Source organism: Triturus cristatus, chromosome 3_2, assembly GCF_964204655.1.
Source record: "Triturus cristatus chromosome 3_2, aTriCri1.1, whole genome shotgun sequence".
In the NCBI taxonomy this organism is placed as follows: Eukaryota; Metazoa; Chordata; class Amphibia; order Caudata; family Salamandridae; genus Triturus; species Triturus cristatus.
Genome location: NC_140584.1, coordinates 297,646,279 through 297,790,457, shown reverse-complemented (window position 1 = coordinate 297,790,457; position 144,179 = coordinate 297,646,279). Strand labels below are relative to the sequence as shown.

Below are 144,179 nucleotides of genomic sequence, written 5' to 3'. Positions count from 1 at the left end.
TTCGCTGTGAGCTCATATGTCTTGATGGGTGATCCAGAACACATTACAGTGGAGTGTGGCATGAAAAGATTTTACTTATTAGGATTCCTGGATCTCCTTCCTCTTGTTGTTCCCGTTCTTTTTCTTTTCTGGTTCTTTAAGTGTCCGGTCAGCATGGACTAATATATATATATATATATTTCTTTTTAATCATGTTTTTTCCCCCAGTCAGAATGTTCACAACAAAAGTCTCAAGAAACAAGAGTGCAACTATACACAACAGAAAGTGTCATTATGGTCACATAATAATAAACAACAACATAAACCAATACAAAAAAATATAACTAAGGTGCAGGGTATTCCTAAATACTAACAAAAATGTATTAGTAAGTCAGTGATATAATGTGCCTGGGCTGATATATTTTGAATGACTAATTTTCCACATATCACAGGACTGTGTTTAGGTGTAACTATGGTACTAGAATACGTTCGCACTGGATGTTTATGACAATACTTAATTCTAGCTACTTTTGGCTTGGGGTCTAGAGACACCGTTACCGATGCAGCCTACATGAAGAAAATATAGAGTGTGTATGACTGGTTTGGTTGGCCCTGGGGCTGACCAAACATTCAGCGCCCTCAGATTGGGCAAGCCACTCCTCCCCTGCCCTCAAGCAGGACCTCCCACCCGCCTGCCCCCAACCAAACCCTTCTGCTTTGTCACAGTGCAATAAGCAGAAACATAAAATGGTATTTATAATACCATTTTATGTTTCTGCTTCTCGCACTGCGAGAAAGCAGCGGGGCGACGCTCCTACGCCCACATGGAGGAGCCGCCCCTGGGTATGTATGAGAATGGTGAATTGAAGTTTTACACAATTGAATGCACACAAATAGAATACTAATGGGATCCTTGTGAGGTCCTGATAAAAGCCAACGAGCCCGGTGAGGCATTTGTGTGATGACTGAATCATGTTGAGCCAGGGATACAGAGTATACTAATTTCCTTGGTGCATCCCCACCTGTTTTTAACTCCATCAGGGTGCCCTTTGAAAATAAAGTTAAAACTCAGAACACCCTAGACTATTGAAAATCTAGGATCCCATCCATTTCCAAAGAGCTCCCTTGGCTACCAAGGTTGAGCCCATCCAGATACCCTAGGTACCTGGATGAGAACTCTGTGATGAAGCATGCCAATTGGAATTCCAATTCTTTTAATACCATTGGGTGGTCCCCTTGAGCTGGTATGGAGAGATAGCTTAATCACGGTAGAGGTTCCCTCCTATTGTATTTGTATGGTTAGAGTTTTGGGAAGGTGAGCAAACCTGTATCACTTCTCACTCCCTCCTTCTTGAAATACAATTTAAAACCTATTCTACACAATGGCTGACACAGACAATGTATTCAGAGAGCTTTACTCATGCATAAGCTTTACACGATTCAAGATTTGTCCTATGGCACACAGAGGTAGAAGAGCAGGACTCTAAGAGATGCTCCTCTTTAGCAATTCCTCCTCAAAACAAAAAAATCTAAAAACACTCTCTCTACGTTATAATCACTCTTGCTCACTTATAATTCGCTTATAATTTTGAACAGGGTGAGTCAGCTGACATTAGCTGATGGCAGCAAAACGATGGCGGACTCTAGTGTGAAGAAAAGTAATGAGGATGCTGTGGGTGCTTCACCACGTGAAAGGAAAAGGAAGTGGAAGGACGCTGCAGTCTCCAACTCTGGTAATGAGGTGGATAGAGTGATGAATTGTGCCTCATGGGGTATGAGTTTATTTGTGTACATTTGTCCAGAACAGCACCCCCAACTGAACCTCTGTCTCTACAGTCCCCAACTATTTCCCCAACGTTTTATCGCAAACTTGTGTGCCTCAAACTTTCCAGCCATCATGTCAGACGGACAGGCTCCAATTAGGGCCTAGGATTGGATTTACTTATGTTTGTAATTGTTTTGTGTGGAGCACACTGCATGATTAAATTTCTTCTAGGCTCTTCTGGGGGAGGTAAGTCAGATGACATGGGGGCAGATGGGTCATGGTTACAGTAAACATCCTTAACATGACATAATGATAACAATATTTGCATGATCATGCAGAATCAAAGCCATGATTATAATGACTTACACTGGCTGTTATAGAGAAAGGAAATGTTTCATGATTTGGAATATGTATATTGTAGAGGGTTTGTTAGAAATGGGGGTCTCTAATTGGCAGAGGTAGGTACCTTTGTCCAAATAGGGACCCTTGCTTCTAGTCAGGGTAAGGGGGATACACTCCTTGCTCACCCCCTTGGTAGCTTGGCACAAGCAGACAGGCTTATCTCTGAGGCAGTGTGTAAAGCATTTGTGAACACATACCATAATACAGTGAAAACACTACAAATAGACACCACACCAGTTTAGAAAAATAAGTAATCTTTATCTAAACCAAAACAAGACCAAACGACAAAAATCCACAATACAGTATCATAAATATTCTTAAAAATAGGTTATTCACTCAAATATAGCTTGTAGCACCAAATAACCCCACTTGGAGTTATAACGACATCATGACCGGTGTCAATCCCAAAGTATGGCGCTGACCACGAGGTGTGCGGCTTCGGACCCACAAAGAACAGTACTTTGGAAACGTTGAAAATCAAAGACAGTCACGGCATCGGGGAGACAATGCTTCGTTGGCGCTGCGCGAATCAATTCCTTACGACCCCAGGGAAGGTGTAGCCTCTGTTCCTTACTGCAGCGCAGGGGAGGCAAGACGACTGTTTCTTACTACGTCGGGGAGGTGACGTCACGATGGCACCGAAGCCTCTGTTCCTTACGGCGGTGCGCTGCCGATGGATCCGAGAGTCCCCCACGTCGAGGATCGGCTCCGCGATGATGAAGTCGGCTTCGGAGTCGATGCGGCACGGCAGCAGGTGTCGGGCCTACGTTGCAAGTCGGAGCAGCGCTCACGGCTTCAGTGCAGGGTACAGCATCGCTTGCCAGCGTCGGTGTTACAATTTCCTTCTGTAGCAGCTGAATCAGCAGTTCCAGATGCAGGGAGACAGAAGGGGTGAAGTCTTTGTGTTCCTGAAACTTCAGAACAGGAGGCAAGCTCAGTTTCAAGCTCTTAGAGATCTTTTCTTCAAGCAGCTGACAAAGCAAAACAGCAAAGTCCTTTTTCTCCTTTCCTTGACAGCAAGCAGCCACTGCAGGCCAACCCCAGACAGCAAAGAGCACAGGGGCAGTATTCCTCCTCAGCTTCTCCAGCTCTTCTCCTTGACAAAGGTTTCCTCTTGATTTTCCAGAAGTGATCTAAAGTTCTGGGCCCCAATATTTATACCACAAAATCCTTTGTTTTCTGAAGGCAGAGAGTGTCCGTACCCAGCCAAAACCAGTTCTGTCTTCACTGTTGCAGCTTCCCGGCAGGAGGTGGAGACAGCATTGTTGAAGGCAGACCAGGCCCATTCAGGTGAAAAGAAATCTCCTCCCCCTACTCCAAATGCAACCCAGGTCTATTCAGCCGAGCCCTGACTCATCAGACTTCTGGAGCCACTGCCCTTCTCCGGCATCTGTCATCCAAAAGCCAGACATGCAATACACAAACCTAGCAGAGGCACACTGGATGGTTAGGCAAGAAAATATCCACTTTCTGAAAGTGGTATTTTCAAACACAGAATGTAACAATACCATTCACCAAAAGATGCACTTTAACATTCTGAGTTTAGGCATACTAAACCTTTCTTTTGCATCTTGTTTCCAGGGTCAGTTATGTTTACAAGATGTTATAAACAAACTACCCATTCTGTCCTATGGGAACAGATAGCTTTGCAATAGTGAAAAGCGAAATTGGCAGTATTTCAATATCAGGACATGCCACACACATCAGGGCAAGTCCTACCTTCCACATACAATGCAGCCTGCCCACCTTGGGCCTACCTTAGGGGTGACTAACATGCAGAAAAGGGAAGGTTTGGGGACTGGCAAGTGTGCACTTGCGAAGTCGACATGGCAGTCCCAGACTGCACACAGGCTCTGCAATTGCAGGTCTGAGCCACACTTTGCTTCAGTGGGTGGCACAATCAGTGCTGAAAGCCTACCAGCAGCATTTGATTTACAGGCCCTGGGCACACATGGTGCACTGTACGAGAGTCTGACAAGTACATAAAAAAGCCAATCATGGAATCACTAATCCATAACAACAATTTACAAAGGGAGCACTTGCACTTTGGCACTGAACAGCAGTGGCAAAGTGCCCAAAGCATCTATACCAGAAAAGACACAGGAGGCTACAGCGAACTTTCCATGATCAGGCATTCCTTGGGTAGGAGCCCTGAGTGTGGCTGAGATTGTTTATGTAATTTATGACCTAAACCCTGATTACGAGAGAGGTGTAAATTCTGATCCCTGTGTAAACACTGGAAGTGTGTTGCCCTAAGTGAGATGGGTATGTCCAGATGTGGGTCCTGTGCACACTGTGTCACTGGTACCAAGCTAGATCTGGCTGATGACCCCTAACAAGGATACAACCAATCCTGGGTTGCTTGTGTTCCGGTTCAGGCAGTATCTGGGCTGGCAGTTCGGTCTGAACTGTTCCCATTGGAACAGGGTCAAGACTGATTTGCATATGGCTGGGTCTAAACAGAGGTGGCATGGTGTACAAAATAACGCTGGACTGGGCTGCAGCCTGAGTAATCACCAGTGGCTGAGATTCATTCAAGCTCAACCCCTCAGGCCCTGCTTCAGAGGAAGCTTCTTCACTTCACTTACTACAGTACAGTACCTAAAGCTGCTGAAGCCTTGGAATTAATCTTGCCATCTGCGGAGGCAAGGGCTAATATTTTGATTAAGAGCTATCAACCCTTCTACTGATTGGCAGAGCTATTGCTTCTATTCAGTGAAGTCCTATTGGATCCTGTCATGGCTGCATAGTAGAAACCATGTTATGCCTGTAAGCCAACAGACATCATAGGCCTGCTATGGGTGATCCCCACTTGTCCGCTACTCCGTCACTGGAAAGTCTGCTTATTCAAACGTCTTCCTCGAAGCAGAACTCAAATGCTTTACTTAAGGTACCACATGATAGGAAAAGAAAGAGGACTCCATGGGCTGAAAGATTTTTGTTTCTGGCAGCCAGACCCTCATTAGTGCTAATACCAGCTGCCTCCTGGGCTGTTTTCATGCTTTGATGGAATTGACGAAACATACATTGATCAGCTTGCCAGGCCAAATAAGCCAACTAGGGTGTGGCTCGAGGTTGGCTCCCTTTCTGCCTTTTCCACACCACTATAGCTACCATGGGACCCAAAACTGAATCATCCACCACCTGCAGTTTCCACATCCCACCATGATGGGCACATTCATTGGTGATGTGGATATGAGACCTGGTAAGTAGTGAAGAACCAGTTTCTTCACTAACATTTTTTCTCTTACCCCCTTCATCACACATTTCTCCCAGAATCCCTGACACTCAGTCTGGGAAAGGTTAGGTTGAGGAGACAAATAATTTGCATAAGATAGCTGGAACTTGATAAGTGTTTAACAGAGAAATGGAATGGCTGTAGTGTCAGTGGAGTACCAGGTGGTTTGTATCTTTGTAGTAAGACAACCAGGAGAGTGGCGCATGGTCAAAATTGATTTTTAAAAGTCTGTGCCTGAGACTCCAATAGCCTCCTTTCCCAAAGCATCATAAACCTGTTTATGTGGCAGTAGCTTTATGCTCATGAAAAGAATTGGATTAGCTGTCAGTAAATGCATGAGGCAAAACTGCACCTAGACCCACTCCTGAGCTTTAGTTTGAGGAAAAAAGGGCAGATTAAAATCTGGACAATGCAGAACTGGTTTAGGAGCAAGAACTGATTGGGAACCATGGAGCTTATTTACAAGCCCATTGCACCACTGGTGTATTCGTTTTATTGACGCACCAGCAGCGCAATGTGCTTCCCCATATTTACAAAGCCACGTAAAGTCACCCTGCCTGACTTTTCATAGCCTTGTAAATATGTTTCCCTTTCATGCATATTATGCGTGAGAGGGGTGTTCCATGTGTGTTGCTGTGTGTGTCCCCACGCAACATCCATGGAACATGACGCATTCCTAGATTTACTGCATTTTTTTAAACCTGGGAATGCATCAGAATCCTACGACTCCTTTTTGGAGGCGTAAGGAGCAGCAATGAGGAGAAATAATTTAATTTCTGCTCGTTTTTTCCTCTTTCTACGCATGCTGCAGACTGAGGGAACTTCCTTTAATGATAGTTTTTGTGCAGGAAGGTGCACAAAAACACTCATCCCCTCAGCACAAGCAAAATGACGCAAGAGTGTCTGCGCTGGCGCACAGCTGCTACTTTTTATGTTTTTTTCATAAAGAACCAAATAAAGACATTTGACTGACTGAGTTAAATGATCAATTTGCAGCCCAAAAGCACTAACATCAGTGCTTGATTCTGATATAATCCAACCTATATACCTGGATAATGTAGCCAAAGATACCGGGTGAAATAGCTTGTGCAGAGCAATGAGCAATTGCTCCTTGCTGTCCGCTCGGATTTCTCTAGTACACTGCTCATATGCTTTGAAGTAATGAACTACAGATAATTTAGGGTTATCAGGAAAACTGGGGTATGAAATACAGTTTTAAAGTGTCCTAGTCTTCTTGGTAATATGAAGAAAAACGTCTTCCTGAGTATTTACTCTGCCTGCTAAATGGCGCGCACCAGATGCTCTCCTACAGGAAATCAGACATAAAAGCATTGTCACCTTCTCTGAAAGTTGTTTTCTAGATGATTCATCATTTGTGGGCCACCTCTCAGGAGCAACATTTATAACTCCCAGAGTAAAATACTTGGGCGTCGGAGATTTCATCAACCAAATCCCTTTCCTCAATTTACAAACCAAAGTATGTTCACATGCTGGCTTATTAGTTATTGGCATGTGACCAGCAGAAATAGGAGATCTAAAATTGCTTATTGACCATCAGTAGCCAGTTGGGGCAAAAAATGTATAACTAAGTGTACATCTGCCCCCAAAGGATCCACACTCTGTTTGTTTCACCTAAGTACCCCCCTCTTCCAGGAAGAATATTCCACAGAGGACCTACATCTCCTGTCTTCCATTCTTGTATGAGAGTGGGATCTAGCTGACCTACTTGTTATTCCATTTCCAGGTTCTCTTTGACCAAGCAAGGGGTCCTCCATAGAGTACCCAGAGGACTACAGCACAACCAGGGCTAGTGTCTGCCTAGCATCCAGCTTCCCATAGGGGAGGGGACAACATCAGGAGTCAAATCTGGAGGACAAACTGCCTGACTTATCCTGAGATGGAGTCCAGCCTGAGCGACAGGGAAGGAGCAATCCAGCCCCGTAGGAGGAGCCGATTGTTGGTATTGACCAGAAGTAGTTGACACTGGTGATATGGTCCATCCACTATACACGTAAAACCCATATGACTGGCTTGCTAAAGATTTGAAGCCAGTTCCTGGATTCCTTGGTTGAACTGCAGTCCTCCCGATGCATGCCCGAATGAGCTCCATTGTTGTCCATGTTGTTGAAGACTTAGCACTTGCCAAAGTGTAAACACATATAAATCACTACCCACTATAGGCAATCAGGAGAGCTCAGGAAATCTTGGAGGCTGAGGATATTCTAATAATACTTCAAAAAAAAACTCAATCAACCAGTATCGGCAAACATGAATCCTAGGAGGGCCAAGAAAAGAATGAGACAAGATCGAGAAAAATTTAAATAGAGTAATAGACACTTCACCGGAGCAACATCCAACTCGTATCTGTCAGTAAATCTTGACCACCACCAATATTTATCATCATCATTTTCAAAGGGAAGGGTATAGCACAGAGAAGAGAAAAGGTTATGTATAATCCTCACTAACCTTTAGTGTTGTTACGCATTTAGGCGCCAGCTCCATTGCTTTCCCTTCCTGCAGAGTGCCGAATGCTGTTGTCACCTTTTAGTTAAGGACTTTCGCTACACTTATCCCTACACTATGTGAGGTAAAATAAAACATCCCTAAGTTCTAAGGAATAATCCGCCAAAATAATAAGAAACATAACAGAAACATGCACCTATAGTCTTTATCGGTATGTCAGTTCTGTAATCCATTCTGAAATGTCATTTTCACCAATCTTAAAAAATGTCGACATGTTTCACTGTATTTAATTCAGGGATTCATCAGGACAGTTAAAAGTTCAGGGACACAATGAGTATTGCACCTTATTCAGAGTTCTTACCAGCAGTAAAAGTACATAAATGACATTTAAAACTAGCCCTCTGAACTAACTTAATCAAATGACATTCAAAATTATCCGCCCAAGAGTTTCCCATTTCTTTACTCGTTTATCTCATTATATTTTCCAGCATCCAATGCTAGATTTTTTAGACATTCAGTGCCACAAGTACAATCGCTACATTTTAGGAGCACCCAATTGTGACTTTTTACGACTCACAATAAGGAAGTTGCAAAATGCGATGTACAACAGTGTGTTTGACGCTGTTTGAGATTCCCAGTGGGTCGCAAATGGACCTGCCTCATCAATATTCATGAAACAGGTCGCAATTTGCGACCCAATTACGGTGGCCAAAATCACAGGCATGGTGACCTGATGGGGTCAGCAGACCACCATGTCCTTGATTGCTTTTTCAATAAAGCCATTTTTTTGCAATGCAGTCTGTTTTCTTTAAAGGAAAACGGGATGCATTTCAAAAGCAAAAATGAAAAGTTTCCTTTTCAGTTTTAGAGAGTGGACCACCACAGCCTGGTCTTGAAAAAATGTTGTGCCTACATTCACAAACCTTCATGACCCCTTCCTATTTGTGAATGGGTTTATCACCAACTTGAAGTTGGTGGTTAACTGCAAATGATTTGCGACTGCATTACGGTCGTATTCATTAATCTCCCTGCGACTCACTATTAGGAAGTGTCGCCCTTAACACGCCCCTTCCTAATACCGACTCATAAACATTATTTTGCGATTCTGTAATAGGTTACTGACTCGCAAAATTGGGTTAGTACATGTCTAAAGGCTATTTAGCAGTCGCAAACGGCCTGATTCTCCGTTTGCGACTGCTAAAACCTTTTGTACATGTGGCCCATATTCCTTTATGCATCATAAAACCTCAAAATATTTGACAAATTAACTAAAGACAATATATACTTGCTAAAGAGCAATACCTTTCTATATTTTATCTGACTCATAATGTGGTCACTCGTGTGGCCACTGCCGTAGTTTGTGAGAAGAGATCAATGATATTAAAGAGACCCCTTTGCATCTACGATACTTAAGGGAAAGTTCAATATCTTTAATAAGCCGTAATACAAAGTTCACTCCAAAGAACTGGTAAGTCGACACCACCCTGAGGTGACAGGGCTGCCATAGTGATCACTTAGTTTCCAATTGTTAAACAGGCCGTTATGGTTGCCGAGTGCCACAGAGAGGGGTGCTGTTCACTGCATTTGACAATGTAATCATAGAAATGGGACTATCTTGCTCTTCAAAGGTTCCTCCCAAACATTGCAGGGATAACACAGTGATTAGGCCATAGAGGGGAATCGTGTACTCCATCTAAGAACATGGCTATACAAACAGGACTAGCCTTCTCTTAGAATACTCCGATATCTTAGAATATCACAGGTCAAATCAATCAATTATAAAAATGAGAAAACTTTTAAAGGATCGTATACTCATCAGACAGAGTGAACTGGCATGTATATTTCCCAAAAGAACAGGGCTGGTATGTTAGAATAGAGTAAGTTTATTAGTTATTAGTCCTCCAAAAACCTGGCCTCCATTTCAACCGTTTCAATGCCTAATCAATTATGTTTTAAAAGGTAATAACTTTTTCAATTATCCATATTGCAGTGATTAATGCCATAGAAAACAGGCAATTAGAGTGCAAAGTCCAATTTCCCATGTAGGTATTTGAGGTCAGTTTTTTGTGAAAGAATTCGTCTTTGTATTTTTCTCAGTAGGATACTTTCAGTCTCCTCTTGAGGGCCTTCTACTTTGTTAGCGACCATTCATTAAAATTCACCCTTTTGGTGGGTGACATTCTCTATAATGAATAACCAGGTTGGTGGTTGGTTTCAAAAACGTAATATACTTACTTGCATGTCCTTGCATCCTTACTTTTTACTTTCAGTTAGTCCTACCAATGTAGTGCTTCTGAAATTACAGTTTTCTATTTTTTAACTGTGCCCGCTCCTCAATGTTACTCCTTTACTAACTTCAGTACATGCACAAATATTACAAACACCACAAGGAAAATATCCTACATCTTTGAGTAAAGCTCAAAGAGTATTAGATTATTCCTCTATCCTCCTGGGTCTCGTATGGCTTTACATGTCTCTTAAATTTCTCACCCATTTTTAATGCGATTCACTAGTAGATCAAAGGTAGAGACAATAGGGGTCCTTTCTTCTTCTTGTTTCCTGTTGGCCTCTAGAAGAGCTTTTCTCAGTGTATTAAGTGCTTTCTTAAAAGCATGACATACATCCTTATTTGGATGTTGTCTCCATATTAGCTTCAGCAAAATTCCAGCTTGTGTCACAAAATCTGTTGTCTGGCTGCAATTAGCCTAAATCTAAAGAACTAACACGCCAGTAGAGTATCTCTTAAGGCTCTCAGATTAAAAGACGACTAGTTTAATAAGAAATTCTAATCCACTGTTTTGTGGTGTAGTGTAATATTTAGTCTGTTACCCACTGATGTGATATTCAAGTCTAAGACAATGATCTCTCTTATATTATATGACCTAGTAAAATATAAATGAGGAACTTGGAAATGTACTTGTTGCAGAAATTACATCAAGGTAGATTCTAGGGCATGCCAAATACAGAGACCATCGCCAATAAAAAAAAATCCACATAGATATATGTGATTGATAAATGTTATCATCTGAATCCAGGAAAAAGTTCTTTAAATTTACCCATGTATTAATTTTTAGGTCGAGCATTCGAGACCTCTTGTATATACTATAGTATAAACTTATTATATACTGATATGTGTATGTACTTTGTGGGCGTTGGAGATCATCCCTAGGACTTGTCTGCTTCGGCTGATGGCCTTTTTCTTTCTGTACAACTGCCTCTATTTAACTGGCTTGATAGAAAACGACAAGCAGAGGTCAGTAAAATACCAGAATTGCTTTCTGCTGAGGGACTTTCTTTTTTTAATTTTTCTGGCGACTGCGTCTATTTAACTTTCTTGAAATTGTCTTCCTCGAGCACCCATGTACAACGTGTACAATAATATTTTTTTCAAATCTTATATTTTCAGTGATATGAACACCGAAAGCCCTGATTTTATATTAAAAACAGAGCTTTGTACTATACCATTTCCTGCTGAAAGGCAATATTTTCTCCATATGTTCCCATACCTAGCGTGTCATGCAGATTGGTGCTCACTTTCACTACATGTTAAAGAACAGTAGATGTTTCAGCACCCAGGCTAATGTGCTGCATAGCTATATACATATAAGGTTCCAAAGGCGAGACCTATGGCATTGCAAGTGCTTGTTTATACTAGGAGATGCTATGGCTTCCATCAACTTACCAGATGTCTGTAAAATAATTCCACATGAGGGACAACTCAAGATACTGTGAAACAAAAGTACGGGTGATATCATAAAACACTCTATTGTCCAATGCTTGGTCTGTTGCTTGTAAAGATGAGAACTGAGATATATTTGTATAAAGCACCTCTATATCTAAATTCTTCTTCAGGATCAAACTCCATTTCTTTAATTGAATTCAAAATATCCATGGTGTCATTCACATAGGATTTTTGATTCATAACTTCTTCCCTTGGAAAGTGATCTGAATACTTGGAAAGGGGTTCCAAAAAAGGCCCTGTACTGTAGACAATTGGATGTCCAGAAGGAGGGAATTTGTTCCTATGTATATTAGGCAAGATGCTGGTAGTTTTGGATTTCCTTCGACTACAAAATATGCTTCTTTGTGTTCTACACAACCAGCTTCCTCACCTTTGTTATCCAAGATTTACATTTTTTGATTTAACTCCTCAAAAGGGTCTGAATTTAGAAGGAGATCATTTTTCTTATAATTGAGAAGGCATGCCTGATCAGCTTGTCGGGATCAACATAGCTCCGTAGCACCTGCTGTTTGCACGTCATTGAGGTCAGAGCAACTGCGGCACTTCTGAACCTGTGCCATGTGGCCTCTGCCACCCCTAACAAGAAGCCTGCAAAACTGAGGTATCCAATTCAGGATACTACTCTTTCCTGCCTATGTGGGTATTCCGGCCCCTAAGGGTGTTGAATGGACAACGCCACTCGAAAACTCGAGGCTGTTGCTTAGTAGCCATCCTTGCTGAAGTATTGCCTAGCAACGCTTAAGATCCAAGTGCGCGATCGGACTTTTGCCCTTTTGCTGTCGCAGCCTGAGTCCTGTGTCTGTAAAAGAGGACTGGGCAATTACTGTAACCCAAGGACATCCCAGTTTGACTTACCAGAGTGAGGTCCTTCTGCTGCCAAGAACTGCCGGAGCCCAGAAGCGGGCCACTGCCTGAAGCCAGCCATTCTGCCACTGCCGTCAAAGAGTGACCTACACCTGCATAAACTGGGCAGTTTTGCCATTTGCTGTGATTGCAGCTTAGCACAACTTTGGTGAACCTGCCGGTAAGTGGAAGGTCTACTGTGGCAATCCGCCTCTGGAAGGGATGGGTGAGAGACTATTTGGGCTACAATGCCTAGAGAGACTGCGAATCAACAGATTAAAGGGAGTGCTGCACCTGTTCCAGAGATTACACCACTGAGACTACTCAGACCATTAGAGGAGAGTGTGAGGGTAGATATCCTAGCAGGGGGCCTATTTTGAAGCACATTAGAGTTGACCTATATATTGGGTATCAGAGACATTCTAGTTTAATGTAGAGTATGGTGCTTTATTGTAGAATAAAGTACCTGTCTTTTTCCATAACATAAATACTGAGCCAGGCAATCGCGTGCCTGTGCTGCTGGGTGTTTTGTTGAGCCCTGAGGCTGTGTACCTCTACAGAAACACCTTTAGATGCCTCTGACTGCTTGCCATCTCTAACAGTGAGATTCAAAGGGGGATTGTTGGGGTAGGGTAGAATTGCATATTATACTGATCTGCTCACTGCAAGTGTTGAACGTACCACTTGGGGTACTAGTTGAGTGTCTTATTTGCTGATAACCATTGACAATGTGGGATGGGATGTACCTCATCGTTGGAGGGGCGGATCTTTGTAAGTGGGATGCCAGAGCGTGGTTTATGCTCAGGAAAGTGCACAGATGACGCATGCATACGGGATGTAACTGTTCACTATTGTTATCTGATGCTCAATAAAGATAATTTCAAAAAACAGTAGGACGGACCCTGGGAAAATAGAGGCAAATGACTCCAGCCCCCAAAGCTGTGATTCAGTAGCCCCTGTCTGCCTTGTGGCCCCTCAAATGAGGCATGACACCTAGCATTTGCCAGTGACCCTTGAAATTATCCATACTATCATGTGCAGTTGGCCTTTCAATACTAGAGGATAGAATTGGCCTATTGGAGCCATCAGAATCTGCAGAGAATTAGGAATTACCACTGAAGCATCCTCAAGACATTTCCAGAAGGACAAGGAAGCACAGCCGTGCTCTCTAAATAGTGGTCACCAGGATCAGATCTGCCATTTGTCTTCTCATATACAAAGCTACTCGAATCATCAAGAACTACAGCAAAGCATAATGATGCAGCTCTACTCCTTCAGGAGTATGCATGTGCCCCTAGGTCCGGCTTCCAGTTGAAAAATGAAGTAAGTTAGTTATTCAGCCAAAAGGCAAACAAGTCTGTTGAGCCATGGCTAACTTTATTTTAAAAACTGGAACCTCTGAACCTTAAACCACCTATCGCTGGCATCTATCAGGTAGCCAGAAGTCCAATCTGCTACTACATTATTCTGCTCTGGTAGATACTATTCTATGATGTAGAGGCATCGTTGAAGGCAGAAATGGCAAAAGCCTTTCACTATCTTGGTCAACATTCTCAACCTCATTGATATAGCAAACTATTGAGAGATAGTCCAAACTCAAAAGGATGCAACAACCCGCATTCTGTGGTGAATTAATGGGCTAGGAACTCCAGACAATTGATGTGCAGCTCCAGTTCTGCCCGGACCAATGACTTCCTATAAAAATAGATCTGTATCCATCCCACCAACCCCATTTGCTGCTGTCTGATTTGAAGATAACTCTGCTACTTTTCCACTCTAGGCCATCATGTGTTCTAGCCATCACAGAGAGATTGTATCCACAGCAGCTAGGCCGTTGGGTAGATGCTGAATCTTGAATCTCTGAAATACCCTGTAGTGAAGAAGGACCAGGAATATTGCCTGATTCAAGGACTAAAACAGGCCCACTAGCCTGTGCAGCAGTCTAAACAATGTCACATTCTTGCTCAAAGCAGACATCAATTCTTTCTTGATATCCTTGACCTTCTTCATTGGTAATTGAGGTTAAGCCACCACCAAGTCTACATGAAATCCTATACATTCCCTCCTCTGGATTGGGACAAGAAGTGAGGACTTCTCATTGGTTATGAAGCCCAATCCTTGTATGAGGTTTACTGTCCTTAAAATATGGGTCTTGAGCTCTCGAGGGCCTGAGCCATGAGAATGCCATCTTTTCTCTGCCACTGTAGTGGATGGCATAACATCTGCTGCAGCGCACAAGTGGCATTTAACCTCCCATGTAATAGGTATACTTCTGCACCATCCACTATAGTCTTAAATGAGCCAATCAGGTTTAAAGCCACTTTCAACCTGTTTTAGGGGTCAGAACACAATCACTGAGCACAGAATAGCAGTGTGCCGGTGCTAACGTTTGAGTTTACGAGCAGGTGAGCCCCACAAAAGTGAAAAACTGGGGGCGACCACGTAAAAGGGGATGCTGAACAATGTCAAACATTGACCTCCTCTCAGACAATGATCGTTTTTTTGCTCACCACACCATTCCAGTTTGGACCCAGCCATATGCAAATCAGTCTTGACCCTTCTCCCCATGGGAGCAGTCCTGCAGTCGCCTAATCAGAACTCTTTGTTGCGCAATACCCATGAAAAGCATGCAGGAGCAAAACGAAAAGAGCCTTCGGTGGAATAGGTGCATATTGAGCTTTTTTCTTAATAGGATGGTTGGAGCATCAAAGAATTCCCTACAGAAGCCATACCAGGTTTTAGATGCATGAAAATAGACTCAAAGGCCGGCCTTGGAAATAAGCACATGAGAGGACACAAAACAGAGATTGCCCCGTAACACTTAAAGTACGAGGGGGTGTAGTAGTTGTCTTCATTTTTGTACTGATTCTGAAAGGTTGGTGTATAATTCATTATTGTTTTGCACAATGAGATCTTGAATTTGGTAAAAATGGTTAATCAATTCGAAGTTGTTCTGAATGGGGGGGGCAAAGAATGTCTTGCTAGTGTCCCACAAATCCTTAAAATTACTCAGTCATAAAAGATGATGTGATCACATGCTGCTGCTGAATCATTCATATAGGTGCACTCATACAAATATTTCCTTCCTAGTTTTATAATACTCAGAAGATGCTTCGTGAATAATTGGAACGTCTTGTTTGCTATTAAAAGTGTGTTGTCCTTTTGATTGACTATGTGAGAGACCTGTCAGGCAATTCAGGAAGTGACGCAAACATCTGGTTCATTTTCATTGGTGACTTACTCTTGTCCTCCGACTACTAAATTACCACCATACATAGCATGATCTTTGATGTTAGTGAGGAAGTACAGTTCTTGAGATGTATAAAAGTCACTTTTCAAACTTTTAAATCAGAGGGAGTGACATTCTCCATTGTAAATGAACAGTCATTGATTGATTTAGTGCATTTTAATTCGTTGGATGGACTGTTAATTTATCGACGGTCTGAAATAATCCTTTATCTGAGGAGGCTAGCTGGGTGACCAGGCAAGCAATTTCCCTTTGTAGGATAACAATAGCTAAGCTGTCTGTCCCTCGAAGGTGGCTGGGGATCTGAACATTATTGACATCTTTTACCCATTGGGGTTCCTGTGCTTTTTTCCTATAGAGCGCCATCTCAGAGCTGGTCCTCTTCAGAAGGCATCTCTTAAGCTGCAGGGTGAATACCCCCGAACTTCGTGCAATGCCGTCAACTACGCCTGTAATATGTTCCCCATCCAGTCACAAAATGTTTGCGATGCACAAATTTACGCCCATTATGAGTTACACATACATGACAAATAACATTAAACCACCATATGAGGGAACCTGTGTGGTGTTTGTTATAAGGGCTTGATAAGTGGTCGGAAGCCCATTATAGCTTGGAAAGATCCTTTTTGATAACTCTATGTAGATGGTGTTGCAGCAGTCCAAACTAGGGCTGCAAAGACTGGAGCCTGCACTTTTTTTTAGGGGAGATGGAGATTAGGGAGATTCCCATAGAGTTGACATAGGCGATTGGAAGTGTTTTTGGTGACCTATTGCCTTTCAGGCGTGGTAGAGAGCTTACTTTCAAACAGCACTCCCAGATTCCACAGTCATTTGTAAATTTCTGCAATGCCTAGATTTAGTCCACACTTTTTGGGATTTACAGCTCCTTCAAAAGCACCCAAAGAGTGAGTTAATCAAGGACTACATTATTCACCCTAGGATCGTTCTCCATGTTGACCTTCAGTGTACCATGTGGATCAGTCACCACCATGGCCGGATTGGCCATAGCGGGCATCTGGCATTTTCCCGGGCGGCAGGAAGGGTGGGAGGAGGTTTTGCAGTGGTGCAGCAAAATCGGCCCCCAGTAACACAAGCAACAGTGCTTCACACTTGCACACCCACAACTCCCCCCGGGGCTGGCCCAACAGAATTGCCCGGGCTGGTGTGGGTTCCCAGTCTGGCCCTGGTCACCACCTAACTCTCGTGCTCAGAAGTTTATTCATTTATTCTCAATGAGACCATTTACACTGAGCTTGCAATGCTAATTACGTCCCTTGAAAGCAGATTCTGTTCACTTTGTAAAGACACTTATAATTTGAAGGTAACGCCGTGGGTGGAGATAGCTCAGTAGAGTTGATGCCGGTGCCTGTGAAATGTCTTGGGTGCACATTGTGCATGAAGGTAGTCACGAAGAATGGAACAGGTGCTCACATTTTCTTGCATGGCTAATGGACGCTTCCTAGTCTGCATTAGAGCTGATGAGCACAGCGTTCCCTGTCAATAATACATTGGTTATACAGGATGCACTGCACGTAGGACATATTTAAATAAACCCACTGGGGATTTTGGTACAGACAGCAGATCTACTTTCCAGCCTGTTCAGATTAATTTGTTGTACTGTCCGGAACTTCATCTGCTTTATTGTTCATAACTGCTGTTAATCTGCCGGTACATATTCGCCCATTCTGTTCTTTTCTGTCCTAGTTTGTGGAATTATGATTCTAGACTGCCTCAGAAGCCTTATGAACTGCTACCACTGTGGAAGGACATGGTGAACATGCTTTAGACTTAGTACTTGTTAAAATGGTAATTTACATCTGTAGGCCTAAATTTGCAATGGTTTGCTCCCTTCGCTCCAACGAGTAGATCCCCATGCCTATTTGTGTCGTTTTGCGACACACGAGCACCCTCGCAAAACCATAACTTTGGGTCGCAGACATTTCTTCTACTCTAATTAGGTTTGCATTTTCCATTCAGTAGTTGGAAAGGTGTTGTTGAAGTTTTCATTGGGTAAATGTTTCTTCTTGAGAGTGGAACGATTTCTAACATGAACATCTAGCCCACTCCAAGTTCTCATGGTCGTGTAGCCAGATGCGGGACCATGCCCAAACATATCACATTTTTAGCCTTTTTATCATCTCTGCATAATATTATGGCAATGCAGTTAACAGGGATTTGATATCTGATCATATCACTGTTTTCCATCAAAGAAACCTAGACACAGTAGCGTTAGTGCTATTGATAGAAGCTGGGCTGGTGGAGGAGCAAGACAGCACATTAGTATCTGTTCGAAAGTGTGAGCGGGGCACTGGGACAGCCGTGACGTACCCTTGTCGTCTGTGGCCGCATGCATTTGATGGGCCAGGGAAGACTGGGCTCTCAGCAGGGGCCCCAGCACCCTGCTCACAATTTCGAACCCATTGCATTGAGGGGAAAACTCAACTATCCAAGAAAAGACACTGAATAATGAAAGGCTAGCATGCGGTAAAAATTTGGTGAACCATGTCCAGCGGTCTTATAATTTTACAGGCTGCAGTGCAACATGGCTGAAAGAACAAGAACGCATGACATGGTCAACACTGGCCGCATCATAGCACCTTTTTTCCCTTTACTTTAAGCCACGTTGCACTGCAGGTGGCACTGGTGTGCAATATGTTAAAAAAAACATTGACAACGCCAATATATCTTGCATTGGTGAGGCCTATTGGCTTTACTCGTGCTTGTTTTAAGTATCTCTCTGGGTGTCTCACACCTCTCCCTCTGCAAAGGTTGTGACTCTGCAAATCCCATTTGCCCGCCCTTGTGCTATCCGATTATAAAAATTTAAATTAGGAGACTTCTGGCTGGTAGCTCACCAGATTATTGACTGTTGTGTAAGCAGTTTGGTCCCAAAATGTTATTGACGTAAGTATTAAGACTCCCCCAAAAATTATTTGGCTTCCAAAATTGTAGGCATCAAATTGTTTACCTATCCTCCTTCTCAATAACTCGTCTGTTGGTTTGGTGAGAAATTGAATAAAAGGGCCACACTATTCCATAAAAGTGTGGCTCTTCTCCTCTGTTTTCTACTGCTTTATGTTTTTTCATTTATGAGAACAACCTGTTGATTGTAAAGACAAATACATGTATTAATGTATGTTATATCCTTCAGCCTGTACTCAAATAAAAAAAAATAAAAAAATAAATAAATAAAGAGAAATTGAATAAAAGGACTTGTTGGATCTCAAGGGAGAAAAGTACGCAGAATTAGTATGACCCCAGCATGAAATAGATTTTAGAATAAAAGAAACTGTGTTAGGCATGCCTGCAACATCATTTGGAATTTAGGGGCACTTTTAAGAATTTTATTAAAGAAGCTCAGTAATCAAGAATGAAACGCAATACTTAAATATAATCTTGGCAACCGAAGATCAATCATGTAGCTAGTGGAGGAAAACTCATGTAACATTGACAGAACCCATTACAAATTTCCATTGAAACACAGACTTCCAAAGCAAACTTAGCAAGGCTGCATCTACTGCACCACCCACAAAGCGATACATGGAACAGGACCACTCTTCATCTGGTATAAAATCAGCAAATACATTCAACAAAGGAACTGCATCTCTAGATCGGCACAGAGCCTCAAAATCCCATCATACAAGAAAAAAACATGGGTGGCACATCCTTCTCTGTTCACAGCCAAACTATGGAACTCTTTACCCCCAAACATAAGATCCACGGATAACTACCTTTCCTTCAGAAGACTAGTCAAGAGTTGACTCTTGCCCACATAACCACCATCCTCAAACATAAATATACATTGTATCCCGGTGTATATAACCATATATTGGGACTATATATTTGTACCTACATATCTGTATTGCTTTGTATAAATGTATATAATAATTATGTTGATAAATATATAGATATTCGTTAGTTCTACTTAAATGTACATATTACTTATGGTTATATTATTCTAATGTTTAACATGAATAAGTAAATATTTATCATAACTACTTATCTACAATTGTTTCACTGTTGAATACCAAACAAAATTATAAAAACAAATAAATGAACTTAAAGTACAGCAATACTTGAAAGTCTGACTTTATTAAATGCAACTTAAATCTACTTATATAACATTCCCTATACATATATACATATATACCTTCCAGGTATTTATGTATCTTTATTTATTACTTTAATTCTAATTCAGCATCTCCGATGCACTACCCTATATCTCACCCTATACCTCTCTCAATATATCCTCTACCTCCACTCTCTGACTCATCCCAAACCCCATTCTACTACTATGATCCTCAAAATAACCCTTTCTAGACTCTTCCCTCCTCTATCCCCTTTACATTATCTCATACCTCTTTTACTATTCAGACCTCCCAAACAAGCCCTTCTAAACCCTTTTTCTCTGACTCTTCCCCCTAGCTCCCCTTTACTCATCCCAAACCTCCTACTACTGCTATGAGCTCCCAAAAACACTTTCTAGACCCTTCCACCTTCTATCCCCCACTATCCTTTTCAATCCAACTAACAGACTAGTATGTACACCGCACAAATTAATTTCATATTTCCCTATTCTAATTCCCCACTAATCCTTTATGGGTTCTGACGTAGCATGCTACTTGCCAGAAAATGCTTCGACACATCCTCAGGGGTATCAAGTGCTACATAGACGCAAATCCTTACCTCTTCTATCCCTCCACTATCCTTTCCCAATCCAAATAACAAACTCACATGTCCAAATTTATTTCAAATCTCCCTATATTAATTCACCACAACTCCTCTTTGGGTTCCAGAGAAGCATGCCATAAAAGCGCTTTGATGCATCGTCTGGGGTAGTAAGCACTATATAAATGCAATTACAATTACAACCCTCAGAGCCCAAGTTTGGTGTGGCTGAAGACTTCACCCATCTTGAAAATGCCCTGACACATGGTATTTTGGGTATGTTTGCAGCAAGGCAAACAGGAACTGCTCCAGAATTGGGTAGGTTTAACCCTTGCACCCCTTTCTTAATTGGTTAGGGAGGGGCCATGAGCCACTCTTATCTACAAGCTGATGGTAGGCATAAATGTTGCACCCCAGGAAATCTCTTCAGAAAACTTTCTGGACCTGCAGAAGATCAGAAGAGGTCTGGACCTGCTGTTTATGACCTAAGAGGAGCTTTGAGGGACTGAACCCGCTCCAGTATATAACCTGGACAAAGAAATGGACTTCAAGGGCTAGTTGTCTGGCCTCCTTTATGGCTGCAGAGAGACAACAAGCTGCAAGATGCCTTTGGGTGAAAGCACCCCATACGTACTTTCACTTTAATGTTGGCCGCGCCCCTTTCTTTAAACGCTGCTCACTGTAACCTGAATACGGGAGGAGCATCTAAAGCAGAGGGCTCCCACCTATTCTGTAATAGGAGCTACTTATGTTCAATGAAACCTATTGAGAGCTATTAACATTCGTAGTGCTGTAATAGGGACCACATCAGACAAGATTACCATATGCAAGGTTACTATATGTAATCAGCCTTGGTTGCCAGCAGTAATGTAAAAAAAAAAGTCTTTGTCAATACAGAATGCCTCTACATGGGTAATACATAACAGCCACAGCAGCAATATCTCTGCCAACAAGGGTAGAATATTTGTAGAAAGTCTCCCAAAAGTCACATGATTAAACACTTAAATATCAGCTTTAAATATATTTTGGAAATGCAGCCATTTTTCTCAAATTTCAGTAATGAGTTCTGAAAAGAAACACATATTTGTCTCTAATATATACTCTCAATTTTGGTATATCTTTATTAATTCAAAAAGGTAAAGCTTCTAAATGTATTAGACTGGGCTGCACAAAGGAGAGCTACTTACAGGTAGCTTGAGAGCTACCAGTACTCACAAGCTACTCGTTGGAGAAGCCAGGCCTAAAGAAAGGGGTGCGGCCACCAATAAAGTGGTTATGCATTTGCGAGAGTTTGAGCTATTGGCATTATAAATAATAATTCCTTGCATATTTGTATTGCTTTTAAAAGCACATAAATAAAAGGGATTGTCATTTACAATGCCAATAGCTTAAACACTCACAAATGCGATACCTATTGCATTGAAAATGGTTGTTAACATGGCCTTCATCTCTTGTTTACTTTATTTATCAGTCAGGGGGTTATTAGGGCAGTTGTGGAACACATTTTCAAGTGTTTTCTTCTAACAATTACTGTTTAAAGCATGTGCTGATAAGGTAAAAAAATGCCAGCCCTAGATGATTTATCTAATTTTTGTACTGATATGTGCTGATAAGGTCAAAAAATACCAGTCATGACAGTGTAAAACCAGCCAGGTGGCAACCCTATATGTATCACAGTGACACAATTCAGATTAGAGTAACCATAGCAATCAGTCCAGCCCAGCAGTTTCTCAGTAAATTGCTTGGGGCGGGTAGCAGCACACAACAAGCTGAAGCAAGCCCATACAGTTTTTCCTAATTATTTCTACAGCGCCTCATCGTACATTCATGAAGTAGGAGGAAGCTGTAATGCATGACTAATGCATTTTTAGTGTGGTGATAACCCCTGATACGTAGTGCTTGGAAAGGCTGACCCAAGTAAACAAATCTACCCACTTCTGGGCAGAGTTGCCAACTTTTGAGATGAGCTCAGTAACATGTGATTCTGGGCAAAACGCTTAATCTCCCCATGCCTACAAAAAAGTATCTGACCTTGAATAATATAATCTACTGCTCACACACAGTGCTCCAATACCTAAAAGACAGGAAGATCAACACTGCTTATATTCACTATGCCAGGCTCCGTATGAAATCCAGCCTGTGCATGACTTTTTTCACTACAAAATAGCAATGGTGTTAAACCTGTAATGATGCCACAAATGATTCAATGATGACCCACTTAAAACATGAAAATAGGTTAGTGACCTTGCAGGGACAATCCAGTCATAAGTGTTTCATCGGTTTTAAGGCAGCTTCTAGACTGTACAAACAAGGAAAACCCCGTCCACCTCCCCTTAGGAAAATCAAAACGTGCTATACAGTCACTTTATATGAAAAAACAACCTCATATCATAAACATTTTTCATTGGAAGTCAACTGATGCTCTCAAAACGTATTTATTAAGACAATATACCATATGTTCAACAGAAACTCCTATTGCTCATGACTCAACAATATCATGTTATTTATTTAGCAAAATTAATTAAATCTCCAAAACCAAATGAATCAGCTCCTCCCACATCACACACAGTCATCACCCCTTATAACATCCACAATCTCATCGATTCTGCACATACCCCATACATACTCTAACCTAAAATAAAAATGCATCAACAGACATCTAGCTACTATGGGTTGGACTGAGCTCTTTCTGCAGGGTCATCCCTAACTTTTTGCATTCAGACCTCCTGTTTTTGCTGAATTTGTTTTTGTTGGCCTTAGGACTCTGTGCACTTTACCACTGCTAACAGGTGCTAAAGTGCTTGCGCTCTCTCCTTAAAACATGGTAGAATTTGCTTATACCCAATTGGCATAGGTAATCTACTTATAATTTCCTAGTAACGTGGTACTACTTGTGCCAAGGGCCTATAAATTAAACACTACTAATGGGCCTGCAGCACTGATTGTCCCACCCACTTAAGTAACCCTTTAAACATGTCTCGGGACTGCCATTGCAGATCCTGTGTGTGCAATTTTAAACTGCCATGCGGACCTGGCAAAATAAACCCTTTGCCAGGCTCAAATCTTCCTTTTTTATACATATAAGTCACCTCTAAATTAGGCCCTGGACAGCACAGTAGGAAGGGTGTAATGTATTTAAAAGGTTGGACGTGTACTTTTAAGTTTTATATGTCCTGGTAGTGAAAAACTCTTAAATTCATTTTTCATTACTGCAAGGCCTATCTCTCCTGTAGGATAACATTGGAGTTGCCTTATTACATTTTATAGGTGTAATTTCCAAATGGAAAGCGATGAGCAGTTTATGTTTGGTGTCTCTGAAATCACAATTTAAAATCATAACATGTTGAAATCGGATTTTAAATTTCAATTTTGAAAATGCCACTTTTAGAAAGTTTTCCAAGGGATTCGGCCTGTTTTTTTATCAGCATAGTTAGGGCACTCTAAATTGTGTTTCTGTAAAATATACCTTAACCGACAGCAGTTATCAACACATTTATTTGGTCACATTTTATTAAATCTTGTGCATTTCTCCAAATTTAGAATATGTTTTTTACACAACAAGTCATATACTTTGAAACACTAGACCATTTGTCAAACTCTGGATACATGTAGCGCTCCTACAACTTAATGAATGCTTGTGCCACAAAACATTTACAACCAATTGATCAGTAATTTTGTCACAAAACTTACAAACAAACATATGGAAAACAACAATGAAAATGTCCCAGGTCTTGAATTCATAAACAAAGGAGCAAACCTTGTTTATTACAATTGTCTAAACTCCTAAAATAAAACCAAAACAGGGGGTTGGTGCACTGTATTTCATTAGGCCAGAAACAGGGACAATTATTTTCACACTGATTGCCTGTGTCCCAACGTCTCTCAGAGCTTGTGGGTGCAGTTTGAAACTGCTATATTGACCTGGTAAAATAAACCCTCGGCCAGGCTCCAACCTTCTTTTTTAATATATATAACTCGCCCCTAGGGTAGGTCCTGGACATCCCAGAGGGCATGGTGCAATATATTTAAAAAGTTGAACCTGCACTTTTAAGTTGTATATGTCCTCACAGTGAAAAACACTTACAATTGTTTTTCACTACTGCAAGGCCTATCTCTCCCATATGATAACATTGGAGTTACCTCATTACATTGTATAAGTATAATTTCCAAATGAGAAGAGATAATCAGTTTATGTTTGTTGTCTCTGGAATCACAATTTAATACTCTAACTTATGGTGAAGTTGGATTTAAAATTGTAAAACTGAAAATGACACTTTTAGATAGTTGGTATTTTCTTGCCTTTAACATACTATTCTCAAGTAAAGAATTACCTAAAGCCCATGCGCACAGTGTGAGTATTTAACATACCATTTACACAAAGTGCACCAATGTTCTGTATATTTCTTCAATGAACTTGTTTCATTCAAAATTAAAGCTCAACAAATGTTTGAGAAACATATTTTTTCTGAAATACATTTCATGTACATATCAATAAAAAACGTTGTAAAACATATCACAATCCAACTGTTCTTATTGTGCGGGTTCTACTTCCCAATGCGCAATGCATTTCAGGACACCGTCCCTTCTTCAGGGGCACTGTGTTAAAAAAAACATGAAAAATTACATATACAAATTAAATAACCAAAACCTAACATCTCGAGGTATCAGTACAAATCATTACGTTTTTAATGACACTGCTGTGTCTGCTCTTTCTTAGTCCTTTACATGTCTTTCCTGAGACGGAATTAGTAAAACAGATGTGAAAAGAAGGTGTGATGAAATTCGCCAAAATACATCTCTACAAACTCCGTAACCATGTGCCGGGTACGATCCTCCCGGTTGGGTGTTCAATGCCTCAAACACATCATGCATAACCTCGCGTGTGCATGAAATGTAACAGACCAATGGGTGCAAGATGCCTGCAGTAAATGCAACACTTTAAAATGGGAGAAAACTAAAATTGTATGTTTTATGGAATCCATATAAGCATAAAGTTAACTCTGTTTAATTTTCTCCCATTTCAAAGTTTTGCATTTACACACAGCAGGCATATTGCTCCCATTGGGTGGTAGACACAGTGTCATATTTATAACTGAAAAAGACAGCTTTTTTTAAGTGGGAGAAATTTAAAGTGCAGAACGATGTTCCATATTATGAACATTTTTGCAGAACATTTTTCAGCACTTTTAATTTCTACAATTTAAAACAAGCATTGGAAATGCAATAGGTCTCGCATTTGTTTGAGTTAGAGCTATTGGCATTGTAAATGGTAATGTCTTTTACCTATGTGTTACAGAGTCAATGAATGTGGTGTGTACTGGAAATATGTGAGAGGGATTGGATTAGTTAGTTATGTAATTGTGTGGCGTGGAGTTAAGTTGTGGAATTCTGTGGCATGGTGTGATGTAGAATTATGTGTATATTAATTATATGGAATTGCATGTTCAGGAATTATGTGGAGTGGGATTGTGTGTTCTGGAGTGTAATTATAAGGAATGGTATTTTATGTTGTGGAGTGGTATGTAGTGGAGTTTAATTATGTGGTGTGCAGTTGAATGTTGTGGCAGGATGTGGAATTGTGTGGAGTGTACTGGATGTATTTGGTGTGTTGTGTAATTGTATTGTTGAGTTGTATTATGTGGTTTGGTGTCGAATTATGTGTTGTGGATTGGAAATGTGTGGAGTTGATTTGTGTGGTATGGAAATGTGTGGATAGCTTTGCGTTTAGTGGAGTGCATGTATGTGGTGTGGATTGGAATTAAGTGGGTTGGATTGGAATTTTTTGTTGTGTAATTGTGTTGCGTGGAATGTGTGGTGTTGAGTGGAGTATGATGCGCCTTGAATGAGGCGCCTGGTAAGGGAATATGCTGTGCCTTGACAGGGACGATGCGGCTTGAAAGGGATGCTGTGCGGATTGCTGCGCCTTGAATTTACGTCTTGAATGAAATTATGCGCCTTGAAAGAGATGATGTGCCTCGGTCAGGGTGATGCGCCTTGAAGTGAATGATCTTCTGTGAAAGGAAGAATGTGCTTTAAATGATGCGCCTCAAAACCAACTATGCGCCTTTATGCCGGATGGCATTTGAGACTGGTGCCTCTCTAGAAAACAATCAAATATGCCCTGACCGAAGGCCCCAACGCTGTGGCCTAATGCATAACCAAGCATGGAACTGCACAAACTCTCTGCCCAACTTCCCAGGTCCCCTCGCTATGCTCAATGCCCTGTCACCTCCGAGGGCGACAGTGTACTCGGCACCACCTGTACCTAAAACCCTCGGCCCTCCCCGCATTCTCCATGCAATACATCCCTCCCAGACAGCGCCCGAAACCCCCCCCCCGCCCATTTCTCACGAGCGCCTGCAGAAACCCCAACCAATCCAACCAGCCTCAGAAGGATGAAAGGCTGAGGGCACAAAAACCACACAACCCATGCACACGTCTCCTCCTGCAAGCACCCCCCCTCCCGCTCTCCCCCCTGTTGCTCCTGAGCACCGCTGCCTCCCAACCGCGTCCACCCTTTTGGTACAGCTGCTGCTTTATTTAACTTTTTGATTACCCACCCTTCGCCCACTTCAACGTTCCTTTTTTTTAATATCTACGTCATCACCGTTGTTAAGACTGTGACGGAGCTCTATACCTTTAATGACCGTTCTAAAATAGCTATCAGAAATGCATGTTGAGTGTTTTTGAGGGCACGCTGTAGATTGCTGTTTAGGAGGGGTATGTGTCTGCCAAAATTTGACTGGACCCCAGTTATCAAAGAGCCTAACACGCTGCTTATTTCGCCCACATGATTCTTCTCCCCTCACAGCTCTATGTCGCTCTTTCGCCGCCGCGACTAGACTCGCCCGCTACCACAATTGAAGCGCTATGGCCAGTCTTGAAAACAGAGGCCGCAGTGGCACTGGTGCCTTTGGGAGGGAGGGGTAGAGGGGGGGAAGCAGGCCACTGACCAAAATATTGTGTGTAAAAGGCCGCTTTCTTGGAAACAGGTGCAGCATTACAATATAAAAACCTTGGCCGAAACGCCTTCCAAAACTAGACCTCACTAAATATAACATGCCTAGCCCCGCCCCCCGCCCCCTCCCCTAAATACCTTCGAGCCCGCCCCCGCCCGTACATTACAACATTACAACAATATAAAACATTATAAAACATTACACTCCTGTATAACCCCCCCCAACAATCTCTAAATCCAAACCTTCTGTTAACCAAACTCCCCTGCCTGCCCCTTTACAGCTATCGGCCCCCAAACTGTGTAACCGAACTAAACTTACCAACCTAACCTTTCCCTGTCGATAACCCAACTCAACAACATAACTCCACCAACCTCCGGTAAAATTGTCCAGAATTCACCATAACCCCCGCCACCCAGAAAGAGAGGGGCGGTGAAACCACCACCCACCCCTCTTTCTGCCCCCCAAACCACAGAGGGCTTTAAACACCATGAGCCGGCTTCTGTACATTCAAACACCGAGACAAAACCTCCCTAAGTTCCAACAAATAAAGATCCATGCCCAACCTTGACAAGTGAACCCCGTCTCCACGAAAAAATTCTACCGCCTCAAAGCGGATATCTTTGTGTGTCACTCTCCCAAAGCCCAAATCTCGACAAAACCTGGAGATCTCCATATTCACCTTCTTCCGAGACCTGTCAATAGCCCTGGGATTCAAAGCCCCTCTCCACACCCTCCGCGGGACCAATTCTGTCCAGAGAACATGACAACCGGACCATTGCTCCTTCAACAACGCCAAGTCCCTTTTCATGGCCCGCAATAATACCACCCCTTTCACACTGCAAAGATCGTTCTTCCCCAAATGTATTAAAGGAATATCCAGGCATTGTCCCCTCACCATGGCTTTATTCAAACATGGAATCAGCTCCCTCCAAAGCATACCCCCCTTCCCTTTCCATATCATTCGAAAAAGGCTGCTATTAAAACCCAAACTGCCCCCAAAATAACTTTTGCATGCTTGCACGTGCGCCCACTTGACGAAGGAATGCCCCACAATCCACACCGTCAATTCCTTTGTGTGTGGCCCAGCCACCGAACCTGAAAAGAAAAACAAGCATGAGACTCAAACCAAAGAGGTGGACGCAGGCGCCTGTGGAGCATTTTCTCTTACATATTTGTGAAAGCAGGCTGATGACCAACGCCCTAAGCGCATTATATCGCCCTGAGACCAACCCCGGTTATGCGCCTCAGTCGCCGCCCCAATCCTAAAAGAGTGCGTCCCAAACTGGGCCCCATCCAGACCAATATGCTGTAACCCCTTACGCAGGACCATACGCAGCTGATAGTCAGAGACGCGCGCCCCATTCATGTGTCAAAAAACCAAATCGCCCCCATCACCCCCTGAGAGTGTCTTCCATTGCCTCGCCAAACGCAGCGGACATGTGCAACTAGGGGCTCCTGCTTCTAACCACACCCCTTTACCAACCCCCCTCTGATCTGTTTTGGAACTAGGCAACCAAATGTTCACACCTGTGTCCGTGAAGAACACGTCCTGCCAACAAATACCCCGCTTTACCTTGGTCCCAAGGAGCTCAGAAACCCGAAACGCCCCAAAAAACATAAACACCATAAGGGTAGCAAACAACGAAGCCTCAAAATCATCTCTGCAAACTGCAGGCAAAACAGTCAACAAACGTGCTAACGTCTGCCAGGAAATAGGTAAACCAGACATCCCAGTTCCACCCGCTCTCTAGCCCAACCCTCAAGCATCCTGCGTCCTATTTCCCCAGCAGACGGGGAATAACCCCAAAAAAGCTTACCCATGAAAGCAATCCCTGCCAGCTTCCCAGCAATAGTGACTCTGGACAGACCCTTCTCAATGAGGTCAAGGATAAATTGAACTACATCGTCCGAACTGCGCCACAGCTCCTCCCTCCTACAAGCTCCTGAAGACAAAAATTCCTTCCATGCCAAAGCATATGCTGTACGCGTGGAAACAGACAAAGAACCTACCACTAGTTGAAATACCCTACGTTGCCGACCGACCAGAGGTGCTCCGGCATCGGGGTCGGTGTCCTGTCCGCCTCCTTGGCCAGCCCATGGAATCTCCCCCACTGTGAACGAGACAAAGCATCCGCAATGTCATTGTCCACACCTGGCACGTGCAAAGCCCTGAATGAAATATCATAGCGCAAACAGCCCAGCACGAACACCCTCATCAATTTCAAAATCTGCTCATCCCTGGCTGACTGCCTATTGACTATTTGCACCACTGCCATGTTGTCCACACGGAAAAGGACCCTCTTATGTTCCAGCTCCTTGCCCCAAACGGTCAAAGCCACCAAAAGTGGAAAAAACTCCAAAAAAGCAATGCTCCGCCCACCATTCTTCCACTCCTGTGGCCACTTCTCTGCACACCAATGCCCCTGCCAGTAAATGCCAAAACCATCACTGCCCGCTGCATCTGAAAACATTTGCACATCCCACTGCACATCTTCGTCCCTGGCCAATGGTACCCCGTTAAAGGAGTGCAAGAAAAAGGACCACATACTCAGATCTTCCTTCACGCCTGCTGACAAACGCACGTGATGGTGAGGTAAATGCTGATCCGCTAAAGCCCGGCCCAGGCGCCTACAGAAAGTCCGCCCCACCCTTACCACCCTACAAGCAAAATTCAAATGGCCTAACAACACCTGGATGTCCTTCACCGTCACCTTCGGCCGGGCCAACATCGCGTCCAGCAAAGCCAACATTTTGGATTTCTTATCCTCAGGCAAACGAGCCTGCATCGCAACTGAGTCAAGCTCAATACCCAGAAAGGAGATGACAGTATCAGGCCCCCTTGTTTTCTCCGGAGCCAACGGCACCCCCAACTCCTCCATAAGCTCCTGAAACGAGTCCAGAGCATGCCGGCACTCCGAAGAGCCCGGAGAGCCCACAAAAAAGAAATCATCCAAATAATGGGTGACCCAGCTGTGACCAGTGCGATGCGTGAAAAAACACTGCAAAAAAGTGCTGAACAGCTCAAAAAGAGCACATGACACCGAGCAACCCATAGGTAGCGCCTTGTCCACATACCATTTGCCTTCGAATTGTATACCCAACAAAGGCCAGTCCTCCGGATGAACCGGGAGCAGCCGAAAAGCCGACTTGATATCGCACTTTGCCATGCCTGCAGCTGCGCCCGCGGTCACGACAAGTGACATGGCGACGTCAACTGAGGAGTATGACACCGAAGCAGCGTCCTCGTCGATAAAATCATTTACTGACGACCCTTCAGGCCATGACAAATGTTGAATCAGACGGAACTGCCCCTCCTCTTTCTTGGGCACCACACCAATAGGGGAAATGATCAAATTATGAACTGGCCACTCTCCAAACGGGCCTGCCATCCTCCCCTCCTGCACTTCTTTACACAATTTCTCACGCACCACCGGTTTGTGCTCTGATGCGGATTTCAAATTATCCGCCCACCTTCTCTGCCGGGGCCCGTGGTACCCCAAATGAAAACCCCACTTGAAACCATCCAAAAGAGTCTGTTTTGCCACAAAATCCTCGTAGCCCTCCAATGCGTCCTCGAGCTGAGCCAATTTAATTGGCGTAGGAGCCCTTTGGCCCAGAACCCTGTGCGCCCCTACCCCCTCGTCCACCCTGTGACTGCTGCGCATTGCCAGACATCCCCGCACCTGCTTGCTGCCCTTGCTGTCCGCCTGATGGCCTAACGCCCCAGCAGTTGACCAGAGGGTGCCGCTTGCCGCACTTGGAACACTCGTGCCGGTATTTACAATACTCCCGAGTACAAAGGCCTGTGTTAAAGTCCCAACATGCCCCGACCCCAGTCTGTGATGCGGGTGAGCCTCCCACCCCACCCCGGGTGGGCTTTCCCTGAAAGGGCCGATAAACTAGAGGCAGACCACTAGCCGTAAAAATCGTCTTACCTCCTGACGCGGCCCCCATGGTATGTTGCCACAGGTCATTATCTAGCTCACCCCATTTCGCTTCTGAATCCCAAGCCATACGGGCCCTAAATTCCTCGTCATACTGTGCCCATGCATAACCATTACCTGTAATCTGGGCCTTCCGTATAACATCCATGTACTTGAATATGGCCACGCAGCGCTCGGGAAACTTTTCACAGTATACACTAGCATAAATTAAAAACGCTGCCGTCCAATTCTCGATCGTCAGCGGCACCTTTGGGCGCTTAGCCAATTCGTACTCCTCTTCTTTAGAGCCCTCCTTAGACCTCACCTCCCTGTGTAAAAGCTTCAAAATCTCCACATATTCGCCCTTCCAAATACGCTCCTTTGTTGCCAACATTAAATGAGCACCTAGAGGCTTAGTCACCCCCATATAAGGGAGCTTCTTGATCTTTAACTCTTTGCTCTGCGGCTTCTCCTTACCGTCACCTGCCTCTGCATTTGACCCACTCTCCACCTTGGCCCCCGGAAACGTTCCCTCCGTCCCCGTGCCAACCCCTGTATCTTTCACATACTTCCCTCTATATAATCTCCCCTCCGACACACCCCCTCCCCCATCCTCCCCAGACCCCACAGACACCATAATAGGTTTGGCCTGTGTTTTAGCGCTCTCACCTGGCTCTAAAGAGGGTGTGCGGACCGACTCCGACCGCTTCCGTTCAGAAGAATCCCTTGGAGGATGCGCCCTCGCTGACGGGCCGTGCTCTCCTTTAGATTTCACCACCATGGACTGTGCAATGGGTGCCACACCCGAAACCTGTAACAGACTACGAGAAACATGAGAGTGTCCCCCCTCCTCATAACCCCGTATTTCCCCTTCCTCGGGGCTGTCTTCATCATAATCAAGCCATATTGGCTCTTCCACCAGCAAATTCTCTTCAGCAAATTCCACCACACGGGCCTTACCGGACCCTGAATTAGCACCACCGGCCTCCACGGCCTTAAAACCACCTTGCGGGGAGCCGACTGTACTCGCCGGTCCTCCCCTCTACTTCGCTTAACATAACAATCCATCCTATTAGAAATCTCCATCCACCTTGACCGCCGTGACGTTGGGGCCAGCGAGGTCGCGCCGGACCTTCGTGAGCTGGCCGCGACGGGATCCCCCGCCGGTACGGAATGTGCCGCGCAAGGCCTCATCCTCCCTTCTCCTCGGCGATAATGGGCCGCACCTCGCCCTACCGAGTCTGCTGCTCTGCTACGTGTCCTACCCTGTAAAGAAAAAGTTTGGACTGGTGTGCCGGGAGCAGGAAAACTACCAGCTACCTGCGACCCGATACCACTCAAAAAACCCGCGCCTGATAGACCACCTCCAGAAAAACCCGCTCGCCCCGCCCCCACGAGCTGCGACGACACCATCTCTTCCTCATCCCCGCTCCACTCCAGCATAGCGTGCCCCAAAGCGGACGCCGAAACCTCGCCATACCCTTCCCCCATAGACAGCGACCTACCCGACCTCATACTGTCGCGACCGCTCGCCCCATAAACCACCCTCGCCCTGTCACCCTCCACCTTGTCCTGCCCCCGAGCGCCTGACCACCCAGATGCACCCTCCCCACCAATACCCCGGACACCTTCAGCCCAGGAGGGAAAAATGTCCAGGCCCTCACCCTCAAAGCCCCCCCCAGCTGCCTCCCCGTCTCCCAAAAACCAACCTTCCTCTCCGACCCCCCCTTCCCCAGCCCTCCCCACAAACTCCTCGTTCGGTGAATGCCAACCAACCCCTCACGGGGCCAGTAACTGCTCCGAAATCCCCTGCTCCCCCTGCATCCTCAAATCCTGCGCCGGACACCACCCCTCCACTTGCGCCCATTCCCCTTCTCCCATAGAGCTCGCCCCACAGAAAAAAACGCGCCCCCCTACTGAAGAGCCCGGAGAAAACAACAAAGGGCTGCTAGGCGCTGCCTCCCCATGCACCCTGAGCCTGTCGTCTGCCACGCCCGCCTCAGAATACCTCACCAAACCCCTCGTATCTGGCACCTGCCTCCTTGAAGATTCCAGGCCTACGTCCTGCCCCCCCGAACTCCCAGCGACAAAAGAACTATCCCCCAAACCAAACCCAGCTGGTCTGGCAGAAAGAACCGTCCCACGCCCCTGTCCTGCATCCTGCGCCAAATCCGCCGGCCCGCCTACACTCAGCACCGCTCCCCCCTCCCTCGCGCTACCTAAAGGAGCCTCCGGCACAGACGACGAACGTCTCTTCGTGCCGCGCCCGCCCCCGTGCTTAACCCCCACCGCGGGGGATGACAGGGAACGCGCCGCTGTCAACAGTAAACCTGCCCCAAGCCCCGCCGCATTCTCCACACCCACCTCCCCCGGCACCTTCACCCGACACGGCTGGCCATAACGAGCGGGGACCGCCCTTCTCACACGCGGGCGTCCCCGCTCACTCACCGGTATCTGCCTGGAACGCTTCGGCGAAGTACACGCGGCCACTGCAGCCGCCACTCCGGCCGAGGCCTGCCGCGGAGGACGCGACGGCCCCGCCACCTCCCCGACAACCAGGTCCATCCGGCCTGCCTCCGACAAGAGCCTGAGAGCCTCGAGAACTCGGTAATCGCGAGAAGCCATCGCGAACCAAAACCAACAACCCTCGAACTGCTCACAAAAAACACGACAAAAAACATGCCACTAGCCTAGCTCCCGGCCACCAGGTCACCAAACCTAAAATGGTGGCCGGGAGCAGGCGCCCAAAGTATTTATACCTGGGCTATATTTGGCTATATTTGGGCTATATTTGGGCTATATTTGGGCTACATTTGGGCTACTAAAGAGCCCAAATTCAAAAAAGGCCGCGCGAGGCCAGCAAAACCCCCCCCCACCACCCCCTCCCAAACTGCCCGGGGGTTGGGACTCCCTACGGTCGCCTGCCCCCCCAAACCCCCCCTCTAGAAAACAATCAAATACGCCGTGGCCTAATGCATAACCAAGACCTTATTCCACAAGGCTCGTCGCATCCCCGAGACCCCGCACCGCCCACCGTCACCTGCTTCAACAACATCGTGCTCCTGACACGTCCCCTCCAGCATTCCTTCCCCCCCCCAGCATTCCTTCACCTCCAAAGTGATTCTATTACAGGACCGGAGGCTTCAGATTATGCTTCTCTTTCATTTTACTGCAAACCAACAGCAGCCAATGAAAATCATCATAACATGTAACGTAACATTCCCAGAATGCTTAGTGCAATGAAAACAATAATAACCATAATAACCATAGAGACTAGCCCTATATAACAGTCCACAACCGGAGCACTTCCTCTTTCGTTGCTGCTCCTACGAAGAGATAAGTGCTCGATCTTTATATCTTGCTTTGTCTCTAAATTGTGAAGTACTGATATTGCAGCCTGTGTTTCTCTGGCTTTGCGTGGTTACTCGCGCGCTGATTTGAAACGGCGCTCTGCGCTCGTGCGCTATACAGGCTGATCGGAAGGTGGCTGTTCCGCCTTTGAAGCGCGCCTCACCTTCCGATCGCTGTCCCCTTTGCTCCACGGTGCATTCGCCACGCTACGGTGGCGGGCGGCGCTCCCCCTAATTTGAGCCCGCAGTGAAACTTGAGCCTCACGTCGTGTAGCCCAATTGGGCTCCTTTTGGGCTCCTTTTGGGCTACACGACGCTTAATTGATTTCCTCCTCGCTCCACGCGCTTTTTCTTCGCGCGTTGGAGCAACAGGTTGTCCAGTGAAAGTGCCCTTGGATTGACGCCTTCCCAGGCTGTACAATAGTGGCAGGCTCCCAGCTGTGTGCAGGCTGGTGTATCTTTTGGCTCTTTACGCCCTCTGGGTGTCTTGATCACAGCTTTGCTGAGGAGCATTGATAAAGTCTCTGCTTAAGAATATTTGCACCAGGGTGGCTCCCCCTTGACTGATCCCTTTGGGACTCCTGTGTATATATCTATATATATATATATATATATACCTTTTTGTAGTCTTGACGTACCATCTTCTCCCGGGTGGACATGGAAGACTGGGCCTACTTCGAGGAGGACGAATATGGGTACTATGAGGAGGAACATGCTCCCCTCGAGGACAACCTTGTGCAAGCTTTAGACGCCTTGGTTCATGACTCCGTCACTAAGGCGGTGGAGGTGGCGGTCCCTAAAACCGTGAATAAAGCATTGGCTGCGGAATTAAAGCCAATTACAGCGCAGCTGGAAACTTTTGCCAAGCGACATGGACTGTTGCAGCAAGATACCATACAGGCGTCTACTTCGTCAGGGGGTAAATCGAAATCTAAGTCTAAATCGTCCAACTGGCCTCATGCCCAGACAATCTCCACTCTTCCCCCCCTGCGTCCAGGGACCACCCATGTTCGGGGGCCCCTAATCCCTTGCCTGCAACGTCCAGGGTGGTCACGGATACCGATACCGACACAGACACGGATTCCACCAGTCACACTCTGTCGCCCAAGAAGAAAAAATCTAAGAAGTCCGGGTTGCGCTCTCAATCGCCCCCAGTTTATCAACCTTCTACACCTTTTGACTTTAATCCCCAGGATATAGTGCACCCTAGGTCTTCGGATTGGGCGCCTCCTCCGGAGGTGGCGGACTACATTCACCAAAATTTACGGCGTAGTTTCGATAGGGATGTTCGGAATCGTTTGAGATCAGAATGCCCCCGTCCAGATGTCCCGGACAAGGTCGCCGACACTCCGGACATAGACCCCAACATGCTAGCATTCTTGAAAAAATTTCAGAAGGACCCTAAGAAAGGCATCGACCGCGCTTGGCGCGGATGCCAGGATAAGTTACTGGATACTATTGGCCCATTATCTAAAATTTTGGAGATGGCTCTGAAAGCCAAGGAGTCTGGGGATCCGGTTGACCCTGACATTTTGGCGGGTTGGACCCAGAGTGCGATATGCTTCCTGGGCAATGCAAATTGCGCCATTTCAGCCGAGCGCAGGAAATCTCTCTTAATGCGTATGGATACCAATCTGACGGAATTGGCTGGGGCTGAGCCAGGCCCCCTGGCGGACGGCCTACTCTTCGGAGACCGTTTCGTGAAGGACGTCTCCAAGTATGTAGGGACATTCACGAGCCTAGATAAAGCCCAATCAAATATCAAACGGGTGTTCACCACTGGCCTTTTTGGAAGGGCCGGACGAGGCAGGGGCCGCTCGTCAGGTCGTCAGTATCATCAGGGTCCCGCGAGAGGTGGTTATGGCCGAGGCTGCGGAGACTTTCAAGATTCGACCAGAGGTGGCACCTTCTATCCGACGAGACGATCCAATTGTCGCGGGTTCCACCGCGGTGGCAACAGAGGAAACTCCCGTCCTCAAATTACAGCAGGTAAGCCCAGTGTCTTTGTCTGTGTATCCTCTGGGGGGTCGGATTCGCCATTTTCTTCGCAATTGGCAGGCCCTTACTCAGGACGCTTGGGTTCTTCAGACAGTGCAAGGGTTTCACGTAGATTTTTATCAAACTCCTTTTCAGGAGTCGACTCCCAAACCCCTATTTTTTTCCCAACAAGACGTGCATTTTATAGATCTAGAATTAGACGAGCTGCTGCGCAAGCACGCGGTGACCTATTGCGAGGACAACGGTCCCGTAGGCTTCTGCAGCACCGTATTCCTCGTACAGAAGAGGGGTGGGGGGTTCCGGCTGGTTCTCAACCTGAAGGGGTTCAATTCCTTTGTCCTTTACCGACATTTCAAGATGGAGGGTATTCACCTTCTGGCGGACCTCTTGAGAAGTGGGGACTGGCTAGTCCACCTCGATCTCAAAGACGCTTTCCTTACAGTGCCCATTTTTCCCCCCCACCGCAGATTCCTGCAGTTTCAGTGGCGCGGCAGGCGCCTGGAATATTTGGTCCTTCCTTTTGGTCTTTCCTCGGCTCCGTGGTGTTTTACCAAACTCCTGAAGCCAGTGGTGGCACATCTCAGGGAGCAGGGCATACGCCTTATAGTCTATCTAGACGATATCCTGATTATGGCTCCCTCAGCGCACATGGCGTCTCTTCACCTACAGCTGGCGATGTCACTGTTAGAGAGACTGGGTTTTGTAGTGAACAGGGAGAAGTCAATCCTCTCTCCGACGCAATCCCTGGAATTCCTGGGATTTGTGGTCGACACGCAGTTGGCGCAGTTGCTCCTGCCCAAGCACAAAATCAAGGACCTGAAGAAGGCATTGAGGAAGGTTCTGGACCGGCAGGTGATGTCTCTGAGGGAGATCGCTCGTCTGGTGGGCCTGCTGGCATCATATATACAGGCGATCTTCCCGGACCCGCTACACTATCGCGCTTTGCAGCGGTTGAAGATCAGACACCTTCAGAAGGGCCTCTCCTATTCAGACCTTGTCCCACTCTCGGAGGAAGCCCGAGTGGAAATCCAATGGTGGTTGACCCATGTGGAGGCATGGAACGGTCGGGCGATCTTCGGATCTCACCCCGAGGTGATCGTAGAGTCGGATGCCAGCAGGTCGGGCTGGGGAGCCCGCTGCGGGGAGATCACGACGGGGGACAGATGGTCTCGCCAGGAACTGGAGCTTCATATCAATTGTCTCGAGCTCCTGGCGGGCTCATTTGCGATTCGCACCCTCTCCCCCAGGAAGGTCTCTTGCTGTATTCTATTGAGAATGGACAACATTTCAGCTGTACCCTATATCAACAACTGGGGGGTACCAGGTCCCCGATGTTGGCAGAGATAGCCAAAGATTTTTGGCATTATTGCCTAGCGCCTCAGATATCGGTCATTGCGGAGTACCTTCCGGGGCGCGACAATGGGGTGGCGGATTGGCAATCACGCCACTTGAAGGATTACAGCGATTGGAAACTCCATCCATCCCTGTTCCATCAGATCCAGGCGCTGTGGGGGCCCTTCCACACGGATCTTTTTGCCTCCAGACTGAACTGTCAGCTCGAAGCGTTCTTCAGCTGGAGGCCGGATCCCTTGGCGAAAGCAACAGATGCATTCGCACAGGATTGGTCTCTGAACCTTCACTATGCGTTTCCCCCCTTTCTCCTGATTCCCAGGGTGGCGAATCAAGTTTCCTGGCAGAGAGCGGAGATTGTATTGATTACTCCACTGTGGAAGTCGCAGCCGTGGTTCCCAGTTCTCCTATAGATGGCGTGCGACTGCCCGCTCCGCCTCCCGTGCTTCCCTCAGATTCTCCAGGACCCTCAGGGAGAGCTCCATCCGCTAGTGCTAGCGGGGCAGCTAACTCTGATGGCCTGGAGGCTTTCCGGCAACAGTGGTCGTTGCCAGGAATTTCGGAACAAACTTCCACCTTTATTCAACAAGCTTGGGCCCCTTCTACCAGAAAGAGATACGACTCGGCCTGGAAGGCCTGGTTGGGTTGGTGCTTGGAGGGACATCTGGATCCCGTGGAAGCAGACCTCCCTCACATATTGAATTTTCTATCTCAAAAGGCCGCCGAAGGTCTATCATATAGATCGGTGAATAATTTCCGTTCCGCCATTTCAGCAGGGCATTCACGCCTCGATGGCCGGCCGGTAGGTATGCACCCGGTGGTATGTAAGCTTCTGAAAGGAATTCGCGTCTCAAACCCACCTAAGGCTAAGTATACTTCTTTGTGGGATGTTTCAAAGGTTTTGAATCTGTTTGCTGCATGGCCTAATAATGAATTATTGTCTCGTAAGCAATTGTCGGCTAAGCTTGCCATGTTGTTATGTTTATCTTCATGTCGCAGGGTGTCCGATGTTAAAGTGCTTGATTTGGAGGGTAGGATTTTTTCTCCTGAAGGCGTATCTTTTGTTATCACGGCTCGCACTAAAACCTTTTCCAGATCTATAGATTACAATGCTTTTCCTTTGAATGAAAAACTTTGTGTGGTCAAATTTCTGAAAGTATATGAAGAGTGTACGCAATCACTTCGCCCTTCTGGATGTTCCAGGTTGCTTATTGCCTTACAGAAACCGTTTAAACCGGTGACTTCCGCTACTATTGCCAGATGGCTGAGATTTGTTATGTCGGAAGCAGGCATTGATATTAATGTGTTTGGGGCACATTCGGTCAGAGGTGCTATGGCCTCCAAGTCATTCATGCTGGGTACCAGTATACACGATATTATGAAAGCGGCCGACTGGTCTTCTAGCTCTACTTTCAAACAGTTTTATTATAAACCTGTGGGCGATGTGGCCTCGGTAGTATTACATAAGCGTTAAACTAGCATAATCTGAAGCCTCCGGTCCTGTAATAGAATAAAAAATTAGCTAGCATTCGCGCCAAGAATTTTCAATTCTATTAAGGACACGGAGGCGAGGATTATCCCGCCCAGGGACATAAGAATACTGATTATGATTCAATGTCATGTTACCCACCCTGATTTACTCGGTTGACGACAGTTGTTACGACACTGATGTTTCTGTTTCAGGAGCTGATCAGAAAGGTGAATAGACCATGGTGTGACCCCTGGAGGAGCAGGCTCCATCCTCTTCGATGTCCAGCTCTACGTTTCTGGTGATTCAAGCTCCCCGGAGTGGTTTGGAAGTTTCGCTGTTGTTTCTTGGATTTATGATAAGGGACTTGACCTCTGCTCGTTGGGCAAAGAAAGAGGAAGTGCTCCGGTTGTGGACTGTTATATAGGGCTAGTCTCTATGGTTATTATGGTTATTATTGTTTTCATTGCACTAAGCATTCTGGGAATGTTATGTTACATGTTATGATGATTTTCATTGGCTGCTGTTGGTTTGCAGTAAAATGAAAGAGAAGCATAATCCTCGCCTCCGTGTCCTTAATAGAATTGAAAATTCTTGGCGCAAATGCTAGCTAATTTTTTAACCTCCTGCAGTCCGGGAAACAATCTCCCCTTTAAGGCGTCCCCCTGTACCCATCCCTCCTGCGCCTCCTCCCGTGCCATGTGGCCCTCCCCACATATCCAAATTTGCGCCCAACTCCCCGCTCGTTGAAACCTCTGTTGACTTCCTAACTCTTCACAACTAGCCCCCTGTTAGTGGATCAAGCCCAGCAAAACCTCCATCATCTCTGAATGGCGACCAAATTGTATTGCTGTCTTCCATGTGCGCCGCTGCAAGGTCCATCAGGTGGCACCTGGGCCCAGCCTTGGGTGCAGCCGCACCCATCCCCTCCATGGAACTGCACATACTCTCTGCCCAACTTCCCAGGTCCCCTCGCTACGCTCAATGCCCTGCCACCTCCGAGGGCGACAGTGTGCTCGGCATCACCTGTACCCACAACCCTCGGCCCTCCCCGCATTCTCCACGCAATGCATCCCTCCCAGACAGCACCCAACCCCCCCCTGCCCATGTCTCCCGAGCGCCTGCAGAAACCACAACCAATCCAACCGGCCTCAGAAGGATGAAAGGCTGAGGGCACAAAAACCACAAAACTCATGCACACGTCCCCTCCTGCAAGCACCCCCCCTCCGTTCTCCCCCCTGTTGCTCCTGAGCACTACTGCCTCCCAACCGCGTCCAGGCCACCACCCTTTGGTACAGCTGCTGTTTTATTTTAATTTTTGATTACCCACCCTTTGCCCACTTCAACGTTCCTTTTTTTATATCTATGTCATCACCTTTATTAAGACTGTGACGGAGCTCTATACTTTTAATGACCGTTCTAAAATGGCTATCAGAAATGCATGCTGTGTAATCACCCCCCCCCCCTCCCAAAAAAAATCTGTCTGGAAGCCTTGTCTCCTCAGGGATTACTCAAGTGTGGGATGGCATTTTTTGCACTGAGGCCCTGGTAGGGGAAGCCAGGCGGTGCTTTTCTGGAAAGCTGGTGCAGCTCAGACAGAGACAGTCACGTACCAAACCATAGGGGCAATTCTTTTTAAAACAGGTAGGGCCGGGGCACAGATTACCATGTAGAGGGCAATGCCTCCCTGAACAGCCAGAAGGACAAAGGAAGCGTTAGCCACGTCAGGGTCGCCCACTCCACATTAAATGTAGGTAAGGTTGGGAAAGGGCACTGCTTCTTAAAAGTAGATAGGGCTGGAAAGTGTCAGTTATGCGGTCGGTGCCGCAAGTAAAAACAAAAACTCTTTCCTCTGTGAGATTCGTGGCATGGACTATTCTACTATTTTTGTGGCTTAAGTTTATACATTTTAGTCTTGCAGTCTAGCCTAGAGTCCGGTCATGTGTTAAGGCTACAATGCTTTGTGAACAGCATTAGCTGAATTAGGGTTGGGTTAAAATAAGGAGTGGAAAAATTACGTTACGGGTCCAGTGAGTGAGATTAGATTTTCAGGTTGATCTTCTTAAAGGTAGTAAAAACTAAATAGTCGCATTCCTCTGGTCTGCTTCACAGCCCTAAACAAGCAGAAAAGAAAAGTCTTTACAACAGCCGTGAAGCACAAAGAGAAAAACAACCGCTTGCCATCTGTTTTCATTCAGCCACTTTTATTTGCGTCAGGGCTGAGTGAAAACAGATAACTTTGTCACGGGCGGCATCTGAAATCTGCAAGGGCGTCAACAAAAGTGACAGCCAGCAAACCAGAAGCACAGAAAATACATTAATCACTACCTAAGCCAATGGAAAAAGGTTGTGACAGAGGGGCGTGGATTAAAGTCATACTGTTTACTATAGCTCTCGCAGGCAAGGAGCGCATGCGCGCTCCAACGCCAGGCCGAGACCTAAAAATGGTTGTATGATTGTGTTATACATGTAACAGTGCCACATGGTCCACATTGGATGCATAGAGGTGATATCTGGGTAGGTTTGTGGCTTGAGTTTTGAATTGCTGCGCGACCAGGGCCACTCCCACTCCACACTGGATGGTCCACTCTCCTAACACTTTAGATGTGCATTATGAGTTAATTGATGGGCTCTCCCCTTTGGATTCCCAGGGGTCTTTGTCTATTCTAACCCTTGGCGTAGTTCGCGAAGTAGCACTACGCGAAGCTACGCAAAGTGCACTTCGCACTATGCGAGCTACGCGTAGCACTTCGCGAACTGCGTAGTACCCTGTTCGCACTGTGCAAGATGCCATTTTCAATGATTGCACAGTGCGGACAAGCATCCGGCACTGTGCAATCATTGAAAACGGCATCTTGCACAGTGCGAGCTGTAGTTTTCTGCCGCTCAAGTAGATTTTTACTCGAACAGCAGCTTTCTCAACGCGGACTGGTAGTTTCTCATCGCGAGCGGTCGCGAGGATACGCGCCCACTCGCAATGAGAAACCTGACCTCCTCGCGTTGAGAATCTCGCCGGGATGTTTATTTTCCACACTCGCGATCGGCAACTTGATGCTGCTGAGTGCGAACAAGGAAAAAGTCTCGCCGGAATGTCATTTTGCTTGCTCGCGGTCCCCAACTTGATGTTGAGGACCGTGAGCAAGCAAAAAATAACCGCTGCACTACGCAATGCTACGCTACGCATGTTTGCACTGTGCTACGTGCAATTCGCGTAGTGCGAAGTAGCGCAAACTACGCGAGCGTAGCGTAGTGCTTTGCCCAGGCTTAGTGTGTTCCCACACCTCTTTGCGGACCCTATTTCCTTTCTCGCCCCCTTTTCTGGCAGTTTATTCCCATGTTAGTGGTCTGCGTTTTGTTAAATTCTAAAAATTGTTTGGCTGTCTGCACAGATTTATGTTATATCGCGTAGGGAAGCCATAAGTGTTGTATACTTGTAATTGACAGGACTTGCTCGCATACCATTTTCTTTATTGTATAATAATTTGATGATGCAACATTCAGATTGGTGGGTAGAGGTTATTTGACTAATGGTAAATGCTATATGCCGATTTCAACCATGTACGATTGACAAATGTACTGATGTTAGTGTACAGCAACTTCGTGATTTAGGCTTGATTTTTCTCTCTACTAGCCTTGTATGGTGCTCTATACGGTGTTGTACTTCCTTCTTTATATGTTTGCTACCACAAATTTCTAATAAACAGCTGTAAAAAAAAGTGCCACATGGTAAAAGCTCTGTCATGTGCCACAAATACATACAACATGACACAGACTCTCATTCACCCATACACATATTTTCCATTCATACGCACATGTTTGTTCACTCCCCCAGACCATGGTCTCACTGACACACATGGCAGTACTGTCATAGTGCCCCTAGTCCAAGTATTTTGTTCAAATCCTAGTCTTTGGCTCTATGGACATTAGGCTTAGATTTAGGGAAACTGGGTACGGGTGTGTCTGGTAACACCGCATGAGTTGCTTGGCTTTCAGTAGCTCACAATGCTTTCCACTGCTCAGACGCAGCTCACACTACAGAAAAGGTTGGAGACCCCTGTCATAGACAGTAACAGAATAGTGGGAGAAGGTGTGCCTGAATGGGCCATTCTGCTTGCAGGATGGCAGGACGGAGATTAGCGCAGCCCCACTTGCAACTGTACTTCCTGTGCTCTGCCTTCACACAAAAAGCCTAACAACTACACATTGCCACTGCAGCCAGCTTGTAGCCAGGGCCGATGAGGTAAGGAATGTCTAGAAGCGTCTCCCAAATTCCAGAACCAGTGCACCAAGGTATAAAAAGGGGACCTCAGACCCAAACTCTTTGGTACACTTTTGGACATGTGGATACTCTGCCAGGAAGAAGGACTGCTGTGCTGCTACAAGAACTTACACTCTGCTGGACTGCTACCCTAATGAAACTGATGCCCTACTGTGCTGACCTGCTGCCCTCTTGCCTGGGGAAGAACTGGACCTGAAACTCCATCTTGAACACAGAACTCCAGAGTTACTCAAAGGGCTAGTCTGCTGACCTCCTGATCTGAACCTCAGTGACATAAAAGGTTCCCTAACAGCTCCTGGACTCGTCATCAGTGAGTTTTTGACCCTTAAGTACTGTCTCTCCGTTCTTGGACGCCGATGTTGCTCTTGGGCACTTTAAATCAAGCTTTTGGGTTCCTCGTGACCGTGAACGGCCCTTTGGCACTGGAACCACGCCTCTCACTCCAAAAATCAGGTTGAGCCGCCGCGAGCCCGTCTCTTCGCACAGCAGCACTGACAGCTCTTGGGGGACCGCTAACGCAAAGCTCCCGCCCATCCGCCCACGATGCCTGGCCTGCTCTTTGCACCAGGTCAACCACCGTCTGTGATGCTCTCCTTGCGACCTTCTCCAATGCAAACAGGACTCTTGGCACAAAACTTGAAAAGGTAAACCTTCAGGATGACTGATCTGGAACTGTATCCGACCTGCAGCATGACCTTTTCACTGTGACCCAGTCCATTGCGACCAGATAGCTGCAGTTGGTACTTAATGCTTTGGGGTGGAATATAGAGTTTATTCTTTCAAAATTCATAACTCAAGTTCTACTGATTGGATATTTGTCGTTTTGATCTTGTTTTATTTATCAAATTAAGCTCTATTGACCTAACCTACTGTAGGATTATTTTGTGTGCCTTGACAAGGACTGTGGTTGCTGGTTGAGCAGAGCTCACATCCCAGTCAACCAGTAACCCAGTTTCTAACTCTATGAATATAATCTTTTGATCAAGTTTCCAAATTGAAATAAGCTCATCATAGCAAATTAATTTCCTGTGTTGATCAGTGAATACACAGATAATTCTCATTTCTCTCTCTTATTCTTCCTTAACACACACAGCGTTGGGGCTGTTGTGCCATATACTAGTGTCCTGTAATTCCAATTTTGGTTCCGATGAAGGTAAGGTGTACAAAGGAAGAGGGGGATGTCTGATTTTTAGGTCTCGCCTGAGCCAGCGCTTTAGCGCTGCTCTGACGAGAGCTATAGAAAACGGGGATTTGGAAGTGCAAACGAGTGCTTTTCAGGCCCCCAACTACAGTGCATGTGCGCCAGGCACGCGCACCATTTGGCAGCCTGCGTGTACATTTCACGGGCGCTTTGATGTTCTCAGTGAGCCGCGCGGCCACTGCGAACATCAAAGCACCTGCGAAATGATTACTTTCACTTTAGCGGCCGCACAAGTGAAACATACCCTCTAATTCTTCTTTGGGCCAGACCTAACCAACCCTTTCATCCTTACAATCTAACGTTCGCACCTACTTGGCAGACTGGTTCTCTGTTGCTCTTTTCTCCTCTGCTCTCTCTCCTCAGACTCCGTCCCTCCCCCTGTTGCAGCAGCTGGCATTACACGGGGGTGCTCATGTAAAGCGCTCCAATACAGAGTTCGCGCTATATAAATTTGCAATAAATAAATATAATGTGGTCCATGGAGCTTTTCGCTTTCAACGTGCCTGCCTGTTCGTCTGATTTGACCTGCCAGAGTGATTGACCACGTCTGAGATCGCTCCCACACTCTGCTAAAAAAAACTCTGATTCCTTCCAGCTCGCATCACCCCTCACCCACACACACATCCCTCGGAGGTGCACGAGATAATCTCTGTGCCCCCTTTTCTCTAACACCTCTGTGGATGTGCAGTCAAGAGAAAGAACCCCCCCTACGAAGAATCCCAGGCCCCGTGACCTTTAACCCCCCCAGCACCAGCCTGGCTATCATTTACCCCCATCACCCACCTCGCAAAGGGATGTCATTACTCACTACAGAGCATCAATTACAGAGGTGAGCCCTCATCACCCATCATCCCATTCGGCGCAGGAGCGCTGAATGGAAAAACAGCCCACCTCATGTCCACCCTGCTGTGCCGATATGGAAGCCGCCGGGGGGGCTGCCGTAGTGCAACCCCCCCAATCCACATCTGGGACAAGCAGGGGAGGGGGTCGCGCTGGGCTGGAAGCTGCAGCTTCATTGACTCACCTACACTTTGGGCTTTACACTTACCCAAGGCAAGCAGATGAATTCCTGAAGACGAATACCGCAGCAACCGCGCTAACCGCCCGAGCATCCTAACTGCGGATCATACATATACAGAGCAGGTGGGTTAGCACGGGAATCTGCAACTGGCACATCAGCCCAAGATCTCCGACACCCATTCAGCTATCTAACTGGGAATGTAACCTCTGTGCCCCGCAGTTCATGTAGACTGCATGATGCCAAGGGGTCATTGATCCTTCCCCAGAATTTTCTTCTAAAGAGGTGATCTATTTATCGAATTGTATTCACCAGAATGCATTTGGTTATACAATTTAAGCCCAAGACCCCAATTGGAGAGGATATGGCCTAACGGCCAGAGCTGCTGACATCGGAGCTGGGGAACCAGGTTCGAGCCCCGACGTCGGCTCAAAATCCTGGTATTCTGGACAAATCGATTAATCTCCCCGTGCCTCCCAAAATTAATGTGTCCGTGTGTAACGTAAGTGGTGCTCAAGTAAAAGCGCTTCAATACCTTCAGGGCGAGTGCACGCTATGTAAAACCGCAAAACAGAAAAAAAACTAGAACATGGACTAGTCGGTAAACTGCAGCCATCCGGTAAACCTTAGGTATGCTTGACATATGGTCATTATTCCTGCCACCACCCCCGGAGTGTCTTCTCACGCTGCTTCTAATTGGATCCATATCATGTGAGACACCTCTTGCCAGTCCTGGATTTGAAATCAACAGCATGTGCATGCTTTTAGATCGAGTTACCTTATGCTTTACGGTTACGGTGACTTGTGACCAGGTGGTATAACGCTAGTGTGACACCACTTTTCCATTGCTGGACTTTGCCTACATAATATTGTCATCAGCTGTGTTGGTCCAATTGAAATGAACCCAGACTACAACTCCCAGAATACAATGACATGTAAAATGCCCAGGAATGCAAACGTGGTGTTCTCTGACATGGAGCTATCTGATCACCCTGGTAATGGTAACAAGCATTGGCATAGCCAATAGGTCTCGCTTTTGGGACCTTATAAGTGTTTAACTATGCAACAGTTGCATAACTAAATACTTATAGGGTCCCAAAAGCGAGACCTATTGGCTATGCCAATACTTGTTGAATGGTGGGGTGGATACGCCATTAAAAAGGTTGAAGACCTCTAATCTAGCACTAGAAGTACCGCCTACCAATTAGAAACTGCTATGCGCCAGAAGTGCCGATTAAGACTTTCTGCCCGGGTTTAATCAAAGCGGCTTGTGTATCGACGCATTATAGTGCCTCGGCTCAGTATCGGCTCTTACGGTATCGTGAAATTCTTTGCCGATTACTACATTCGCCTGCACCAACGCCATGACAACCACCACCACCTTCACCGGTGTGGACCCCAGCTGCAGGAGCAATTCTAGGGTTTTGCAGCCACCTGGAGGGGCTTCCAACTTCTCTCTTGGCTTCGGTGAGCAGCCGGACTAACCAGTACGAAAGCACAGGATGGCATCAAATATATTCGTCCCTCCCGATGACCTCCCAGCTCCTAAGCCAGGGCGAGAGAGCGAAGCAGAGCCATCAATGCCGCAAAAAAGACCGCTGCCTATGTGGTGACTCGGCTGAACAAACGGGCGAGTCCGAAGAGTATGAAAACGTTGAGGCAGATAACGTTATCCCGTCTGACAGTGAAGTGCCTTCTGAACCAGCTTTTACAGACTCTGCCCCTGCAGTGCCAGCAGCAGTGCCGAGCAGAAGAAACCCTCGTGCTGGCAGATCCACCCTTATACTTGGTTGATGCTGTTGCTTCTTGCTGACTCTCCATGTTAGTCTTGTTTCTGTGTACTGACCTTGCTCCTGGACTTCCCTTTTCCATTTCTTTTATGAAGCACTTTATATATCTGTCCTCTTTTTTAAAAAATATTACATTTTTCACTGTCTGTCAGAATGGCATGTAAGTTGTAGGGATTTCTGTAGAAACCTACAGTGTTCGTGGTGTATTGCATAATGAAATAAAGTGATTCTGGTCAATGAAGAAGAAAAAAAAAAAAGACTTTCTTCCCTGCAGTGCGCACGCGCGTCAGCCGTTTTTAAGTCTCATGCAGTTTCACTTTCTCAATGCGCCCGCGCAGTTTTCTGTAGAATTTACTTACGTACGTGACGTCTCAGCGCAACGTCTATCAGTACGCACGCGTGATAACTCAAAGTTAAATGCTTTTATCTGGGCAGTGACCGGCTTGCGGGAAATTTCACCCAGATACAGCTGGAGTAGTTGGTGAGACCGGCAGGTGAGTGATCTGTGTGCGCATGCCGCGCAGATGTGAATGAAGAGCGGCTGAGCACGGTTATGGTGGCTGGTTGGGTGGTGTGGGGGTCATGTTCTGATGAACACGCGCGCTCAGCTGGGGATGTCCGCGATCCCCCATGAGTCGGGAGCGCTGGCACGTGTTCTTCCCTTCCTGTGCGACTTCCCCCATGTAGGCTTTTGAGCGACGTAGTGAGCGTCACGCGGGGGAGAAATAAAATAGTTGATTGCATATTACGTGGTCTGTAAGCCCAACAGGACCCTTAAGTCACCCGAGGGAGGGTCGGTAAATGGCGGGAGAGACATATAGGGGCTCGTAGAAGAAAACGAGTTGACGTCAAGCAAGAGCGATATGAGTATTTGAACGATCCTTTGTAACCACCCAAACGCGCTCTGGGCAAGCTGGACGGTGGTAAATGGCCAGGGGTCCGTGGGTCGTGAAGATGTTGAAGGAAGGAGTTGGCGTGGGGTGCGTTAAGGTTGGTGACGTGGTTGAAACTGGGCTTTGAGGCCATTTGAACAGTTGCTAAGCGGTATTGTCTGGACCGCTACGATGGCGTGATGTTGTATAGTCTTATATCTGCGCTTATCAGGAGCACCAAATCAACTAAGAGTGGCTTATTGGCTTAAATTAAGGGATGGGTTGATGCCGTTATCAAAGGCGCGCATACGTGCAACAAAACATTGTAACATAAACCGTGCTGAGGAAGTTAACATCAGATCTGCGTCCTCAGTTATCACTCTCATTCGTTTATACAGACATAAGCTTATACATGTATACAACCCTAAGATAGCAGTTTGCAACTCACAGTGGAACCTGAAATGTACTGCATCAGGGTTGGCTTGCGGGGTCCACAGTACTATCATCACTTCCCCAAGTCTAGGTTATAATGTATCCAACTGCCCCAGAGCTTAAGGAATTTACGTGGGCATCCTCAGCTTGCGTACGGCACCTTTACATCTAACGTATAAAAGTCGGTTCTCGACATTTAACAGTCTTACTAATATTTGTCAGTATTTTCAGTTATCAGGCGATTGACAGCATTAAGGAATAGCCAAGCGCAGACTCCATTTCTGTACTGGGCGTCCATTTATCCCGTTGGCTATGTGTACTGGATTTGCTGGCACTTTGGATTTTTCATAATGTGTCCCACGACTTTTAGTGTGTCCCACTTTTCAGAGAGGTGTCGAATGACCAGAGGAGAGAAAGCTCTCGCGACTTCCAGTGCAGAATTGCGTTGGTCACTAGCAGCAAACGATGTAGTTCACTCTGATGCTTTGTGTAAAAGTTCGAGTTGATTCCCCTTAGCACCCTTTTGTTTATCTGTGTTGGTGAGCACGGTCAAGTCAATATGTGCCCTTTGTTCCACGCAGAATTGTAGCCCTACTTCAAGGCTTGTGGAGTTTCTCTGTTCTTGGTTTTTAAATATTGGTTGTATTATTTGCAGCCCTAGTATATTAAGAGCATAGTGCTTTCCGATGCCTAAAATAAATGTCCTGTTTACTGAGCAGGTGCTGTCTTGGGTGGATGTGTTAACCACTTCAATGCAGTGAATGACCTGACCCATTGATGTCAAATCTGCATGACGTTAGCTGTGCAGCGGATGTTAACGGGTGGTCCCAAGCCATTTACGCTGGTAAAAGTCATAATGCAAAAGAAATACTTCTATCTCACTGGTTTCATATCAAAGTGAAAACAGACCTAGCCACTTGGTGTGGTTGGTAATTCATAACTGTTGTTTGAGCCCCAATCTTTGTGAAGGGACAGTGCAGGAAAGGGAAAAATATCCAATTTCCAGTACTGTCTGTCCCTTGTGAATACTTCCGTCCTTCCGGATTGCCCACTAGATAGACTACTTTCTGTGCTGGGACATACCTGAGCGCTATATTTTCTGTGCTGGGACATACCTGAGCGCTATATAAAATGTTATTAATAATAATCACCAGCAGTGTTGGTTAGGGGACATGAGGTGTGCATCCTACAGCCATGCATGGACAAGTGCTCTTCTGGGCCTAGTTGTGACATATGGGTCAACGGAGGAGGTAAATGCATTTTACTTGTTCTGTATGTTACCATGGTCGGGTTCTTGTCTCCTTAAAAACACTCATTCACGAATAAATGTGGGTGCTGTATATCTTGTTCTGCTGCGTGTTAGGTTACGTGAAAAGCATCATCCTAGGGTCTTGGTTATGCTTTCCTCCACCTGGAGGAAGACAGACTGGTATTTAGAATAGTGATTAGAGAAGGTGAGGGTGCAGTGGCATTATTAGCTCCATCTGTCGATCTTGGTTTTCTTGTGTCAAGGATGGGGTAAAGGTAAAATTCGAAAACGTGGCTGGTTGGCATGTTTCAGCCCAGGTGTGCCCTGTAGGGTCTGTGGACTGGCACCGTCTTCTGTGCCTCGGGGCGCATAAGACGGCGCCAGCACATGGGTCTTAGAGGACCGACTGCCCATCCTCTGTAGGAGCCCAACTACCTCCTGTTAAGTTATAGACCTAATTTCATCTATAACTTGCAAGTGTGCGAACAGGCGCATTAAAGAAAGGTAAGTGCAATAAGTATCTATGCACGTTTCCTCTTGACACCGTGCTTTCCATTGGTCCTGAAGAAAGTCCACAGACCCTACTGAGCACTCCTGGGCTGAAACATGTCGACCAGCCATGTTTTCAAATGGGTGCGATGGGAACAGTAGCTCTTCTATCACAGCACCACCACCTTGTTTTTATCTTTACCCCATCCTCGACACAATAAAAACAAGATCGACTGATGGAGGTAATTTTAATGCCACTGCATCCTCACTTCTCTAATCAGTACTGTAAATACCAGTCGGTCTTCCTCCTTGTGGAGGAAGGCATAACCAAGACCCTATGATGCTTTTCACGTAACCTAAGATGTGGAGAAACAACATGGATGAGGGTTTCTAAGGCGACAAGAACGCCCGAGCCTGGTAACATACAGGGCAAGTGATTAATTCCCCATGTGATTACACCTCTATTGGCAAGCCGAATAAATAGCAGCTTCTCTGTCCCTCATTTCTGATTGCAAGAAGGTAAATGCATTTCCCCATTTGCCATGGTGATGCTATGTTTGGGCTCTGGGACAGCTTGCAACCAGGGAACCATGCCACCTTTAGACATGTTGGAAGCTTTTGGACCCAGCCAAGCCAGTGCTTTGGCTTGTGTAGGTCTCTCCATTTTCTTACCAAGAATGTTTTGAAAAACCTCAAAATTCACACATTTTCCTTGAATATCCTAGGGAAAGATTCTAGAATTTGCATGGATATGCAACATTTCTGCCACTCAGTGATCCATGGAATTCGAATCTCCCTGCTCTGGGGTCTAGTTTTTAAAAATGTCTTGGTTTGATAGTTTTTCCTGGGTGGTGGCTAAGCATGGCTCCAAATTCTTCAGCTCACCACATCTGCAAAAAGATACATATTCATGCCAAACATTTGGTGTCCATCACATTTTGTGGAGTAATGGTTATGGGCGATAGGCCCATGCACACTAGTGGGGTACAATTTATATTGGAATAGTGTTGAAACACAGAATAATTAATATTTGTTATCCATTCAATTTCTCTCCCTTTTTGGCTGCCGAATGGAAACTGGTGTGCCAGCAAGAACACATTCTGTAAAATGTCCTTTGAGCCTCTTGATGGTACAAATAACCCCGAAATTCAGAGATGTACAAATAACCACTCTTCTTTAACTCTGCTTATTTAAAAAATTTATAGGTTTTTAATTTATTAGATTTTACCCTATGAATTACTGCATACTTCGTACACAATGCAAAAGTAGAAGTTGCAGCTCAGTTCTTGCCTGCTTTTTAGAATCCCCAAGACGGGAAGGGAGGGAGGGGGGTTGCTAATCTGGCCTGGATATCATTTGGGAATACAAAGTAATAAATGATGGCTGAAGCGCAAAGTGCATGAAACATCAGAAAGTGGCTCCGCTCTTGGGCGGGAAACGCTTTGGCATGTAAGGGGTGCAATCGGGTTTTCTTTAGCTATACATCCTTCTGTTACCACCATATGGCTTCAATATTTACGCCTGCATACATCTGTCCATGCTGTCTGAAATTCCCTAACAGTCCAGCCCTTGTGCGCAAGTTGCTTTGTATGAGGGGCAGCGACAGATGTGTGCCTTGTTTACAATTAAACCAGTTGCTTCCAACTCCTGCCATTTTATTTGTACCCAGCAGAGTTTTGGATTCTTTTTTTAGTTTGTCCTGTCTCTGGGCTGCCTGTGACACATAATTCAGCTGTATTATAATTCTACTGGTAGTGCAACTGCACTATCCAGTATATTGTAGTTGTGAGCATCTCTTGAAACTGGTTCCCTCTTTTTATGGGAATATCAGGAAGTTGACTCTAAAGATTTATTTGTAGATTTCACTGTTCACTCTTGAAGCTGCCATAGGAGATAGCACCGTACAGTAGTAACACCATTTCTTGCCATTTAAGATTTAGTGTTGTGTTTCTTTGAATTATCCGGAGGTGGCACGCAGCCCTTTAATGTATGGGACGGTGTTGCCAGAATCCATTTGCTTATAAATTCCAGTTGTACGAGTTGGTTTATTTGTATTGTGTACCTATAAAGGGTGGAACATTGTGATAGAAATCTCTTGTCAAGCTTTTTTTGTGGGGGGCGGGGCTTCACTTGTATGTGAGTACACCAGTGCTAATTTACTTTTAACTGGTTTAGTGTCTTTTTTTGTTACGTTGGGGAGACACTTACCCAACCTCTTTATAATGCACACTATGTCTGTTAACCTTCCCACCACCACCTAAAAGGACAGTTTGGTAGCAACCACCTTATGTATGTTCTCTCGTGCACTTTTTTTGTGATAACATCTCGGAAAACAGATCTAGCCGCTTGGTGTATTCCTACAATCATTTTTTTAAAGAGATGCGTTTATTCGTGAAGTAGCTTGGCACTTTCTTTAGGCATTTATTTCAGTGCTGCTCCCAAACTTAATTACGAGATCTTTGTGTGCTCTGTAGATACCTGGGAGTCGTTGCCTCACAGCCATGCTGCACTTGTCCAGTCGCTTCACTTCTCATGGGCAGAACAGTTGGGACTAATGCGCGTGGGTAATTATCAGATCTTCCAGTTTGAAAGGCCTGTGGGTTGTTTGACATTGGTACTGTCAGTACTCTTGTAACAAAGAACGTTTCCTTTTTAGGGTCAGACAACACAATGGTGGCCAAGAAAACTGTTAAACGAACCCTCTCAGTGGATGAGAAAAATGCATCTTCTGAAGTCAAGAAAACAAAAGGTATTTGACTTGTTTCTTTCCCGCTCACCCTACTTCACTAGTTTCATCCATAATGCCGAACTTTAGTGTCCCCTTCTGAACGAAGTGTTTTGACTTTATTGTTTACTAGAACCTGACAATCACAGCTGCAGTATTACTGAAACAGATACAATTTATTTACATTAATTGTGGAGTTTATTGTAAGTGGCTTTTTATGGGTAAACTTAACTGAAATACACTTGCATTGGGTAAGAGAATTTCCTAATTACTGGTACTTTGTTACTTAGTCCTACTCGTTCAAGTCGTGACAAAGCGGGTGAATCCTGCTATAGAGGTGGAAACTCCAGGAGAGGCTAAAAATGCAAGCCCTGCCTGCCTCTAGCTGGGCGCCATGAGAGAACTTGTATTCACAACATCCTCCTGTCACTACTAAGCACTGTGGAAGGCAGTGTGGGTGGGGAGTAATGAGTAGGAATAATTGTATTTATGTAGCGCTTACTACCCGTGACAAGACTTTGGAGTGCTTTACTGTGAGCAAAACACAACTCCGGAACTCAAGGTTATACCTGATACGTACTCTAGATCTTTCTAGAGACAGGTCAGTTTTCTAGACCACTAACCTGACACTAAGGAGTTAGTGTGCCAATCAGAAAACAATTGTACTGCAACCATTCCACAACCCACTTAGTAGTACACATTATTAATTTTATATATTTAAATACCATCGAAGTCTACTGTACACTATGAATTCTAACCACAAGGCCAATATGGCAGCCGCAACAGTTACCAAAAGTGTGAATAATAGATACTACTCTGACTGCTTCTGATATTCCAAATCAATCCTACGAATTCTGCTAATTGATCTAGTTTTAGCAAAGCAGAAATCGAAACCTATTAAGTTTGAGGCCGTACACACCTGCTTGAAAACTGAAGTTCTATATACTATAGAATATCAATGTTTGCTATTCTCTTACAAGTCTTACAAGTCTGTCTATACTGATAAGTCAGTGAGCAGAGGCTAAGGGCCTCCGGTCTCCCATCCCATTAGCCTTCTGTAGGAACGTGAGATATGAATCTGGACAACCTATTTCAGTGCCGTCTGGCATGGTGACTCCTCTCTGCCCATAACCTTCTATGCTTGACTTGTATAACCTCTTCTTGCTAAAAACCTTTAGATAAAACGGTTAACTGGAAGTGGCCTGATGTCCTTTCAATTATTTTGGTTTCACAAGATTGCACTTTTTGAATATCAAACGAGGTGAGTAGATGTCGGCCTTCTACAAACTCTTGGAAATCCAGAACAAGCTAATGTAAAATGAGTCGGCATTGTAGATTAAATATTACAGATATAGTCATGTAAACTTGATTATCACATTGCAGAACAAGCTAATGTAAAATGAGTCAGTATTTTGGAGTAAGTATTGCACATTTTTATATAAGATGGATTATCGCATTGCAGAAGATATAAGCTAAACGTGTGCCATGATTCTGACGTATTCATGATTCTCGTTATTAGCACATGTAACTCAAGCAAGGAAATGTCCAGAACAGAAAAACATATTTATAACCAACCATAAATGTGATAACACAGGAGGGTTCTCGGAATGCCAGCCTTTTCATGGTACCCACCCAGAGGTGTACAGGTTTTGCATTTCCTATAACATTTTTACGCCCATTCATGATTGACTACATTAGTAAATAAGGAGGGACCTAGAAGTAATTAAAATACTACTTTGCAAATAGTGTAATTTGTTTTTCCCTGTCTGCAGTTGACACGAGGCTTCTGATGTAGATCTACTTGATTGAACCATTCAAAAAGATTAGTCCTAAACTAGCAAAATTGCATGTCAGAAGTGCAAACATGCACCACCCATTTATCATAATAGCCATGCATACAGGACACAGGAGCTTTTAGCGCGGTGCTAAATTTTCTGCATTTCTTCACCAACTTCTGTTTCTTTCAGTGACTCATCCATCCCATGGCACTGTTGGAGGATTGGTGCTTGCGTTGGGTCAAGGCGATGTTGGACAGCTTGGCCTGGGCGAAGATGTCATTGAGCGGAAAAAGCCGGCCCTTGTAGTACTACCAGAGAAGATTGTACAAGTGGTGGCAGGTGGCATGCACACGGTGTGCCTGAGCGAGACTGGCAATGTAAGTTCCCACTGCCTCATATCAATCTCTTGCATGCCTATAAAGTTAAACAAGCATTTGCAATGCAATAGGTCTCGCATTTGCGAGAGTTGGAGCTATTGGCATTGTAAATGACAATGCCTTTTATTCATTTGTTTTGAAAACCTGCAAGCGGTGCATAAACACGCCCTTTGTACTTGTAGTCCTTGCGTACGAGAAGCAAGGCTGGCAGTAAAAGACTGCCAGCTTTGCTTCTCATTAACAAGGACTATAAGTACAAAGTGCTTGTTTACCACAGCTCGCAGGTTTTCAAACGCCTAAATAAAAGGCATTGTCATTTACAATGCCACTAGCTCAAACTCTCGCAAATGCAAGACCTATTGCATTGCAAATGCTTGTTTTTGTTGCAATCATACAGCTCAAAATAAATATTAGAAAATAATTAAGAATGCGGACACCAGAACTTGGGACTGGGTTGCTATAAAACAATTTAACCACGGTGTACATTTTAATAGGGCAGAGGTGCTTTCTAGCTAGCAGGTGCACTTAAAACAGGTACAGGAACGGTTTTTAGTTTTAAGGTGCATCTTGAGGAAAATAGGACTTGTTGGCGCAAATAAAACTCACTACTGTACGTCAGACAAAAAAGATGTACTTTCTCATTGAGCTAGGTGCATTCATGAACACATTCTCTGCTTAACTCACAGCAACATAGTTATTTTGCCATGTTTCTTTTGCATAATATATCCCAACACATCTGCGATCACAAAACTACGTAGACAGCCTGCCAAATGTTACTGCGCAGGAGTGCCAGGGACTTGAGAGATAAGCTGCCTGATGTTCCTGTGTGGGTAGTTCTCCACATGGTCTACTGCAATGGAATTGTGCCAGTTGGACAGACTGGCCTGGCTCTTCCGGCAGCTTCTTAGACTCATGGGTGGGAGAGATTGGTCAGCTCAGGGTCATGCGTGTAGTAGCCAATATAGCTTGGGCACACCATGTCAGCGCTGCCATCTGTTAGAGCTATTTTCACTTTCTACACATGCTGCTCTGATGGTGCGGATCCTATGGCCTACTACATGCTTCAATGATTGCAAGCGAGAGACCGCTGTATTGGTGATGGTGCTTCACACCATGTGAGCTGTGTGGCTAACTAGTACAATTATGGTGATTTACCAACAGGTAAGTATGAGGATTACAGTCCAGGCAGTAATTGTATAAATCAGGTCCAATCTGGATTACTAAACTGATGATATGCTTGTGTGATCCATCCAATCTGGATTTCTGGCATGGCAGTGTGATTTACATGCTGAGGGTTAAGTGGATTACTGACATGTAAACACTGACTCTCCGACTGAAGGTTACATGGATTACAGGCCTGCTGGTATCCGTTTTACATTCTTGGCATGAAAAAAGTATCTGCAACCAGAGACCACTCAAGTCTGAGTTGGGACTGAACCTGTACTTTCAGGAGTCTGAAGGGAACAAGTAATCTGCCCATGTTCTAGCATACTAGTACTTCACACTGACATCCATAGAAGCCACTATGCAGTGAGTAGAAAGTGTTTATGGGGGCAATGAAAAGATCAGGCCAGAGAGCAAGTGGGGGTAAGTGGAAGGGTGACAAGTGGAGTGAGGAGGAAATGGATGGGAGAGAGGAGGAGGAGGGAGTGGGAGAGAAGTGGACATTTTAGAGGAATCCATAGTAAACGAGGTGGGGTGGCGGTAAGACAGAAGGGGCATGATCGTGGAGAGGGGCGGTAAAGTGGAGGGGCAATAAAGTGGAGGGGACGAGACGAAAAACCAGAGAGGATGAGGGAGAAGAGACACTGAAAAGGAGGAAACAGTGGATGGAACTAAAGAACAGAGCAGATGAGAGAGGGTAGGAGAGTGTGAAGTATGGATGTGGGCCTTGTGAAAAGTTAGAATGCGGTCACCCAGGGTGAATTTAACCAGTTGCTGAAGTGGGCTGACTCTGCTCGATACTGTATGCTATAGTAGAATGAATGTGAATGACACAGCAACAGACCAATCGATGAAGAGGGCTAGCCATCTAGTGTTTGAATTACACAAAGTGAAATAGAAAACCTAGGATTCATGCTGGCTTCCCTGCTTGATGATTGATCGTAGGTGAATATTTTATTACAGGACCTTTTCTTAATTATCACGTGAGATCATCTTCAAATACATGAGTTTAGGATATGCACCGTGCAAAAGCCTCTTGTGTTTTCATTTGATAGACTAATGTTGCTCCATCTGTGAACTATATTACTGCATATCTGGCACATGCCATCTGACTTGTCTCAATTTAATAATGTCACTGTCATTGGGAGAGCTAGCTATAGGCCTCCTAATCGCCCCAGAGAGTATCAGTGAGCATACGCCAGTGTCCAGTGATCACTGGACATTCCCAAATCATGTAGAAGTGAGCAGACCGCTCCAGCATGCTTGCGTGTTTAGCACACCAGCACGCCACAGCTGCACTGGCGTCCTGTATGTCATATGTAAGTAGTTGAGTTGGATGAGCCTAGAGGAAATTACCTGTACCCACTGGGCTATGCAGGTGTCCCTCCAGTTGAAGTCATCCAGGGGTGCCACCTATCATTCCCACCAGGCTCCAAGGCGCAGAAATGGATCTGGGGAGTGAATTATTAGGTATTTATAAACCAAAACAAATGCCTTCTCGAAGTCTAGTAGGAGAGCCTTGGGTCCCCCAGCAAGGAAAGGCGCTCCTGAGCCACGTGCACCCTGCAAAGGCAATGTCTAGTGCTTCAATGGGGCCTGAACTCTGTTTTGGGTGCACCAGGTGTGGGAGCACCACAAGCAAGAGTAGCCAGTTTGTGTGTGAAAAGTTTCACTTTAGAATTGATAAGTAAAATCGGGCGATAAGATGCGCACCGATTCAAGGGTTGGCTCAGTTTAGGTAAGACCACGATGATTAGATGTCTTTTTAAAAGAAAATGTTTTTATTCTTGGGTACAAGGTCACCCGACCAGCCAGCTCCATAGCAGAACCTGGTAAAGGTTCCCACAGTTACTACAGTTTGTAATTCTATGTGGAATTTTTCTTAAACATCTTCTCAAAGCAGATTATGCCAAGCACTGCTACTTTTCTGCCTTCCTATCAAAATATCCCCACTGGAGGCCGTCAGAAAACGCCTGCACCATAGCTGGTTTTCTTGGAATTTCCTTTAAAGGCTAAGCTTGTCACATTGGCTTATCACTAGCAAGCCTTCGAGAATGAGTATGCAGAATAAATCTGTTCTATTTTATTTTTTTACAATTTTACTATGCCTTTGTAGTACAGTGCAGCAAAACTATACTGCCATACTCTACATCATGAGGGGTTTAGTGAAACTGGAACTTTCTTCCACCGGAAGTACGCAGAATCTCCTGCACGGCTGCTTTCAAACTGGAAGCCAAAAGACTCCTAATGAACAAGTTCTTACCTTAAATGGATTATGATCATCCGCTCGAAGTCTCTGATCCTACAACCGTTAGACCTTCATTTGATGCCACTCTTAGCCCGATATATGTATTAGTTGTTGTATTTTTCTCCTTTGACCACTTTGTACTGTAATTATGTTTATTATGCTTTTTTGATGTCAATATTGCATTTATTACCTTCCTTCCATCCTTTTGTAAAGCGCTCGGATATCCTTCGGGATCTTTTTCGCACTATATAAAACTTAATAAATAAACTGGCAGATTTACTGCATGAACACTCAAACTGATTCATTTGGATTTCCTGAGCCTTGTCTATTCGCAAAGGTGTTCGTGGAGGTGCAAGGTTTTCATAATTAACTACACGCGTGAAATAAAAGCTATCCGCTACTAACTGTCACTGGCCATGTTGTGCATTGGTGTGGAACAATAAAATAAACATGCCGTTCTGGCAAGGAAAACCAGTAATTAAAGGCATTTTTTTCCTTGCCAGACTAGTAATCACAATTGTTTTTGATTAACAAATACAAGAACCACAACAAAAAAATCGGAGTGTGATTCTATAATAACCATATCCGCTTAAAAAGATGCTAAGTTAGAAACGTATTATTTGGAACTACGCTGACATTTCAATAGTTTTTTCACTAACTAGCTGAAAATGGGGGGGGGGGGAGGGGGGAAGGGGGATAAAAGATTCCCAAACAACTATTCTAAAAGCTTGCGCTGTTCTTGTTTTTCTATATGCAGCTTCCAAGCCCCAGTTGCAAAGCCGGCTAGGCTTATCTGGTCGATTTTTAAATGAGAAATATAACCGCCAGTTTATTTTCCTATCCGTTTATCTTGTCGATAAGCGAATAAGTACCGAGCTGAATGCAGAAACACAAATTTCTATGGACATACAAGAATGTTTAATTCTTGTGGAACAAAGTGAATATTACTTTCTTTTAAGAGCTAGAAGTCCTTTTCCAGAGTGTTTCCCTCAACTTAGTGACGCAAAAAAAAGAAATCGCAACTTTTGAAGCCATCTTTGATCGCTTTAGCCAAGGCTTCCTCTGTCTTTTGTAGATTTGCATTCCCCCCAATCTGTTCTGGTAGGTAAATTCAGAACAGCCTCCCTTGCCTAGACTACCTCCAAAACTATAAGGGGAAACTCTTAACAGATGTTTCCCAGAATTATCTGAATCGACATATACAAGAAACAAATTTGAGTCTCTGTGGTTTCTAATACCTCACTCTGCTCCTGTACTGGTAAAATGAGAACCTATTTAAAAGTCCTTTGTAGTGAAGCAGTTAAAAGTTAAAAGAATAATCTGGAACTGAATGTGCTGACTTCTGTCATTCCCCCTCAAACAATACCCATCTTTTCCTCTTGCTTTTTAACAAACGTCAGTGCAGTTTTCTATTGGTTAACTTGTTCCTCTAGTCTTTACGGCCATTGTCAGACTGCTTACTAATTGAGAGAGACATTGCCCGGTATCCACTTCACTGGCATTATTGCCATAGTTCCATATATCTTTTGAGTAAGGTATCAACAGCTTTGAATTTTTAGTCATGAGGCAATATTCTTGCCAGCAAAATTGTCTGCAGAATCGAGTTCACTGAGATTGTTTCCCTGAGCTAGGTAATTTGTCAACCAGCAGTGCCAGTAAAGAGACTTTTACGGCCCAGGTAGGTGTGTTCTGCTAGTCACATCCATCAGCCATCTCCAAATATTTTTACTGTTCTGATTTATTGACGCCCAAAATATGTATGAACAGGAGCTTTTTAAGTGCCAGTGTTATTTTTTCCACTTCGCCTCAGATGCTGAGTTTGTGATAAATGTCCTACACGCTCTAACCAAGCCAAAATGATGGTTCAGCCATGGAATTCACACGCTGGCACATACATTGAAAAGTGTGTGTTTTATAAGAGCATCAAGAAAGGCCATCACACTCCTGGAATCTTAAGTGCATGACCTAAAGAGGTCTGCTTGGGGTGATTACTTGCTTTGCAGCATGCTTTTCTGAAGAGGGGGCATGGAGAGGTGTCAGTCAGAAGAGCAGTCTGCACACGGACAGTAAGTGCTCAAACAATATCCAATAACATGCAGATTAGCTATTTCTGAGCAGACTGTTTTGTCGAGTCGGACTGATATCTTAACTTTATTCCTTGGTTGGAACGCATAATGTAATGCGTTTTAATTGCGAGTCCAAAGGGGTGCCAGCCATCTTATAAACTGCTCTTTAGCAATGAAATCTTTATCAGCAGCGAACAGTCTGGTAACTGTTAGACACCCGAACATTGCAGAATGAAAGAAAATTGTTTATTAAAGAAAGTGTTTTTAAAATATATAAGGACATATGAGCTACTAGCCCTAGCACTCCATTGCAGCATTTTTATGGTGAATGTACACATGCACAGACAACATACTGCCACACAAATGAGCAGAGCCAGTGATTAAAGTGGGCTGACACATTGCCTCATGTTGTACTGAGTGGTAGGCAGAAGCAAAACCTTAATGACAGGAAAAATAGACCAATTGGTGATAAAGCTGCATGAAAGCCTCGTGTCTGCTTTTTTATATTTAAAAGATTTTTATTTTTTTTTAAAATGATTTGGCTATTGCCAGGCTTAATTAGCTCTTTTTGTTGGGGGGGGGGGGTTTGCAGAGTTTTATATAGCACGAACTTGACCCGAATCCAATCGGGTATCAGAGCGCTTTACATAGCAACAGTTACGTTACATGAGGACACGCGTTCATTTTTATTTGTTAGGCACGGGGAGATTAAGTGATTTGCCCAGAATCGCAGGATGTTCAGCGTCCTTACCGAGACACGAACCCAGGTCCGAGGTCGAGCGCCATAGCCGTTAGGCCAAATCCTCTCCCCTATGGTTAATCCTAGTCAGCTGATGACATGGGATCCACCTATAATCTGTAGTAGAGGCAAGCTCATCTAGTGAAGGTGAAACCAAATTTAAATGCTGCTCTGCATACATTTTTTTAGTCTTGGTCATTTGATACATTTTTCACACACCGAATACTAGCTGATGCATACCAAACCTGAGGAGATCTTCATTTGTGGGTATCAAACGTAAGTAAACGGTTTTGATCGAGCAATCTATTCAATCACATTTTGGGCGACCAGACTTAAAGCCCATCATTGTTTGGACACAGGCTCTTCCTGTGGGCCGTATTAGTCCGAGCAGTAAACTATTGCTGATGCAGGTTGGTTATGCTAACTAATACACGCATGTGATTTTTAAATTCTTCTACATGCAAATCCTTCACTTTAGTTTTCGGAGTTAAGTAGTGAGGCGTGTGTGTACCCATGCAGGAAGTGGCAGTAACATGACTTTTGGCGCTTGTGTATCCCTCCTTAAGCCTCCCTTCGTCTAAAGCAGCCCCCCTCTGCCCAACTATAGCTCTCTGTATGATGCTGAAGCCCCAGTGAATCATCACATGGCTTTCTGAAAGACTTTTTGCCTGCTGTTATAGAAAGCTCATATAAATACAGAATTCTAATACCTTGTCTTGTTTGATTTGCACTGCAGTTAAGCTCCTCCCTAAAACGTGCTTTGTTTTGTCTGGACATGCTGTAAAACTGTTTTGCCTTGTCTCTTAGATCTATACATTTGGTTGTAATGATGAAGGAGCACTCGGAAGGGACACTTCCAAAGAGGGGTCTGAAGCGATTCCAGGAAAGGTGGACCTTCAGGAGAAGATTGTGCAGATTTCGGCAGGGGACAGTCATACCGCAGCACTGACTGAGGACGGGCGGGTCTTCCTTATTGGATCTTTCAGAGTAAGTGAGTGGCTGGATTGCACGTGGTGTGGCGGGAAGACTGGGCTTTGGCCCTTTTTGTGTTTTAATAAGACCTCCAATAAAGACAAGTTAGTATAGTTCAGACGTCTGGGTGGCTATGTACCTACACTTCCCACTCACTAGGATTTATAGTACACAATCCTAATCTATAGTAGAGTTCTGACAAAATGTCAAAGACTTGTGCTTATTCATATCACCAAGACTGGTATATATTTTTTTTCCCCACTTCTATTTTAATCATTTGTGATTCTCAGTGATTGCAAAGAGCTTGAAGGTAAAATTGGAGAGCCTCATTCAGATATTGCAACAATAGCTTCCACATTTTTTTCAGATGCCCACCCTTTATCATGAGGTCCCATGTTAGTCTTGGCATCGGTGACTACAACCTCTTGATTGGTACAGCTTAAAGCGATGCCATAAGGACTTAATGGCTCAGTGTTTCTCTTTGTAGAGTTGTTGGTGGTGTTCCAAGAAAACTTTACTTTTGCCCTGTACTCCTTGTTGAGGGTTACCACTTAGATCCACAATATTAGGCATCCTGCTAGTAGTGGTTGCTATATGGCTTCTTGGTAGGAGGGTGTCTTTAGCGCTCTCATTGTTTCGGGCATCTAGCAGCTTTAGTGGATCAATAATTAAGATGGATAAACAAATTCTCATATATGCCTAATTCTGCTTGGTTTCTAAATGGCAAAAGGGATACTAGTGCAAAAAAAACTATTGATGGACAGAATGCAGAACAATGTCATGCATTCACCCCAGTACAGAGATCTGGGCCTAAATCCATCGTTTTTTTGCTCGCGATTCCAGTTTGGACCCAGCCATATGCAAATCAGTCTTGACCCTGTGCCCAATGGGAACAGTCCAGCCTGAACTGCCAGGCCAGGTCCTCTCTGGACTGGAAACAAGCATCCTAGGACCGGTTTTGGGGTTTCACCCCTCTTCAGCCAGGATAGCTTGATTCCAGTGGCATGGAGAGCACGGGACTCCCGTCTGAGCATACCCGTCCCACTCGGTGTGACAAATGCAAAAAGAACTATTGATGGACGACAGAATGCAGAACAATGTCATACATTCACCCCAGTACAGAGATCTGGGCCTAAATCCATCGTTTTTTTGCTCACCATGCCATTCCAAGAGGGAAACTAGTGTCATTGATTTTGAATAAAGAAACAAAATACAATACAAGTATTATTTTGTTTAAAGAGATGTATGGATGGCTCCGACTAAGTCTTAATTATGCGTTTTTGGGGTTATACCTTTTTTTTGTTCTAGAATTATTATTTTTTACTACCGTCCTCTTTTTTGCTATTAGGAAACTAAAAAAAAGTGTTTTTTTAGAATTGTTTGATATATATTTTTGTGGGTGAGTAAATACTGAATACGTTTTAATTATTCGTCTCATAAATAAATCGTAAGAAATAGGGCTTACGGTTTTATGGTATTTTTTTTTTCTACATTTCTATCTGTATTTATCCATATTTTCTGGCTACCTTATTGGCATTTATCCATATTTATTCTTCAAACACAAAATAGAGTGGTAACCTGAATTTCGATGTTTATTTAACTAATAAATATGCACTCATACTTTGCCTGTTGCGATTTAGCAAATTAAGCAGCCAATATAGCAGAACAATACACCCAGATGTACATATTGGCAATATATACAAATATGTTAACACATGACTACATATAAGGAATTCTCATCCTGTTTTTTAACTCCCCATTCTCTATCTGATCAGATGTTAGCTTGGAATTCATGAAGGACACCGTCGAATGTCACTCAAAAGAAGCACAATTTTGTGTATTTTTCTGCATTTAAAATTTAATACAGCCGGGAAACACATTGTGTTCTGTCTAACAATTTGTAAAAATGGAAAACTGGCAGTCTTGCTTAAAAAGAAGGTAATCGTACAACAATAAAACTACATCTTAAGTAATTGGCCAGAACTGTGGTGTTCTAAACTGGAACGTCCTGGATAGTTTGTTTTGTCTTGTTGAGATCCTTGGCAACATAAATTCTCGCTGTTCCCCCAGGCTTAAGTGTTCCACTGACTTAAGCGATATCCGAACCTCCTGGATAGTCAAGGTGTCTGTCCCTTTAAAAACAGTAAAGGCACTTAAAGTTTTTTTTTTCTCGTTTTTTTTTCTGCAGGACAACAATGGTGTTATTGGACTGCTGGAACCCATGAAGCAAAGTGTGGTTCCAGTGCAAGTTCAAATCGGCGTACCGATTGTAAAGATTGCCTCAGGTGAGGACTTCCTCTACAGATAGAGCTTCATTTTGTTAACTATACGGAGTTGTCTGTTGCTATACCTCTTTCCCCTGAACGTCTTTTAAGTGTCAAAAATAATCTGTGAACTGTACAAATGTGTCGGAGTTCAGCCTCATTTTGTTATGTTTTTGTCTAAGAACACCTTGCAAAAACAAGGAGAGGGGCTCTAAAGAGTCCAAAGGGACAGAGCACCAAAATATACTGTAAAGTAAAAGATTCCCTTTGGGCTGACTAACATCAACAATAAAGGCACTGCTAAGGTCTTGTTTAAGAGGATTGTCACCTATGGAAATGTCTGTCAAGCCTAGATAAATGAATCTATGGTGTACAAGGCACCCAAGACCAATATCATAGGGGCATGGGGAAAGGGGAATGGAAATAAATCTTTCCAACAACTTATCGCAAAAGTGATCCAGTACACAGCAATAAGAAAAACAAGGAATATACGTCAAATTCAATTGATCAATACAAATTTTATTAAAACGAGTATAAAACAAAAGCGCATCATAGATGCACACAATATGGATAATTGCACAAATTTAAATAAAATAATTAAAAAAAAAAAAAGAATGTATACACATATTCACAAACAATCTATCTCACAGAACTAATCACACAGATCTAATGGAAGGACACATTTTACAGAAACACTAAAATCGTGCTTTGGCAGTGTTGGTTTGTGTTCCCTATGGACCAATCCCCACCGGGCTCACTATACCCCAGTATTTGGCAACCTTGGTCCCAGGACAAATACAACTCAAATTTGAGCGTCGACGCGTTTCGGTGGTGAGATTGTATAGAGCCACCTTCTTCAGGACGGGTAATAGAGATCCTTCCTTTTGATAACCGTAAATCTAATGATACCTAACAATGAAATACATATACAACATACAGTCAGTTTTTCAATCTGAAGCAAAAACACCTAAATTTCAAAAATTATATAAAACATCCTATAAATGTCATGTCTATAAATTTAAAAACTAGCATTGTAATTCATTTTTAAATATCAAGTATCCACACTGTCACTTTATTGCTGTGGCAGGATCAGGCCAGGAAAGACACATTACTTAATGTAGATTAAAAGGGGGGCAAAAAGCCTACCAGAACAAAAAGTGGAGCATTTCCGTAGATGTGACAATCAATGGACTCATTATTGAATCCACGATACCGGCACAAAGAAATTTATAAACCAAGGCCAGTAGGATTAGGTATGCAAAATAGTAAAAAGCCAAGTCTTTCTAATTGTTTAACGAAAGAGCAGAAGTAGGCCAACAAATGAACGAAATGTACCTTAATGTATAAGATTAAAAAGATGCCTGTGGTCTATAGTAGTTAGTGGACCACTCGCAGTTTGCCCATAGATATTCGGCTAAATCACGAAATATCGCATAGTCGATGTGGAAGTATCTGTCAGATGGCAGAGAAAACAACAAAATGCACTCGTTGACAAACCGGCTGACTTAATTGTACTGGGATGTTACACGGATGTTAAAAAAATCAGTACTCACTTTCATGAAACTTCCCTTCAAATCGAGCAGCTATGGTTATATTTTACCAGTTGATTAATTGGCTGAGGTTAAAAACTATTATTAGGAAGGTAGCATGCGCTTACCTGTCAGCAGCCCGTTTATTCATAAACGGAAATTGAGGGGGATGGAGTATGGTGGTTGATAGTCTGTGTTCATAATAGTGAGATCTATCTAACAATGAGTTTTCTAAGATTAGTATTAAGTCTAGATTATTTCTCATTTGCAGACAGTAAACCAACAGGGTTTTTAACCTCAGCCAATTAATCAACTGGTAAAATATAACCATAGCTGCTCGATTTGAGGGGAAGTTTCATGAAAGTGAGTACTGATTTTTTTTTTTTTAACATCCGTGTAACATCCCAGTACAATTAAATCAGCCGGTTTGTCAACGAGTGCATTTTGTTGTTTTCTCTGCCATCTGACAGATACTTCCACATCGACTTTGCGATATTTCGTGATTTAGCCGAATATCTATGATCAAACTGCGAGTGGTCCACTAACTACTATAGACCACAGGCATCTTTTTAATCGTATACATTAAGGTACATTTCGTTCATTTGTTGGCCTACTTCTGCTCTTTTGTTAAACAATTAGAAAGACTTGGCTTTTTACTATTTTGCATACCTAATCCTACTGGCCTTTGTTTATAAATTTCTTTGTGCCGGTATCGTGGATTTAAGAATGAGTCCATTGATTGTCACATCTACGGAAATGCTCCACTTTTTGTTCTAGTAGGCTTTTTGCCCCCCTTTTAATCTACATTAAGTAATATGTCTTTCCTGGCCTGATCCTGCCACAGCAATAAAGTGACAGTGTGGATATTTGATATTTAAAAATGAATTACAATGCTAGTTCTTTTAAATTTATAGACATGACATTTATAGGATGTTTTATATAATTTTTTTAATTTAGGTGTTTTTGCTTCACATTGAAAAACTGACTGTATGTTGTATATGTATTTCAGTGTTAGGTATCATTAGATGTACGGTTATCAAAAGGAAGGATCTCTATTACCCGTCCTGAATAAGGTGGCTCTATAAAATCTCCCCACCGAAACGCGTCGACGCTCAAATTTGAGTTGTATTTGTCCTGGGACCAAGGTTGCCAAATACTGGGGTATAGTGAGCCCGGTGGGAATTGGTCCATAGGGAACACAAACCAACACGGCCAAAGCACGATTTTGGTGTTTTTTCTGTAAAATGTGTCCTTCCATTAGATCTGTGTGATTAGTTCTGTGAGATAGATTGTTTGTGAATATGTGTATACATTATTTTTAAAAAAAATTATTTTATTTAAATTTGTGCAATTATCCATATTGTGTGCATCTATGATGCGCTTTTGTTTTATACTTGTTTTAATAAAATTTGTATTGATCAATTGAATTTATTTGACGTATATTCCTTGTTTTTCTTATTGCTGTGTACTGGATCACTTTTGCGATAAGTTGTTGGAAAGATTTATTTCCATTCCCCTTTCCCCATCCCCCTATGATATTTAGGGGTGCCTTTATTGTTGATGTGAGTCAGCCCAAAGGGAATCTTTTACTTTACAGTTTGTCTAAGAACATGCAAGGCTGTTAAGGGGCACATGTGCTTTTACTGTGCTGTGTATGTTTGTATCTCATGATTTGCTATGACCTATGGCTTTTAAAAGATATTGAAGGTGAATTTCTAGTAGTTTGTCCCACTACATGATTTTCTCCTAATTACAACAAGTAACTATCTAACTTAAGGAGCCACCTTGCTTGTGGTGGATGCACAGAACCACCTCTGCCATTAATGGTGGCACGATAAAATCAGTAGGGCATTCAGGCTGCTACAAAAAGCAGATACATTGGCACTAAGAAAAGGGTCGTGAAAGTCTGGAGTGTTGAAACAGTAAAGGCAGAACAGAAGGCAATCTACAGTCCAGTTCTAGGGCCTAACTGAGATCTCTGCTAGTATGTATTTTAACAGATTGCAAGCGTTCCGGCTCAGTTTGAAATGAGCGAGGGTTTGTATTGCAGGAGCTAGTAGTACCAGAGAATTGTAACCTTCGATACTAGGAGGCACTTGGGCTGACCAGGAACTATTACATCTTGCAAATTGTAAGTCTCCTATGCCATTCATGACCTACTGAGATTTTGCAGTTTAACCACATACTTTCATTCCTTGGAGAGAATAATGAGAAATATCCATACAAGCACTGCTCTAAAACTGTAGACAAGTGGTAGAAATCTAACCACCCTGTCCTTGCAAAATAAGCCATATTGACAATGGCAAGCGGAGTGTATTTTAAACATAGTATTACCTTGTCCTGTCTTTGTTGAAATTTTAACGGTTTCAGATCTGTACTATTTTAATCTCATTCAGTTAAATGATCTACTTTAAACTCAGTTTTTAAAAATAGTTTTGGTTAACTAACCCCTATGCTGCACTGTAGGGTCACTCTTTGATAAAAAGAAAGAAAAAAAGAGTGAAAGTATAAAAACGGAGCTCTAGATATTAAGCCTTGAAGGACAGAGCAATATAGTTTATTTTCCACTGTTCTGAAGCACACTTTACCTGTTAAATTGCTGGCTTACTTCAAATCTAAATTTGTGTTGCTCCTACTTTCTTCAGTTCATAAGAGCCTCACGCATGTACATTCTCAAAATGCGAATGTCACCCAAATACATTCTCAAAATATCCGTCATTAATTTTAAGGGCCAAAGCCCTGCTTATGACTATCTTAATCTATTAGTAACTTGAATGGTATTAGTGTGATTACCAGTTAATCTGACTGTAAAGTACTTTTTTAAGAAAGTAAGTTAAACATACTAGAGGAATGTACTATGGTATCATGCATGCTTTTTTAACGCCGGCATTAGAACAAACTCATCGTTACGATGCATTCCTTGTGCATGCAAGTCATTACAACGACTTGCCTTAGGGTGGTTCTGGACGTTGAATTAGTATTGTTTACTATTCCAACTCCAGTCTGCGCAACAGCAGGGAAGGTGTTAGACTTTATATCCAACACCACTCCACCAATGCACCCCCTAAAGCAAGTTAAGAATTTTGTGCTAAACAAATGCATGCTACTGACTTTTGTTCTATTGCCGGCGGTGTAACGGCACAGCGGGCTTCCGGCGTTGTGCTTTAAAGGATGTTTCCCATACTAGTGACTTCAGCCTTTCGCTCTGCTTGCCTGTACACAGATTAGCACAACCTTACTCCTGGAAGTGGTGGCAGTATGTTTCTCACTCAGCCCTCCTCTTTTGTTTTGTTTTTGTTTATCCATTTTAGGGAATGATCATTTGGTGATGCTTACTTCAGAAGGTGATCTGTACACATCAGGCTGTGGGGAACAAGGCCAGCTTGGGCGAGTGGCAGAGTGTTTTACAAACCGAGGAGGCCGGAAAGGATTGTGTGAGTACCTGCTGGATGACTGTTCATTGGCTGGCAAATATATCTGCTAAACTGTGGTTATGACTTCCAAACGTTGACTTTCATGGTACGTTAAGGGGGTAGGGGAGGAGAGATTTTTTCTTGTTGATTAAATTAGATTTTTTTTTATAATTGCTCCAAAGTCGCACACCTCGTGCTCCATTGAAAAGTTAGTCATCCACAGTAGAACTCCTCAGTTTGTCAGTACCATTAGTAATGTGACTCCGCTGTCTTCACTCCATTTTTCTTCAATTCTTTTCAGCTTGCTGCACAGTATGCTTCCTCCATAATATGTAGTTTTGTAGCAAAAAAAATAATTTCTAGCTCTAACTGATCAAACATTACTAAATGCTGCACACTGCGTGTAATACAGCAATATGCTTTGCAAAAGTTAATGGGTTACCTTGCAGCAGTTGATTATTTGGGCATGCCAGTTGCTTACAAGTTAACCGAGATATAGACTTGTTGTAATGGAAATAATATTTCCTTTATCATAGTTTGCTTAGCCATGCACATAAGTTCATTTTACTTCGGAAACAGTTTAATCTGGAGGTATTTCAAGAGGGTACTCCGTTGATGATCGCCTAACGATTTTCCACGTGAAACGTGCTTACCAAATGTGAAATGCTGTATCGCTCTTTAGGGCTGTGTATTAATAAAGAGGTGCTTTCTGAAGCCCAATATTTGAACATGTGATGCATCAGAAACTTGGAGCTATAGCTTAATTAGGATGGCTGCATGAATGAAGCACCCTTTTCTTACACCAGGTGTGTGCTTGTTGCTGCTGAACTCAACACTGATTCACAAACTGATTAACTGTCGGAGCTGAAATGGTGTGTGGTCAGCCTGTGAGCTAAAGGCATCCTAATGCAAAGCAATCAAATGTTGGTGGATAATCGTTTGAATGAGCTTGGTTAAACTTGTGGCCGTCTTTTGTTACATTCTTGTATTTGGACAACTTTGCAATGCAGTTGGTAGTGGTATGTTGGATTGGCTAGAAGCTAATGCTGTAGTTCGTGCAGTAAAAGTTCATTTAATTGCATTAAATGTAGCAGTATTTGCTTTTCGCTGGCACAGTTTTTAGTCCACCCTTGTAATTAGTAATAAATTGGTGCATAAATCGATCATCCGTTCCAATAGCACATAACCTTTTTTTATAAATGGAAAAATGTTCCTTGCAAAGAATCTTTTATTAAATCGGGGGCTCTACCACTAAGCAGTTCTGTAGTTATGGAATAAAAGAAGGAGACTGTGATTTGCTCATAGTCCTAGCTGCAAAAGTACTTAATTGAAAGTAGGTTGCCATAACCATATCCTAATCGAATAAAACAGATAAGACAATTTAATGAATGTGGGAGAGGACAGGGGGTCAAGATTGCATATTTGTGTAAACTAAAAAAAAAAAGTTGTGAACTGGTTTGGTATTTGTACAAAAGAATAAATTGTGGGATCAAGTAAAGAAGTTTGCGTGGCTCCCTTAAATTTTGCATTAAATAAATCTAAATGTGCTTACAGAGCTCTTGTTTCTTTTAAAGATCTGTAAATTATTTTTTAGTCCCCGAGATTTTGCTTTTTCACTCAAGCCGACACCAGCATGGCCCATTTTGGCATTGCTTCAGAGGTGTAGTGAAATGGTGAAAGATCCCACTGCCTTTGAACATCTCAAAAGGGTATTGCTTGCATGACCGATGTTCTTTGTTGTCCAAACTGACCTTGGCTTGATATGTCTTTCCGGAAATCCTGTGGCTGCCTCTTGACTTACACCCCCTTCTTTACTTCGGTAGATCGCCTGTTGATCCCTCAATGCATCCACATGAAGGCGAAGGGCAGTGGACGTGTTCTCTTCCAGGATGCCTTCTGCGGTGCTTACTTCACCTTTGCCATTTCCAAAGAAGGACACGTGTATGGCTTTGGGCTCACTAATTACCACCAGCTCGGTGAGCAAATTCAACACCATTTATATTGTGGCTGTGTTGAGGGTCATTTTGGGTCTGGCTGCGATAAAGCAGTGGATGTTGCTGAATGTTGGTTACGCATTTGCATGTTGCTGTACATGTGCTGTGATGAAATATAAGCGGGCAGCTGCCAGACAACGTTTCTTAATACAAAATACAGAACCTTGGATATTTTTGTGTGGAGTGTGTGATGTTTTCATGTTGAGAATTGGTTTGTTTTTATTGGATGTGGTGAGGGCATGAAGTATTGTTTGGATCAGAGAGGAGGACTGACGTGACTGTTTTGGTGTTACAGAAGTAGCTCATCAGGTGAGTTTTATCCCATGGCTGTATATATTTTTGATGATTTCTCCAAATGTAGGCCATAACATTGGTTCTTTGTGTTTTACAGGGACTAAGAGCACAAGCTCTTGCTTTGCCCCTCGAAACCTGTCTTCATTCAAAAATTCCACCAGGTCCTGGGTTGGGTTCTCTGGAGGCCAACACCATACAGTGTGTCTGGACTCAGAAGGTGAGTTAACTCTGTTCTTTATTACTCTGTCTCTGCTTTGGGAACTTACCACTATTGACTGCATTTTAATTATTGTTTACTGGGAAACCTTTAGATTGCTTGGAGGGTACATTTGATTTTAGTGGTTCTCCAAAGATGATTGTACTGATTATACAGCCAGTTGTGTATCTAAAGCTTTACAAAAGGTAATACTTGTAAGTGGGGGTGGTCCACCTAGCCTTTTGTGGCGTACACCTTCCTTTGCGCCACAATTGCATGTGTTGTCTACCTGCCCGCTTGCCAGAAGCTCGCTCTAAATTGTAGACATGGATGTGCTTTCTTTGAGCTTTTTACACGTGTGGGCTTTTTTTTTCTTTTTCTTTACCCTAGTCCCATCTTGAGCCTATTGATGAAGTCTATTGGTTGTGTGGGGACACTTGCTTATTGATGGCTCAACCCTTCCCTGCTTGGCGTTTCCCCCTAGAATGCGAAGACCTTCTTTGGCAATTTGAGGGTAGTTGGCGCTTTGGCATCCATACATTTGTACACGTATGGTATCCATGCTAAATTTGCATCCTCCCTCCCTATCCCCCAATAAGGAAATGGCCAAAATATAGCAAAGTGTGTGTTTTCCAAAAAAACATTTTCATATGAATAGGAAAAAAGTGCTCCGCAAAAAAGCTTCTGGTTGTGTTCACCACCCCATCACCTTTGAAAATGGCACCAACCGGTTTGCTGTGTTAAACTCACGATTTATCCGAGTACAGACCAATTCATATGGTGAAATATGTAGAGTAAAAAGTGAGTATCGAGGCAACCAATGTATTTTTGAAATGGGTCCAAGATCTCGTTTAGAAGTGGTGGTTTTTATTACTTCTTGTATTTGTGGGTATCTGTACTAGCATATGTGTTAGAGGGTATGCCACGAATGCAGCGGAATCCAATTGATAACAAATGTTCTGCTATTCTATGCTACCACATGTCTTCTGATAAAAATGGCACCTCCCTTGTGTAGGTAGGCCTAGTGCCCGCGCAAGGAAACACCCGAAAATGCAACTTAGATGCATCACATTTATCCATTCAATACTGACCACTTGAATTTTTTTTTTTTTTTTTTGTTGCAAAGTAGGTAGCTCTGGATTTTGGGCCTGGGCATCTGGCACATATTGGAGCCTCACAAACTTAGCCTTTTTTGATAACTAGACAACCAGGGGTTTCTAGGTAGTTGTGCATTGTTTGGACCCCATGAGCATTTGTTACCCACAGTGCCCTGCAAACCTCAAACGTTGCCGGAAATCACACATGTGAGTTTTGAAAGCTTTATTTATGCTTGAAACGTACAGAGCTGCCACAGACCTCCCCTTCCCGGCTCCTGCTTAACATTTTTTGTATACACCTTTCTAGATACGAACAACATCACCCACATTAAACTTTACGTACACCTTTCAGTTTTCCAAAATTCTCCTTTTGCCTACACTGGGCTTCAGACGCATTCTTTCTGACTACACGATCACACTTAACCAAAGTCACACTCTGCTTGACACACTTACTCACATAGGACAACCCTTCGTAACTGGTTTCGGTCCCTGAAATCGCTCAAAAGGAGTCACCCAGGTTGTTTGTAATGAGAACTGGTGCGGGTAAAACAGCATGGATTGCACTACATTCCCCCACAATAAACTTGTTGGCAATGGCCTACTGAGCACATTGTCACACCACTCGATTTATGCTTTCTATCAGCCCATTAGTCTGTGCTTCTGGGATACATGACAGCTAATCTCATACTTTTTGACATTCCTTCACAAACTGCACCCCGTTGGCTGAGTAACAATTTGGGAAACCCTCCACAAAGCAAAACCCCTTTAAAGAAAGCAGTCACCAAGGTGGCTGCCCTGGCCGCACATTCGCAGGTACTCCAAACCACGCATTCACCGTCACACATTGTACAAATTATGGACACACAAGAGAAAATACGCTTTGATACACCATTCTAGAAAGATTTTCAGAATACTGCACGCAACTATACTCTGTACTACTGCCACTTCGGACAAGGATACTACTGAATACCTTAATGATATAGCCCTAGCCTGGCTCTCAGATGCCCAAAGAGAATACTTTATGCATTCCATTACCGAAGAGGAGGTGAAGGAGGCAATTCGAACCCTTCCAAATAACAAAGCTCTGGGAATGGACTGCCTTCCGAGTGAGTTCTATAAACTAATTTAGTGACCTGTCGACTCCTCTCCTACTAGCTATGTACTCGGAAGCATATGAAAATGGGATCCTCCCACCCTCCCTACAGGAAGCTTTATTAATCGCGCTACTCAAACTAGAGAAAATCCCCAGCTCACTGTGACTCCTACCAGCCACTGTCCCTTATCAATACAGACACCAAAATTCTAGCCAAAATAGCCCTCAGAGTGCAACATCTAATGCAGCATTTAATTTTGCCGGATCAATCTGGCTGCGGCCGCCGTATTAGACGCGGCCAAAGCATTCTATTCGGTGGAGTGGACGTTTGTTTACTGTCCTCCAAAGAATGGGATTCCCACAACCATTCTTGCACTGGATCAAACTATTGTACACTGAACCATATGCCAGTCTCCGAATCCATGGCAACACCACTCACCCCTCCCAATCCATAGACTAACATGTCAAGGGTGCCCGCTATCACCACTATTCACTTTAGCGCTTGAACCATTGGCATGTAAATTTAGACAAAAGCATTTAAATTCAGCACTACAGTTCAGTTTACGCCCCTAGCATATCATTATATGCAGACAATATGGTCTTATATACCCACCACCCAGAAGCCAATTTAAATCCATTAATGCGATAATACATGCGGTTTGAGCGCTACTCCGGACTGAGTATAAACTGGTCTAAATCAGTAGACTTCCCACTACAATGGCAAACTGAGCCGGTTAAATATCTAGGTGTTTGGATACACCGAGACCCCGAACTGGTGATAAGGGAAAACTTTGTCAGGGCCCTCACAAAATTGGAAAGCTATGTTGCCCAATGGATCCGGTTGCCACTATCACTAGCTGACAGAATTGCAAACCAGAAGATACTAGTGCTTCCACATTTTCTTTACCCATTTGTGAAAGTACCCATTATACTCACACAACAGTTCTTCATGAAATTGCATTCCTGTATGAGCACACTTACATGGGCAGACAGGCATCCCAGGGTGGGGTGGAGAGAGCTTACGTGACCTTATGCACAGGGTGGATTTGGGCCCCCAGATCTGCAGTTCTATTACCACTGTGCCCAGGCACACTATGCAAGCTACTGGAGACACCCACACAACCATATTTCACATGTGGCTGTGGAGGCCGACCATGCCCATCCCACCCCCCTAGCCCCTCACTCGGAAATAAATCCACTGCACAGCACCATAACAGCATGGCACTCATTGGCACAGTGCGCTGATAATCTCCCAATATAAGCTCCTGCCATGCCCCTAGGACACCATTCACAGATGTCAGTGACGCAAGAACTAAAAACACAAACTACTAGGTGAAATGGGGCTGCGCGCAATGAATGATTTTTTTATCAATGGACAATTTGTGACCAGATCAGACGTGCTGCCAGATGCCAACCACACAACGTTAATGCTCTTTGCATATCTTATACTGCGAGCTTAGATGAAAGACACACCCTACATTCCCTCAAGAATCACCTACGCTTAATACTCTACAGGTATTACTCACAGCACCCACACGCCAGCATTTGATAACCAAGCTCTATAATGAAGTCCAGCAAGAGCAGAATAGGCAAACTGCATGGGCACTTTGCGCACTCATGCAGGTACTAACCCCAAATTGCAACCTCAGGATCATTCATTTTGAAACTCCTGCAACAAAAATATTATACACCAGCACAGCTGCATAGATATGGCCTCTGAGAAGATGATGGATGTCTGCGTTACAATGCTACACGTGCAAACTTCATGCATGTAGCCAGGGCGTGACCCCCAGTGAAAGGCTACTGAGGCCTCTTAGGCCTATATAAAATAAAACAGCCGTCCAAGCGCAAATTGCTATCCGTAGCTTTATTCCTGGCCAAAGGCCAGGTTGCTATAAAATGGGGTAGTAGACACACACCACACATAAAACAATGAGTAGCAGACATGACGTATTGTAACGAACAGCTCGAAATATGTGCAGAGGAACTACCACAGCCCTCTCACCCACGGGAGTTCTGGGACCCATTTATACAATATCTACAATCCGAGCATGTGATATGATGGCTCTGCTGAACTCCGTGATTGTGGTAATTGTGCTACATAATTAAAACTGAAAAGATCCAGCGGGCAATAGTACCAATCATCCAATCTAGGGTGTGCACCTGTGAGACTGTGCTGTTCTGTTGATTACTGATTAGCCATAATGGACAACTGTACTAACTAATCAAATTGGAATGTTAACTGTAAAACCATGTTATGCGCCGGACTTAAATAAAAGCTAATAAAATACTACACGTCTCTTCTTGCTTGCTTCAGCTATAATCCTTATTTGCAAAGCGCAAACATATCACCCCTCAAGGGTTTTAAGGTGCTGGGGGCTGTCTGAGAGATTAAGTGAGTTATTGCCCAGTGTGGCATGATGCGGAGCTGGCACTGGGGATCGAACTGCGGGCCCGGAGATCCAGAGTCAGCTGCTCTGGCTGCTGCGCCACACCTCCCCTTTTATTTTATTTTTTTATGGGAAATTCGCCCTTTCCTACTGAGATCTGCATTCTCAAATTGTCTGCATGTGTTCTGTCGAAAGTGGTTTATTGTAATTTGTCATTGTTGGACCTGTCAGCCCTAGGGTGGTCTCCCCTTCTATTTTTATATCGTGCCTCATTTTTTCCACCCTCATTTTTATGTTGGACTAGGTCTCCGGGCGCCTTTTCATTGCCAGGCAGTGTTAAGGTGCAGGTGCTCCCTTCTCCCAAGATGGCTGCCACAGACCCCTGCTACTGCAGGGTGGTCGTTTTTGATAGTAGCACCCTAGCTGCCAGGAGCTGGCTGGGACCCACAACAATGTTGCGATACCAGCCCGCCTTTTTGTCCCATAGTTAGTGTGGGGAAGCTCCTGGAAGAAGCTGGAACCTTCTAGAAGGGAGGTGGGGTTTTACTTTTACCGCCTTGGCTAGAGGTCACCTGACCTAGGGCTACTTAAGAGTGGGAGGGAAACTTGTGTGGTGAGTTGGCCATTGGGGTGAAGCAGAGCTGGAAGAATCCACCAGGAGTGTAGGCGGTAGGTCCTAGCCAGGGACTTATGCCTCTGAGAGTGACAGGATTTAGGTACTGCCTCTTAAGTGAGTGAGGTGCCCTGTGAATCCCACTGATCTTGCCCAGTAGTAGGAGGACCCAGAGACTCTCTGCCAACCTGACTAGGAAGGATCTAGTCGCCCTCTCCATCCCTACCCCTGTAACAGAACCCCTTAAGGGCGCCAGATACATCTGCGCCAAAAGACTTCATCTGTCAACTGAGAACTGAAACCTAACTTTAAGAACTGAGACTGCATGACAAGAGCGAGCTGTAAGCCTTGAATGCCAGAGCTGAGACTGCGTGTCCAAGCTACCCTAGTGAACAAAATACTAAGCCGATTGCCAAGACACCGGGGATCGACCAGGTACTAGCGCTGTGACCCCCGCGCTTCCTACCCTGGTCTGGGATCCCCGGCAGCGTGCTCCGCTGAGCACTTTACCCCATCCTTAATTTGACCCCCCCCCCCTGCGACGACGAAGCCAGCGCGCTCACCGCTGCGGCCTGGAGGCCTGGAGGAGTGCCCTGCTGTGTCGCGAGGCCCAGGTGAAGTCCGGGGCCCCGTCGCAGCCGTGTGAGGAGAAGCGCAAGGTCGGGGCCGAGTTCCCCCAACGTCGTGAGGACGGACGCCTGCTGACGCCGAGACGGAGGTAAGCCCGGAGGCCGAGATCCCCCCTGGTGCGCCCCCTGCTGGTCCGGAAACCGCACCGCACTTGGCCCGGGTCGTCCCCTCCGTGGGAATCCCCTCCCCTGCCGGCGCGACGGAGAGACCCCGCCGAGGGATCCTGTCCGTGTCCCCCCCCTTCTGTAAGACTGAGTGCGGTGCTTAGTGAACTGCACCGGAGCATAGGGACCCGCTCCGTAAGTCCTGTCATTCTCCCCGCTGGAAGCCGCCTAAAGAACTGACTAACATTACCCTCGTGTGGCGCTTCTCGCCACCGACCCTGCTTCCCCCGCCGGAGTGACAAGGGATGCGAGTAGCGCACTGTTACCTGTTCTGCTCGAAAGTATTCACATGCCAGTGATCGCGAGTAGCGCCTTGTGTTATATGCCCTACTCGACAGTAATTACATTACAAGGAAATGCGAGTAGCGCCTTGTGTTATATGCTCTACTCGACCGTAGTTGCATGCTCTACTCGAAAGGTTGTTTGCCCAGAGATGCGAGTAGCGCACTGTGTTACATGCTCTACTTGATAGTAATTGTTTGCCAGGAAATGAGAGTAGCGCCTTGTGTTATATGCTCTACTCGACAGTAGTTACCTGCCAAGGGATGCGCGTAGCGCATTGTTATATGTTCTGCACGAAGGTAATGTCATACCAGGATCACGCGTAGCGCATTGTATTATATGCTCTGCTCGACTGTAATTACCTGCAAATGGTTGCGCGTAGCGCTTTGTTTCATATGCTTTACTTCACAGGATCAGGGGCCATCGATTACGAGGAGCGCTCAGTTCCCCAGGCGCCATGTTAGTGAGCCCAATGTGTCTCCGTTCCAGTATCATGCTTAGTTAGACGGCCCGTTCAGGGAAAGACTTTACGTAAGCGCACACAGCGCTAGAACAAGGTTAGGCACTGCATAAATATCACCCAGAGTGTCGAATGTAATGTCATGATGGTATTATAATTCATGTATTACCTTGTTATTTCCTGAACTGCATCTGACCAGCTAAACTTGGATAAACTTGAAGTATTTGCATAATTTAACGGTGTGGCGTCCCTTATTGTGTGTGTTCCTAGTCCATGAGAAGCGTGTGGTGTATGGTTGCTTAACACATCGCCCTCTGGTTGCCTGACCGGCTCGCGCCACGCTACCGCCTATAGGGCCTGGTGACCCCAGGTTCCTACAGTCATCCACAATCCTCCTGGACAGCCGCGCAGAGAATTAAAAATTACTTTCATACTGGTATGTGGCTCTAAAAAATGTTAGGTATTGTTTCAAGGAGAGCCTTCAAAACTTTCTTCTGTTAAAGGTATTTCAGTTTCCAAAAATCCCATTTTAGCTTAGAGGTTTTAGTCTTGTCAGCCACAAAGAGATCGCCACGCAAGATATTAATTATTTGTTCTTTCTATCAAAAAGACCCGAGTTGGAGATGGAGCTTTGTCACACTTGAGACCACTGTTTAGGATTGAAATTACATTTGGGATTAAATCGGTCCGCTCCTGTCGCATTTCGGAAGGCCACGAAAACACCTAGTCTGTAAATTTAACCCCTTGCTCTTTTCCCTGCTTTCTTGTCACTGGCTATTTGAATTGGTGCCAAAGTGCCTCTTGTGGCCGAAATCCTTATATTCAACATGAATGTGGGCACTTATCGTATGATGTGGCCCAATTTTTATTACTTTTTTTTTTATTTACCTAAGATTAGACTCCACTTGGAGCAGTATGTAAAACAAAGTATATTTTTATTTTTTTGAAAATACAATTTTTAACTGCATACTTTTTTATTTATTTATATAAAAGGGGGCCGGAGCCCTAGGTACATATTGGTTAGTACCACAGCGAACTTGCTCAGCGCTTCACCTACTATGGATAATCAATGTTTCAGTTTAAATGTGCTTGATAGATTTACGGACTTCACAAAACACCCACTGGGGCCTTAACGTGACATGACCAGCATGGCGGAAATGATGTGGACTACCATTACCATGATGCCACTGTGACGCCCATTGGGGCGGGGCTTGTGTATTTAATAAATCAACGTCCCAAATCAGTTTTGCTTGTCCGTGCACATTTCTGAAAGCAATTTGCCAGTGAACAAGGGTACTGGCATACCTGAAACGCGTTTGGCTTTTAAATTTGAAGCGGGGGAGGAACGTTGTGCCTGCTGCCACCTGAGGCATATGTGTTAACCCCTTTGTGTGCGATGGCTTCAGTGGGACCACCTTTTGTTTGGATATATATATATTTTTTTTATTTTGGTGTGGAGTGATCTAGCAGAAGGAGCAGCCGCCGGGCTCTCTCAAAAATGTTTTAATAATTGAACATTTTAAAAACTTATGGTGGGGGCCTCACCTGTGAGTGTGTGGTGGGGAGTCAATAGGTGAAGGAGCACAGGACTAGGTTTAAGATGAGGTGGGATTAATGAAAAGATCAAAGGCTAGAGTTGGGAAAATTAATAGACCTAGGGGTGCAGGAAGCAACACAGTGCTTTTGGATGAAGGGCAGATATTACTTAGATGAGTGGCAAACAAGGGAGAAGAAATTTGGGGGGGGGGAGCGCAACACTGTGAGGTGAAGATATTTGAGAGGGGCAAGCAGTACTTGAGAAGAAAACACATGCATGGAGTACTGAAAGGGAAAAATAGTTCCTTAAACGTGAGCAGTGGAAGGATGCAAGTCATTTAGTGAGAAGGATGGCAGAGGAAGTTCTCGAGGCTTCGGACAAGCACAAGAAGAGGGAGGGAAGCCATTGAATAAGAAGCAAGCCAATGACTGACTAAGGCAACAAATGACAAGTAGTGGGCAGGCTCGAAGACCAACGTTTTTTGCACTGTCCGTGAGAGATCTTGTGCAAAGAGACCACTAAACTCTTACTGTTTTCACTATTTAAGTCTCCCCTGCAGACAGAGGGTGGCATGTGTACTCCTCAGAAGACAACATTGTGAGAATGCTGCCTGCATATCCTTTGCAGACCGGCTGTGCTACTGCTGTTCTGACTGGCAGATAATCTGAGTGGGCCTAAGCTCTCCCATTTCTGAATTGGTGGGCAGTCGGAGTTGCTGAAATATACTATTGCTGTGCTCTTCTGGAAAATGGCCGCTTGAGTAAAATCTGTTTATGGGTGGAATCTGTTACTTTTTCTGGAAAAACTGAGGAGTGAATTACGGTTTTACAACATCAAACTCCACACAGTAACCAACTTATGCCTCTTCTGTGTTTTGACAGGCAGAGCTTACAGCTTGGGCAGGGCAGAGTATGGGCGCCTGGGCCTCGGAGAGAGTGCCGAAGAGAAGAACGAACCCACGCTGATCCCTGGGTTGCCAAGCGTGTCCTCAGTGGCTTGTGGTGCATCTGTCAGCTACGCAGTGACCAAAGATGGTAATGTGCTTTTTCTCAGTTTCTTGCGCCTAAATATGGTGACATGGTTCGCTGTCGTGGTTCTATGAATGTTTTTCACCTTTTTCACAGGAGTAACCTGCCAGCTCTTTATCTTTTTTTGTCTGTAGTTCTGGTGGTCTTCATTGACCATCTGTGTATGTCCAGTTTATTAATGTAGTTTTGATGAGCAATACTAGCTGCCTTTATTTTCAGAGCTGTATTTGCTGCACGGTTGATCAGCAGTGGAACACAGGAGCCGGTGCACTTCACAAGTTCAACTATGAAAATTACTGCAGTGATCCTTATTTCCGCCCCCCCCCCCCCCCCCCCAACCCCTCCCCATTTAAACACCCACCTGCACTATTCCCTTAATGTCCTGATTTTTTTTACGTTCCCTCCCCCCAAACTTGCATGCATGCTTTGGTCTCCAACAAGAACCATTGATCTGGCTGCAGTCTGCTTTAGGACTTCTATTAGAAAATTGATTTCTGTTACAGTACACCCCACATATTCCCTGGTTTTGATGCAACTTTGACTGTAGAGTACTGGGTACCTGCTGTCAAGATTCCCAGTACCCTTATTTCCCTAAAAACATGTCCACAATTGTAACTTCTGCCCCTCTAAGTTCCTGGTAATTTGTACCCCCTCACTAGGACAATGCCACTGCCCCCTGCAGCTGCCATGCTCCTGTGAGGTGAAAAAATGACCAAGTTGTCGTGGCACACTCCCTGTGTTCCATGCCATGACTGCTAGCTTTGCCTAAGATATAGGTAAGTCACCATCTAGCAGGCCGTACCAGCCCTAAGGCAGGGTGCACTATATCTCAGGTGTGGACATATCTGCCTGAGCACATATGCCCCTACAGTATTAGGGTCTATTCCCTAATATTGCAAGTGCTAGGGAAGCCATAGAGCGTACATGGCTGGGAACTTGACAACTCTAGCTCCACAGCACCATGATGGTTTAACTGAACCCAGTAGTGTTTGGTACCAAACAGCTTCTTGCAATAAATCCACATTGATGGTAGTGTGAGATTTACTAAAACATGTACTCCGAGGGCATCTCTTTCCCCTCCCCCCCCCCCCCACCTACAAACTGTGGAGTGGGCACTGACTGGCTGCCACACACAGACCTGTTTCTGGATCCCTCAGTGGAGAACCTCTGCTCTCTGGAACCAGAAGCCATGCACGTCCTAGGCAGATCTGTCAAACCAACTCCCCCAGTATGGGCCAGTGCTCGAAGAGGAAGCTTCGAAGACCTGCTGCCTTTGTGTTGCGATTTCCCCCCCCCCCCCCCCTCCAGCCTCTGCTGCTAGCAGCAGATGGCAGCCCCCGGTTTACACCCACACTTTGGGCTGGAAAACCAGTGGGAAAGGCTTGGAGGTATGCCCACCTTTCCCCACTCCACCCTTATGGTGTAGGAGACGAAGTTGAGCACACTTTTCAGTCCCTCTATCTTTTTTTTTTTTTTTTTTTTTTTTTTTTTTAAACCTTTATTTTTAAAAATCAGGACACAGCTATTCAGCCGACAACCCGGAGGTTCGGCAGCATCGATATATAGAAACAGTGATGCGTCCCCAGTACAGTGAAAGGAGAAGTGCAAAGGTTCAATTTTTAAGTAAACACAAAAACACACAACAAACCCCAGCAAGGCAAGAACACTGAAAGCCCATGGTGAAAGCCCCCCAGGGGAGGCCGGACCCCACTCATCTACCAGTTACAATACAGTGTAAAGAGGAAGAAGGGGGACAGCAGAGGCCAAAATAGTTCATAAACCATACTGAGCTGGAAAGAAGGTCCGGAGGAAAGCTGTTCCTCGGGAGGATCCAGATCCGGGGCAAGACATATTCCCCCCCCTGTATTGATTCCACCGCCCCCAGATGGCATGCCACTTCCGGGGGCGGCCTCTAGCGCAATAGACCGTCTTCTCCCTAAACATACTCCAGTCCATATTTTCTTTCCACGCGGTCAGTGTCGGGGGCCCCGAAGAGCCCCACAATCGCGCGATATCCCTCTTAGCAACCATGTTACCCAGAGTCACCCATTGGGTCTGTGCCTCATCGTGGTCAGTGGGCCCCCAGACATTCAGGAGGCAACACCGCGCCTCCGGCTGCATAGCAATGCCCGTCACCTCCCCCATCACTGCATGGACTCTCCTCCAGAATTCCACAGTGACACCACATTCCCAAATGATATGCAGGAAAGTACCCACCATACCACATCCCCTCCTGCATAGGCCGTCCTCCGAGAATCCCATGTGAACCAGCTGTGGCCCCGTCACATACACTCGGTGCAGTATTTTAAGCTGCACCAGCCTCAGACGCGACGGGATCGCGACCTCCTTAGGAGAGGAAACAGCCGACTGCCAATCCTCATCATCCAACTCGAGGCCATCCCTAGTCCACTGGTCCCTCAGCCCCAGAAGCATGTCCGCCCGGACGTTGATCAGTTTCTTATAGATGAGCGAGATCGTGCTCTCGGGCATATGGCCATCAAGGACCCGATCCTCCAAAGGAGAGGACTCAGGCACCTTCTCACCCTCTACGAGGACTGATCGGAGGGCGTGACGCACCTGAATATATCGGAAATACTCGGAGGGCCCCAGCTCATACTCCGTCTGCAACTCTTAAAAGGACTTCACCTTCCCCTTTTCCAGCACATCTCCCACCCTGGAGATGCCGATCAGGTCCCATATATCAAACCCTTTTGTATGCCAAAGCCTTCCCAGCCTCTCCGATTCAAACAGCGGGGTAGCGAGGGTGAGCCTATCCTTCCAGCCCAGCGAGTCAGTTGCCATCTTCCACACACGCACTGCCACACCAGTGGGCCCCGTGAGGGACGAGTCTAGGGACCGCGAGTACAACGCCCTGTAGTAGTTACCACCACGCAGCAACCACCTGTCCATGGCGTACCCAGGGCTGAGGGCAGGGCCATAAAACCCATGATTAATCGCGCTCAGCTGGGTGGCCCAATAGTACCGCCGGATGTCTGGGAGCGCAATGCCCCCGTCGTACCATGGAAGCGTCAACTTTGCGATAGCTATACGCGGCCGCCCATCCCAAAGCCGTGTTCGTTGGAGGCCTTCGACCTCCCGAAAGTATTTGGCCGGAACCCAGTCCAGAGTATTCTGCAGTGCGTAGAGGAAGCGAGGAAGAGACATCATTTTGAACAGGGCCGCACGCCCAACAAGGGAGAGCGGCAACCTCCGCCAGCCTTCAACATCTCGCCTCAGGCGTGCCAGGGGGGGAAGCAGGTTCTTCTCATATCGCACAGCAGAGTCCATGGAGATAAAAATCCCCAAATACACGAAGCCCTGCTGAGCGACCTGTATCGAACATGTGCTAGGGATCGGTGGAACCTCGCCACTAAGAACATACAAATACGATTTACTCCAGTTGATAACGAGACCCGAGTTCCTACCAAAAGATGTGAGTACGTCACAGACCACTATAAGTGATTTCTTGGGTGAGGCAAGATACAGCAGGATATCAGCATAGAGCGAAATACGGTCCTCGTGTTCAGGCGACCATCTAAGGCCCCGTATATCCGGGTGCCAACGTATCCACGCAGCCAGCGGCTCGAGGGCGAACAACAAAGGCGACAGGGGACAACCCTGCCGAGTACCCCTCCCAAGCTGAAACTGAGTCGACGCCCGACCATTCACCACCACACTCGCAAGCGGCCCCTCGTACAGCAACCTCACCCAGCTCACAAAACCGCAGCCAAAGCCGAACTTGGCCAGCACGGCCCACAAGTATGCCCACTCCACCGTGTCAAAGGCCATCGTGGCATCAAGAGACGCCACAATAGCTGGTTCACGCAGCGTGCCCGCCCTGGCGATTACACCATGAAGGCGCCTAAGATTTAACGCTGTGTTTCGGTGCGGGATGAAGCCGGATTGATCCGGGTGGACCAAGTCGCCGAGTACCCTAATCAATCGGGTCGCCAGGAGTTTAGCCAGAATTTTCGGCTCCGCGTTAAGAAGTGAGATAGGCCTATATGAGGCGCACTTATCTCGGGGTTTACCCTCTTTGTGTATAACCACAATCGTCGCCAGTCGCTGATCCAATGGGAGGGTCCCACTCCCCCGCGCCTCCAGAAACATGGCGCGCAGGTGAGGGGCGACCCTATCCGGAAACAGCTTGTACAGGTCGACCGGCAAGCCGTTCGGTCCCGAGGCCTTGCCCGAGTTTAACGCGCGGATAGCCCCCGCCACCTCGTCAACCGTTATGTCACCATCTAGATCGTCCCTATCTATATCGGAGAGACAGGGCAACTCGATATCACGGAGGAGGTCACACGAGTCCTCGGGGGGCCTATCCGACACTGAGGCATAAACCCTACAGAAATAGTCCGAGAAACACTTTACAATCCTCTCAGGTTCCACAATCGCCTCTCCCCTCTCTCCCGTCAACTCTGGCACAACTCTATTGACCCGTTCTTTTTTGTCCAGCCAAGCCAGGAGTTTCCCTGCCTTGTCACCAACATCATACAGACGGCCCTGCTGTTCCCTACTGAGGGTCTTAGCGGCGTTCGTCACCAGGTCCTTATACTCAGTTTGCTTCAAGCAAAGCTCATGCAGTGAGGACTCTGTAACCTCCCCCTCCATCGCTCCCTCCAGAGCCGCGATCTCCTCCTCCACCTGCAGAACCTCGCCATCTCTCCGCCGCTTGGCAGCCACTACTAGGGAGAGGGCTTCCCCTCGAAGCACGGTCTTAAAAGCTTCCCGCAGCGACACTGCCGAGTCCACGGATCCCTGATTGTCCTTGAAAAAATTATCTACTTTCTTTACCAGCGCGCTGCGCATCTTGGGGTCTCGGAAATACCACGGGTTGATAGGGGCCACCCTTCCTCCTCCCTCCCGACCTAGATCCAGCCGGATCCACACTGGCGAATGGTCAGATATACCACGCGCCATGTGCCTCGCCTCGGAGACCAACGAGGCATGCGCGGCCAGAGTGAGTAGGTAATCAATCCTGGAAAGGCTACCATGTGCCCCGGAGTGGAACGTGTATTGGCTCTGTGTGGGGTGCCGGAGCCTCCAGCAGTCTATCAGGCCAAGCGTGTCTAGGAAGTCTGGAAGCCACTTCTGAGCCCCCCCCCTGTGTCTCTGGGCGGGTATCTATCCAGCAGGCCGGAGCCAACAGCGTTGAAATCACCTCCCACCACAAGCATACCCCCCGGGAGATCCAGCAGGGCCCTACCCAGATCTGTGAACGTGGAGGCCTGCAGGGCCGGCGGGACATAAACCGAAACTAAAACCAAAGTTCTTCCTTCCCACCGCCCCGCCACCGCCACAAACCTCCCCCTATCATCAACAATGGTGGAGTCCACCTCAAATGGTAACGAAGCTCTAACTAGGATGCCCACACCCCTGGACCCAGAAGAGAATCCCGAATGTGCTATGAATTTATAACCCTTCCTATTCAGAGCATAGCACGTATTACCTATAAGATGCGTCTCCTGCAGCAGGGCAACATCCGGCATTGACCGTTTCAAGAATTGCAAAACAATCCCACGCTTAATGCGATCCCCCAAACCATTAACATTCCAGCTTATAACACTTAAGCCCCTACCCCCCATCCTCAAACGGAAAGAGGCCCACCCCACACCCGAAGAGCCACCATGGAACAGTCCTGGAAATAATCATCATGCCTTGCAGAAATAAACCCCCCAACAACAAACCCAAAATCCCAGAAACACCCCCCCACCCTGCACCCCTGCTGCAGCTTACAAAGCCCCCCCAACTTGCAGTGTGCCTGTCGCCCTACAAAACCCAAAATCTACAAAAAGTACCCTAAGGGAGGAAAAGAGCACCCCTCGTCCTCCCGCAACCCTCCAGTTACTGCACTCTATTCAAGTCTTCAAATATAGCCAAATCAAGTCAGACCGGCTCCGAGATATCAGCCCTGCCCATCCCGGCCACTGTCCCCGTCCTCGGCAATGTCGTCCCCCGTCCGTCGCCGGGGCAAAGCGTCCAGCCATTCATCGGCCATAACCGGAGAGTCAAAAAAGAATGTCCGATCTTCGTGCACCACACGTAATCTGGCAGGGAAGAGCATGGCATACTTCAGATCCCTCTCCCGGAGCCGCCTCTTCACCCCCAGGAAGCCCTGTCTCTGCCTCTGCACCTGCTGGGTGAAGTCCGGATAGAAATTCACCGACTCGTTCTGGAAGGGAACCGGGCCCGTCACCCTCAATGCTTGCAGGATAGCGTCCCGATCTCAAATGAAAGAGCCGGGCGACGATCGGCCTCGGCGGGGCACCCGCCTTGGGCCTCCCGCCCGGCACTCTATGGGCCCTTTCCACCGCAAAGAACTTTCCAAGACCCTTAGGCTGCAGATGATTAAGCACCAAGTCCTCAACAAGCAGGTCAACCGAAGCCTCATCTGAGGACTCCAGGACCCCGATGACGCGCACGTTGTTGCGCCTGGCCCGGCTCTCAAAGTCCTCCAGCCGGCGGGCGGCGATATCACTCTCGGTCCTCGGCTTACGAACCTCGGTCTGCAGTTCTGTAACATCATCGGTGAGGCCCGTGGTCTTGAGGTCCAGGTTCTTAACCCGTTCATTCGTTTTGCCCAAGTCCGCACGGATCAGGTTGACATCCACCAAGATGGCATCCACCTTATGCGCCAGGGCATCAAACTGTCTCCCAATCGAAGTCTGCATCCCTTCGAGCGCGCCCATGACATCCTGTAGTGAGAGCTCTGGGGCCAAAGGCGAGGCCTCCTTCTGGGTATCCGGCGACTGGCTCGACCCACTCGGTGATCCCTTCTGCAGAGCATAGCGGTCCATGCTATTGACTTGGGTATAGGCTCCCCGCCTGGTAGACTTAGCCTTCAGCCGATCCCCCTCTGCTTTGCCCGACATGGTTGACACCAAGCAGGTCGGTTCAGATAAGACGGGTCCCTCTCAACGAAAGGAATCAGGAGTGATCTGTTCTGCAGTGGGCCGCCAGAGTAGCCTGCAGAGCATCCATAGGGTAATAAAGCCACCCAGAGCTCTCCAGGGGCAGGGCTGACAAAGGGAGAGAAAGCGAAAGTGAAAGGACGGGGACCTCCGTCCGACAGTTCACACCTCGCCTGGCCGTTGTTGTTCAACTAGGAGTCGGGCATCCTGCCAACTCTAGCCCCTGGCATCCCTCGGAGATAGGCCGCAATCTTCCGCCAGGCATAAGTCCGGTTCCCGGTGGGCGATCCGACCGCGGGTAGCATCAATCGCCTCCCTGACAAGTCATCCACACGATGCCATGCATACCGACAGGATTAGAGACAGGATAGTCGACGGAGGGCGCGAGGGTCTCGGGAGCTCTGAGCTCACGCGGCCATCTTGGTCAAGCGCTAGGCTCCTCCTCGGCCAGTCCCTCTATCTTGAAGATGAGGGGGACCCCTCCAATCACAGATAGGTCTATGCTCCCTCCCACAGGAGGGTGGCATAATAGTGGGTTTAGTCACCTCAGGTAAGGTGCCCAGTGGTCCTACTTACTACTCCCCTAAAATTTTGTATTTAACAGGCTCCCCAGACCTAGAAACTAGATCGGTGACTACTGAGAAGAAAAATGACCCTGCAAAGAAGACTGGAGACTAGGACTGTCTTTGCCCCAGCCCTACCGCCCTGTCTCAAGCTTCTGTGATCTCTGGAGCCCTGGGAGGAATGCTGCCTTTGAAAAAGACTCCTTTCTCCGATGGACAGTGGACTTGTCCAGAAAAAACCTACTCCAAGGACTCAAGATCCGCGTCTCCTGCCCACTCTACCTCCCGACACCCACGGCCCGATTCAGAGTTGCTCGCCTGTGCAGTGAAGTCTCCCCAGTGAGCCAGACCCCCTTGCAGTGTGAATCCAGAAGCTCTCCCCGACTATGACCGCTCCGGTAAGAAGACTCCATCAAAAGACACCGCTGCACCTACAGTCCCTTGGTGGGCTAAAATGATGGTGCCCCTACAATGACTACATCTCTACCTCTGCTGTTTCTTCCTCCGGTGCCACACCTGCAGCCTCTTTGCCAAACGAAGAATGCCTATTTCTGGCATTGGGTGCCAGATGTCACCCAGCCGCCCCTGTACTGCTGGTGGTGTATGTTTGTTACTGCTTTGTGCCCTCCCCCGTGAATAACCTTGAGTTGTGTCTATTATTGGTCACTGTTGTGCAATAAATCGGCCTCTTCTGTGTTAGGCCTAAGGCTGCTCGCCCACACTACCACTAATAGAGCACTTTGGGTTTTACATTGATCCCTGTACACTTTTGGGAAACCTCTGTACTCTGTGCACTGTATTACCACCTAGTGGCTATATCGTATATAGAACCAGCTGCTTACAGTTTCCATTGTTAATTGCCTGATTTTCCATTGCACCAACGCTTGTTTTGTAGCCACGTGGCCCAATTAGAAGTCAACCATTCCTTTGGTAGTCTGCATTATTTTATTAATGGGGGGGGAGAAATCCTTAACAGATTACCCAGGCTGCTCATTTTTAGTGTGGCTAGGCTCATTTGTCTAAGGTTGGGTTTGCAATAATTATGTTTTAGATTTGTATGCTGTGCATGGTTGGGTTTGGAATTTCTTATTTTTAGCAAAGTTGCCATTTTGAGGATCAGACATGCGTGACAGTAGAACTTTTATTGGACGTCTGCATGGCCTGAGACCGTGAAGTGAGTGGATTCAGTGGGTATTATTGAAATAAATTGTCAGGGCGGTGTTGCAAGTTATTTTAAACTTTGATTTATTTTGAATCATTTTTAGTTGATATCAAAGTAGTCTTATGTTTCATTTCATTTTAAAAGGTAATGTAAAAAACGTGTGCCTAGTGCCAGAGTTAAAGAGTAGAGCTATACTGAGCTCCGCATCGAGCCAGCGTCTCTGATCTAAATTGGTGTCGGATCCGGCCTAATATTAGCGGACTACCACAGAACGTCCCAATATGGAGGCTTGCCTCTGCGGATTTAGACGGCAGTTCACATGAATCTAGAGCAGACCTATGTGGACCCAGGCAGCAGCAACTTCACGGAGCAGAACAGTGCGATTTTAATAACAACATAGAAAGTAAAGCGAGCCAGCAGACTTACCCGCTACTGATAAGAGATTTGCTGGAACAGGGGGGTCTCTAGACTGTGTAATAGTGGGCACTCAAGATCTCCAACAACCTGTGTACCAAACTGACCAGACGTTGGGCATAGAAAGTAGACTGGAGCAGGAGACAGCCTTTCTGAAGGAAAGATTTCTCCAAGTGGGCCGTCAGCTGGCTAACTTACTTCTGCAAGCATTCCCTAGCGTAGTTTTACATCCAAACAAAACTACCCTGTTGCTGCTACAGAGTCTGAGAGGCTCACCATTACCCTGAATCCACTGCTCAATATGCACGGAAGCCTAGTACCTAATTACATTTTCTGCTACTAGCAATAAGTAAAGAGACCATTTATGTCTAGTGGAAACCCATGCAAGCGCGAAGGCACGCAATTCAACTGGGGGCACAGTCAGAATCCATCCTCAATACCTCACCCAGCATAATAAGCTTCTGTCAGCATGTACTAACGTCTACAATGAAGGCATTTGACTATCTTTGAACACCTATGTTCGAGGCATATGAGCTGCAGATCACACACTTAGGATAAGAACGCCATATGGTGTTGGGCTCGGATGATTGCAGGTTGTTGTCTTCGGAAGAAGCCTTTGGTCACGAGATAGGTGACTCCTCCTCTGGACAACAGTGCGCATGGGCGTTCGAGGCATGTGGGCTGCTGAATTCATCTGTGCATAGATCGCCGCCTAGTGTTGGGTCCGGATGATTGCACATTGTTGTCCTGGAAGAGTCTTCGAAGTATCCTGAGATGGGGGACTCCTCCCCTGGACCACAGTGCGCATGGGCATCCTCTCCATCCCCAGATTGTTTTTTTCCGCCATTTGGTTCGGATGCAACTATCTTAGCTCAACTTCGGAATACTTAGTTTAGGCCAAAAGGCCTATAGTTTTCGTCGGTACAGTTACCGTTCGGTGTCGACTGCTAGTTCTAGTGCTCCACACCCTCTTCCAACTTTCGGACCAAATTAGTCCAAACTTCGACGCTCGATCGACGATGGAGTCGAGGACTCCGTTCAAGAGGTGTCCGTTGTGCCACGCCAAGTACCCTCATGTTCGAGGCATGTGGGCTGCTGAATTCATATCTGTGCATAGATCGCCACCTAGTGTTGGGTCCGGATGTTTGCACGTTGTTGTCCTGGAAGAGTCTTCGAAGTATCCTTGGATAGGTGACTCCTCCCCTGGACTACAGTGCGCATGGGCATCCTCTCCATCCTCAGATTGTTTTTTTCCGCCATTGGGTTCGGATGTGCTATCTTAGCTCAAGTTAGGAAAATATTTTGTCGAGGCCAAAAGGCCTTTAGTTCGCGTCGGTACTGTTTATCGATCGGTTTTCGATACAACCTTGTTAGTTTACTAACTTTCAGCACCGACTTTTTTCGCATTTACCTGTCCATCGACTACTTCGACGATGGAATCGAGGACGCCATTCAAGAGGTGTCCGGCATGCAATGCGAAGTACCCACACATCGACGTCCATCCGGTGTGCAACAAATGCCTTTCGCCGGACCACGACGAATCGACATGCATGGCCTGTGCCCGGTTCCGTTCCAAGAAGACTCTACGGAATCGACGAGCGGCGAGACTCGAGGCGCAGCACGCGGCACCGGCCCCAGCAGACATCTTCGAGGCCGAAGACGTTTAAGAATTGGAAGTCTTACCCTCCAGTCCCGTTTCCGAACACGAACCCGGATCGGACGAAGTCGACGAATCACTCTTCCACAGAGGTGAAGACGACACCGAGGTAGGAGACGACGAGGAGGCCTTAGGGGCCGAAGAGAGTAGCTCCAATGATGAACAAGGCCTACCTGTTCAAACCGAAGAAAGCCCAGTGCCACAGCCTATGGCTCCGGTCGAGGGATCGCCTTCGGGCCTTACCCGAGACCCATCCCGCAGTTCTTCGGCCCCGCCCTCGGACGTTCAGCGGCAGCCATTACTGCTTAAACCAGCTGGTTTCCCTTCCATAAAACCGAAACCGAAAGCTGCTCCGGTTCCTCCGAAACCGAAAGTGGCGCTGGTCGGATCGAGGCCTTCCACGCCTTCGACGCCAGCGCAACGCGTCTGCACCGACCGCACCAAGAGAGACTTCGGTGCCGAACTTGAAGCGGGCGACGCCGGAGTCGACAAACGGAAAAAGGCCATCGGCACCGACAAACCTGCTCGGCTCCCGGCACCGACGCCACTGACACCGAGGGCCGCACCGCCTGCTGCGTCTCGCACCGCTCCCTCGACACCAAAGCCTCACGCATCGAAGACGTCGACGGTCATCTCCGCACCTCGACTCGATGAACCACCGGCGCCGAAAAGTCCACGGCCGCCTCTACGAACCTGGTCGGTGCCAAAGCCTCAAAGGCGCTCCAAGTACGACCTGGTGCGACACAAAGCAGCAAAACCAAGGCTGCCCTCCAGGACCCGTCTGGTTCCGGTCCGTATGAAGCTCCAGCAGCCTCTTCGGTGCCAGCCAACATTACCTTCGACTTGCCTCCGTCAACAATCCCGAAAATGTTCCAACTCAGGACACGGGTCACCCAGACTACGATTACACCTGCTGAGACGTCTCCGTCACGTGTCATCGACGCCAACACTGGCAGGATGATTCTCCACGAGCGAAGGATAACTTCGGAACCACCGTTGGACCCTTTCAGGATCCCACTAAAAAGGAAGCTGCCTGTAGAATCAGAACCTCTCCTTTATGAACCTTTCCACTCATCCTACCAGGATCCACAACTGTTCTCCCCCACACGCTCCGACACGGATGCGTTGGAGGACTACATGGATGACCAAGTCCCCTACCATGGAGACACAGACCCTGATGACCAGCAGGACCCTGATCACACTTGGGGCGACCCTGTAGACCCAGGTGCACCTCTCGATGCACAGGACCCACAACTCTATGGGGCAAAAACATCTCCCACGGAGGATACTGCGGCGTTCAACGCTCTTATTGAACGTGCTGCAAATAACCATGGGGTACAGCTTTACTCTGATACCATCGAAGATGACTTTCTAATGGACACTTTTGCATCCTCAGAAAGGCACGTAAAGACTCTGCCAATGTTGAAGGGAGTCCTCAAACCAGCCAAGGACATTTTCAAGGAACCCACCAGGGCACGAGTGATAAACCCCAGGATTGATAAGAAATACAGATCAGCACCTGGGGATCCTACTTGCATCAGAGGCCAATTACCACTAGACTCCATCGTCGTAGCGAATGCTCGCAAAAGGGCACACTCGCAAACGACAGGTGACGCTCCTCCCCCGGACAAAGAGTCCAAGGTGCTAGAGACCTCTGGCAAGCGAGTTGCCGCCCAAGCTGCCAACATATGGCGCATAGCCAACACTCAAGCGCTCCTCGCTCGCTACGATAGAGCGCACTATGACACTGGAGCAACTACTTCAACATCTCCCTGACCCCTACAAAGAAGGTGCAGAAATTCTTATCATAGAGGGACAGCTACTCACAAATGCTTCCATCAAATGTGCACTAGATGCTGCAGACATGGCTGCCAGGGCCATAAACACAAGCGTCATGCTGCGACGACATGCCTGGTTACGAATCTCAGGATTCAAGCCTGAGGTACAAAACAATATACTCAACCAGCCAGTCAACCCCGACTATTTATTCGGGCCAGAGGTTGACACCACCCTCGAAGATAAAAAAGGACACGGACACTGCAAAGTCCATGGGCGCTCTCCAAACTCAGTCCTTTCGGAGCGGCTCCTTTCGTCGCCCCAGAAACAAGGGAGCAGGTAGAGGACAGGGGTCACAACAAACGTATAACAAAGGCAATACACAGACCACCTACGATAAAAACACCCGAGGTGGATATCGTGGCTCCAGTACAAAGGGCAGAGGACGTGGCTACGGCAACACCAGGTCCTCCCCCAAGAACAAGCAGTGACGCCCTCTCCCTTCCTCCCGACCACATAACACCTGTCGGGGGAAGGCTACAAAGGTTCCTGTCCACGTGGAACTCCATCACCACGGACAGGTGGGTCAAAGATATTATAAAATACGGTTACTGTCTGGAGTTAACCTCCACTCCACCCACAATACCACCAAGAAACCGTCCTATGTCCTCAGAGCACTTAACGCTCTTACAGCAAGAGGTGCAAAGTATGCTTCTAAAAGGCGCTATAGAGGTCGTACCCATCCACGAGCAGGGTACGGGGGTGTACTTCCTCTACTTCTTAATTCCAAAAAAGGACTGGTCGCTCAGACCTATATTAGACCTGAGACCCCTGAACCAGTACATTCTTTCAGAGCACTTTCACATGCTCACTCTACAGCAAGTCCTTCCGCTTCTCAAGCAGGGAGACTTCCTAGCCACACTGGACCTCAAGGATGCGTATTTCCACATACCCATCCACCCCTCACACAAAAAATACCTCAGGTTCACTGTTCAGGGGCAGCACTATCAATTCAAAGTCCTTCCCTTCGGCGTGACAACAGCGCCCAGGGTTTTCACGAAGTGCCTAGCTACGGTGGCAGCACATCTACGGAGGCAGCATATACACGTCTACCCCTACCTAGACGACTGGCTCGTTCAAGCGAAGTCAGCCCAGCAATGTGCAAGCCACATGTCCCGCACCATTCACCTTCTTCACAGTCTGGGATTCTCACTAAATTACCCAAAGTCCCATCTCCAGCCCGCACACGTACAACAGTACCTAGGTGCGACTATAGACACTCTGGCGGCCACAGCTCAGCCAAATTTAGTGAGGATCAACAGCATACAACTGCTGATCTCCAAGTTCAAACCCAATCACTCACTTCCAGCGCGAGTGTTTATGCAGTTGATAGGCATGATGGCCTCCTGCATCTTCATAGTCCCGCACGCGAAATTACATATGCGCCCGCTTCAGGAGTGCCTAGCATGTCAGTGGAATCAGGCTCAAGGACAGTTGAAAGACCTAGTGTTGGTGAGCGGTCGGGCATACAACTCTCTGCATTGGTGGAATCCACAAAACCTTTGCAAGAGCCGACCATTCCAAGAGCCTGTCCCACAGATAGTACTGACAGCGGACGCGTCTCTCCAGGGATGGGGAGCTCATGTACTCCACTACACAGTGCAGGGACTATGGACGACACAACAAAAGAAGATGCACATCAACCTTCTGGAACTGATGGCAATCTTCCTGGCCATGAAGGCATTCAAAGTACATCTATGCAACAAGGTCGTGTTGATCCGGACGGACAACATGACCGCAATGTACTACATACAGAAGCAGGGAGGAACACACTCTCCACAGTTGTCTCATCTGGCTCAGAGCATGTGGAAGTGGGCCATTCAAAGGAACATGTTCCTCATGGCGGAACACCTCCCTGGCAAGGACAACCAGATGGCGGATCTGCTCAGCAGACAGCCACCAGATGCAAGAGTGGGAGTTACACCCATCAGTACTCCAACCGTACTTCCACAAGTGGGGTCATCCAGAGATAGACCTATTCGCCACAAGGGAAAACGCAAAATGCCAAAGCTTTGCCGCCAGGTTCCCACATCCACAGTCGCAGGGCAATGCGATATGGATGAACTGGTCCGGCAGATTTGCGTACGCTTTTCCCCCAGCGCCGTTGATACCGCTGGTGGCACGCAAACTGCGACAGCACTCATTGACACTCATCCTGGTTGCTCCAACATGGGCACGCCAGCCATGGTACACCACCTTTCTGGAACTTTCCGTGGTGCCGCATCAAAGGCTGCGGATCAAACCCGTGCTTTTGACGCAGAAGCATGGAGAAATTCAGCACCCAGATCCGCAACAGCTGAACCTGGCAATCTGGCTCCTGAAGTCCTAGTTTGGCTACCTAAACCTGCCCCCTGACTGTATGGAGATCATTAAGGAAGCCAGGAGACCCACTACCAGAGCTTGCTATGCAGCCAAATGGAAGAGGTTGGTCATTTACTGCAACACCAATCACATTAACCCGCTAGATGCATCTATTCAGAACATAATCTGCTATCTATTACACCTATACCGATGCAATCTGGCATACACCTCAATACGTGTCCATTTAACAGCAATAGCAGCCTATCCCCAAAACAGGCAGCACCTCTCTTTATTCAGAGTGCCTGCCATCAAAGCCTTTTTGGAAGGACTTAAACTGGTGATTCCCCCAAGGCACCCCCAGCACCGGTGTGGAACCTCAACTTGGTCCTCACCAGACTAATGGGTCCACCCTTTGAACCTCTCCATTCTTGTGAAATTCAGTTCCTCACCTAGAAAGTGGCTTTCCTGGTTGCCATCAATTCCTTAAGAAGAGTTAGTGAACTCCAGGCACTAACCATTCAGGAGCCATTTATACAAGTTCACGCAAACCGGGTCGTACTACGTACCAACCCCAAATTCATGCCTAAAGTAATATCGCAGTTCCACAGGAACCAAACCATTGAACTGCCGGTTTTCTTTCAAAACCCACAAAATGTCGCTGAGAGGATGCTCCACACACTAGATGTAAAGAGGGCCCTCATGTACTACATTGACAGAACTAACAACTTTAGGAAGACTAAACAACTCTTTGTTGCCTTCTCTCCACAACACAAAGGCAACGCCATTTCCAAAGCAGGTATAGCCAGATGGATCGTTAAATGTATCCAAATTTGTTATCAAAAAGCTAAACGCACATTAACGATTCCACCACGAGCCCACTCAACACGAAAGTTGGGGGCGTCCATGGCTTTCCTGGGAAACATTCCTTTACAGGAAATTTGTAGAGCAGCCACATGGTCCACTATACATACATTTACCAAACACTACTGTGTAGATGTACACTCAAAACAGCAGGCAGCTGTAGGACAGGCTGTTCTCAACTCTTTTTCAGACTGCTGCAGCTGGCACGGGTAGCCGCCGCTAATAGGAGGTACTGCTGTGTATTCTATGCACAGATATGAATTCAGCAGCCCACATGCCTCGAACTGAATATGCTACTTACCAGTATGCATCTGTTCTTGGCATGTAGGGCTGCTGACATTCATATCGCCCACCCTCCTCCCCGGCGCCTGTAGCAGCTGCAGCTCTCAGAATTACTGTATAGCATGGTCATCACTTTCTGTATCTACTCCATCACTGCCACAATGGCGAAAAACAATCTGAGGATGGAGAGGATGCCCATGCGCACTGTGGTCCAGGGGAGGAGTCACCTATCTCAGGATACTTCGAAGACTCTTCCAGGACAACAATGTGCAATCATCCGGACCCAACACTAGGCGGCGATCTATGCACAGATATGATTGTCAGCAGCCCTACATGCCAAGAACAGATGCATACTGGGAAGTAGCATATTCAATCTCCATCGTACCCCACGCACTAATTCAAATGCGGCCCTTGCAAGAGTGTCTAGCACAACAGTGGAATCAGGCTCACGGACAATTTACCGATCTGGTGTTGGTGGACAGTCGCTCACTTCGTTCACTAAAATGGTGGAACACCATCAACCTGTCCAAAGGGCGGCCGTTCTTGGAGCCTCTTCCACAAGTAGTGCTGACCACCGACGCATCACTCACGGGGTGGGGAGCCCACCTCCTTCAATACACCACTCGGGGCAGATGGACCACTCAACGCAAACTGCTCCATATCAATCACCTCGAACTTCTAGCGGTGTTCCTAGCACTCAAATCCTTTCAAGTACATGTAAAGAACAAAACTGTCCTCATCCGCACAGACAATATGACGACAATGTATTACATACAGAAACAGGGGGGACACATTCTCTCCAACTGTCCCGACTTGCACAGCAAATCTGGAGATGGGCAATTCCCCAAAACATCTACCTGCTAGCGCAACACTTTCCAGGCGTTCACAACCAGGTTGCCGATCTCCTAAGTCGCCAGACCCCGCTAATCCACGAATGGGAATTACACCCCAAAGTCCTATTCCCATTCTTCCAAAAATGGGTCCAACCAGACCTAGATCTGTTCGCCACTCACGAAAACACAAAATGCCCAACCTTCGCTGCCAGGTTTCCACACCCACAGGGCAATGCAATATGGATGAACTGGTCTGGCAGATTTGTGTACGCTTTTCCGCCTCTCCCACTCATTCCATTTGTGGTACGCAAGCTGAAACAGTCGCTAAAACTGATCCTAGTAGCTCCCACTTGGGCATGTCAACCCTGGTTCACCACACTTCTAGAACTATCGCTAGTTCCACATCAAAAATTGCGCCTCTCCCCGGCTCTATTAACCCAGAACCATGTAGAAATCAGACACCTAGATCCTCAGACACTGAACTTGGCAATCTGGCCCCTGAAGTCTTAGAGTTCGGTTACCTCAACCTCCCACCGGACTGTATGAATATCATAAAAGAGGCTAGAAGACCTACTAGAGCGTGTTATGCAGCAAAATGGAAAAGATTTGCCATTTACTGCGCTAACAATTACATACGCCCACTAGATGCTTCCATCCAAAACATTATTTGCTATTTGCTACACTTGCAAAGATGCAATTTAGCGTATTCCTCCATACGGCTACACCTAGTGGCCTTAGCAGCCTACTTGCAAAATAGACAACACCTGTCCCTCTTTAAGGTACCAGCCATCAAAGCATTTATGGAGGGTCTTAAAAGTATTATTCCTCCAAGATTACCACCTTCCCCCAGTGTGGAATCTCAATATAGTTCTCACAAGGCTCATGGGTCCTCCATTTGAACCTATGCTTAAATGCGAACTGCAGTTCCTAACTTGGAAAGTGGCTTTCCTTATCGCAATCACATCCCTACAGAGAGTGAGATACAAGCCTTAACTCTTGAAGAACCATTCTTACAACTACATGGTAACAAAGTGGTTCTTGGGACAAAACCAAAATTCCTCCCTAAAGTCATTTCCCCTTTCCATCTTAACCAATCAGTCGAGCTACCAGTCTTCTTCCCTAATCCATACTCAGTAGCTGAGAGCCCTTCATACCTTAGATGTTAAGAGCCTTGCTTTATTACATTGACAGAACCAAACCTTATCGCAAAACCAAACAGTTGTTTGTTGCTTTCGCTCCACCACATAAAGGCAACCCCATTTCAAAATTAGGGATAGCCAGATGGATAGTTAAATGTATCCAAATATGTTACCAAAAAGCTAAACGCACTCTTACAGTTCCTCCTAGAGCACACTCCACGCGTAAAATAGGGGCTTCATGGCATTCTTAGGGAACATTCCCTTAGAAGATATTTGCAAAGCAGCCACATGGTCTACCACACACACCTTCACTAAACATTACTGTGTTGATGTGCAATCCAAACAACAAGCTTCAGTAGGCCAAGCTGTCCTAAAAACTCTATTCCAAACTGCTGCAACGGATACAGGTGACCACCGCTAGGGGAGACACTGCTATATTTCAGAGGTGAGATATTGTGAGTCTTGGGATCTCGGACTCATTGGACTGTTGCCACAGCTGCTGTCCATAATGACTAGATGAAGACCAAAGTGATCCCTCTGGAGAGATACTAGGTTATCGGAGGCAAGAGGGAGAACTAGAAAAGCAACTTTTTTTACTTACTTTTTAAACCATTTTTTTTTTTTATTAGTTATGTTGTTGCTCAGGATGCGCCTCTGCAATGAAATGCCCTAAAATGAATAGGTTTCTTCCTTGATGCTGCTTGAGAACTAAAATCAGACTAGATCAGATGAACCTTACATTGTTGTCAGCGCCTTATACCTGAACATGCCCACCCCGCTGCCTTCTCAAGACCATGGTAATTAACGCTACACTGTATTGATATGTGGTTTGCCTACTCAGTCACGCAAGTTATCCACGCTTCTGTCACTTTATAGGAGGCCCTAGCCGACCTGTCTAATCGGCCACAGGAACTCGTGCTACTAAAGTTGCACTCCATAAACCCCTCCACATATCCAGGAGTATCTTCCAGAGCAATTGATGTCCCTTGCAAAGGTTAGTTTGAATCCTAGACTCCTCTGTCCCCGCCTGATGAGCTTTACTTTAGCACCAACCTTCACTACACACCTGCCTGCTACTGCGCATATGCCATTCTTCTTATAACCATGCTTCATAGTAACAGATTAGTCGTGTTGCTTAACATCAACAGACTAAAGCGCTACATTTAAAGCAATCTTTTTTCTTAAAAAGTACTCACCTGACAATGCAGGAAACCCATCTGATGCCAATAGAATCTGACACATTAACACAACTGGGTGGCAAGGGTCTTCTGTGAGCCCCCACGTGTGACAACCCCAATACGGCTCTCAGAAAGCACAGAAAAGAGGGTGACTATTTTGATCCACAAATGTCTCCCAGTCTGCATTTTCCAAACCCGGTCAGACCCTACAGGCCACTGCATATGATGGCGATAGTAGGATCAACCAATGCCCTGCTTGAGACAAGCACACATTCTTTAAAGACTTTATAAGATTGTTAATCTCCTTGCCAAGTAACAAAATCTTAATAGGTGGTGACTGGAACCTAATCGAAGACCCCTGCTTGAACAAATCCCAGAGGCACACGCAAACCAAACAGACTGGCATTGTAAGGAGCTGTCTTTTTGCATGGCCACACCCAGGGTTTTTTGGACTGAGGATGCTGGTTTTTCGACTGAGGCATGCTAACCAGACCTCCGTGCCAGTGCCCTGACCCTAAAACATGTATGTGACTTTGGCTATACTCAATTTGCGCAGGCTAACTTATCTGTGATATCTAGACCCTGTACGTAGAGTCACCCCAAGGATTGCTGCACTGGCTTTGCCACCCTAGGTGTGACAAAGGTAAAACAAGTCTACCAGTCTAGTCTGCCATTGCAGACTGGGAGAGCAGTTTCAAACTGCTAGCCCGACTTTGCCATTTAAAGCAATAGAAAAGTAGTCTCCCCCTGAAACCTGTGTAATTCACCAATATGGCATGCTGCACCCTGCCGGTGGGCTTATTTTATAGGCAGAACATATATTTTATGTGTTCTTGCAGTAAAACTGACTTATTTAGTGTGGAAAGTCTTGGTATCTCCGGGGAGTGCATGATTAGAAGCAGACACCTAATCTATGCTAAATCCTGAATGGTGCAACCAAAGTTGGTAATCCAAGGTATCAAACAATTTATTATATTAAGCCCGACTTGATTCTAAAGTCAAATTTAATGTAACCAGTTAGTTGCCACTTTATTGCCTTTAGTCTTCTATGCCCTTAATGGTTGCTCAAGGAGCATAAACCGGAGCTTAAACCTCTCTGCCCTCTTAGGGAAATGGGCTGACGGCTCTCAGAAAGGAGACAGTAGGGGCCTTTACTGGAGATGTTACCTCCCTCCTGCAGGAAGCCACATGGGTGTTGACCCAAACGTTGAGCTTCAAAGCAAGAAGAACAAATGGGGAACACTTAAGAGAGGAGCAGCCTCAATGTTTAGGCAGACTGGATGGCACCTGGGAAAGAGAGTGGTAACATGCTGTCAAACCATTTTTTCTGGGGTGTATAACCCCTTTGGTAGCTACACTTCAATGTTGGGCTCGGGAGCGCTGGATGATGAAAGAGGGGGTACTGCCATGCTTGTAATGGACCGAATGGTGTATCATGGGATACCCAGATGCCACACTTGACAGGAAGTGGTAATCAGGAGGGAGGGAACCCGGTAGCCCATTGGCCATTGACCGGGTCTGTACTGAGCCCATTTTCTGAGCATAAAAAGGGCACCCAGAACTCAGATCTTGGCTGGACTGTAAGATTACCACTCTGCATCATGGAACCGGCATAGAGGCTGCCCTGGCGTGGACTCTACCTGCTGAACTTGGTGGCTAGCAAAGAAGAGGGACTGTACCTGCTTTGTCATGCTCGTGGAGAAGTAATCTCCGTAACCCAGCCAAAGCTAAGAGATTCTAAGGGTCAGTTGGCTGACCGCCAGTTCACAGCATAGGGCCCCTTCCAGTTACTTTATCCCATTTGCAATTAATTCCTATAGAACTGCCGGACTGCTTCAGCTTTAAAGTTATTTGAATCTAAGGACCTTGCTGTTCCCATTACTGCATACATTGTTTGCAGAAATAACCTCCGGTACACAACCCTTACCAGAGTTCAGTAGAGCCAACGTCTCCCCTATCCTAAAGCCAGGCAAAGAACCAGCGCAGTGCAGAAGTTGCAGATAAATCTCGCTAATAAATGGCAACAATAACCTTTATGCTAAAATATTAGCAACTGACTTAGTTAACCTCTTGCCAGTGCCAATACATCCTGCTCAATCTTCTGCATCACACCTATGGTTGCTCTGCCATGTATTATGGCAAGTGTAAAATGATCAAGATATGAAGGTGGCTGAATCATTGGATGCGGAGACCTTCTGACGGAGTTGAATGGGACTATGTTCTGAGTGAGAATAGTGCGTAACAATAGCCCCTGCAGTGCTGGGGGTTCCAGAGCTCCAGGGGCCTCCTCGGCACTGTGCACAGTGCACCTGACTGCTCCTCTCTGGGTCCGGAGCATGGGGGGGCCTCCTTCATGCGCTTTGCAGGTGGGCCCCCCACTTCAAGCTTCGTTACGCCACTGACTGAGTAATAGGAATTAGGGAAAGTTTCCCCAGGGATTGACATATGAAGAACCAGAAAGGATGCCCCTTATCGCCCTTCCTCTTCGCCTTGGCACTTACCACAAGCCAGAGCAATAAGAGCAGACTTTATGATCACAGAGATACAGACCCCAGGGGGGCAAACAAAAGACGCTCTTGTATGTACATATTTTCCCCATGCTTTCTAATCCTTGGCAATTGATCCCTTCTCTGTTGGACCTCATAATGGCCTTTTTCGGCCATGAAATTAACTGGAGTCAGTGTGAGGCTCTTCCGTTGATTGAGATGACCAAAGGAGCATTAGTATCCTAACCATTTTGACAGACTACACACAGGCTCAACTACCTGGAAATCAAAGTCCGCAAAGCACTCCATTATATGGTCCAGGCCAATCTTAACCCTCTCATTGAGTCTATCCAGAGGGACCTTGGCCGATTGTCCCAGCAGAATCTCCCTTAGGGGACTGGTTCAAACCATCGGGATGAACAGAATGCCCTGCCTAAACTGTGTGTATGTCATGCTACTGCTGCTTATCTTGGTGAATTTGCAACACACTTTCTGCACTATGGAAAGCATAGCTGGGGCAGAACAAGAAGCCTATACTCAAATTAGCCAACTTGCACATGTTAACAGATGTGGGAAACTTCAACTGCCACATGCTGAGTCGTATTGGCAGCCCTTTCATCTGTCACAACTCTGATTTCATATGCACACTATCTTAGACGCTTTTCACTGTAGAAATAGAGAATGGAGTTATGAGTCCCATCAATGGCTTGGGACTAGTTTACACTAAAGCCAAATGTCGGACTATAAGCTCAAACACCATACTAAATCCCCAAACTGTTCTGAGACTAACGACTGGGTGATTGAAGCCCTGCTCTTTTACCTTTCTCTACCGTTGTTAGAAATGGGTGTCTCTAGTTGGCAAGGGTTTGCACGTTTGTCCAAGTAGGAATCCTTCCTTCTAGTCAGGATAAGGGAGAAACACTCCTAAAATGACCCCTACTCACCCCCTTGGTAGCTTGGCACGAACAGTTCATCTTATCCTAGAGGCAGTGTGTAAAGCATCTGCATATAACCAACAGTAATATAGTGAAAACACTACAAAAGGGCACCCCACCAGTTTTAGAAAGATATCCAATATTTTATATACTTAAAACAAGACCAAAACGATAAATCCACCACACAGTACTTAAGGTATACTTTGCAGGAATACTTGAAAAAAACAGTTTATACGGTTGGTTGCTCTGTCCGGGGCTACCACGATGCTGCAAACAGTCTAACAGTTCCAGTCGACCGCATTGATACGGGCCAGCGAAGGCGTGAACAGACTCTGTAACAGTACCTATCGCGTTGCGGCTGATACATTGGTGTGTGCCGGTCGTGACAACCGTCGCGTTGCAAAATGGAAGCGGTGCATGGTGCTGTGTCCTCTTGATGCGGTGCAGGCAGCGGCTCTGTGACGATCGTCCAGTCGGCGTCGGTGAGACCAAGGCTTACGGTGCAGGGCGAGATGGTGGTCGATGCAGTGCTGGCAGGTTGTGGTGCAGGCGACACAGCCGGTTAGCAGGAGCTGGCGTCGGTTGGCCCGGACTGCTGTGTGGTACGAGGTGGTGCATCGTGAAACTTGCGAGCGGTGCCCCCAGCCATGATGTGTCCCAAGGTGCTGGTGCAAGAATGCATCCTGTTTCTGGTGGGGGGGGGCGTATATATTAACGGAAGTACAGGAGCCTCAGCCCCAAACCATGTCAATTTTAAGAAACCTCCCGCCTTAGTCACCTATGCACTGGGAGGACCCCGCGCGCCAGCCAGGCTTGAAAAGGATTGCCACACCACCAGTCTTAGACAAGGAGCTTGCTCAAAATTGGGTTGGGTATTTGCGTTGGGACATAAGGTGAGTGTCAGAGGAAAGCAAATGGGTCTCCTGTAGGAAAACCACGTCAGGATCGTATTGAATAGATGGCGCCAAACCTGTCTCTGCTTATTAGGAGAGTTGAGTCCCTTTACATTGAGGAAAAGGAATGTGACATGTTGTCATGGTGTGGGAGAGGGGGGGACAGCACGCCCAGGCAGCAGTAGCAAATCGCAGAACATAGCGAATCTCAAACCCAACCAGGTACATACCAAGGAAGCTAAAGGAGACAGATCCCAGGATTGGAAAACCAACAGCCCTCCAGGATCACGCAGGAAAGGAGTAGAGGCCGGTCAATGAGGACAGTGGCAAAGAGAATAAAAAGAGTATATGGGTAAAGAGCCAGCTGACCCCACACAGTGACCAATAGTCCATCCATATATTCCAAAAATAACACCACATCCCAGTGTCTGAGAAAGGCACATCCGAAAAAAACCTTTAGAAGGGGGAGCAGAAGAGTGGAAAGAGAAGAAAAAGAATAAAGTGAAAACCGGCCAACTGGGCCAAGTCAATGTAGTCTAATCGGAATAGTCCGGGCTCCTGAAGGCGGACTATTTTGGAAAAGTCACTCTCCTATAGTACTCCGGAGAGGGGGGGCAGTGGGTACACAGTGGGTAGCGAGCCCCCGCCGGCAGCGTCCCGGGCATACATGTAAGAAGAGCATAACTTTATCCAGCCACCAGGTCCGGTCCGGGAGACACCCTCCTCCCCCAGCCCCCCCCCCCCCGGACTGGGAGCAAGGTGAAAACCTAGCCAGGCACATCGCAATGTAGAAGGCAACTAGTTTGTGAGAGACTGGGAGGCAGTCAAAGAACTTGGTTGATGGCTTCCTGCTTAGCTTGAGATGATTCAAGATCCCTGGAGAGGCGTCTGGAACAAGGAGGAAGAACAGTGGACCACTCCGGCCGAAATGGGCCCATAGGACGTGCGCGACAGGACCGGAAGTCATCATTCAGTTAACAGGAAGATGGAGGAGATGCTGCGCCTCCTGTAGGGACCGGCCAACCCGCTGTCTACCCTCCCAGGTAAATGTCTCCGCTGTCGCCAGCACTACTCCGGAGCGATAAGAAAGCCCGCCAGGCGCCAATCAAATCTCTGCTGCGGCCAGCGCTCAAAATGGCGGCCGGAGCAGATCAGACTGTCGTAGGGCCAGGAGCTCGGCTGAAATGGAGCCCCCGAGCAGCCCCTGCAGCAGCAGATGTCTCCAACGAGCACTCTGTAGATATCCAGGCCCCGCAGGCTGCAAACCGGGCCTGGTGACTGGAAGAAAGGCTTTTACGGGAGGCGCTGGAGCGGAGACTCGCTGGAACACGTCTCACTCCATGTGTGCTCAAGCCACGCCTCCCAGTTGGTAGGTTTTAAGGGGACCGTTCTGAGGTGTTCTTGAAATGTGTTAATAAATCCCACACTGAGTGTGGTTTTGAGAGGAGTAGTTTGGTACCAAACACTTCTGTGTTCAGAGAAGCCATCCTGGTTCTGTGGAACTTGAGTTGTTGAGTTTCCAGCCCATGTACTTTGACTGCCCTGGCCCTTACCATATCTAAGAATAGACTTAAATATTGTAGGGGCATATCTGCTTATGCAGATCTGCCCCCACATGATATAGTGCACTCTGCCTTACGGCTGGAAGGCCTGCGAGAGGGGTGACCTGCCTGTACCTTAGGTAGTGCTAGTTGGCATGGCACACAGGCAGTGTCGTGTGGGCTTTCTCGTTTTTGTTGGCACCAGGGCATGCATGCTGCAGTGGCTGTCTGCATGGCCTAGGTGAGTGGTCCCTTGGGAGCCCTCTTTAGTCCCAATGCCCTAAGTACCCAGGTACCCTTTACTAGTGAATTACAGGGGACCTGAAGGGCTAGCTGTGAAACACTTTTGTGGAAGAAGCACTGGCACAGGTGACCTTGTTGACAAGGACCCTGTGCACTATAATCGAAACCACATAATTTCCAGGCAAAAAGTGGGAGGCTAACCATGTCACAATAGGTATTTTCTCACAAATACAATAGAAGCGGTCAGGGTGGAGGTACTCTGACCCCATGGATGCATTGTAGGGGTCTCTAAGAGACCCCTTATGAGTTTAAAAATGCTGCAAACCAGTTTTTTCCTTCCCATAAGCGGGGAGTCGCGGACCAGTCGCGATTCCCAGTTCACTCCTCGGACTCGCTCACCTGCTTGCAGACTCACACCCACTCAGATTCATGCACTCATTCAGACCCACACACATTCACGCACCCACAGACATTCGGACATCTACTTTTAGACCCACGCATCCACTCTCAGACCTACTGAGTCATGCACCCACTCAGACTGGCGCACTCACACCCACTTAGTTATGCACCCACCGACTCACACAAACCCACTCTGATTCAGGCATCCACTCACATACCCACTGAGAGTCACACACCCACTCGACTCCCGCATCCACTCGCGTACCCACTGAGTCGCGCACCTGCTCTCTCATGCATCCACTCACATACCCACAGTCACGCTCCCGCTCAGACTTGTGCACCCACTGACCCACACAAATTCACCCACTCAGAATTTACGCATCCACACACAGCCACTGAGTCACACATCCACTCACAGACCCACTTACATCCTGGACTCTCGCACTCAGGCCCACTCAGACTCTTGCACCTGCTCGCACCAGCGAGACACTTATGCAGCCACTACCAGACCCACTCAAACTCGCTCACTGTCAAAGGTTACTGGCTACAAATGGGAAATAACTTTTTTTTAAACCTTTTGAAATTCACTTAAGTAAAAACAAAGATAACCGGGACGTTCTAGTTGGACTCTGATCTCACGCTTACTAAACCATAGAAATTCAGCCTGAATTTACCTGAGCGAACTATAACTTATGCCCCCCGCAATGCACATTACCTCACATATTACATCACTCAAGACGTGGTCAGTGTAGTCCCTGATGACCTGAAATGACATCATCCACAGAACCACTCGCACCCCTATACAACTTCTCATAACCCACTCACAGACCCATACAAGCACTCGCACACCCACTTACATATACAGTCACTCTTGCATACAGATACGCATACAACCAGTTACTCACCCAAATAGCCAGCCAGTCCCACACCCACTTAATTACCTATACAGCCACTCACACATACAGCCACTCACTCACCCACCCAAGCACTCGCCCACGCCAAACCTATTTTTTTTAAATAAAAAAAAATCTTCTTTTGCACTTTGTTTTTACACTGCCCCTCCTGCACCCCCTCCCAGGGGTGATCAGGACTTTGGGGGTTGGGTTTAATGAATCATTGTTTTGGGGTGGGAGATGCGCAGCCTCGTAATGCCCCAGAGGGTAACCCGTTGTAGGAAGCTGGCTCTGTATATACTATACCAAAGTAAGGTATAGTGTGTGCAGAGTCCAGTGGAACCCCAATGGTAGGCAGAGGTAAAAGTAGATAGCACCTTGCACAAAATTTGTGGTAGTGTGGCCGAGCAGTAAGGCTGTATTGGAGGGTAGTTTTTAAAAAAAAAAATATTTTTATTGCATTTTAACCAACACAAACACAGCTGGCAATATCGGAGGGTAGTGTTAAGCATTTGTTGTACACACAGTCAGAAATTGATATCACAAACTAAAAGACTGAACTTCAGACCAATTGGGTTTGTATAAAAATATTCTTTTAATTATTTTATTTTCTAGAACCAAGCAAGACTGGCACAGGTAAGCAAATACTTTTCTGTAGTAATGCAGTTTGTCAACAGTTTGAATTGAAATTGTATATGCACTTTGATTTGATTACAGTAGAGCTACTAGTAATGCAATGCTTTTGATATACTGTACATATACTTTGTATTGGCTTTTTAGAAGAATGTCAAGTAGATTACTTTACAGATTACTTTCCTTACACTATGCAGTATACCTGGATACTGCCCTGAGATATTTCCTGTAAACAGGTAAGTAAAAGCATTTTTGTTTAGTTAGTTTTGAAGCGTTTCTTAGATTTTCCAACACCACACTTAGTAACTTTTCACAGGAAAAAAAAAAAGTCAATGTTATCCTATGGAAGACAATAGGGTTATAGGTTCGATGGTATGTATTCAGTTGTGGGAGTTGGTATTTGGGGGTTGACTCAGGAGTCCCCTGGGGTCAAGGATGTACTCTTGTTACACCCTCAGTGGCACTAGGGCGGCTGGGTGCAGAGTTCTGCTGCCCAATGTTATCCAATGGGGGATAGGGGGCCTCCAGTTGGTTGCTGCTCACGAGCAGGCCACTGGGTTTTGGGAACAAAGCTCCTGGACTTAAGCTCAGGACAAATGGGGGGGGGGGGGGTGTCAAGCCAGCACAAAAGGTGCGCCCTCAGTGGCACTGGGGCGGCTGGGTGTAAAGTGCCTTTTTGCCGTTGGGCGCCCTGTAGCTTTCAATGGGGAGTCTCCGGTTTGCAAACACACTGCAGGCTTGGGACGAAGGTCTTCTGGGTGCGACCACCACTTGGAGAGGTAAGTTGGGTTGCTGGGGGTTGGTTAGGCACCGTCGGAAGCCCTTGTTTTGTGCTGTCACTGAGAAGGAGGGAGCAGGACCAGGACTGCAAGTCCCAGGCTCCCTCGTGCCACCACAGACCGCAGTATCCCGGGCCCGGAGGCGCTACAAGATCTCCGGTGGGCTTGCGGGCCCAGGCCAAGAGCAGGCCCATCTGCGCCCGTCCGAGACTGGATGAGGCTGGGCTGGCCCACCCCTCTTTATATTGGCATTGGAAACTGGTGACAATACGGGTGAGTGATTTACCTACCCCCGATAAAGCCTACAGGTGTCCCGTTCCCCCCCCCCCCTCCCCCCTCTTGCAATTGACATTATTTCAGTCCATTCCGGAGTTGCGTTTATGGGGAAAAAGCACCATACTACCACTAGCACACCCAATAACTGCTAGCATTAACAGCATGCTTGAGAGGGTTGTTAATATTGTCTCGGGCTAAATTGAACTCACGGAACGGCGTATGTTCCTGGGCATTGAGGGACTGGCGGACATTGCAAATTTCAGAGGTACACTAACTGATCATACCCAAGATCCACCCTCTCCTCAGCCCCAGGGAACCAGAATTTATAAATTCCCAATTGCAAGCGGGAGCACAAGCGGGCCAGACTTAATTTTCTTAGCTGTGTCACAACCTGAAATTGATACTGCTACACCTGTGGAAATGCCTGTCGCTAAACGGAAGAGGAAGAGCGGGAAACCGATCTGTACCAAAAGGAAGCAGCCTACCCGTACTGCCCCCGCCCGAACCTGCCTCTGCTTGAGTATAGCCACCGTTGAGGTACTGGCACTCCCTTAATCCCGGATTTCTCTGATAATACAGAACACAAAACTGAGTTGCTCAATCAATAGACTGAGGCGCCACTATATCTCGAATCTTGGACACTGTTGCCAATATTGCCACTGCGTTGGTGACCAAACAAATTAATGAACTCCTAGACAAAACGTTTGCTTGATTACAGGACCGTATAGGTAATTTGGCTTTACTTACAGGGGGTGTTGGTCAACCAGCAGGGAACGCACAAATGGTAGCCGCTGAAGGGGTGGATTGAGGGGGTAGCGAAGGTGCAACAACAAGCATTCTAAACCATGAAGCCCAACCCCCAACTGTCCGAGCCATTGCCCCTGCAAGTAATTCACGCATGACACGCGGGCAAACTAGGGGTTGTTTACAGTTGCCCCCTAACAGGCATGGCATTGCACCCATTGCTAAATCTACTACTACTTCACACCCTCATTCCATCCGGGATAGTGCTAAAGGATCATACATATCCAATGGAGCAGACCAGAACATTTTGCCTGGCAGCCTGAGTAGTAATGCCTTAGCCCCTACAAGCTGTAACCCCGATAGCAAACCAAGATGTCTTGAGCTTGCTACCTGCTGCCTGCCCTTTTGTGCTGGTGCTGGCAGGGGTACCAACCCTAAAGAGGGATCAGCACGAGACATGGGTCCAATTACGCAATAAATGCGCGGATTGGCTATTGAGGCATTGAGGTTTCATGTATCTGAAATGAAGGACATTATCATGGCACGTAGAGTTGGGTGGGCTGGGGCATTACAAAGAACATTGAAGGGAACTGTATTGTAATCAATTTTCGTTGACCATCTTTGGCGAGACATCTAGGAAGGACCTGCAAGCCAACAACATCTAATAGCACTAAAATATGTGCACTACCCCTTGGTTACAGTTACAAACCAAACCACGGGTCCTGCTTCAATGAGACCCACCAAACCCCCACCTCTAATAGGTTTCAGGCCTTTTCTGGTTTGGATACTCAAGACTGACTATTGCCCCTTGTGGAAGCCCCTGACCTCATTGATGGATCCCCACCCACGCATCTAAGTTCACTAGCTCTCGTACACCAATGAATGTTTTAGCCAGCCCAGATCTTCGCATTCCTAAGCTGGAATGTTGCGGGGCTGCACTCTAAGCTTCATCAACGCGACTGGTTACAACTTATGAGAGCACAATATTCTTTTATTCCAAGAAACATAAGCTACCCAATACTCCTTTATCGAGGAGTTCGAATGTCATATTCTGCCCAAGCAACAGCCCCCAAGTATGGTCGACCATTTGGGGATTATCCGTTTAGGTTAACATCGCAGCAGGTGGCAGCATCAAAACCATATGTACAAACCACTTCCAAGCTATATAACAGGAGGGTGTCCTTTATCTTAATTCAATTTTTATTGCCTTCATCCAAAAACTCACTGTTTTAAACTAACTAGAATCTGCCTAGGGGCAACATTAACGCCAAGTTACCGCAACCACGGGCAAGTAAACCGCTACATAGCAGCGGTCAAATATGCAACAGGGGTACGGAGTTAGTGGACCATTTGAACAATCACAGTCTAACTAATGTCATGGAGATTGCTGCTATTATAAAAGATAATGCTCCCCCCCTGAACCGACATTTAGAGGGAGTGGCTAATGATCCACAATTGATTGTTTTTTTTTATCTCTCCTGTCCTGGAAACCAGCCTGCTGAAACTATGGCCACAACTTTTGGGGACCACAATCCAATTCAAGTAGTATTAAGATTATCCCCAACACCTAACATAGAATGTAGTGCCAGGAATTTCAGTCTACAGATAACCTTAGATTGGTATGGCGGGGCGTTAATAATAGTTACCTATTTAGCACAATGGTCAGGAAAAAGCGGACCCTGTATCTCGGTTTGGAGGCCCAAGATCCACACCCGAGACAATTATTGCCTTCACTAAACTTTGTGAGGAGCTATTAAATCCCTGTTGTCCAAACCTATCGCCGCAGTACGAGAACCTAGATGGTTTTATCATGAGTGCTCAGCTGCAAACAGGCAGCTACGTAAGGCCTTGTCACACAGCCCAAGGAGCAACTCATTGGTCAAGTCTTCAAGGCTGACGTACAAGCGGGCCATCGCTTATAGGAATGAAGAATTAAGTGAACACAGGGATGCGCTTGTTAATGCAAGCCTAAAAAATGGGAATATATGCTGAACTGCTGTTAAAGATTTAAGAACAATGGGGCAGCCGTTAACCTCCAGAAGCTGCAACATATAACAAGTGCAACCTGGGAGAGTCACTTTGCCGTAATTTACTCGGCGCCTGCGCCAGAACTTAACCCCTTTAACCATAGGGTACCATCTGGGGTTCCATTATCGATAACGGAGGTCGAGGAGGCCAAAAGCCAGAGCGTGGGCAATATAGCCCTGGTCCTGGTGGGCTGCCCATTGACCTCATCAAACATAAACCCGACATTTGGGCTCCACTACTGCTAAATGTTCAACAATTTTTACGAAACCCCCACTGCCAAAGACGTGGACCACCAGCATCATTGTCCCAATTTTTAAAAAGGGTGATCGCTTGCAACCTAGCTGTTATAGGCCGATCTCCTTAATGGACAACACCCTTAATTTTAGGCAGAGTTTTATATAATAAAATTTTAATTTGGACAGAGGATAATCACATTTTAGAACAATGCCAACTAGGTTTTAGGAGTAAAATTGGCACAAATGGGCAAATCTTAAAACTTAATCTGATTATTGGAAAGTATACTTTTGCACATCACCAGTCACTTTATCTGTTTATGGACCAGACCTCGGCCTTCGACTTTAACAGGTCTCGTCTATGGTCCATTCTCCTAGCTTACGGCTTGGATGAGGTCCTTGTTCACTTTTTGGCCTACCTTCACACGGACCTGAAAGCGCGGGTTGGGTTCAGTGGCGGGGTTGTGGTGTCCAATGATATCAAGTGTTGGTAGAGGGGTTAGGCAAGGGTGTGTCCTAGCCCCCCTCCTTTTTATTATTTACATAAATAACTTGCACAAATCATTGATTACACAACGATGACTTCCCCAGAATTAAATGTAAAATCCTCCTGGTGCTTTTATTCGCAGATGATGCAGTTCTAATTGGTCGTACACCAAATGCACTACGCACTTTAGTACTATGATTCACAGATTTTATGACTAGTCTGCATTTATGCACTAATTTTAGGAAATCTTTTGTCTTGTGGGCCAAGCAAATATCCCCTAAACTATTTCTGTGGGAAACCAAAAATTAACTTTCACTGCCACTTTTCCCTACCTAGAGATGGTGTTCGCTGCGAATGGTACCTGGTTTGAACACATGGTGTATTGTAAAAACAAGTTCTCGAAGGCCTCTAATAGTCCTTAGCCTCCCTGTCCTAAAAGATCAGGGACAATTCCGGCTTTTTAAAAGATTTTTAAGTTACAGTGCATACCAATAGCCACCTATGGCGCAGAGGTTTGGTGTATTGCTGAAAGTTTTAGCGTCCAATTAAAGGAAAACTGATTTTGTAGAAAACTCTTGGGTGTGCCAATCTCCACACATTTTTTATTTTATTTTTTGGCTAGCCATAATGAAAAAACCCCGAAGCATCCCTCACAAGGAACATAATAGACGATTGGATTTGCCGCGATAAAGGGATGGACATTCCATGGCTAGCTGGGGTATTAAGAGTTTGGAAAGTGTTAATTTTATAGGATTGTGTTTTTTAACCCAACCACAGTTGCGACAGCAGATTAAAGTCCTTAGGTCAGCCCTGTCCGCACTTTATAGTGCGGAAAGATTAGAGAGGGAAACAAACTGTTGCTAAATTTATACCCATTGAGCAAACCGAACACTGTTTACCTAGCTACATCGAATTACCAATGTCGCATTGGGAGAGAGGTCTTTTTCACCTAAAAGCTGGGACTATAAGATATTTGCTCTGTTTTCCCCTTCGGTATAATGCAAACCTTGTTTCCCTGCCATGTCCATGTGATGGACATAGCAGAGAGACACTATTACATTTTCTATTCTTCTGTAAATACTACATGGATATGCACAATGGCTCCTAATCCCATTTTCAAAAATGTGACGTATCAAGTTAACTGACACCCACAGCTGCATACTCAAATTGGAAAATGATGAATTACTGCAAATAGACATAGGGGCCCGCAAATCTGTGTGACCCGTGAAGTATACTCTTATTTTGCTATTCATAATATGTATTTTGATCACATCACTAATTGTTTTTGTTACGTAGCTCATCTGTTTACTGCTCGCTATGTTATGAATTTGATGTTATTTAATTGTTCTATTGTGATCTTATTCCTTGTATATGCTCTACTCTTATGGATGCGTTGTTATCCGAATAAAGTCTTTTGGATTGGTAAAGTACTTATTGCTTACCTGTGCCAGGCTTGCTTAGTTCTAGAGAATTAAATAACTAAAAGAATATTTTTATGCAAAACCAATTGGTCTGAGTTCAGTCTTTGAGTGTGTGACGTCATCATTTGCTGATTGTGTGTACAACAAATGCTTAACACTACCTTCTGATAAAGCCTTACTGCTCGACCACGCTAACACAAATGGAGAGTAAGGTGCTATCTACTTTTACTTCTGGCTAACATTGGGGTCCCACTGGACTCTGCATATACTATACCAAAGTGAGGTATAGTGTGCAGAGCCAGCTGCCTACAAGGGGCTGCAGGGAGCATAATAGCCCTGCAGCAACATTTTTAAAATATGTGTTTTTGGGGCATTAAATCCATGACCTTAGGAGAACATAGCAAGGTTTTTTTATTTAAACTACTAGTAGGAGCTCAATGCTGTTTAACTGGAGTGCAAGGCCTTCTTGAGGCTTTTTTTTATGATTGCATTTTGTGAGCTGATAAATATTCAGCTTCAGATTTTCTTTTTCTGAGGAGTCTTTCTTTTAATGTTTTTCATCCACAAAATACTGATAGTAAACAATGCGGGAATTACTGAAATATCCAGTTGATGAAAAGGAATGTTACTTACCAGTATGGATCTGTTCTTGGCATGTAGAGCTGCAGATCTACACACTATGCATAGATCGCCATCTGGTGTTGGGCCCGGATGTTTGCACTTGTTTTTGTCCCGGAAAGTCTTTGGAAGTCACGAGATAGGGGACTCCTCCTTAGGATGCTAGTGCGCATGGGCATCGGCTCCATCCTCAGATTGTTTTTCGCCAGCAGGGATATGATGAAGCTTAGTAAGAAACAGGAAATATGCCCATGTATGGTTTATCTAAATAAGATCTTACTGGAACAGATAAAGGTAGCCGGGGAGGTGGGTGGGCGTGTGTAGATCTGCAGCTCTACATCCCAAACACAGATGCATACTGGTAAGTAGCATATTCCGTTCGAGGCATATGAGCTGCAGATTACACACTATGCATAGATTGTATAGCAGTACCCCTCCTTAGCGGCGACCACCAGTATCTGTTGCAGTAGTTTGAAATGGTGTTGAGTACAGCCTGGCCCACAATAGCTGGTTTTGTTTGCACATCTACACAATAGTATTTTGTGAATGTGTGCGATGTAGACCATGTAGCTGCTCTGCAAATGTCATCTAAGGGAATGTTTCCTAAAAATGCCATGGAAGCCCCCTATCTTTCGTGTAGAGTGGGCTTTAGGAGGACCAGATAAAGTATGTTTTGCTTTGTGGTAACAAATTTGTATACATTTAACAATCCATCTAGCTATTCCCGATTTTGATATGGGGTTGCCTTTGTGTGGTGGTGAGAGACACAAAGTTGTTTTGTCTCACGAAAGGGTTGTGTTCTCTCGATGTAATATAGCAATGCTCTTAACATCTAAAGTATGGAGAGCTCTTTCTGCGACCGTCTGTGGTTGCGAGAAAAATACGGGCAACTCTAAAGACTGATTGAGGTGGAAGGGAGAAATGACTTTAGAAAGGAATTTAGGATTTGTTAGAACAACCTTATTATAATGGATTTGTAGAAAAGGTTCCTGAATAGTTAGTGCCCGTAGCTTAACTCGCCGTAGAGAGGTAATGGCGACTAGGAAAGCAACTTTCCATGTTAGGAATTGAAGCTCACGTTTATGTAGAGGTTCAAAGGGAGGACCCATGAGACGTGTGAGAGCGATGTTCACATTCCACACAGGTGAAGGTGGTACTCTGGGAGGAATTATTCTTTTGAGGCCTTCCATAAAGGCTTTTATTGCAGGTACTCTGAAAAGTGATAGCTGCTGTCTATTTTGTAGATATGCCGCTGTCTATTTTGTAGATATGCCGCTATGGCAGCAAGATGTTGCCTAATAGATGTATTGGCTAAGTTGCACGTTTGGAGGTGTAGTAAGTAACCTTTGATGTGTTGGATAGACACGTCTAGGGGGATTGATGTTATTGTTATAGCAATAGATCACAAAACGTTTCCACTTGGCAGCATAGCAGGCTCTAGTGGTGGGACGTCTAGCTTCTTTAATGACGTTCATACAGTCAGGGGGAAGGTTAAGGTAACCGAATTCGAAGACCTCATGAGCTAGATGGCAAGGTTGAGCTGAGCTGGGTCTGGGTGTCTGATCTCTCCATGGTTCTGGGTTGAGGCAAGGTGTAATTTTTGGTGCAGAACTACAGACTGTTCCAGCAATGTGACGTACCACGGTTGTCTGTTCCAAGTTGGAGCAACTAGAATGAGTCAGTGAATGTTGCTGTAGTTTGTGCACCACCAGTGGAATGAGTGGGAGAGGCGGAAAAGCGTACACATCTGCCTGACCAGTTCATCCATATTGCATTGCCTTTGGACAATGGGTGTGGATATCTGGCGGCGAAGCTTGGGCATTTGGCGTTTTCATGGGTGGTGAACGTCTCTCTGTGGTTGCCCCCACATTTGAAAGAACGGTTGAACCTGCGGATGAAGTTCCCACTCGTGGATCTGTTGCGTTTGATGACTTAACAGACCTGCAATGGTGTTTTGGACTCCTGGGACATGTTGGGCTAGGAGAAATATTTTGAGGTATAGCCTATCTCCATATGCTCTGTGCTAGCTGCAGAGTGTCCCGCCTTGTTTTTGGATGTAGTACATGGCTGTCATATTGTCCGTGCGGACTAAGACAGCGTTGCTTGATATTTGCCTTTGGAATGCGTTTAAGGCTAGTAACTCCAGGTGGTTGATGTGGAGTAACTTTTGTTGGTGTCCACCTGCCCTGCATGGTGTGATGTAGTAGGTGAGCTCCCCAGCCGGAGAGCGATGCGTCCGCTGTCATGACTATCTGAGGAACTGGCTCTAAGAACGGTCGCCTTTTGGAAAGGTCCTTGGTGTTCCACCACTGCAGAGGGCGATGAGTCTACCAACACCAGATCTGTTAGCTGACCTTGAGCCTGGTTCCATTGGTATGCTAAGCACTCTTGTAGAGGACGCATCTGGAGTCTTGCGTGAGGCACTCTAAATATGCACGAGGCCATCATCGCTATGAGTTGCATGAACACTCGAGCTGGAAGAGTGTGTTGCGGCTGAAATTTGGTGAGGAGAGCCTGCATGCTTGCTATCCTGGCTGGACTGGGATAGGCTAGCGCTGTTGAGGTGTCTATTGTGGCACCTAGGTACTGTTGTATGTGGGAGGGTTGTTGGTGAGACTTGAGGTGGTTTACTGTGAACCCTAGGTCGTGGAGTAGTTGAATAGTGGCGTGAGTGTGTTGTACACACTGGTTGTATGAGCTGGCTTTTATAAGCCAGTTGTCGAGATATCGGAAGACGCGAATGTGTTGTCTTATGTGAGCTGCCACTACTGCTAGGCACTTGGTGAATACCCGTGGTGCTGTTGTGACTCCGAATGGGAGTAGTTTGAATTGATAGTGGTTCCTGTCCACGGCAAATCTGAGCTACTTCCTGTGAGCCGCGTGAATGGGAATATGAAAGTAGGCATCCTTGAGATCTAGGGTAGCAAGGAAGTCGCCCTGTGAAAGGGAGGACTTGCTGAAGTGTGACCATATGGAAATGGTCTGCGTGAATGTATAGGTCTAGGGGTCTGAGCTCTAGAATAGGTCTCAGAGAGCTGTCCTTCTTTGGTATGAGAAAATACAGGGAGTAAACTCCTGTGTTTTGCTGGTGCAGGGGAATGAGTTCTATTGCACCTTTTTGTAGTAGGGAGATTACCTCGTGTTTTAGCAGTGACAGATATTCGTGTGACATTGGAAGCTGTTTGGGTGGTATGTTTGGGGGGGTGGAGGTAAGTTCAAGACAGTAACCGGTTTGAATTATTTATTGCACCCACCTGTCTGATGTGATGGTGGTCCAGACAGGAAGGGAACTGTTGTAGTCTTCCCCCTACTGGAATGGAATGGTCTGGGGGAAGTGGAGGGAAGTCATTGGGTAGGGGTGGAGGCAGAGCGGTGTTGGTTTTGCCTCTGCCTTTGTTATTGTTGCCCCTGTAGCCGCCTCTCTGGTAACCTCTGGTGAAGGTGGACTGGGTGGGAGCTTTGTAAGAAGTGGAGGGGCTATCTGAGTAGCCTCTTGGGGTGCTTTAGTAGGATGAGTGACGAAAGGAACGTCTGGGAGCTTGTGACTGCAAAACTCCCATAGATTTTGCAGTGTCCGTGTCCTTTCATTTTTTCAAGGGATAGGTCTACGTTGGGGCCAAATAGGCGTTCCTGATCAAATGGTTGGTTAAGGATGGAACTTTAGACTTCAGGTTTAAAACCTGAAATGCGTAACCAGGCATGCCTACGCAAAAGGACACTTTTGTGTTTATTGCCTTTGAAGCGGTATCTGCTACGTCTAGGGCACAACGGATGGAGGTGTTGGTGATAATCTTACCCTCTTGTATGAGTTCATTGGCCCTATTTTTGTATCACTTTGGGAGCTGTTGCATTAGGGACTCATGTTCATCATAATGTGCCCTATCATACCTAGCTAATAGCGCCTGAGTGTTGGCGATGTGCCAGATGTTTGCTGCTTGCGACGCTGTTCTCTTGCCAGAGGCATCCAAGAGTTTAGACTCCTTATCTGGTGGCGGGGCGTCGCCTGATGTCTGAGAATTGGCTCTCTTTCTAGCATTGGAGACTACGAGGGAGTCTAGTGGTGCGGGGCCCTTAATGTAAGCTGGGTTATTAGGGGCAGCCTTATATTTTTTCTCGATCCTGGGGTTAATGACTTAAGATCTAACAGGATCTTTGAAGACCTCTGGGGCATGCTTGATGACCCCTTTAAGCATGGGTAAAATTGAGGTGGACAATTGTGTGGTATCAAGTGTGCATAAGGAAATCCTCCTCCACGGGGTCTGTGTGTAGTTCAACCCCGTGGTAGTAGGCAGCTCTGTGGACAAGCTGGTTAAAGCCCATGGTGTCCTCTTGGGGGGGGGGCCTGGAAGGGTAGAAGTCATCCTGAAATGAAATGAAAAAAGTATTTGATAAAGCGCACTGCGGCCAAGCGGCTTCCTGGCGCTAAAACCTGATCAAGACTCACATAAATCAGACCGAAGAGTTAGGGAGAGAAAGCCTGAGAGAAGAGAGAGGTTTTTAAAGCTTTACGAAAATGGGAATAAATGGGGATAGAACGAATAGAAAGAGGAAGACTATTCCAGAGCTGAGGGGCCAGAACCGAAAGGCGAGTGCCCCCGGTTCTGGATTTACGAAAACGGGGGATGTGCAAGAGAGACAGAGGAGCAGCGAAGGGTGTGACAAGGGGCATAAGAAGAAATGAGAGCGGTGATGAAAAGGGGAGCAGTACGGGAATGAGCCTGAAAGGCTAAACAGGCCAATTTAAAGAAAGATCGAAAGTGAACAGGAAGCCAGTGAAGAGATTTGAGTGCGGGAGTGATGTGAGAAAATTTAGGAAGGGAAAGAATAAGGCGAGCAGCTTGATTTTGAATGGCCTGAAGTCGGCGAGATTGAAAAACAGGAATGCCTGCATACAGGCCATTTCCATAGTCGATGCGGGAGATGACAAGAGCCAATACTATGGTTTTGAGGGCGTCAGTGGAAAAGAACCGTGAGATCTTCCGGATGAGACGAAGGGACAGAAAACAAGAAGAAACGACGGAGCTGATCTGACTATGCATCGAAAGGTCATGGCTGACTTTGATGCCAAGAGTACGGACAGAGGGGACAGGTGAGGGTGGGGGGCCAAAGGAGAGGGGCCAATGTGCAGGGGACCAAGGGTTAGAGGGGCCACCCGTGAGGACAAGTTCCGTCTTGTCAGGATTGAGTTTCAGATGGTTGGCGCTCATCCACTCAGAAATAAAAACTAAAGTGGAACACAATTTGGGAAGGGAATCAGAAGAGGAGGATAAATCAAAGATGAGCTGAAGGTCATCGGCATAGTTATAAACAGAGACCCCCAGCTCAAGAAGGGAAGTAATGAGGGGTTGGATGTAAAGATTGAAAAGTAAAGGGGAAAGAGAAGAGCCCTGGGGAACGCCACAGGTAACCGGGCGGGAGGGGGCCGAAAAGCCAGAGAGATGGATCGCCTGGGACCTTTCCCGAAGAAAAGACGCTATCCAGGAAAAGGCCACACCCCGAATACCAGCTGATCTGACACGGTCGAGAAGGATGGAGTGGTCGACCGTGTCAAATGCAGCGGACAAGTCGAGGAGGACCAGGGCTTGAGTAAGATTGAGATCGGCTTTCCCTTTGAGCTCATCCAGAACCGCCAGGACTACCACCTCCGTGGAATGACCCGGGCGGAATCCAGCCTGGTGAGATGCCAATAAGCCATTCTGCTCGACATAGGAGGAGAGGCAAGAGGTGACATGTGCTTCCAGAATTTTTCCAAGATATGGGAGAAGGGAAATGGGACGAAAGTTAGAAAGAAGTGAAGGATCCAGACCAGTTTTTTTTAAGATGGGAAGGACAATAGCAGATTTAAAAGAGGAAGGGACCGAGCCCAAGGCCAAAGAAGAATTGAGAAGAGCAAGAGGGGGAGCAGAGCAGCAGGTGAATAAGATTTTGAGAATACGAGCTGGCGCACAATCGGCCGGAGAGCCTGACCTGACTTTGGCCAGGAGTTTAGAAAATAATTCAAAAGAAATAGGAGGAAAGGAGACAAAAGAAGAGAGAGGAGGAGGGCTGGGGGGACGACAAGGCAGGGTTGGGACACAGGGGGAATGTGGGCTTTGATCTTCAAGATTTTGTTAATGAAAAAATCATTGAGTAAGGAGCAGAGGGTTTGTGAGGGAACGGGACCGGGGGTGGAGCGATCAGAAGTGGCTAGGGCGTGAACCAGGGAGAATATTTCCCGAGGCTTATTGGCAGCTAAAGCCACTTTCTCAGTAAAGTAAGCGGTTTTGGCTGCAGTGATCGCTTTTTTGTATTCCGTGAGAAGAGATTTGTATTTGACGCGCCGAGATGGACTGTAGTTGCGTCTCCAAAGGCGTTCCGATCGCCTAAGATCGAGTTTGAGCACTTTAAGCTCGGGAGAGAACCACTTGTGAGCGTCATGGGGACGAACCTTTTTTGACCTTTCTGAGCGGGGCAACTAGGTCGCAAGAAGAAGCGAGCCAAGTGCGAACGGTCTCAGCTTGGGAGTCAAGGGGGAGGTCGTTGAGAGCCGGGGCAGAGGAAGCCAGAGTGAGCGTGAGAGCGTCGAGGTCGATCGAATTCCAATTTCGGGCTAAGAGATTTTTAGGAAGGGAGGGCTTAGCAGCCATGCCCAGAGAAATGGAAAACGAGATATTAAAATGATCCGACGAGACACAGGGGGAAATAAAGGGGAAATATTAGAACAAGTAGACCAAATTTGGTGTAGGGTGTGGCCCTGAACATGAGTGGGAGCTGTGACGTAGGGTGTGAAATTCAGACAGTGAAGGGTGGCAGAAAAATCTTTAGAGGACGAGTCTTCCCTAATATCGCCCGGCCAGAAGTTGAAATCGCCGAGCAAGAGGACCGATGAGTTATTGACCACCAAGGTGGCCAGAAGGTCCTGGAGGGAAGGAACAAAGGAAGGCATAGATTGGGGGGGACGATACACGAGAACAACTGTGATAGGCACCAAAAGATTGAGTGAGCGGGCCACCAGGTAATCCACATTGGGTATAGGAGGATAAGTGAGGAGTTGAAATTTAAAAGAGGAACGTCCTGTGGGATGTTGGGGACATCTGGCGTGTTAGTCATCCCAGGGGTCTGGGGGAAGCAGGTGGACTAGGGTCCCCTAGTGCCTGATGGCCCGCACCCCCTCCCCCTGTGTCATCAGAGGTGTTATCGTCATCATCCACTGGAGTAGGGGATGGTGTAGGAGAGTGGTGGTGTGGTGGAGGAGGAGGAGGAGCAGCCAGAGAAGGTATCCTTGGAGGAGAGGTGGCAATGTCCCTCTTTTTAGGTGGTGGAGCTGGTGCAGGCGTATCCAGTGGTCTTTTCTTGGAGCTAAGAGTCAAGTGACCAGTTTTAGGATCCTTTGTAAGAGGTTTTTTGAATTGGATATGGTTTAAACAGTTCCTCTGTAGGAGGCAGATCCCTCGGCGCCGACAGTTTCGGTTCCGGAGGTTTTTTCGGTGCCGGCTTAGTAGAGGTTCTGTACTCTTTTGGTTTCAAACCTTGGGTTTTTACAGTCTCTGTGGCCATTGGAACCTGTTTCGGTTCAGAGGCCTTTTTCGGCTCCGGAGCATGTGAGTCCTTTGGAGGTAGGTTTCTGCTCTGCTCAGTGTTTCGGTGTCGAGGAGCCGGTGCTCGTCTTCGGTGCCGAGTGCTTAGATGTGGAAGCGGCGGTTGGCGTGGATGAGGAGGACGGCTTCTTTTTCGGCGCCGGTGAGTGTTTGGCACGGATAGGCTGACTCGAGCCCGAGTCGCCTGAAGGCTTAGTAGGCTTATTTGCCGGCCCCGAGGGCGGGCCATGGGAAGCAGTCTCTCGGTGTACACCTGGGCCCAAAGGTGAAGGTGTGACCGAAGCCTTTTTAGATGGTATAGAAGGAGGGTCGGGGTCGACGTCTCTTACGACCCGTTTTGCTGGAGTGATGTCCTCGATGTCGGAGTCCTCTGCTTTGGAGGCGCTGATGAGGCCTTCTTTGACCCACGCCTTCTCTGGCTCCTGGAAGATGTAGTCTATGGATACCGACGAGCGGGCCATGGTTCTTCGAGCCAGTCGGTCCCGAATGGTCTTCTTGGAGCGGAAAGAGGCACAAGCTGGACAGTCTCTGGCCTCGTGCTCCAGTGACAGGCAGAGGTTGCACACCTCATGTAGATCGGTGTGGGGAAACTTCGACCTACATTGAGGACACTTCTTGAATGGTGTCCTTTCCATGAGCCAGAAGATAAGGCCCAGGTAGACCAGAAGGCCTTCGTCAACGACTGGAATTGAAGACTTTGAAGCTGTTTAGACTTGCGTCTATTGGAAAACGCGATCGAGACCATACTGTCAAAGGGTGAAGGATTGAGTGTCGAAAGGAGTCTAACGGTTCAGAACTGGAGTGCGATAAACACATCCGAGCCTGATGGCAGAAAAAAACAATCTGAGGATGTAGCCGATGCCCATGTGCACTAGCATCCTAAGGAGGAGTCGCCTATCTTGTGACTTCCAAAGACTTTCCAGGCCAAAAACAAGTGCAAACATCCGGGCCCAACAGTAGATGGCAATCTATGCATAATGTGTAATCTGCAGCTCATATGCCTCGAACATATGGGTTATTTTTGGACAAAGATCTGCTTTCTATAGTTTTATAGACTATATTGACATGCTTACTCCGTGGTGAAGCCAATAGGTGTTGTGACTCTGACAAGATCAGAATGTCCGCCAGTGTGTGGGCAGGACCTGCAAGACCAACCGCATGCTGTACATGCCAGGTGGTGTGTGTGTGTGTGTCAAAGTGAGGAGCATGAACTAATTGTAGAGTAATAAGGCTATCATTTTCTCTGAAAATAAAGTGTAAACATATATTTTTAAAAAGTGTGTGTTAAAGGTCCAACTTTATTTGAAACACTACTCGTAATGGAGAGCAAGTACTGGGACTGCTTGTGCTCCGTGGATTTAATGAGTTTCTTTTTCGTGGATAATATCTATGTCCCTCCATTAAACTGGCTGCTTTTCACAAATATTGTATCATTAAGCATTTTTTGTGTACAAGTGTGGACATTGAACTGTAGTAGTTCCTTATATTACCAGATACAATCTGTATGATTAGCAATAAAACTGATTTCCCAAGGCGTGCAAGTCTAAAAGGTGGCTGTCGGGTGGCGGACCTTCATGGAAATTAATTAGCCAAATGTGGAGTTCTTTTTAGTTCTGGTCTTTTTCTCATGATCTCCGTTCTTAAACCACGAGCATTGGCAATGCCAAAGTGTCTGGTTTGTCAAGCATGAAGTTTATTTGCATATGCATTATATAAAAAGTTGGCAAACCTATAAATGAGTTGTACAGTGGTTCAGAGACACCAACCATAGTGCTGAAATACACTCCTTTTCGGGTGGCCGTGTACATATCCTTAGACCAAATGTCACTCTCATACTACACAGCCAATGGATGAAGTGACCTGACCCATGCTGTGTACCATTTGTGCGCAAAAACAAAATATGAATGACCCACGAACAGACCAATGAAGGAAGTGGACTGACCAAAAGCGCCTCTGAATACTATGTATAGATTTTTATGATTTTGTTGGGAAAACAAAGCTAGTCTCTTCAATCGAGACCTCTACAGTGACACACTTGGTTCCAAAAGTCATGTCCTCCTTTCTCTCAAAAATCACCTCCTATTGTCGGAGGCATATCCTAACCGTGTTTGTAGTTTAACCATTTCTTGTTACTACCATAGGTGCACCATTTTATTTTGTCCTTTCCTTGATCAAATGATTTGTGATCTTGCATGTAAGATGGTGTTCCCTTGATGTTTACCACCCTTTTGTTTTCTCTTTTAGGGCGAGTCTTCTCTTGGGGCATGGGCACCAACTATCAGCTGGGTACTGGGGAGGAGGATGATGCCTGGAGTCCATTTGAGATGGTGGGGAAGCAGCTTGAAAACCGTGTGGTTCTGTCAGTTTCCAGTGGTGGACAGCATACAGTCTTGCTAGTTCGAGACCAGGAGGAACAGAGTTGATGGTTGCCTGCTATTCAAAGGACTCTGGATGAAATCCCATTATCAACAGATTTGAACGAATGTAGCTTTCCTTTTGGATCAGTGGACTACTAATCACAAATGTGCTCGCTCCTTCTAAAAAAGAAAATCTAATAATAACTTAACATATCTGCATGCCTGGGTGGATCTTTATCAAGAATAGACTCGGCTCTAAAATTTAGTCTCGGCTCTTTTGCTATTGGTCATACTTTTTTGTGAGACTCTGTACAATAATTGATTTTACACTCGCAAAATGAGACTCCTTTCGCGTTTACTGCAATGCAAATTTATGCTAGCTAGTTGGCAGACCAAAGCTACATGATGACACCCTGTCAAAGTACTTTTTACGAGTTAACTTCGTGAACCGTACCGAAGCCCTCTGGCTATCAATTTTGTTCAAAAGCTTGTTCTGCCTTGTGGACACGCTGAACACTACACCAGCGTTGCCTCATATTGGCAAGTGTATTTTATTTTTCATGCTAAGTGGGGGATGGGCCTGTGCCGATTGTTCATCCTTCATAACTGGTGAAAAGCTACTTAGTTTTAAAAACTGGCCTTCGTAGTGGTTGTGCCAATAAATCCACCTTCATATTCGGCTATCTCCTGCTTCCATGGCCCTTTCTGCTATTTCTCTCAGGTTCTGCAGAGACGTTTTCACACCTTTTCCTCCATCCTCTGTCTCACTTTCTTAAACGCACCAGGTCTGTTTTAATTGTACTTTTTGCTGGCAGTAAAGTCATACCATTGGAAAATCTAGAGCGAGTGGTCAATTATGCCAATCAAGTTAAGGAAAGTGACCACTAGTCATTGAAATCAGGCTTACCATGTCTGATACTTTGCACATCTCATTAGATTAGCTGAAGAATCTAAAGCTGCATCACCGGGGCTCCTTCCTCTTAACAGTACTAAAAGCAAAGTTTAGTTTCACACTGTCTCCCCGAATCCCAAATAGGAAGGATCCTTCTGCATTTAACTAATAGTTGTGAGGGACTGAGCCTCTGGACTGATCACATTTGCAATGGGACGTGATGTATGAGTGGCCTCCATTTTATACACCTTGTACTCCATGCGCACTGTCCCACAGGAGCACCCTCCCTTTCTGTCTGTTTCCTTAGGGTTTACCAACGGCAATACGTATTACATTCTGTACAAAACAAACAATCAAAAGTTATTTTTTTAACGAACGAGTAAACTATTTTGAATGGGGATTTGGAGGGGGGTGGGGGAACCTGGGAAATCTTGACATTTTTAATAAATATGCTTTTTTTGAAGCACCTGGTTGTTTTATTTTTACTATGTTGTGTAAAACGTGTTCTGTGCACTTTACTGTTTTTCACCAAGTGTTGATTTGCTTTCATTTGACAGGGGAACAATGTGGATTTACTGCTTAATGGTTTCTGAGGTCGACTAATCTATGGCTAAGTTTAAATATTGAGAGGAAATTTCCTAGCAGAGGGCAGAGCGTTTAACCCAAGGCAGTCCTGACCTTCAAGGATTTCAGATTCCTGGGGTTATTATGGAACACTGGCCTGAAATGTCGTCTTTTAAGCTGAGAGGATGGCTAGGTCGCTTCCTGTAGTAAGGCCAGAAAGTGTTTATGCAGATTAAAAGGCCTTCTAAAATTCCTCCTGACTTTTTTGACCACCTTCTCAGACAATCGTTACCCATCTGTACTAGTACTCTCCGTGCAAGTCCCAGACCCATGACTTTCTTGTTGGTTTCTGAGAAGAGGCGGGAGGGGGGGGGGGGGGGGAGTTTTACTCTGTTTTGTCAGTGGCAATGTACTGGGTGGGGATCGTGCTTAGGCTAGATATGGACACTGGTGTGTGTATATTCTACTGGAGTAACAAAGGAACACTTTATCGGTCTGGTCTCGATGCTTCAATGTTTATTTTCAACTGCTCCCAATGCATTTCGACCAGAAACTGGTCTTGCTGTAACTCATGGCTCCACACGGTGGTGGCAGGGGGTGTGTGTGTGTGTGTGTGATGAATCAAACATAGAAACAGGACTAACAGAGAAGCACTATGTCGCCACCTTGGAATGGGGGGTCAATTTCCAAACAAAAGACTGACTCCTCTATTAAGCTCGTCCCATATCCAAATGTAGTCATGTCATATTTGTAATTGTATCATCAAAAATAATGGTTACCCCTGTGTCCCTCAGAACCGGGTTGTATAAAGTTATCAGCTACAATGAGTTCTGTTGGGTATCTCAATTGCTTTGTGTAATTGAAACTATCCCACCAATGTATGCAGACCAGTCTATGGTCTGGAAAATTGAGTAGACCAGATCTACAACATAGGTAGAGTGTGGTCCTATACTTGACCAATGTATAACACTCCATAATACAATCCAAACAAAATTTGGAGATGCACCACTTAGCAGCAATATTCAATAACGTCCTTTGAAGAATAATTCTCTAAGGATCCATACAGTCGTTGTACACTGGTCAAGTTATTTTCTTTTTCTTTATTTAGTTCTTTGAAAAAGACAGACAGCCAATGCGTTTCGTCCTAGAAAAAACAGGACTTCTTCAGGGCTGTAGATTTAAAACACATACTACTTTTAAAATACAAGACTGTATAAAACTAGTTTTACTATACGGTACAAACTTTAGTTCAAATGTATTTAACATTTATAACCACATAAAAACATAAACACGAACAACATTTAACATTAGATACGTTTTTGAGTTTACAGGAGAAGGAAAATTCATTCTGTGACTACAATGACCCTAGTCATTTGATTCGGCATACAACAATTTGTTCATAGGCATTGCACCAACTAAAGAGCCATAGAAACACCTAAATCATATACAGACATTGATGCATGGAATCAATGGGAAGCAGAGCACAGAAAAAGAAGGGATAATCGCTGCCATTTTTTCTTTCAGAAAGTGCATATATGGTATCCAGGGACTGTGTATCTGGTCACAAAAGGCCAGTTCTAGGTATCTCTTTAAAGACCATCAACCTCTAGTCTATTGACATGTGATAAAGCCCAAGTTCCCATAACAAAGTAGGGTGCCTACGAGGCAACTGGTTATAGTGACTTTCCAAAAGCAATCCTTAAAGGGACCTGCAAGTACAAGAAACCCTTTGTGGAGCAACCTCCGTGACCAATGCATAGTGAAACCTGTAAATACAACAAACCCCTAGTGGTATGTAACCCTCGTCAAACCCAAGACTAAACTTCACACAAGAATACACTTTTGCATTTAAATATTTTGATTTGGTGATTGCATTGGATTGGTGCCTAATTGGTTACTTGTTTGGTCCACTGTCATCTTTTGTGTGTTTTACTCCATAATGCAAGTCAATATAGAAAAATAAACCGCACACAAAGCAATCCTATATCCAATTGATAACCTATAATCATGTATCCAAATGTTCTACACTGTTTTCTTTGTGTAGGTCTGTCACGACACTAACCGAAAGCTGACAACGTGACTTAAGATATTTAGTGACATAAAGTGCTTATTGAAACCGAATAAAAATAGATGTACATAAAACGCAAATAAAGAATGTCTGTCCTTTCTGTATTGACTAGTTCAACATCCACCGTTTCACAATTTTAGTTCCATTTAGAGGATGGTTGACCAAGGACACGGACCAGTAAAATTGTTGATGTTTAGACCCTTTGTGTATGTTAGTTTTTACACATCACTGCGGGATTCCTCAGGACTAGTTAAATATGGCCAGCCAAGTTGTAGAATATCCACTGCACGTGATCCGTCCGTATTGCTTAGTTATCTTCCAGCAAGGGGTAGATGGTTCCAAAATTACAAAGTTGCCATACATGTATCTAAAGTTCACTTATAAAGAATGTTCCTTTCTGGATTTTTCCATCCCTAATCAGGAGTGACTGTTCTGTAGTGAAAAGTTCACGGTAAGGAGTGTAACAAATTGCAGCTCTGTATAATCTCACAGAGAAATCTGTGAGACTCTTTTCAAAATTAACTTATCCCACAGCGCGTAGACACTCTACCTGTGTTGTGCGCATTGTCTGCTCAATTTTCCAGACCATAGATTGGTCTGCTTACATTGGTGGTATAGTTTCGATTACACACAGCTATTGAGATACCCAACAGAATTCATTGTAGCTCATATTTGTAGTTGTAGCAACGTGGTTTAGTCCAGTCCTATCACGACATATAGTGTCCTTTTATAGTTCACCAGCTGTTTTTGCTTGTCAGTATATCCTCATACTAAATCTGCATCTGCCATATACAATATAATGTCTTAAATTATGTACGTAATGCAAATATCAATGTTCAGTTTGCAATATGGTCAGCTGTTCTTTCCCTATCGGTAATTGCCATATACAATGCAATACAGTTTGGCTGTGTACAGTGTATAAATTGGCACACTACAGTTACTACTTCAAAGAGGATCATGTGTGTAATAGAATAAACAAAATTAACCTCAAATGATCATGCATCATTTGAAAGAAAATTGCTTATTTTAGCGATCGGAGTGTTGTCTTGCAATTCAAAAAGAAAAGGGTGGGAGATGGAGGGTAGCTGACTAAATCTCCTCTTGCCTCCAATGACTGGAACCCTTACCTCCTTCGTAAATATAAACAAAGTGTGATAAAACAAGTTAAAAATTGGCCTTCGACTTGTGCTAAAAATAAACACCCCTATGCCAACTAAGATCTTAAAACCGTCTTATTTCCTACTGAACTTGTCTAAATGGATTTTAAGATCCTGCTCCATGTTAAGTCCCTTTTGACATTTTAGTTTCTAAATCCAGGATGTATCTCGACTCCTTTCTTGTACTTGATAGTGCTCTTACTACCTCCTGGAACCTGTTTTAATCTGTTGAACCGTATAGAGCCTTAACATGTTTCTGTTGCTAAAATGATACTCCACAAAACGATGTGCAACGGGGTGGGGTTTCCTTGTTTATTGCTCTCCTATTCTATAACCTGTTTTTTCACTGTGGATAGTACTGTCTGCAACGCTTTTTACAAGGGCATTCAAATAAACAGAAGTGCATGTTGAGAATTGGTGCATCTTTCTCATACCATTGCTGTGTGGAATAGGAAATTTGTTACCACGGTTTATACTCGGTTTACATTTTTCACCAGTTAGGTTTTGATCCCTTAGCCGGCAGCTTAATGAAAAATCTAAATTATTTTAGTTATTTTTGTAATATTACTCTTGTGGTGTTACAATTTAGTAGCTCCCAGCTTTTCTGCAAAATTGTCAACCTTTATGGACACCCGATGAAAGGTGATGGCAAATCTTACTTCCTAGTCTGTCTCTGGTCCTGGCCATTTTCTAAAATAATATAATCTTTTTTTCACTTTCTGCGTACTGTTGGTTATCGCCTCGCACATAGCGCTACCTGGTAGATGCCTGGTGTAATTTTAAAAGTCCCCGTTTTGTCGTTTCCTTTCTTTTAATTTTTCGCATTTTTACCTTGGTTTTAACTACTAGTTTAGAATTAGCCCAGACCTCTCATAGTCGTCCCTACCTGTGTCCTTTGTCCCGGACTGCACTGCTGCACTACAAAATTTGCTGCTTCCACCGCCATTTGGGCGGGCCGGTCCCCGCACTCTGTTTACCTGGGGCGCCATCTTGGGTGGGTCTTAGAAGCACTCCCCAGCCATTTGCTGGAGCCGTCACGTGGACTGGTTAGAGCCCTACTTCATTAGTTGGGTATGACGCGCAGCGTGTACGCGCATCGGGGACGCCACAGTGACGCCGGAGTCACGCCAGAGTCCAGCCCGTCTGCGCCCGTCCGTGCTGAGGACGCGCTGGACTCCGGGCTCAGACGAGGCCGTCGCCTCCTCATGGAGATATACGCATCAGGAGATGCTTCGCCTCAAATCTCGTCATCTGAGGTGCTCGCATATTTATGAACCGGACGACCTTCTTCGTCCCCTACGATGTGGCTGCCACCATACGCGTATGCCTGGAAATCCGGTTCCCCCTCAGCCTTCATTCAATCACCCTGCCATCTTCAGACCTAAGATAGCGGGAGTAGAAGGCATCTTGATTAATGCCCGCTCCCTGGTCAAAAATAAAATAATGTTTAGGGAGATGGTCTCGGATAGAAAGCCTGCCCTAGTGTTTATCACTGAAACCTGGGCTAAAGACTCATCTGGTCCAGATCTGACTGAAGCGGTCCCGGAAGGGTATTGCCTGGCCAGACTGGACAGACCGGGTCGAGTGGGAGGGGGGATAGCTATCCTCTTTAAAGACCACCTGCATTGTCACATAGTACCTATACTCGATTTTACGGATGGCGTTCAGGCTTTTTACTTTATGGTAAAGGAAGGGCAATGCCCTCTCTTTAATGGAATGCTCCTGTATCGACCTCCTGGCCCGAGGACTGATTTTACACATAATCTCCTCCAGCTTTTGGAACCCTACTTTGGTCGAAAACTTTTCCATTCTAGGGGACTTCAACTATCATTTAGAACGGCCTGACTTATCTGATACTTCGTGTCTTACTGATGCCCTGGCGTCCTGTGGACTCGCGCAGCGTGTCCGCGGGGCTACCCACCGTGGAGGTCACATTCTAGATGGCATTTTTTCTAATGACCATCGTTTGACCGTCAAGGATCCGGTACATGTGTCATGGTCCGATCACCTTGCAGTCCCATTTCTTTTAGAATGCCCTCTGATGGATGGGAGTAAAATAGGGAAACGTACAGTGGGAGCTGGCAGAAATTTTAGGAATATTAGTAATGACTCCCTTTCACCATGGGCTGTCAGCCTTTCCACTACGGGCTTGGATAGCGTCCAGACCGCGGTTGGTCATTTTGAACAGGTCATCACCGAGGCCCTGAATGAATTGGCCCCGTTACAGACCCGCCGTCGAGCTAGGAAGAGACCCTCTGCCCCCTGGTATTCGGAATCCCTCAGACTCCTCAGGCAAGAAGTGAGGAGGATGGAGAGGCTCTGGCATGCAAGTTGGGATCTCAAGAACAAGGAAGCTCACAAACTCTTGGTCAGGAAATAGAAGGCTGAGATTGTGCAGGCCAAACAAGATTACTTTGTGGCCACGACAACTTCGCTCTCCTCGTCGAAGGAGCTTTTTAGAATCGTTGACTCTTTAGTCAACCTACAAACACCTGACCCTGTTGTACCCTCACAAGATCTATGTGATAAAATCGCTTTCTTTTTTCACACCAAAATACAGGATATCTACCGGGCTCTTGAGATACAAAGAGCCTCGATCAGTGGGTCCTCTGCTCCGGCTGAGATGAATAGGACCACCTCAGACAGCTCCCCATCGAGCACTTTGAATTCCTTTCCCCCGCTGGTCTTACAAGATCTGGAGATCTTGCTTAATAAAACCAAATCTGGCTCCCCCTAGATACCTGTCCTTTGAAGATTATTAAGCAGTGTAGGGAAACCCTCTTACCGCCTCTACTAGAAATTATGAATCTAGTTATGAGGGACGGTGTCTTCCCCCTGGAATGGAAGAGTGCAGTAGTCAAACCCTTGCTAAAGAAGAATTCCCTTGATCCAGAGGTTCAAAAAAACTTCCGTCCTATCTCACTGCTTCCAGCCCCTTCGAAGATGCTTGAGGCACATCTAAACAAGCATCTCGCCGCCTTTGTGGAAGGCTCGGGCTGCTTGGACTTCTCCCAGCATGGATTCAGGAGGGAATACAGTACTGAGTCGGCCCTCACTATTGTGCTTGATAAGATCCGCACTAGTGGATGGGGACCAGACCACCCTCCTGGTCCTGTTAGATCTAACTGCGGCCTTTGATACCCTCTCCCCCTCAGTACTTACATATCGTCTGAGGGAAGTGGGGGTGAGGGACGCAGCTTTAGATCTACTAACCTTCCTTGAAGGAAGGGAACAAAGAGTCAAGCTGGGGGAGTTCCTATCTCCATCCCGACCGGTGCTATGTGGGGTCCCGCAGGGGTCGGCTCTCAGTCCGACCCTATTTAACATCTACATGACCCCACTGGCCAGATTAATTAGATCTTTCGGGATGGAGGTAGTCTCCTATGCAGATGACACCCAAATCCTCGTCTCTCTTTCCCATTCAGATGTACCTACTGCCTCCAATTTTAGATCTTGTATGGAGGCAGTTGGTCAGTGGATGGTTCAGAACTCACTTAAACTGAATGGGGAGAAGACTGAGGTGATGGTGTTTGGAGGGAATGAGAACATCTGGTTAGCCAGCTGGTGGCCTGACTCGCTCGGAGTGTGCCCTTCCCCCACGACATCTGCTAGGAATCTAGGGGTGATGATAGACCCTGCACTGGACATGGGCGGTCAGGTTAGTAGAACCATCTCTACCTGTTGGGGCTTAATTCACACCCTGCGAAGAATTAGGAAATACCTTTCCCTGCAGTCCAGAAAGCAGATCGTTGTCGCTCTTATCGGCTCGCGACTGGACTACTGTAATGCGCTGTATGCGGGGCTAAATAGGAGCCTACTACAGCGCTTGCAAGTAGTCCAGAATGCCGCAGCCAGATTTGTTCTGGATGCTCCGAGACGCTTCTCGGCCACGTTGGCCAGGAAAACGCTGCATTGGCTACCGGTAGAGCACCGAGTACGGTTCAAAGTCTTATGTATGACCTACACAGCCATTGCAAGGAATAGCGACATGGGAGTTGGTTCTATCATTTCCCACTATATACCTGGAAGGGACTTGCGTTCCTCCAGGAAATTGCTCCTGACAGTCCCCCGTGTACGAAGAGCCAAGTGGGGTGGTAGGGCTTTCTCCACTCTGGCGCCTAAATGGTGGAATGATCTTCCTTTGGATCTTAGATCCCTACAGATATTCCGAAGTGCCCTTAAAACTCGCCTCTTCTTGCAAGCCTATGTGTAAGGTTATTCATTTTTTATCTCTGTTTTGTTAGGCGCCTTGATACCTGCGGGTTATTGTCTTGCGCAATATAAATTCTCGATCATATCATCATACTGCTTTTTCCAGTACTAGTTTTGGATTACCCCTCTCCCTGAACCTGTATAACAAGCATTCCTGTTCTTTTACAAAGGCTTCATTTGTGCTGCAGTTTCTTAGTCTTCTCTGAAGTTCTCCGTAAGGGATACTTTACTTGTGGAGTTCCAGGTGACTTCTGAGAGTGTTCTTCTTCTGACTCAGACTTGCAAAACCATGAAATTTGGCAGTTATGGTTGACATTGGACACAACACATGCTATAACACATTTCTTGCAGTTAGCTAACTTTAATTATAGTTTGTATGTATTTTTCTTTTTGTCTGTAAAATTCATCCGGTTTTATGTTTCAGCCAGCCATCACACTGGAGCACAGTTGTGTGCTGTAGGGGGTTAGCTGCAGAGACTAGCGTATGGACAGACTATGCATAACCTGGGTGGTCCACAACAAGGCCATGCACAGCGAGGGTTGTCTGCCAGTCCTGTCCTATAGACCTACACAGACCTAAAACCCGTTGAACAGACCTTTTGTCTCGTGTAGTGTCGATCAGGTGCTGGACCTGCACCCAACTTGCTGTGACTGGTTATCCAATCTATATGCACGGCCATTGACTGTGTGCAGGAACTGACCTGTTGCCAGGCAGTGCAACTAATCTATAGTTAGCGGCCAGTCCACACTGCCTTTTGATAAGTTAATTTTTTAGGTCTCGTCTCGCGTTAGCAGTGCGCATGCGTTGCTCTCGCCATGCGAGGGCTTCTTGGAACCGATGCGGTTCCAGAAGTCATGTCTGAGCTCCGCCCACAATTGTGATTGGTGTGCGTCGCTTGTCTGTTATTTTTCAGAACAGACTTTGTTGATTGCCCAGGAGCGTTTTAAGCCCCTCCTGGTTGCCACCCTGTCCGTTTTAGGCCCCGCCTTGCAGGATTAGATCTTTTACTGGCAGCGGGAGACAGTGTCTCTTTATTAGCCGCTAAGCACTTTTTTTTTAGCTATTATTGCGTTTACCTTCAATACCGGCTGACGCGCCTTTCATTTCTCTGGCACGGCTTCTTTCTTTCCTGCATGCTTTCCGAGGGCACCTGTTCCCTGTACCACACCCCTCCTTGTTCTAATAATTAATTATTTTAATTAAACAAGCGTTTTCCTGGCTCAGCGCGGCGCCCACTTCATGGACGCCGCGCTTTATCTTTCACTGACTCACTCTTCGTTCCCTCAATTCGGGCTGCCTCCTCCTCCTCCGCCTTGTCTGTCGGGCAGCTGCTGAGAACTCTGGCTCCCCTTGCAATCCTCTGTCGACATCGCCTTCCCTGTGCGGTTTTCCCGGGAAACCTCGCTCGGTGCCCGTCAGAGAAACGAGAGATAATGAAAGCCTTCGGGTTGGATTTAAAAATAAGCTATGTGGAATCGCGTTTTCCTGTAACCACTCTATATATGTATGCTTTTATTCTACCTAACTCATTTAGTCCATCTTGCCGCTGCCTCCCTTCCATTTATGTCGGCCCTTTGTTCTGTCTCATTCACGATCATTGCTGGAGCTTCCTTCACGTATCTCAGCCTCCCCTTCAGCTGCGTGCGCATTTTCCTCATTACTCCATTCTCCACCTATGGACTTCACTCCATGCCTTCTGGAAGCTGCATGTCCGAGTACTCCTTAACGCCCGGAGGCAGGCTCTCTTCTCTCTTCCTCACCCCCCCCCCCCCCCCCCCCCTCAAACACACACACTGTGTCAGACCTCACGGTCCGCGGCTGGCATGTCACTGTCAAGATAATGTTTGGACAGTGTTTTTTTTTCTATTTTGTTGTTATTTATTCACGTGCTGTAGAGCCACGAGAACCGCATTGTCGACGTCTAGGCGCTTTCTGTAGAAAGTGCATCATTTCAAACCACCCTGCATGCAGGTAAAACAAATAAATAAAACACAGGCTTTAGAAGGAGCGGCTTCAGCGCAATTCATGACTGTTGGAAGAAACAGAAATGCTGCTTAAATTATCGTCGGTTAGAACATTTTAATTCAAGTTAGAAAACAAACTCAATAGACACATCACATCTAGTAAGCCAAAATAAACAAGTTAACATTTCATTCTGAATTCAGATGAGGCAGGCGATCACAATATAATAAATGCTTCATTTTTTTTTAGGGGTGCGTGTAATACACTGTATACATCTTTTTGTTTGCTTTGTCACGTGCTCATATTCTGTAGATGAGCGTGTTTTAACATTCTGTAACTTGCATGCGCGTGGTTCGTTACGGGCACATGCCATGTGATTATCATTTGAAATAAGCATTTCTTGAAGATGCATCCCCGTGTGTTCAACCTCCATTCTGAACTATGAACGGTATCAGACAGTTGCCGTTCATACTTCAGAGAGGAAGGACGCACTCCAGTGGTGTTTGCTGTAATTTGAATAAACCTACGACATCAACTTTGTTCCTGTTTATGTTGATTATTCATTATTATTCATAAGGATTTACACTTCATTTGGCGACGAGTTATTTATCTTCAAATTGTCAACACCACAATTTTTTGTGCCTCCTACCGGCATCCATTCAGAGGATTAATCCTGCCTTTGTTCAAGCATTTCCTTTCGTTTTGTTTCGTCCCGCTAAGGAAACTCGCGTACAAATCCAGTATCGGAAAACAAAAAAGTTTCCGGATTAGCGAAGGACCAGCCCCTGAAGTGACGCATCTGTCACGGTGAGCTCCGCATTTCCCTACTTAATAAGAGGAGCTGGCTGATTGGTCCGCATAGCAACGTCTCCTTGTTACTCTAAACTCGCACCGTGATTGGCTCCAAGCGCGTATGCTTATTTTATACACGTACGTAAAACATAATTAAACTTTGATCACTTTAAACGTGCCCAGCTATTGGTCTCGCGCGCGTGTGTTGTGTTCATCCAGTAACTGAGAAAATTAAGGAGAGCTCACCAGGGAGTCGCTTTTAAGTAAAAGTAAGCTTTTTTTTTTTATATACGCTCCACACGTGTACAACTTTATTTTTGCATGTGAACAAGGCAAAAGTTAGATGAGCGCTGTATTACATCTCTAATTGAAACAGCATTTTGACCAGCACTATTTATGTACATTTTAAATGGCCTCTCAGCAAATATGTCAGTTGGATCAGTTTCTCCTAAGACCAGGAAAGCCAAAAGAGCCTTGGAAACTCTGGTTTAAATCCTTTGAAAATTATCTGGTGGCAATAGATGCTGAGGAATATTCACCCAAACGCAAACTTGCAATTCTTTACAGTTTTCTGGGCAATGCTGGGCGTGAAACTTTTGACAATTTACATGTGACCATCCCACCACCAGGTGAAGGAGATGGATGGAACGTTTACACTGATGCTGTCAACAGATTGAACAAAATGTTTTCTAGAGCAACCAAGTGTGATGCTTGAGAGATTTAACTTTATGAAAAGAAAACAGAATTCAGATGAATCCATTGAAGATTACATATCAGTTTTAAGAAACTTGGCTACGAATTGTAACTTTGGGGCTGAATTAGATTCTTACATAAGGGATCAGTTTGTTTACAGCTGTTTTCACACAAAAAATCAGGAACGTCTTCTCAGCTGCAGAGATCCTTCTCTAACTGAGGTTATTGACATTGCAATAGGAACTGAAAGATCTATTATAACAATGTTTAATGACAATGTTTCACCTGTTAACATGATTCAAAATGATCCTCACATTAACAATATTTCTTTCAGGCCAAAATTTGTAAAACCTTTTTCACAAAAGCAGGTCAAAACTAACTCCTTTTGTTTTACGTGTGGTTCGAAATCACATTTAGGTGATAGTCCTATTTGTATAGCACTAGGTAAGAAATGTACTAAATGTGGGAAAATGGGTCATTTTCATACGGTTTGTAGAAGCAAGAAAATGGTCAGGGTCAGTAATCTAAACACAGACTTCTAGAAATGTTAATGTTGAATCTATTCAGTCACTTGATGATAATCTTGAAAGACTTGTGCTTTCTATTGATTCTCTAGATTTGACTTCTTCCATTCAGAAAGTTAAGGAACCATTATGTGAGGTCATTATTGGAAATGTTAAGGTTGATATGATGGCTGACTCAGGAGCACCAGTCGCTTTTGTTTCGGACACTCTTTTGGAAGAGTGTTGGCCTTTTAAGAAACCATTACTAGATTTAGACATTATTCCAAAAGCATATGGTGGTCATATAATCGACATGCTTGGGTATTTCATGGAATTCATTACTTGTTTAGATCGCAACATTTTTACCAAAGTATATGTAGCTCCTAAAGGGAAGAATATTATTGGATGGCAGGACTTGGCTAGGATGGGCTTGAAACTAGTTCCTGGCTCTGAAAATCCTATTCAAATTAATGATGATTTCTATTTCTTCTATTCATGGTAATAATTATAATAATTCGCTTGATTTTACAAATATTTCTGAAACCATGTTTACAGAATATCCTGAGGTGTTCACCCCAAACATTGGTACAGTCAAAGTAGAGCACGTCATCAAGCTAAAAGAAAATGCTATACCAATTTCTCATAAAGCGAGACCAGTTCCATTAACTGTTAGAAATGACCTTAAGATACTTCTAGATAAACTGGTCAAAGAAGTTATTATTCAATCCTCAGAATGGGTTAGTCCAATTGTAATAGTAAGAAAAAAGGACAATTCAATTTGTCTGTGTGCCGACTTGCGCACACTTAACAAAAATATCCTTTACCAAAAATTCAGGATTTGTTATCCAACATATCTGGTGCAACCTGTTTTACCATTCTGGATTTAAGGTCAGCGTATCATCAAATGCCATTATCTAGATCGTCCACTGACCTCACCACATTTGTAACACCTTTTGGTGCATTTAAATATCTTAGACTCCCTATGGGTTTACCATCAGCGGCGAGCGAGATTTATGCATCACATATTGAAGGGTATTGAGTCAGTCCAAGCTTACCAGGATGATGATTTAATTTTTTCAAAAAATAAGTTTGAGCATTTGTCTACTCTAAAGAAAGTTCTTAGTAAATTCAAAGAATATGGGGTTACTTTAGGTACCGATAAATGTAAATTTATGGCTGAATCTATTGACTACTTAGGGCACACTATTTCTGCTTCAGGAATCAAGCCTAAGTTTTCCCTCACTCAAACTATTGATTAAGTAGTTGTACCCAAAAATAGACCTGTTGAGGTCATTTTTGGGCATGGCAGAATACTACTCTTCATTTTAAATTATGCTCAGGTTGTCCAACCCCTACGTGTCTTGTAAAAAAAAAAACGCATGCTTTGCGTGGGGAACTGAAGCACAACAAGCTTTTGAATTAATTAAAAAACTCATTATTCACGCTCCTGCTCTTTCTCCATTCTTACCTGGTGAAAAATGTACTTTATCTGTTGATGCGAGTCAAAATGGCTAAGGGGCTGTTTTCTGTCAATGGGTCAACGGCAAGGAAAATACAGTTGCTTTTTCGTCTAGTTCTCTCTCCACTGCAGAGTCAAACTACAGTACAATTGAGAGAGAAGCTCTTGCTTGTACATGGGCTGTGGAAAAATGTAAAACTTTCATTTGGGGTACCCAATTAGAAGTTGTTTCTGATCTCAAGCCATTAATTCATCTGCTAAATGAAAATGGTACAGGAAAAGCTTCCTCGAGACTTGTGCGTTTATTGTCACGATTACACGAATACAACTTTGTTATAAAACACATACCTGGTGGTCGTAATGCAAGAGCAGATTGCCTCTCTAGGTTATCATTAAAAGATAACTCTTCATGTTCCAGATTTGATGACGTAGAATGTGTGGTAGCTTCTGTTGAGGATTTTCTCAATGACTTGCCTCATATTACCCAAGATGACTGGGTGAAAGCGTCTGAGGAAGATTCCATTCTTTTGGCAGTAAAAAACATGATCATGTCAGGTTGGCCTAAAGAACGTTCTCTTGCCTCTCCTTTAAAATCCTTTGCACAAATTAATCAAGAACTTTCCCTAGAATGTTTGGTCCTGCGTGGTGATCTTGCAATCCCCCCAACATCTTTGAGAAATAACATTTTTAAAATAGCACATAAAGGGAATCTGGGTATAGGTGCCACCTCAAGGAGGTTGAAAGAAAATTTTAGTGGCCTGGTTTAGACTCAGATGTTACCAAGTGGATACATTCTTGTGCAACTTGTCTAGTATCTGATAAACACTGGAAAATGGTAAAAACACCTTTGCGTAATGTTCCAGAAGAGGCATGGACAAAATTAGCTTTGGATTTTGCAGGCCCATTTGAAGTACTTTCTAATGACAGAAAATACATATTAGTATTAATAGATTATTATTCAAAATGGGTGTAGGTTGAATTTTGTTCCTCTCCTTGCACGTCATCTGTGGTTAATTTTTTTTCTTTCGGAAGAATTTCCAAGAGTTAGTCACAGACAATGGTTCCCACTTTACCTCAAATTTAATGGAAAACTTCTTGTCAACTCATGCTATTAAACATTTAAAGGTCGCTTGGTATTCTCCCTCGGCCAATGGCTTAGTGGAACGAATGAATAGATTTATAAAAGAGGGAATACAATCTGCTCTAGCTACTAATGTACCTGTAGACATGTTTAAAAAAAAAAAAAAAAAAAGATTTGGTCATACCTCACAACTCCTCATTCTTCAACTGGGGTGTCACCATTTAGACTGCTTAAGAAAAGAGATCCAAATGGAACTCTTTGTCCGTCATGGATTAGAATCTTGAAGAATGATAGTTCATGTTTGGTTTGCAAAGATAAAGAAAACCTGCTTAAAAAGGTAGCAGTTCAACAATCTATACAAAAGAAAAACTTCAATACCAGAGCTTGTAACTAAGTTAATGATTTTCTAATTGGAGACTGGGTCATGATTAAATCTCCTAAGAAAGTCAAGAAGGGTCTTTCAAAACTATCTCTTCCTGTACAAATTCTCAAATTATCTAAAGGTTCGGCGTTTCTTGGTCATAAAGGTTGGTGGAGTAAGAGAATGTTAATCAAATTAACTCTGCATCAAGCAAGTGAAATTTTGCTTAAAAAAAGAAATGTTCTTCAAGATTTAAATTTTTCATACTTTTTAGATGGTTCTACCTCACCAGATTCATCAGTCATTCAGCAATGATTTTTCAGGAGATTCCATATCAAGATCTTCATTTCCTATTGACCCTCAAAATGTTACTCCTATGTCTTCTGAACCTAATTCCACAAGACCTATTCGTAACTGTACATTTTCTTCAAGATATAAAGATTTTTATTTTCATGACCATCAATTTTGTTTTTCTTTGTGAAAGGAGAAGGGTGATGTAATATACTGTATACATGTTTTTGTTTGCTTTGTCACGTGCTCACATTCTGTAGATGAGCTCGTGTTGTTTTAACTTTCTGTAACTTGCATGCGCGTGGTTCGTTACGCGCGCATGCTATGTGATTATCATTTAAAATGAGCATTTCTTGAAGATGCATCCCCGTGCGTTCAACCTCCTTTCTGAACTATGAATGGTATCAGTAGACAGTTGCCGTTCATACTTCAGAGAGGAAGGACACACTCCAGTGGTGTTTGCTGTAACTTGAATAAACCTACGACATCAACTTTGTTCCAGTTTATGTTGGATTATTCATTATTATTCATAAGGAATTACACTTTTCAGTGCGTCTGAGTCCTGTCGTTTGGGGGGGTGGGAGGGAAGGAGGCCAGACTTGCCCATGTCTCGCCCTTCTACCTTTGTCTCTTGTCAAAGGAGCATCGCCGCTGGTTCCCAACTTGGCATTAAGGCTGTTCAGAGTCTCTCTGAGCTCGAATAGCTGCGCACCCTCTGATCCTTAAAGCGCACCCGCTATCCCGTATAGTCCATATGTAATCATAGGCCTGCAGACACGTCTGTGCACAGTTTTGCTTGTCCCTGCAGTATGCACCCCCTGCCCCGTTCCTCCTCTCACCTTTCCGTGAATGTGTGAATAACCCTGAATTAAACTCTGTCTGACGAGAGATGACTGCTCCTCTTAACAGCTGAGAGTGTGTGTCTTATCCTGGTTGTGTCTTCACGGGTGACCCTCCACCCACCAATGCCTGTCTCCTGCAGGCTTCTCAGGGGTAATCTGATTGTCACCTCTGTACTGTGTGTGTGTGTGTGTGTGTGTATGAGGGGCAGATTGTGAGGGATTGTGTGTAAAAAATAGATTGTGTGCGTGGGAAACCAATTGTGTGTGAGAGAAAGATTGCAAGTGTGTGTGTGCGAGAGAGACTGTGTGTGGGAAATATTGCAAGTGTTTGTCAGATTGTGTGTGTGTATGTGAGAGGCTTTGTGTGTGTGCAAGTGAGAAATATTGTGTGTGGGACAGATTGTGTGCGCAAAAGATTATAGTTCCCTGAGCAGACTCAATACATATAAACTTCAGTTATAGTTCATGAAAGTTGTTTTTAAATCACAAGTCTGTGTGTTTACAGATGAGAACCATATCCGATCTTCATCTTCCGTTGTAGATTTTGGTTATATCTTTGACATTATCCTTAGGAGACTTGTTTAAACAAAAGACGCCTTGTTATCCGGACATAGAGTAGTCCAAGTCCATTTATAACTTTGTTCGAAAATAGAAAGGTTTATTTCATTCGGTCATAGAGAGAACAGCCAACACGTGTTTCGTCTCTGGTTGATAATCCAAAAGACTTCCTCAGGGCTGTAATTAACAGATATACAGCACAATTACAAATTCTATCTCTCTCAAATTAGACGAGTTACAAACCTCCACCTAGGAGAGAGAACCCGTGTTTGTGAAAAAAGGTCAGGAAAACCAAGAAAGTAAAAAACCAAGGTGTGACAAAAGATGTGTTCAAGTCATCCCAGTAATACTCAATTAACATAGTAAAAAAAAAGAAAGGGAAAGGAAAACACCAGATATAATATCTGTGAACTAACAAATTATTTATCCAGAGTTAAAGAACCGCCAAGTAACCAAACTAGAAATTCCACCGTGTGTCAAAAGAAGCCAAACGACGATTCCAAGTAAAACGCAAGGCAGGCAACGTTGACACCACATATGAATATGTGTCACGAATATAGTTTCTAGTAACATAGAGCACTCACCCTAGTTCCAAATCACGATTAGCTTTAGCTTGAAAAAGTGAATGAATGAATAGGGTTGGCCAATTTTATGTCTGCCAGCCCAACTAGATATTTCCTTAACAAAGTGTTCCGTTACCTAGAACAGAAAGAAAAGCATATATATATGCTTAAAGGTATTATTAAAAGAAAACCAAAAAGGTCCTAACCGTCCAATAAGCCACAGCAACAGTAATAATTAGAGAAATACATTGTCAACACTATTTATAAGCGGTCTGAACTAAGAGACCAGTGCGCAATACGACAATACCGACCCAAGTAATAAGTAAATACAAAAATGGTGACACCCTATAAATCTGTGTCACGACAATTAATTCATAATAACATAGAGCACTCACCCTAGTTCCAATTTGTGATTAGCTTAAGCTGGAAATAATGATTTCGTTAGCTGTGTTAATGATATGGAAAAAGGCTTTTTGGATAGAGGTTATAACCAGGATATTATTATTCAAGCCAAACCAAGATCATTGAGACTATGTAGAAAGGATACCCTAAAACAAAAAACTAAAGGTAAGGTTAATGAGACACAATACCTTAAATTAGTAACTGATTACCATCCAAAGTCTCATAAGATCTACAATATCCTTAATAAACACTGGCACTTACTAACCTCTGACCCCACGCTAGGTGTTCATTTAAGCAGTAAACCCAGCATTGTATAC

General features: G+C 45.5%; 1 protein-coding gene and 1 pseudogene across 5 annotated transcripts; both read left to right on the top strand.

Annotated features, from left to right (window-relative positions):
* Positions 1 to 47,179: 47,179 nt before the first annotated feature.
* LOC146857192 (jupiter microtubule associated homolog 1 pseudogene) lies at positions 47,180 to 47,687 on the top strand (annotated as a pseudogene).
* A 294-nt stretch (positions 47,688 to 47,981) lies between these two features.
* Positions 47,982 to 126,819, top strand: RCC1 (regulator of chromosome condensation 1). 5 transcript variants are annotated; one of them, XM_085647662.1, is made up of 12 exons: positions 48,038 to 48,177; positions 53,200 to 53,289; positions 53,382 to 53,474; positions 55,418 to 55,605; positions 62,630 to 62,809; positions 64,983 to 65,079; positions 69,899 to 70,021; positions 71,824 to 71,976; positions 72,386 to 72,505; positions 81,632 to 81,784; positions 108,924 to 108,944; positions 125,349 to 126,819. In XM_085647662.1, the coding sequence occupies exons 2-12, from the start codon at positions 53,280 to 53,282 to the stop codon at positions 125,525 to 125,527; spliced, it is 1,317 nt and encodes a 438-aa protein (XP_085503788.1). In that variant the 5' UTR covers positions 48,038 to 48,177; positions 53,200 to 53,279; the 3' UTR covers positions 125,528 to 126,819. The 5 variants fall into 5 exon arrangements, with proteins under 5 accessions (XP_085503791.1, XP_085503792.1, XP_085503788.1 ...); XM_085647665.1 differs by lacking the exon at positions 53,200 to 53,289 and having other exon boundaries at positions 47,982 to 48,177; XM_085647663.1 differs by lacking the exon at positions 108,924 to 108,944.
* The last annotated feature ends 17,360 nt before the right edge of the window (positions 126,820 to 144,179 follow it).

What these genes read in the sequence shown, in the direction of transcription:
- RCC1 (XM_085647662.1), top strand. An exon ending in GCCTGAGCGAGACTGGCAAT is followed by an intron (nt 55,606 to 62,629) that starts GTAAGTTCCCAC and finishes CTTGTCTCTTAG; the next exon opens with ATCTATACATTTGGTTGTAA. An exon ending in CTACGCAGTGACCAAAGATG is followed by an intron (nt 81,785 to 108,923) that starts GTAATGTGCTTT and finishes TTTATTTTCTAG; the next exon opens with AACCAAGCAAGACTGGCACA.